This window comes from Heloderma suspectum, chromosome 2, assembly GCF_057233095.1.
Source record: "Heloderma suspectum isolate Gila_16-S chromosome 2, 16-S_ref, whole genome shotgun sequence".
Classification (NCBI taxonomy): Eukaryota; Metazoa; Chordata; class Lepidosauria; order Squamata; family Helodermatidae; genus Heloderma; species Heloderma suspectum.
The window spans coordinates 295761513-295902466 of NC_139459.1; the positions used below are offsets into that span (position 1 = coordinate 295761513).

A 140954-nucleotide genomic window follows, 5' to 3' on the forward strand; every position below is an offset into this window, starting at 1 on the left:
TATAACGCATTACAGTAATCCAGATGAGAAGTTATCAGAGCATGGATAACTGTAGCTAGGCTATCTCTGTCCAGATAAGGGCGTAGTTGGTATACCAGCCTAAGCTGATAAAAAGTGCTCCGTGCCACTGAGTTCACCTGTGCCTCAAGTGACAGTTCTGGATCCAAGAGCACCCCCAAACTACGAACCTGATCCTTTAGGGGGAGTGCAACCCCCTCCAGAACAGGTTGAATATCACCTAGCCGGGCAGACGAACCACCCACTAACAGTACCTCCGTCTTGTCTGGATTGAGTTTCAGTTTATTAGCCCTCGTCCAGTCCATTACCGTGCCCAGGCACTGGTTCAGAACAGCCACTGCCTCACCTGGTTTTGATGAGAAAGACAGGTAGAGCTGGGTGTCATCCGCATATTGATGGCACCTCAGCCCACACCTCTGGATAACCTCCCCCAGCGGTTTCATGTAGATGTTAAACAGCATGGGAGATAAAATAGAGCCCTGTGGAACCCCAAGGCACAATTGCCATGGCACAGAGCAATAATCCCCCAGCACCACCTTCTGGAATCGGCCATCCAAGTAGGAGCGGAACCACTGTAGTGCAGTGCCTCCAACTCCCAACCCAGACAACCTATCCAGAAGGATACCATGGTCGATGGTATCGAAAGCCGCTGAGAGGTCCAGGAGAATCAACAGGGTCGCACTCCCCCTGTCCCTCTCCCGGCAGAGGTCATCCCACAGGGCGACCAAGGCAGTTTCCGTTCCAAAACCAGGCCTGAAGCCCGACTGAAATGGATCTAGATAATCCGTTTCATTCAAGAGTGCCTGGAGCTGTCCTACAACCACCCGCTCAAGCACCTTGCCCAGGAAGGGGATGTTGGCCACTGGCCTATAATTGTTAACATCCCCTGGGTCCAGGCTAGGCTTTTTCAGGAGTGGTCTAATTACTGCCTCTTTTAAAGCAGCAGGCACCACTCCCTCTCTCAAGGAGGAATTTACAACCTCCTGGACCCAGCCTAACACCCCCTCCTTGTTTGATTTAATAAGCCATGAAGGGCAAGGGTCAAGCACACAAGTGGTCGATCGGACTTGGCCAAGCACCTTGTCCACATCCTTAGGCCTCAGTAACTGAAACTCATCCAATAAAACTGGACCAGACGGTGCTCTGAACGCCTCTACCAATGGAACTGCATTAATGGTGGTGTCCAATTCATGACCAATCTGAGCGACTTTATCCTCAAAGTGCCACGCAAACTTGTCATAGCGTGCTACCGAGGGTTCCACCGTCTCTCTCCCTGGCCCAGAATGTAACAGGCCACGAACCACTCGGAAAAGCTCCGCTGGACGACACTGAGAAGATGCAATGCTGGTGGAAAAGAACTGCCTCTTTGCCACCCTCACCGCCACAGAGTAGGCTCGATAGTGGGCTCTTACCTGTGTTCGGTCAGACTCAGCACAAGTTTTCCTCCACCTGCGTTCTAGCCGTCTCCCCTCTTGCTTCATTGCCCTCAGCTCAGGTGTATACCAAGGAGCTGGCCGGGCTCTGCTCAGAGGGAGAGGGCGCTTGGGCGCGATCGTGTCAACCGCCCGAGTCATCTCTGCATTCCACAGAGCGACCTGGGCTTCGACAGGAGCACCAGCCATACCAGCAGGAAAATCCCCCAGAGCCCTCTGGAATCCATCGGAATCCATTAATCTCCGGGGGCAGACCATTTTAATAGGTCCCCCTCCCTTGCAGAGGGGAAAGGCCGCCAGAAGTCTAAACCTCAGCAGGAAGTGATCTGACCATGACAAAGGGACAGATGTTAATTCCTCCACTTTCAGATCACCATCCACCTGCCCAGTCGAGAAAACCAGATCAAGCGTGTGTCCTTTTATATGCGTTGGGCGGATGACATGTTGGGACAGGCCCATGGTTGTCATGGCGGCCATGAAGTCCTGAGTCACCCCGGATACAGCGGCCTCGGCATGGAAGTTGAGATCCCCCAGGACCATCATCCTGGGGGTCCTCAACACCAAGTCCGAGACCACCTCCGTCAGCTCAGGCAGGGAGTCTGATGGGCAGCGGGGTGGGCGGTACACCAACAGAATCCCTAATCTGTCCCAGGTACCCAACACAAGGTACAAACACTCAAGATCTGCACTCGAATGAGCAGGAAGCCTGGAGAGGGAGATTGAATTCCTATAGACCACGGCAACCCCCCCTCCCCAACCCTCAAGTCGGTGTTGGTGCTGCACCGAGTACCCAGGAGAGCACAGCTGGGAGAGAGTGACCCCTCCCAGTCCTTATTCCCACAACTGAATAAGATCTTCATTGTTGCTCAACCGAAGAATACTTTTGGCATTCCAACTCTAAAGGAGAATCTCATTCCAAATTGGCCTGACCTGAAAAGATTACCTCTTCAGTTGACCAAGCTAAAAGGAATTGTGGACATTTCTATAACCAGCACTATTCAGTGCAAGAGCTACCATATTTAAATCCCTGAGAGAGACTTCGTATAAAACTTGATTAAGGAAAGACATAGCAGACTACAACTACTATATTGCCGGGGGGAGGGGGAGGGGAATGATTTTGTTGAGACTGAATGTGGAATACTTAACCAAAACTGACATCATATTCCTATTCCTGAGAAGGTACAATGCACAAGTAGAACTCAGCTACATCTACTGAGGCTCTGATGGAGTCATTTTGTAAGATTATATGGGGGATTTTCTCTCTCCAGCATGACCGCCACCTATGGGGAAACTGCACATTCACTGGGCAGTCCTATCTGTGGAGTTTCTTATTTATAGCAAATGTTTATTTTTCAGGGACTAAGGAACTCTCTGCCACTATAACTCAGGGTTCCACAAGCTACCCCTTTTATTTTGTACATAGGGAATTACTAATATTTACTTCAGGCTTTTCAAAACACTTGTTGTTGTTGTTCAGTCGTTCAGTCGTGTCCAACTCTTCGTGACCCCATGGACCATAGCACGCCAGGCCTTCCTGTCCTGCGCTCTCTCCCAGAGCGTGCTCAAGTCCATATTCATTGCAACGGTGATGCTATCTAGCCATCTCATCCTCTGCCGTTCCCTTCTCCTTTTGCCTTCAGTCTTTCCCAGCATCAGGGTCTTTTCCAGTGAGTCTTCTCTTCGCATTAGGTGGCCAAAATATTTGAGCTTCAGCTTCAGTAGCTGTCCTTCCAATGAGCACTCAGGGTTGATTTCCTTTAGGATGGACTGATTTGACCTCCTTGCAGTCCAGGGGACTCATAAGAGTCTTCTCCAGCACCACAGTTTGAAAGCATCAATTCTTCAACGCTCAGCCTTCCTTATAGTCCAGCTCTCACAGCCATACATTACTACTGGGAAAACCATAGCTTTGATTAGACGGACCTTTGTCGGCAAGGTGATGTCTCTGCTTCTTACTCTGCTGTCTAGGTTTGCCATAGCTTTCCTCCCAAGGAGCAAGCGTCTTTTAATTTCATGGCTACAGTCACCGTCTGCAGTGATCTTGGAGCCGAAGAAAGTAAAATCTGTCACTGGTTCCATTTCTTCCCCTTCTATATGCCAGGAAGTGATGGGGACAGAGGCCATGATCTTCGTTTTTTTAATGTTGAGTTTCAAACCAGCTTTTGCACACTCCTCCTTCACCCTCAACAAGAGGCTCTTTAGATCCTCTTCGCTTTTTGCCATTAGGGTGGTATCATCTGCGTATCTGAGGTTGTTGATAATTCTCCCAGCAACCTTAATTCCGACCTCTGATTCATCCAACCCGGCGTTTCTCATGATGTACTCTGCATATAAGTTAAATAAGCAGGGTGACAACATGCATCCTTGTCATACTCCTTTCCCAATTTTGAACCAATCGGTTGTTCCATTTTCTTGAAGAGATCTCTAGTCTTCCCCATTCTGTTGTTTTCCTCGATTTCTTTGCATTGTTCATTTAAGAAGGCCTTCTTGTCTCTCCTTGCTATTCTCTGGAACTCTGCATTCAGTTGGATATATCTTCCCCTTTCTCCCTTGCTTTTCGCTTCCCTTCTTTCGTCAGCTACTTATAAAGCCTCATCAGACAGCCACTTGGCTTTCTTGCATTTCTTTTTCTTTGGGATGGATTGAGTTGCTGCCTCGTGAACAATGTTACGGACCTCCGTCCATAGTTCCTCAGGCACTCTGTCTATCAGGTCTAATCCCTGAAATCTATTCCTCACCTCCACTGTATATTCATCAGGGATATGATTGAGGTCATACCTGAACGGTTTAGTGGTTTTCCCTATGTTCTTCAATTTCAGCCAAAATTTTGCAACAAGAAGCTCATGATCTGAGCCACAGTCAGCTCCAGGTCTTGTTTTTACTGACTGTATGGAGCTTCTCCATCTTTGGCTGCAAAGGACATAATCAATCTGATTTCGATATTGACCATCTGGTGATGTCCATGTGTAGAGTCGCCTCTTGTGCTGTTGGAAAAGAGTGTTTGCTATGATCAGCGTGTTCTCTTGGCAAAACTCTATTAGCCTTTGTCCTGCTTCATTTTGTACACCAAGGCCATGCCTGCCTGTTATCCAGGTGATTTCTTGACTTCCTACTTTAGCATTCCAATCCCCTATGATGAAGAGGACATCCTGGGTTCTATCATTCATGTTTTAGTGTTCTGATTCTTGAACTGTAGAATAGGCATAATAATGAAGTGTAACAACTTCTGTAAGTCACTGAACATGATAACATGATGAATGGCTCTGTAAGATATTTCTATGAAACTCGTCATTGATCTTTTTTTTTTGTTCTTACTCATACTTTAAACTTCCTCAGCCCATTCCAGCAAGAACCAGTTCATTCATTGTCTGGATACCCTCACCAAATCACCAACTACCTGCTTGTTTGTATTTGAAGTTGAACCCCCATAGATGAGATGGGAGGCAATCACACACATGGGTGATTGACAAAGCCAAAGACCAGTTCATTATAGGAAGGTTAACAGCGCAATCCAAAACAATTAACTGCTAACAGTGTTATTAAAGTGGGCGGAGCAGCTGAAACAGTTAAGTAGATTCCAGATCATTTAAGGACCCCTGCAGGTTAACTGCTGTCTGTTAAGAGCATTATTCTTCTCTCCTGTATAGCAATTCCAAGAACAACATTTAGGCAAGAACACCCAGCCTTAGTGAATGTTCTCTGTGACTCTTCCTCCAAACACCTTCTAGAAGCATCTACATCAAGACAGATGTAGATTGAATTACACAGGGGCCTTAGTTTGAAGTGTACACAGAGCACACACATTCTGGAATAGTTTAATCTGTTAGCTTCAGTTCAGGATTAAAGATCTGTAACAGCACACTGTTCAACTATGGAATTCACTACCATTAGATGTAGCAATGGCCACCAATTTGGATGGTTTTAACAGGGGATTAGACAAATTCATAGAGGATAAGGCTATCAATGGTTACTAGTAAAGATGGCTATATGCTACCTCCAATTTCAGAGACGGTATGTCTCTGAACACCAGTTGCTGAGGAACATGAGTCGGAGGGTGCTACTGCATTCATGTCTTACTTCCTGGTTTTCCAAAAGGAGCTGGTTGGCCATGTGCAAACAGAATGCTGGATTAGATGGACCCTTGGTCTGATCCAGCACAGCTCTTCTTCTGTTCAAGGATTACTATGTAGTAGGATTTATTTATTTTAAATCCAGACTAATGATGTTGTAATATCTATTGCAAACAATTGTGGGTTAAATCTAACATAATGCAAGCAGACTTACACTAGCGCAAAGAGATTCCCTTTGCTGTCCTTCTCCCTGCAGCCCCCCCTCCATCTTCCCTCAAATCTGCTCTGGAGAAGTAGGGTGGGGGTAGAACTGCAGGGGGCTGGGAAACGTGGATGTCCAGCATTGGATCCAACCCAATATATCAAGCTTGCTTTTCCATATTTTAGTACTACTTCTCAAGATCTTGGCAAGAAAAGGTAGGACTTTTTAATGTTTAAAAGAAAAAGGACTCTTTACCATTCAATCCCTTCTTTCTTTTCCTTTTCTCTTTTTTATTGTTATGATTATTTTTTACACCACCCATGTATATGACACTTTTACAAAACTAAGACAGGTCTCTATCAGAATGAATGCGCAATCTAAAAACAGACACAAGGCAGACAGAAGTGGGGTAGGAGTAAACTGGGGAAGAAAAACTGGATTTAAGGTACTTCCATTCTCGTTCAATCAATCAGGATATATTAGTCAACTGATTATAGTATTTCCATTCTAGTTGTTGGCAGGAGAACCGCTGTCCTAGACAGATGGTCCTTCGCTCACATAGCACCCAGAACTGGGACAATAAAAGAACAGAGGAGACATGTCTACCACCCCCAGAATTGATGGTGGCAAAAATAAAGGCTTCTGCTGGTCTTTCATGTAACTGCTGGGGCCCCAGAGTAAGCATCCCAATCAGACTGGTTGCCTTTCCTCTCACCTGATCATCTCAGGGGGATGAGCAGAGAGAGAACAATCAATAATCCATCAGTGTCTCCCTTGCAGCAGAAGGAACCTTGCACTTGGTACAGCCCACCTGCAAGGAATATTGGACTGATACCTGTGATTCATGTAGCCTCAGCTCATTCCCGTTCTTCAGTCTCTGCCTTTTTCCCTGGTTTCAAGGAGATGGTGGTAGACTTTGCCTTAAAGGCAGCTGCGCCTACCTTTGCTTCTCATAACACTGTCAGGAAGAAAGATCACCCCCTCCCCGCCGCCTCTTGAGTCATACTCAGAAGAATGTTTTTATCCTGTGCAGCATCCTTGTGTTGATTTTCTGCCTTCACACCATGGCCTGATCCTGAGAAGAATCAAGCAAAATACTTTTCAGAGTCACTCCTGTAGCCCTTTATAAAACAGCTCCTGTGAAGGACTGCTCCACTCCATTCCACGTTCGTGCCTCCCACTCAACCGGTCAGCATACTCTGGTAATATCCTGCCATGCCAGGGATACTGCTTTGCTTAACTACCGTAAAGTCAATACGAGCTGGGCAGGGCAGGTGGGGAAGTCCGAAAGCCAGGCTCCAATGCTTTTACATAAGTTAAGGAATATGCAGGACAGTAATGTCCCCTGCCATCACCATCTCAGTTTTCTGTGGTTTGGCCAGGTATTGTCTACCCATTTCCAAACCTACACCCTTTAAGGGCTAGAAACTTACTTAGTATTAAGTGAGATTTCAGGAGGCTGAATTCCACACCCAATGCAAAATGTGTGATATTGTTGCACACTCAGAACCCTGTCTATCACAACTTATGTGTAACTGGAACGGAATTTGTAAAACCAATCTTACAAATGGAACACAAATCAATCTTACAAAAGGGGTCTCCTCTGACCTTTCTAGTAACATTTCATCTATTGGTTTTATAGCACCATCTGTGTATATGGCACGTTGCAAAGACCCCTGCAAGAATCTCAGGGGTCAGCAATAGCAAAGCCTATTTTCCGTTTCTTTCTTTTTCTTTTTTTAATACTTTTTATTCTATTTTTTTTATCTTTATAAATGAAATAAACAATACCAACAACCTAATCAATAATTACAATTTCCCCACAATACAGTATTCTTAGGAGGACACAGCAATCACAAAGGAGGAAAAGAAAAAAAAAGAGAAAGAAGAAAAGGATTAAATTTAAACTCCATTACACAGAAACTTCAAATCCCATTCCACTTAAAAATTATACCTATAACATTGGCAATATTACAATTCAATACAGTCTAAATAATCAGCCTTACATTTCAATATCATCAGTCTTATAGCAAGGAAGCAGGCCTACAATTCATTTCCAGTAACCATATATTGCCCTTCAGCTAATATATAATATTAAAGCTTAACAATTTAACCAGCCAAAAATCTTAGTAACCAATAATGATAGTAATAATAATAAAAAGGAGATTTAAAAGGATTAATAATAATACTAACAAATCACTAATAAAATTTATAATATTATATGATAATAAATCTTAAAATCAACCTTACAACAATCACTAATATATTTTGTACTAGATATATGAGTGTGCACATTTCTATACACCCTCAGAGAGTAAATTTAAGTACAGTATATCATATCCATTTTAAAAAGAAAGGATTTAAAGAAAAAAGAGAAAGAGAAAGGAAAAGGAAAAGGAAAAAAAATGAGATGATAAACAAAAAGAACGTGTGTGTGTGTGTGTGTGTGTGTGTGTGTATATATATATATATATATATATATATATATATATATGTGCAATTATCTCTGGCCTAGGCTGAATCTTCCAGACTAAACAAAGCCAGTTAGCAAAACATGTTTGTAGATTCCAGTTCATGATGGCAGAGCAGAACCCTCACATGATTTTCCATTTAGCCACGCCACCACCATTTCATGATTTAGAAACTTCTTCATCTGGCCTTCAGAAAAAATGCAAAATGTAGCAAGATACTTTAAGTGATATTGTAAGTTCATTTGTTTTGCCAGATTTTTCACCTTGGTAAATTGCCTTCTTTTATCAGCAACCTCTTTGATGTAATCCGGAAATAGCATAACTTTATCTTGTTTCCAAAAAAAGTTTCCACCCTCTCTTGCCAAATGCAGGATATAATTTTTTGTGGAGATTCTTGCAAATTGGACTATAACTGTATAACCAGTCCCTTTGGCATTTGACACACGGAATGCCTGCTCAATATCAAATGACTAATCCGATGGCACAGAGAGTATCTCATGCAGGAACTTATCTACAAAAGTAGACAAATTTATATCAGTAGATAAATTTTTAATACCAATGATACATACATTTGCCCTGTGTACAGAAGCCTCCAATTGAGAAATTCTGACAGAGAAAATGTTGAAAAAAAGCTTGTGATGTTGTTTCATTCCCTGCCACCTGATCTTGCAGCTCGTTAATCTTCGCCTCCATTTTTTGCCAAGAAGTGTTGACTAAATCCATAGCCCCTTGCAGGGCAGTGATGGAATTTTGAATAGTATCCAGTCTCTTAGCCTGTTCTGCAAATTGCAAAGACAAAGTTTTTATCAAAGCAAGTAACTCCTCTGTATTTTCACTTCTCGAAACCTTTGCCGAGGAAGGTGTTGTGTGTGAGGGGGTAGGCGGACAACCTTTTTTCGCCTTAAGGTAGTCATCCTTCTCTTCAAACAAATCTTGCAGGTCCTCGAATATTGCTGATATATCTTAATCCATTCCTCAAATGTTGTTGGCGTTTCTTAATCCATAAACTACAATGGAGCACATCAGCCCTATTTTCTCCTATTTAGATAGGAGGTTCAAAACAGCTTTGAGCAATTATTAAGCTCTGGCCGTCTAGCTCCGGAGTCCAGCCCCCCTGCTAATATGCAGAGATAGCTAATCTTTCAAAACTTGATCCAAAGCTGCTCCTGCCCCCCCTTTTCATTCCAGGGGGGAGATTAAAAGGTTTTTCAACCTTTAAAAAGCTGTTTGAGATAGCGTCCCGCGGAAGCTCCTCAGCATGCTGCAAGGGTGACATTGGCTCCGACCGGAAGTCAGCCTATTTTCAATTTCAATGTGGTAGCTTAACGTGACCTTCCAGTATGTCCCTTTTCTTTAAAAAGAAAAGAAAAGGTCACCACGCTCACCATTAGGAAAAATTCTAAAATTGTTATTAGTGTAATACCTTTATTAGGCCAACCAAAGATCACCCAAGAGAGGACCATTTCTTGAAGCGGCCTCTACTAGTGCAAAGGATGGCTAAATTATGTACCATCTGACATACAGATCAGTTGTGATGAACTTCCTGGGAACTTTATTTCCCTGATCTCTTTGTAGGCTGAGCAGGCTGTTTGATAAATGCCGGGCCTAGACTTGACGAGCAGCGCCAGTTCAGTGGAGCTGGTACCATTTTAGTCTCCCCACTCCCAGCCACGAGTGCTCTTAAAACACACCCAGCACTGAAATCTTCTTCCTGAAATCCACTCTTGAATCAATTTCACCCATGTTCCAAAGGGGGCAGGCAGTGCAAGGAGAAAAGGGAGCCTGCTTGTAAACAAGCAGCAGCCACGTCTGAGCACTGCAAGGGCACAGTGGGGGGAGACTCTGTGTCTGGAAGAACCGTTCAACTCACCCGACCCACACAGAATGGCATGGGGTAAGCAACCCATGACTGGCGATCCATCAGGGATAAGCTGTCACAGGCCCTGTGGAATTGTGAGCCCACATTTTGTAGAACACTCCAAATTACTACCATCTTCCCAGTTGGAACAAAGCATCACATTTTCGTCAGTGATACTGTGGCAAAAGTGCTTTGAATAACAAAGTGCATTGTTTTGTTTTCCAACAACTATGTTTATGCTAATGCAAATCAAAATTAGCGTTCAAATTGTATGGGAGGATTTTAATTCATCTACCCACCCAATTTGGAAGCGATACCTTTTTAGCTATTAATACTCCAGTAGAGTCTCCTGGGACTCCTGGGAGTCTCCAGTAATTTGTCCCTGCCAACTCTAGGAGATCTGAGAACCATGGACAGCGAGGCCAGTGAAGGGCAATTAAAATGACTGTTGCTCTTGTGCATTCGATTTTCTTGAGCACCTGCAGAAGGATTAGCGGAAGGGGAGAAGGTGTAGAGTAGACCCTCCAGCCACTGAGAAGTGAGGGCATCCATCCTCTTGGCACCTGGGTCAAGAAGCCTTGTCATGTACTTGGATACTTGGGCATTCTGTCTGATAGCAAACAGATCCATGATCGGCACCCCGAACTGGAATGTGATTGACCTGAAAATATGTGGATTAAGTGTCCATTCAGATTCCCTGATGGATGTCATGCTGAGCTAATCTGCCACCTTTTTGGAACTCCCTGCTAAATGCTCTGCTTTGATGGACTGAAGATGTTTGTCTGCCCATATCAGTAGCTTGTGGGCCTCTTTGATGAGAAATTTTGAATGAGCTCCGCCTTGCTTGTTCACATAGGCTTTGGCCGACACATTGTCTGTTCTGATGAGAACATGCGCCCCTCCTAACTCCTTACTGGAGTTCTTTAGGGCTAGCCAGATGGCTCTTAGTTTAAGCCAGTTTATGCTGCACTCTTGTACCTTTTGGCTCCAGACACCCTGAGCCACTCAGTGTTCAAAATGCCCTGCCCCAACCCACGAGGCTGGCATCCATTGTTATGGTGACTCTCTCTGGATCTTCTAGGCTCATTCCTTCTTGGAACATCATCTGGTCCAGCCACCATTCCAGTTCCTGATGTAGTTGCTTCCAAATGTCGATTTGTCTGTGCATGTGGGAGGCAATATAGTTCTGGAACAGAAGCAGCAAGCTCTGAAGTTGGCATGAGTGAAATCTTGACCAAAGCATCAAGCCCTGACGTGACACCGTCACCCCTAATAGTTGAGCCAGGGCCATCAGGTCTGTTTTCTGAGAGCGAATGGACACTACCAGTTCAGATAGTTCCCCAATTTGTTCTTGTGTGAGAAACATCTTGAACTGAGTGGTGTCCAGTATCACCCCGAGGTGTTCTGGCTGCTGGGTGGGGCATAAGGCACTGTTTTTCATATTTACCAGAAATCCGTGGTCCTTGAAGCATTTCAGTGTGAGCTGGGTGCTGTCTCTACACTGCTGCTCCAATCACTCTTTGATTCAAATGTCATCTAAGGAAGGGTAGAGGTACACCTTCCTCATCTTCAGATGTGCTACAACAGCTACCAGGAGCGTTGTAAACATGCAAGGAGCTGAGGTGAGTCCAAACAGCAGAGCCCTGTATTGAAAATGTTGTGTGTTGTAGCAAAACCACAGATACTTCAGGTGCTTTCTCTTGATCTGAACATGCAGGCATGCCTTGGACAGGTCTGTGGATGCTAGGAAATCCTGCTTGTTCAGAGTTGCTGCAATCAGTTTCAGAATCTCCATTTTGAAATGTCTTTTGATGATGTGTTTGTTTAACCATCTGAGGTCCAAAATGGCTCTGATATCCCCATTCCTTTGGGGAATTAGGAAAAGATGGAGTAAATACCAGTCTGCCTGGGACTGGTTCTATAGCTTTTATCTCCAATAGGTGATTGTTAGCCTTTAGAAAGTTCTGATGCTTGGAATGCTGGTATGAACGTGGGGAAGCTATACACTTCTCACTGGGAAAACGGGCAAATTCCAGTGTGTAACCCTTGGTTACCGTGTCTCTCACGCACTTGTCCGAAGTAGTCTGGAGCCATGTGGAAGCAAAGCTTGGCAGGCGCCCACTCAAGAAACCCATAGTTGGACTGGCGTCAGATGGATGAGGTCTTCTTTTGCCCTTTGCTGTACTTTGAGGCATAGTTTGAGGATGCTGACTGCATCTTAGGCTTCTCAGAAGATCTGTAGGTTCTTTGCCATTTGAGCTTGTAATTACCCTGTTGGTTTGTTCTGGGCATGTGTCTGTTAGGATGAAAGAACTGCTGTGGCTTGGGTTTCTGTTGTTTCTTTGAAGGAAGCACATTTTCTTTTTCCTTATTTTCGACCAAAACCTTGTTGAGAGGTTTCTCAAAAGGCAGGCACCTGTGAAGGGTGAAGTGGCCAGCTTAATCTGGGAGCCTGGGTCCACATCCCAGTTCCTAAGCCATATGTTACGTCTCATGACTGTGTTAGCTGCCATGGCTTTGGCTCCAAATTAGAGCGCGTCCAAGGAAGAGTCAGCAAGCAGGGCTGCTGACAGAGATTTTCTTCAACCCATCTTTAATCGGTTTGGGAATCAAATCCGAGCCTGCCAATTCCTCTCCCCACAAGTAAGTTGCCCAAGAGAAAAAAGGATTTCGTTGATGATGCCCTGAAAGCAGCAGCGGTTGCCTGAAACCCTCTGCATAGAGCTGCTTCTACTTGCTTAGCGCAAAGATCTTTAGGCCCACTTTCCCTACCAGTGGGCAGGGCTGCTGAGGTCAGTGCAGCAATAGGGCCATCGACCACTGGCACTTTTAGCTGATCCATAATCTTAGCTGGCACAGAGTGGGGTTTATCAGCCAATTTGTGTGGTTGCTAGATTTTCCCCAGTGAGGCCCACTCTGCCTTCCAGACTTCTGAGAAGGCATCAGGGAAGGGGACCGTCAAAGGTTTGGGTGGTCCAGATGGAAAGACTGTCTTAGGAAAGGTAAAGGAGGATGTAGAATCCTCTGGTTGAGGTATATCCTCCTCAATTTGAAGAATTCTACTTGCTTTAGCTAACAGGGCTGGAAAAAATTCTACTGAAAATAAGTGTCTCTGAGCAGCAGGGGAATCCAGTTCTTCCCAACAATTCTCCTTCCTCCTCATTATTTGAACCAGAGTCCTCTTTGGGTGGTTTACATGCCTTGGAACCCTTCCTTTTGCCCCATCTGAGGCTTCAGGGGCTTTGGTGCGGGTGGGAGGGGGGGCTACCCTTATGGCATCTGCAGGAAGAAGGTGGGCAGAAGGTGGAGGGTGATGAAGATGGGCTGGAAGATCGGAATCTAAGAAAGACTCCCTAACCCTCTTCCCCCTTTTTCCTTGTGTTTAGTGGAGCTTCTAGACTCATGTCTGTTCCTTTCTTTTCCCTTTGTGCTTCTTACGGGGGGGGGGGATTTATTCCTGGTGGGCCCCTTCCCTTGACCCAGTAATTCTTGGGATATGTCTCCCCCACTGGCGAAATTCCACCGCCTTTTGGGGCACCTCCATGGTGGGGGCTTGCAATGTTGGAGTACTCACCCCCACCTCACTCTGGCGCTCCATGTTGCTTGGTGCCAAGAAGCTCTCCCCCCCTTTTGTGGCTGGTCCATGGCCCTCTCCGTGTTCTTTTGAAGAGGTCAGGCTAGGACTGCAGTTTCTTCCCCTTTTGTTCCCTCCCAACCCCTATTTGTAAGGGAAGGAAGCTGGAACTGGGTGCGGTGGTGCAGGCAGTGGTGGCCTGGGCCTTCTATGGCCCTGTAACACAGGAAGAAACACCCTCGTGTCTTCAGAGTCTTCCAGCCGAGCCATGCCTAAAGCTGAATCCAGGCTGCGCCCAGCCCTGGAGCCTTGCAAATGCATCTGTTGCTTGCTCTTTTTTCCTGCCGACAAAGTGCCCTTCCCTTAGTGGAACGTCAGTTGCAGGCCGTCTCTCAGCCTCAGCAGAAAGGCTGAGGAAGACCCTTCCCCCCGCTGCCAACTTATTTCCCCCAGCTCTAGCTACTGCTGCAGGCGAGAAGGGGTGGGAAGGGAGAAAGCAAAGAAGGAGAGGAAGGGAAAAATGAGAACAGAGAATTAAAGGGAGAGAAAGGAATTTTCCTATGTAGGAAACAAAAGTGAAACAAAGATGTAGGCTGAAGGTCTGTATTGCTCCAGCAAGACGCAATATGTTTTATATCGTTTTGTGTGCTGTTTGGTTTAAATTTTTGTGAACCGCCCAGAGAGCTTCGGCTGTTGGGCAGTATAGAAATGAAATAAATAAACCAACAAACCACTTTGCTCGCTAGGCAGGGCCAGTCTGGGAGACAGGACGGCTCCTCTCCCTGGAGAGATAAAATGGACCCTGCCTAAAAGCTCCTGGAGGAGGCACCTTCCTGAGGCGCAGAATGCCCTCCGTGTGACTCAGGAAAACTAATAGGTTTCTTTTACAATTTGAGGTATGGCTATTTTTAGGGATGGTGGTGGTGGATGGCAGAAGTTGCAAAGCAAACACAGGACAGGGAAGAAAATATAATGGGCAACTAGAACTACCAAGCAGTAAGTGGGAAATCATGGGTACAGGTCACTTCACTGTCTTCAGTAACGGTCCCCCCTCCCACACCAATCTATAAACACTTGCTCCCAGTCACAAGGACTAGTAACCTGCTCTTAATGCCCAGAGAAGATAAATGCACTGTGCAGTTTACAACCTACTGTTTTGTCCTTCTACATTTTTCTTCAATAGCGTAGACTAGAGAAATCGCAAAGGCAACCTAACACTTATTATTTATCCAGATAAAGAAACAGCCTCCCCCCACTGACAGTGAAGATGAGACTCCATCACCGGCAAATACTTGATTAGTTAACATGCAACTGTTAGCATCCCCAAGGCTAACACCTCACTTTGGAAGTAGCATCTGTTTATGAATAATTTGATGTATGTTCTTGTCCCAACGATGTCTGAGCACATTTGAGATGTTTCCCAAAAAAGCCAAGACCTTCGACAATCAGATGTGAAGCAAGCAAATCATCTAGTAATCTCACCAGTAGAATAAATATTTGCAAATTATTCCATGCTTTCTTGAAGCCAAGTTAGGAAAGCTGTAGCAATGATGGTTATCAGATATGAGTGACAAATTGCTGTTCTATGTTTTTTGCAGCCCCCACAAATACGCCCTGAATGTGTCTTAGCTGTCCCACTGCATTATTAAACATGGGAACACCACATTTCATAGAAGAGGGCTGCAGCCAAAACCAGGACCCTATATTAAATTCCTCACCTTTGACTCCATAACTAGTAAAACTTAACTGTGTCCTGATGTGATGTCATCATGGTGTGCATTTACTGTTGTATGTCACTGGCTGCTGCTGGCAAGGGCTCATCACGGACCACCACAAAGTTGTTTATGCTTATGGCTTTCACATTCTTGAGACAAACAGAACTTCATAGCGCCTTATGATTATGAAAGGAACTAATAAAGGTTATAAAATAAGACACCACACAGCAATTTTATACTAAAAGAATAAAGATTTTTATTAAGCATTGTAAGTTGCATTCAATAGCCTTCAAATACACCACACCACAATCCATCTACAACCAATCAAACCCAACAGTAGTTCATTCTTGCACAATCCATGAGTTGGGGCAGAACTCCCTTCAACTTACATTAAGATACCTACTTAGCTCTTGCGGGCAGGGAATGGGGAATTACACCTCATTTCTGATCACTAATGTGTGATGAAGAGCATCAGGAGAATTATATGAAAACGAATATAAAGAAATGATTCTGATTTTGAAGTACATTAAGTTTGGAAACACTAACAAAAACATCAAAATGATACAGGTATATTTGCTTATACTAAATCCTTGATGGGAAAGTTCTCAAGAACAAGCCATTTGTTTCCTGCTACAGAAGGGGGGTATTTCTTGAAGATCAAAGCTTTTTTTTTGTTTTTCCACAGAATTTCATATTTGTTAATATGAAGGCATAAAACAGCAACAGAGAACAATAATGCATACAGCAATGAGTACACCAGGGTAACGTTGATATTCAAAACGGCTAGATAATTTTTTTTTTGTTTTAGAATAAATGCAACAGAGGTCAATAATCACAAAATTTTAAGGTTAGAGCAAGATCAGTCAATGACTAAACATAGTTAACATCTTTTATAGGACTATTACTGATTATTAGCTTTTTTTGTTTTGCAAATGGGCACAGTACTTTTAAGAATGGAAGGAAGAGGACAAGAACATGCATAATATTAACTACACACTTTAAAAATTATGAACCATGCAGAAGTTTAGCTCAAATAGTAGTACTAATGGTCTACGTCTGATTCAAAACCACATAGTTCATTGATCACGGATGCATGGTATTAGTCACAAAAAGTATCAGAACACATTGTGTTTGTTTTGAAAAGGTCATTTGCATCTTCTATGATTTTCAAGTTAAATCCATGTTAACTTGCTTGTAAAGTATGTATGATGAATATTTAAAATCAGCAGAACTCCAATATTACTCTATAATTTTTTTATTTTGATAGTTTGCACATTTTAAACATAAAAAGAACCACAACAGTGATGAATTTTAAGAAAAGAACTGTGGTTGTGCCTTCCCCCCCCATAATCATGAAATCAAAGCCTTAAAGAAAGCTTTGTGACACAGTAATGCAAAATCAAATATAATGGCATACATATGGTGCCAAGTACTAAAAATTATATTTTAAGCTATATATACTGAAAGACTGCCAAAATTTGTTTTTTTTTTTAATATATTTCAAGAAACAAAAACTACAAGCTTTTGTCATAACCAGTTTAAACTTTCTGTATACTTCATTTTAAGTGCGGGAGTCAAATGCTCTTCATTCTCTTTCATTTTGTTGTATTGTAGCATTTTGACTACAACTGGTTAAAACTAAAAATGTGTTCTTTAAATCTCTGACATCCAAGAGGGATCCGAATTTCCAAAGTCCTCATTTTTCTCTTACGGAAAGGAAAAAATGTACGTAACTGTAGGCTCTCTTTCTTTCCAGATATTCCTAATCCTGACCCTTCCAACATCCTTCACCCTCTATAAAAAATAAGTTTACTCTTCTTTTTTTAAGACAGTGGCCTCAAGAGCATCATCTTTATGGCAAACACTGTCTGCATTTAGTGCATTTAAGTGAGGATTTGTATTGCACGTTTTAGAGTCATTACTCAAGGCACTTTCAGACTGGTTGGAAGCCCTGACGTCTGCTGTATTCCCATTCATCTGGGAAGCTGGTTTCTCCTCGTTCACTACTCCGTTTTCAGCCAGGGATCCTTCTGAAGACACAATAGAGGACTTAGATTCCTCTGATTTTGACTTAAGTTCTTTGGCCACTTCTTCTGCTGAAGCAGCATAAGGAGGTTTGCCCTATTTAAAAAAAAAACAATAGAAAGGAGATTATGAGCATAACTGAACAAGTTACTAATTAGGGAAAGAAATACTAAACTTCAATGTTTCTTGGACTTTTTTCTAAACATATGCCAAGATTTTTTTCTCTTTTATGAGAGGGACGTAGCAATTTAAACCTATGACCTGGATGTAAAACCTCAACATTTAACCTAACTGGCACTTGATGACCTATCCTGAAAAGTCTGAAGGATCAAATGGGGCTGGGGGCACTGACCAGCCACTTGTAAATTGCTGTTGAGCATGTCAGAATAACCTAAGAAACAAGGTCATACAACCAGGCTAGGTATAGATGTAAAGTCAAGAAATATACACATAAAATTAATTTATGTTGTTCTTTCCATTACTCGCCCCCTTGAGTTGTTTAACTTACATGACACTTTTTTGTACTGATACATATGTGAAAAAATTGTTTTATCATGCACTTCTGAAAATCTCATCTGCTTAATGCTAGTAAATTATATTACAGACTTAATTTAACATCCAAAACTGCTGAGCAAGTACAACAAAAGCAGTGGAGAAATGATGAAGTAAGCGAACCATATTTGGCAGTAAACAGTGTTATTCTTTGAAGCTAAAAACAAAAGGTACAAGAACCAAATTATGTTCTGAACTGTTTCTAGGAACTTCTCAAAGATATGGGTGCAATTCACAAATTATTCAAAAGCTGTCAGAAACGGAGGAGAATGAAAGGCCAATATAGTTTAGTGCCATAGTCATCCTGATTTCATTCAATCTGTCCTCCCTCTCCCACATCTACAGCTAAATAGGTATATACATAAATCATCTGCCAAATTATCAAGCACACAGTCTTGCTGAAGAAAAGATGGCTTCTGCTAAGTGTATCACTAACCTTTCAGAATATTTTTCAGTGTGACAACAAGCATACAGATTGCAGGTTTGCATGACGTGACACTGACCTGGTTCGCATGACGTGACAGCCCATGGGTTAAACAACCCATGGTTAATCCATGGCTTGTGGCTGGATTAACCGCTAGGTTCTTTAGCCCCTAAAACAACTCAACAGTCCAGGTTTGGACAACACACTCAGCAACCTATGACGGAGCTGCTTGTGGGTTGCTGATTCAAAGTGGAAGTGGCAGGCACACAGAAGGCAGCACACCCAGTCTCTCCCGCTTGGGCATGACAGGTCATGGACTGTTTAGGCCATGGGCTGTCATGTTTGCAAACTGGCCCAATGTGTACTTGGACAAAGTTCCTCACCAAAGGCTCCTGAGCAAACTGATCATCTTATGGATCAGTACCTGATTAAAGAAGAGGAAACCAAGGGTAGGAATAAATGAACATTTCTTACAATGGCAGGATGTAAGAAATGGGATCCTCCAAGGATCTATACTGGGACTTGTATTTTTCCACTTATTCATACATTATCTGGAGTGAGCCGTAAATTGGCCAGATTTGCAGATAACACTAGATTATTCAGGGTGGTAAAAACAAAAAGGGATTGTGAAGAAGTCTAAAAGGATCTCTCCAAACCAAGTGAATGGGCATTATTATAATGGCAAACGTGTAAAGCGATGCAGATTGGGGCAAAAACCCCTCACTTCACATATACACTGATGAGGTCTAAGCTGGCAGGGACTGACCAAGATATCTGGGGTAATGGTGGGTAGATTAATGCAAATGTCATGCCAGTGTGTGGCAGCAGTGAAAAAGGCAAATCCCATGTTAGAGATCATAAGGAAAGGGATGCAAAATAAAACTGCCAATATCATAATGCCTTAATACAAATCTATGCTGCAAACACACTGGCGATGCTGTGTACAGTTCTGGTTGCTGCAACTCAGAAAGGATATTATGGAGCTGGAGAAGATTTTTAGAAAGCGAGAATGACCAAAGTACCAGAGCAGCCTGACTTGGCCAAGGCTTGCAGGAGGCAGCTCCTACAAGTGCTGACTTGAGCCCATTCCTGCAGCACTTGCATCCCAACTGGGGCGCAAGCAGTGCGGAAGGAGCAGCCTGACTCATCCAAGCCCCAGGCAAGCCTCTTGCGAGCTCCAGTCAAGTCCCTTTCTCCGGGCAGAGAGAGGCACACAGCTCCATGCCCCTCTCTGCACAAAGAATTTGTTTAAAAGTGGCTGGGTGGGGTGGATGATGCCATGGGCAGGGCTTCAGGTGTGAGGCCACGCCCTCTGACATAATCCGGCCCGCTAGCTTGGTCCGGGGGGGGGGGGAATCTGCCCCCAGACCAAAAGTGGTTGCCTTCCCCTGACCTAAACTCATGTTACCAATCTTTGTTGACCCACGTTTTTGTAAACTACACTTTCCCAGTACCTGAATTGCTCCCTGGTTCTTATAAGCTCTCCCGTAGTATCTTCCACCTCTTCCAAATGTTCTTATCACTGGGGTGGAAATAACTCCTCTAGGGCGCCTACACAGAATGAGAAACAAGTTATAGATACATTTAAACTTTAGAAATACATTTCTATCTACAGATTTTCAACAAAACTGAGTAGTGAGAGTTCCTCCCCCACGCCCCCGAATACGATCTTGTGTCCCTGACAATAAGATGGTTGCTTCTCTATATCTTCAGAAGCTTGTTAAAATTGTTGTTGTTTATTCGGTCAGTCGCTTCCGACTCTTCGTGACTTCATGGACCAGCCCACGCCAGAGCTTCCTGTTGGCTGTCGCCACCCCCAGCTCCCCCAAGGTCGAGTCCGTCACCTCCAGAATATCATCCATCCACCTTGCCCTTGGTCGGCCCCTCTTCCTTTTGCCTTCCACTTTCCCTAGCATCAGCATCTTCTCCAGGGTGTCCTGTCTTCTCATGATGTGGCCAAAGTACTTCAGTTTTGCCTTTAAGATCCTTCCCTAAAGTGAGCAGTCTGGCTTTCTTTCCTGGAGTATGGACTGGTTTGATCTTCTTGCAGTCCAAGGCACTCTCAGAATTTTCCTCCAGCACCACAGTTCAAAAGCATCTATCTTCCTTTTGGTCCAGCTCTCGCAGCCATAGGTTACTACAGGGAATACCATTGCTTGAACTATGCGGACCTTTGTTGTCAGTGTGATGTCTCTGCTCTTCACTATTTTATCAAGATTTGTCATTGCTCTCCTCCCAAGAAGTAAACGTCTTCTGATTTCCTGGCTGCAGTCAGCGTCTGAAGTAATCTTTGCGCCTAGAAAGACAAAGTCTGTCACTGCCTCCATGTTTTCTCCCTCTATCTGCCAGTTATCAATCAAGCTGGTTGCCATAATCTTGGTTTTTCTGAGGTTTAACTGCAACCCAGCTTTTGCACTTTCTTTCACCTTCGTCATGAGGTTCCTCAGCTCCTCCTCGCTTTCAGCCATCAAAGTGGTATCATCTGCATATCGGAGATTGTTAATGTTTCTTCCAGCAATTTTAACTCCAGCTTTGGCTTCATCAAGCCCAGCACGTTGCATGACGTGTTCTGCATACAGTTTGAATAGGTAGGGTGAGAGTATACAACCCTGCTGTCCTCCTTTCCCAATCTTAAACCAGTCCGTTGTTCCATGGTCTGTTCTTACCGTTGCTACTTGGTCGTTATACAGATTCCTCAAGAGGCAGACAAGATGACTTGGCATCCCCATCCCACCAAGAACTTGCCACAATTTGTTATGGTCCACACAGTCAAAGGCTTTAGAATAGTCAATAAAACAGAAATAGATGTTTTTCTGAAACTCCCTGGCTTTCTCCATTATCCAGCAGATATTGGCAAGTGGTCTCTAGTTCCTCTGCCTTTTCTAAACCCAGCTTGTACATCTGGCAATTCTCGTTCCATGAATTGCTGGAGTCTACCTTGCAAGATCTTGAGCATTACCTTACTGGCATGTGAAATAAGTGCCACTGTTCGACAGTTTGAACATCCTTTGGTGCTTCCCTTTTTTGGTATGGGGATATAGACTGATCTTTTCCAATCTGTTGGCCATTCTTGTGTTTTCCAAATTTGCTGGCATATGGCATGCATCACCGTGACAGCATCATCTTGCAAGATTTTAAACAGTTCAGCTGGGATACCGTCATCTCCTGCTGCCTTGTTATTAACAATGCTTCTTAAGGCCCATTCAACCTCACTCTTCAGGATGTCTGGCTCTAGCTCACAGACCACACCGTCAAATCTATCCCCGATATTATTATCCTTCCTATACAGTTCTTCTGTATATTCTTGCCACCTTTTCTTGCTCTCTTCTGCTTCTGTTAGGTCCTTGCCATCTTTGTTTTTGATCATACCCATTTTTGCCTGGAATTTACCTCCGATGTTTCTAATTTCTGGAAGAGGTCTCTTGTCCTTCCTATTCTATTATCTTCTTCCGCTTCCGTGCATTGCTTGTTTAAAAATCATTCCTTATCTCTTCTGGCTAACCTCCAGAATTTTGCATTGAATTGGGCATATCTCCCCCTATCACTGTTGCCTTTTGCTTTCCTTCTTTCTTGGGCTGCTTCCAGTGTCTCAGCAGACAGCCATCTTGCCTTCTTGTTTTCTTTTTCTTTGAGACTTTTTTGTTGCTGCCTCATGAACAATGTTGCGAACTTCTGTCCATAGTTCTTCCGGAACCCTATCTACTAAATCTAGTCCCTTAAATCTATTCTTCACCTTCACTGCATATTCATTAGGAATATTAGTGAGCTCATATCTGACTGATCTGTGGGTCTTCCCTATTCTCTTTAGTCTGATTCTACATTGTGCAATAAGAAGTTCGTGATCTGAACTACAATCAGCTCCAGGTCTTGTTTTTACCGACTGCATAGATGTCCGCCACCTTTGGCTACAAAGGATGTAGTCAATCTGATTTCGGTGTCAACCGTCTGGTGAAGTCCATGTATAAAGTCATCTCTTAGGTTGTTGGAAGAGAGTGTTTGTTATGCACAGTGAGTTGTCTTGGCAAAATTCTATCAGCCTATGTCCTGCTTCATTTTGTTCTCCCAGACCATGCTTGCCTGTAATTCCAGGTGTCGTTTGCCTAACCACCTTAGCATTCCAGTCTCCTGTAATGAACATAACATCTTTGTTTGGCGTACTATCCAGTAGGTGCTGCAGATTCTCATAGAACTGATCTACTTCTGCTTCTTCAGCATCTGTGGTTGGGGCGTATATTTGGATCACTGTGATGTTAAATGGCTTACCCTGAATTCGAATTGAGATAATTCTGTCATTTTTTGGATTGTATCCAAGCAGTGCTTTAGCCACTTTATTATTAATTATGAAGGCTACTCCATTTCTTCTGCGGTCCTCTTGTCCACAGTAGTAGATCTGGTGGTCATTTGATGTGAAGTGGCCCATTCCAGTCAATTTCAGTTAAAATATCTTATTTTTATAGTGTGAATTCTGTTTATACAAGAACATTTCTTCCACTTATATTTTGCACTTCCTACTCACAAACTAACTTAGCTATACAAAGGTTGTAAACTTGCTGAATAGTAGTTGGCAACTATTTTCATACTGGAATCAAAATAATTTTACTACCAGAACACATTTCCAAACACTACGAATTCTCAGATATTAGATTAGAAGGAGCTTGTTTCTTTTTTTCTGAACTGGATTTGCGTGCATACTGTTATTAACCCTTAAGTTACTACGTAGCAGTCAACATTTTCTAATACTAGTATTGCTTATTATTTTATCTGAACACTTATGACTAATTTTTACTAGTTACAATGTATCAATTTGTATTTGTACTTCGTTGCTGTTTCGTAATAAACCTAAAGCAAAAAACAAACCTTCCCTTCAATGCGTAAATTTCAACTGGGTAGAGAGAGTCCTTTTTTCATACACAGAATGACAACTCTGGGAAAAGTACAGATAAATGAATTCTGTTTCTTCTGTAAGTAGCTACATCCAGACTAATGGATGAATATGCAAAATAAGGAAGGATTTTTTTTTCCCAGAGCAACCCTTTGGAGTGTTCCTTAGTAAATGAACTGGTTGCAGCTCATGGGGGCAAGCATGGGCTGAAGAAGACTGCCAATCCTGCACGTGAAAAAGTGGAGTCTCGTGCTCTTCAGCTCTCACTGGGGGAGGTTCATAAGAATGTAAGAATGCTGCCCACAGGAAACCTACAAGCATGACATGAGTGCAACAGCACCCTCCCACCCATGTTCTCCAGCAACTGGTGCAAACAGGCATACTGCCTCTGATACTGGAGGAAGCATATAGCCATCAGGACTAGTAGCCATTACAGAAGGCAAGTAAGGGTAGGGAGATTCAAGAGGGGGAAAGGGCATTCCCCCACAAGACCTTCTCCTGCTGTGCTATATAGCAATCGAAAGCTCCATTTTGAGATGTGCCGGTTCTGAACCTGAGCCTTTCACTGTTATACAGCAGGTACGGGAGCTCTGGAGAGTGGGAAATGTACACGGTGTTGCTATATTGGACTAGACTGCCTGTTCTGTCCTTTACTACAGATACACAAAAAATAATATTTCTAAAAAACTAGAAACTTGTCAGTAAATTTATAAACATCAAATATAGTCACATGAGAAAAAGATCACAGACCTGTGTCCCATTTCCCTGTTCCCACTGAGATGGTTCACTACTATGTAAAGCCACCGGCTGCTGTATGTTAATTAACAGGAGCATGGAATCTGTTCTTCCCTTTACGGCAAGTCCACCGCAAACACATGGCCGCTGACTGGATGTAGTCACCATTGCTGCAGGCTACTGTGCAGTCAGCAACTCAAGCCTCCTTGAGTGCCATTTTTGTTAAAAAGACAGGGTACAAATCAAACCAATACATAAACTATAGACTTCGAAACTGAGTTGCAACCTCTTTTCCCTTCACTGGATTCCAAGATTAATTCCAACATTAAAAAATGCAGGGGGGGGGGATTTCTGCTTACCCTCTTGTTGGTCCTCCAACAGAAACCACCTGCAAAGGAAACGGCCCTCTCCCGCCTCGACCACGTCTGCTTCCTGCCCAGTGGCCTACCACAGTGCCAGCTATTTCGAGTTTCCCTCCCTGAGAAGGAATAGGTTGGACACCTGAATAAAGATCAGAAAAATAAAGATGGTTCCTTGCAACGGAAATTTAAAGAATGGATAAAGAATGGATAAGATATCAGTATTCCCAGTGAAATAGCTCTCCTCCTGAAAACTGGGTGTTCATGATGTGTACAGATATGAAAAATTCTATGTAGGCTTTGTGTCACGGTTCCTTTAATTGGAATTCAATGATCCTGTGGTAATTTTATCAGCATCACAATTTAAGATAATCTGGTCCATACTAGGATTCCAACCCACACATCTGTTCAGGACTAAGACCCATTGAGATCACTAGGACAGGAAGTATAACTGCAGGCTTAATCCACAGTTAAGTCTGATTACCTCAGTGGGACCGAGCTCATGACTGGGTACTGGACTGCAATCCAGGATATGGGAATATTTATGTAACTTCAGTTCTCGAACAGAGCTAGAACAAGCTATTTAAAATGTATGGCTTGGATCCAAAGGTGTCATAAGGTGGAGGAAAGGCACGTAACGCAAATTCTGGCAATTACCCCATCCTGCCAAAGCGTCCTGTGCTCAGGAGCAGCCTGGGGTGCATGCATGCAGGGTAGCCAGGAAACCTGCCGTTGTATTTTATTTATTTATTTATTACATTTATATCCCGCCTTTTTTTCCTCCAAGGAACTCAAGGCGGCATACATAATTCTCCTCCTCCTCCATTTTATCCTCACAACAACAACCCTGTGAGGTGGGTTGGGCTGAGAGTCTGTGACTGGCCCAAAGTCACCCAGTGAGCTTCCAGGGCCAAGTGGGGACTAGAACCTGGATCTCCCAACTCCCAGTCCAGCACTAAAGCCACTACACCACACTGGCTCTCTGTATGGAGGGAGCGCCACTCATGCTTCTCTGGAACCAACCCAATTACTTCAAGCTTTGCTATTGCCATTCGAGGTAGGCGATATTCTTAAAAAAAAAAATTCTAACTATTACACCAACCTGCTCTCAACTAGGCTGCTAGAAGACCACATATCCCGAGTAACAAAATGGTGGGTTGGTTAACATTTAAACACCATAAAAATGATAGTCTTCATTATTTCAGAATGCATCTTAACTCAAGTGTGAATGTTCATGTGTGACTATATTTTTATAAATTAATGCTACCTCAGATTGTGACAGTTATTCCAGTAAACTAACTAAGGAGCATTAGCGAGACTTAACTCCATTCGTCAATAGCAATGAAAGGGTTAAAGATGGCTAGAAACAATATGGTTGCAAATCAGCCTGCACTGTTACCACTCTAATTTCTACAGCACTAGTGAACTCAAGGAAGTTCATTCTTCTCAGTGCTTTACCCATCAGCTCTAATGGCGCACCAGCTGCTTCATTAGGCTACTGAGAGCCAGAAGTGTTTGCTATTAGCTAAAGCTTTGATGTTAGAGAGCACATCGGTACTTGTTAGAAGTAATTAAAATGCAGGAATTTCCTGTCCCACTTTTTTTTGTTAATAAAGAGAGGAAATTAGGAACCCCATTTTACAGTAGTACCTGTTCCATTTTTGAAATATGAACTCATACAGCACACATAAGAATGAAACAGCAGCAACATTAAATAATTTCGGCTGTCACTGTATTAATCTAGGGCGCAATCCTATGGCCGCTAGACAGCAGCTAGACGGCCACTGGATTGGTCGGTTTCCGGAGAACTGCCTCCCCAACCCTACCCCCACAGCCTTGTAGGCGGCACGGATTGTCCCCGCACTCCACGCTCATAACAGCAGTGCAGAGCGGGGCAAAAGGGGGCGTTCCCGGGGCGGGGAGGGCAGAAGTGCTGGTACGACACCTCCTATGTGTCGCCCCGCCTCCCCACCCTGTGCTCTGATGTCCTGCAGCCAGACAGCTGAGATCGGCTATCCAGCCGCGAATGCAGAACAGCTGCAGCGTGGAGGAGACAATCCCCCCCATGCGCCTCCCGTCGTGCATGGGATAGGAGGTTGCCTCCCGAGTTCGGAGGGGGCTGCCTATCCCCATAGGATTGCTCCCTTAGTTTCAAAACAAGCAAAGGTTTAAGCACATACACTGTCTTTGAGAAATTGCTAAGACAGATATTTAAAATGAACCTTTGAAGTTATATAGGTATTTCAGCAAATGCATCCTTCTTATTTTAGAGACAGACACAGGGCAAGTGTAGTTTGTCACAAAGATCTGAGAGATGTTCAGCAGAGTAATAGCAGTTAGTGAATAATGGAGACAGCCATCTAAGGAGGAAGTTGTAGAGGAATTGACAATTGCAGACAGTTAAGGGTAGGAAAGAAAGGAAATTGGGCATTGGTGAGAAGCCTCAGACCCGAGGGGAGATGAAGGAGGATGTTGCTGTAAGCAATAAGAAAAGGGGTTTGGTATAATTACCGCCCTGAAACTTGCTAGTCCTGTTGCTGTCATTGCCAGAGAAGGCTCCGGAGTGTCCTCCCGCAGCAGCCACCCGGAAGGCCCGATAGGCGCCTGTTGCTACTGTTTCCCCATAAGGGCCTCCAAAGCCATAGACTCCTGTGAGACCCGGGATAAAAGAGACAGGGGAGAACTGTGAGGGGTGGGGGGGGCATATAGGAATTCCCCCGAAAAATAAGCAGTTGATCTCTGCAAGTGTGAGCACAATTTCTCTCTAAAACACAAGGCTGACTATCTGAGAACATGCTGATTTCACAGCCAAAAGGAACCAACATGGAAGCCCCACTGCCCCGCCAGAGACGGACCAAGGTACAGGTTTCGTGAACAGTTTATGAATTTACAGTTGTACAGGAACCTTTCCCAAGTCAGACGCTACAACTTGACCTTCAGGTACCCTTACCTATAGGTAACCTTAATCTTAAAATCACGGCAGCCACACATGCGATCACGTTTCACAAGCATTGAACGGCACCTGATTTTACTGACTTATATGGCCTTCAAATTATGTCATGAATGCAAATACTAGACCAGTCTTCTCCAACCTGGCACACTCCAGATGTTTTGGACTACAGCTCCCATCATCCATGCTGAGTGAGGATAATGGGAGCTGTAGTCTAATCCATCTGGAGAGCACCAGGTTGGAGAAGACTGCACTAGACTTTCACACAGATGCAGGCACACATTACATCAGCGATGACTATAGTTTGAAGAAACCTGATAAAAATAACGCCTGCAAGACAGGCATGCCCTTTTCCCTTCTAAAATGGAGAGGGGCAATCCAAATTATTAAAATCTGAGCAGTTTAATTCAGCTAAATATTTAATATGGTCTTCTCTAAACTTCAGTACCAATTTATTTTGGTCTCCTTCTACAAACAGATTTCAAGATATTTTTGTATCAGCTGAGCCTGATAAAGATGAAATGTCTTCTGGTTTGATGAAGCGTTTCCCATCAATGACAGTATTTTTTGGTCACATTTATGATTACTTTTAGGGTTTAGTGTTATTCAAATTTGGACACACACCCTATGCAAATAACACCACCAACAGTCATACAATCTATACTGTGTGAAATGCTACACACTGTAACAGTGAAGCACACTCACCAGCAAAGCCTCTGCCCCTGCCCTGAGGTGGTGGAATTGGCCCAAAGTGCCGAGGGTATACAGAAGCTGGATAGAAAGGCATGGCAGGTGGCGGAGGGAAAGAGAGCGGATGATTCTGCCTGGAAAAATTTAAGCCTTCAAGGATGCTCTGACGCATCTTCTCAACCTTGGCAGCTTGTTCAGCCTGCAATAAAGAACATGACACCAATGTATTTACATCAATGTGAAAGCAAACTGCAAGTATATGGATACAGCAGTTGTTTCTTTTGCACTAACTTTTAAATGATGCAGCACTGGTCACAGCAGCTAGCTGACCACAAATACAAGTGTGACTGACTGGAAAGCAATCACAGAGTCTGTCTCTGTAAAACAAGAGCCTACTCTCCTTAACTCATTCCCTTAAAAAAAAAAACGTTTAAAGTAGATATCATAAATGTTACATGTTCAATTGACTGATGGTATTGGACAATGCAGACACATTCATTTTTCCCAAGTCGGATCCACCTACTCCTTAAATCTATCAGAACAGTAGGAACAGAATTTCTTTGATAAAGGCTAACTTTGATTCTGTGGGACACCAGAGGAAGACAGGAGAACAACAGGCCCTACTGGAAGGTACCACCTCCAATCCCTGGCCAAGTCTTTCTTTGGACGCCCCTGTCTTCTAGTTGAAAGAGAGGGAGAACACCCTACTGTCTGGACCATGGGGAGGCAACAATTAGGGAGGAGTATTGATAAACTGTCAGATCATACATATATCTACAGGTATATAAAGGTTCCGTAAAACAAGATGCAGTGACCCCTTCCTAATCCATCAAATATACTACTCTACAAAATTATTTATTGATCAAAAATAAGCATTAACCCCTCAAATTGAATGAACACACACGCACAGAGAACTCAGCATTCAGTTGGACTCTGGATGTTTCTCAGAATACAGTCAATATGATTTGTCAGACGCTTAGTCACACACAAACATATTACTTACTGAAGTTTTGGATAAAAAGCCCTCTAAATAAAGTCAAGTTCATGCCCAAAGGCAATTTTAATTATAGTAGTCATTATATTTATTCATTTGTTTTTATCACAGGGATTTGTGACTAACAGATCTCATTCAAAACTGGAGAAGTTCCAAGGAGCATCTGAGAAACAACATACCTGACCATCACAGAGGTCAATGAGGGGGACTTTCTCCCGGCTTGCTTTGATGAGCTTGGTCTGGAACAGCTTCCCATCAAAGTACATCCACGGACAGCAATGCTCCCATGGAATGGGCTGCCCGCAAGCATCGTTTGTAAACAGTGCCATATCAACACCACTCATAAACAATGCTGACAGCTGAATTCCTCGAGGATCTAGATTTTCAATCTTGTAAGACAGAAATGAAACTTCAGTTGACTAAATACCATACAAAGGTCCAAACTTCCAAGCTTATTTTAAAACTAAACACACAATATTAAGCACCTGTTATTTTAAGAACTGAATGGCTCTATCAGCTTTTTATGGATAAAGCCATGTGACCTTGCAAGCCACTTAAAAGCTTACTGAAATAAGAGTCTGTGGAGTTAAAGTTTACATCTCTCTATACTAGACCCCCAATGGGCATATACGTCAATTCTGTACAAATGCAACTAAATTTGAGGAATGTTTTTCAGAACTAAACCACTGCTGAAAAGCCACGGCAAGGGAGTGGGCTATTTGGATGTCTCCCTTCCCTCTCCTTGGGAAGACGTAAGGCTTGCATGCTTCCTCCTTCACCAGAGGAGAAGTGAATGGTTGAACCTATAGATCTCATTCTTATTTGACACAGGATCTCTCCTGACTCTCTTTAAAAGAGAGTTTTCCATGGACACTCAAGATTCTGCACAGAAGTCACAGGCTCTATGTGGTTATTTTCTCCCTTTGATGATGGAAGCTGGAGAGGAAGAACTCCCCATGAGAGGACAAAGAATTAGGTTCCGATTAGGTTCCAAGTAAGAAAATATTTAAAATAAACCAATCCCATGTGGAGAAGAAAAAGCTTGATTAGTAATATGTACTATGGAAATTAGAGATGTAGATTCCCCCAACTAACAGAGAGGCAAACATCGGACATAGAATTTAATAGAACTTTCTAGTATATTTAGAATATTAATATTCAGAAACATTAATAAACTTAATGCATGTCTTAAGGATTATTTCAGGACTGATATTAAAGAAGAAAACTGGGCTGGCTTTGTGGCATTTGAATGCCCAGGAAGAGGCATCTCACTTCCTCATGCAGGGGTGGGCAAACTACTTTATTAGAACTCTGGAGAACCACTAAACAGAGCCTGGTGCAAAAACTGTACACTTCGCATTAAAGAATTCTGAGCCCAGACATTTTTTTTTGAGTACCAGAACTGAATAGAGCTCACAGTCCTTCCACACAAGAATGTATTCTCGATTACACCAAGCTTTGTTGGTAGTATAATTTAGAGCAGCCAGGGTCATTTTGTTGCTATTATTAAACAATTCGGGATCAGAAATCCCTGCCAGTCTATTGCAAATCATCCAGAGATCTACCTTCTGCCCACTGTCCTAATGAATTTATAGGTCTCTAAGTTACATCCTCACCATGTCCAATTAAAGGCATCAAGATTGGAATCTTTAGCTAAGAAACTGAGGAGCTGCTAACAGTTAGAACTGATGGTAATAGAGGGATGAGCCATTGATCTGACTCAATATGAAGCAGGGGCCTAGATCCTAATATTCTGTGTTCAGGGAAAACAGCTTGCTCAAGATAGTGTTGTGATATCTGAAAGAACTCTAATCATCCAAAAATACAGAGTTGGATGGATCCAAATATCCCATGAGCAGAGTTCTACTCCTAGAAAGGATGCTCCTGGTGTCCACTAACATGGGGGGGGGGGTAGATTCCCATTTATGTTGTGCCTCCCAAAAATCCATTCTGAAGGGTCTGGGGACCTTCTGGTACAGCATAAAAGGTGGCAAGGGGGGAGCTACAGGGAGGAGGAGGATTAGGCAAATATTTACTCTCTCCACATTTAATTAATGGACACCTCTGCTGGACTGAAGGCCCTTCCATGAACAGACCTCGCACACAAGTATAATATCAGCATATGTCTTCAAGCTGGACACTGGCTAGGTCATAAATACTGGGCAGCTCAAATTTCTCAGGTAAACTGGGTGGGTGGATTATGGGGCAGCAACCATTAGCTCAAATCTCAGCATGAATCTGATTTGTCTACCTAATAATCAGAAAATATTGCCATAAGGCAAACTCATGTTGAAAATGTCAGAACTGCAATAGATACTGCAGCATTATAGCAATCAAGTGTTATACATTGTGAACAACATGCCTAAAGTATTATGAAGTATGCACTACTATTGACTTAAAAGCATATTGTAGTTCCTAGACTGTTAAACCTAGGCTGCTTTTCAGACAGAGAGGTCTAAGGAACACAGAAATGGTCTACATGCTTGCATTTTGGAAGATAAAATAACTTTTATCCAGGTATGGTTCTTTTCCAAGTCATTCACCTGTAATTCTAAGCTCATACTGATAACTGGTGTAATGTACATTCAGAATACAAATACTGCCTTACTGGGTCTGGCCAATGAGCAGTTTAGCCCAGCATGCTGTCTTCAACCCTATACCAGTTGATAGAGCCATGGTGTGAGGTAGGGTGTTAGCAGGGAAGCAGCGAGCAGCAGGAAAGAAAAGACAGAAAAGTGGAGCAAGGGAAGAAAGGAAAGATCCACAGAAAGGGGAAAGACAAGCAAAAAATGAAAATGACCCTATCAGAATTCTCATTAAAAAGCTCCAATTACTAAAAACAGAACAAAAACCCAAACACTTCCTGTTGAATGTTTTACATATATTATGCATGAAATTATTTTTAACTTTTATCAGAATTTCTGTTTCTCCCTGCATCTTTTATTATAATGTATTAATTATATATTATTATGATCGTATCTGGAACCTTTTTGGGGTACAGAAAGCCATGTCAATGGTTTTCAAGGTGTGAACGCAGGAGTACTCCTCAGAAGGTTTTCAGGGTTCCTTGGCAGGATGAACCAATTTAAGGCATCATTAAAAAAAGATCATAATTTTAATCAAGTTTTCAATTTATATTTCACATATTTCCTGAACAAAAGGCAAAGAACCAGTTCCTATAATAATTAAAACATGCTGGTTTGCAATTAAACAGATCCTTTGTACCACCTAGGATCTATTTCAAAAACTTGGATCATGGGGCCCAAATGTCATTTGCACTACAGCATTATATCTGGTTAGAGTCAAAGAGAGAGGGGCAACTTGTGACATCAATGTATTTAACTTTCTCTATAAAACATGCAGGGACTTTAAAGCAAGACCACTTACAAGTGCACAGAACCTTCCTGAAGCAAAAAGCTATTGGGCAGAATATTATTTCTTTATGAGATGGGAAACAAAGGTCCATTTCATTCGGTTAGTACGGTCACAGGGCAGTATCCTATTCGGCACCAGTGTTACATAAATTATGTTTCGCTAACAAACACTATTGATGCTATTGGCAGAAGGAAACCCATTGCACAAGCAAACGCTACTGCCGTTGTGCTAGAGGTAGCTTACACTTGTTGTTCAGTCGTTAAGTCGTGTCCGACTCTTCGTGACCCCATGGACCATAGCACGCCAGGCCTTCCTGTCCTCCACTCTCTCCCAGAGTGTGCTCAAGTTCATGTTCACTGCACCGGTGATGCTATCTAGCCATCTCAACCTCTGCCATCCCCTTCTCCTTTTGCCTTCAATCTTTCCCAGCATCAGGGTCTTTTCCAGGGAGTTTTCTCTTCGCATTAGGTGGCCAAAATATTTCAGCTTCAGCTTCAGTAGCTGTCCTTCGAATGAACAGTTAGGGTTGATTTCCTTTAGGATTGACTGATTTGACCTCCTTGCAGTCCAGGGGACTCGTAAGAGTCTTCTTCAGCACCACAGTACGAAAGCATCAATTCTTCGGCGCTCAGCCTTCCTTATAGTCCAGCTCTCACAGCCATACGTTACTACTGGGAAAACCATAGCTTTGATTAGACGGACCTTTGTTGGCAAGGTGATGTCTCTGTTTCTTAATATGCTGTCTAGGTGTGCCATAGCTTTCCTCCCAAGGAGCAAGCGTCTTTTAATTTCATGGCTACAGTCACCGCCTGAGGTGATCTTGGAGCCCAAGAAAATAAAATCTGTCACTGCTTCCATTTCTTCCCCTTCTATATGCCAGGAAGTGATGGGGCCAGATGCCATGATCTTAGTTTTTTTAATGTTGCATTTCAAACCAGTTTGTGCACTCTCCACTTTCACCCTCCACAAGAGGCTCTTTAGATCCTCTTCGCTTTCTGCCATTAGGGTAGTATCGTCTATGTATCTAAGGTTGTTGATATTTCTCCCAGCAATCTTAATTCCGACCTGTGATTCATCCAGCCTGGCGTTTCTCATGATGTACTCTGCATGTAAGTTAAATAAGCAGGGTGACAATATACAGCCTTGTTGTACTCCTTTCCCAATTTTGAACCAATCGGTTGTTCCATGTCCAGTTCTTACTGTTGCTTCTTGACCCTCGTACAGGTTTCTCAGGAGACAGGTAAGGTGGTCTGGTACTCCCATCTCTTTCAGAATTTGCCACAGTTTGTTGTGATCCACACAATCAAAGGCTTTAGCGTAGTCAATGAAGCAGAAGTAGATGTTTTTCTAGAATTCTCTTGCTTTCTCCATGATCCAGCGGATGTTGGTGATTTGATCTCTAGTTCCTCTGCCTCTTTGTAACCCAGCTTTTACTTCCGGTAGTTCTCGGTTCACATACTGCTGAAACCTAGCTTGTAGGATTTTGAGCATAACCTTGCTAGCACATGAAATGAGCGCAATTGCCCTTCTTTGGGATTGGAATGTAAACTGACCTTTTCCAGTCTTGTGGCCACTGTTGAGTGTTCCAAATTTGTTGGCATATTGAATGCAGCACTTTAACAGCATCATCTTTTAGGATTTTAAATAGCTCAGCTGGAAGACTGTCATCTCCGCTAGCTTTTTTGTTACTAATGCTTCCTAAGGCCCACTTGACTTCACTCTCGAGGATGTCTGGCTCAAGTTCAGTGACTGCACCATCGCGGCTATCAGGGACATTAAGATCTTTCTTGTATAGTTCTTCTGTGTATTCTTTCCACCTCTTCTTAATCTCTTCTGCTTCTGTTAGGTCCCTGCCTTCTTTGTCCTTTATCATGCCCGTCTTTGCACAAAACGTTCCCTTGAGATCTCCAATTTTCTTGAAGAGAACTCTAGTCTTTCCCATTCTATTGTTTTCCTCGATTTCTTTGCACTGTTCACTTAAGAAGGCCTTCTTATCTCTCCTTGCTATTCTCTGGAAGTCTGCATTCAGTTGGATATATCTTCCCCTTTCTCCCTTGCTTTTCGCTTCCCTTCTTTCCTCAGCTACTTGTAAAGTCTCATCAGACAGCCACTTGGCTTTCTTGCACTTCTTTTTCTTTGGGATGGTTTTAGTCGCTGCCTCCTGTACAATGTTACGAACCTCTGACCATAATTCCTCAGGCACTCTAACAGGTCTAATCCCTTAAATCTATTCCTCACCTCCACTGTATATTCATCAGGGATATGATTGAGGTCATACCTGAGTGGTTTAGTGGTTTTCCCTACATTCTTCAATTTCAGCCGAAATTTTGCAACAAGAAGCTCATGATCTGAGCCACAGTCAGCTCCAGGTCTTGTTTTTACTGACTGTGTAGAGCTTCTCCATCTTTGGCTGCAAAGTACATAATCAATCTGGTTTCGATATTGACCATCTGGTGATGTCCATGTGTAGAGTCGTCTCTTGTGCTGTTGGAAAAGAGTGTTTGCTATGATCAGCGTGTTCTCTTGGCAACACTCTATTAGCCTTTGTCCTGCTTCATTTTGTACACCAATGTCATGCTTGCCTGTTATCCTGGTTATTTCTTGACTTCCAACTTTAGCATTCCAATCCCCTATGATGAAGAGGACATCTTGTTTTGGTGTTAGTTCTAGAAGGTGTTGTAGGTCTTCATAGAACCGATCAACCTCAGCTTCTTCGGCCTCACTGGTTGGGGCATAGACTTGAATTACTGTGATGTTGAATGGTTTGCCTTGGATTCGTACTGAGATCATTCTGTCGTTTTTGAGATTGTACCCCAGGACTGCTTTTCCCACCCTTTTGTTGACTATGAGTGCTACTCCATTTCTTCTAAGGGATTCTTGCCCACAGTAGTAGATATGATGGTCACCTGAATTAAATTTGCCCATGCCTGTCCATTTTAGTTCGCTGATTCCCAAGATGTCGATGTTCAATCTTGCCATCTCATGTTTGACCACCTCCAGCTTACCTTGATTCATTGATCTGACATTCCAGGTTCCTAAGCAATATTGTTCTTTACAACATCGGACTTCCTTTTCACCACCAGACACATCCACAGCTGAGTGTCCTTTCGGCTTTGGCCCAGCCGCTTCGCTCTTTCTGGAGCTACTTGGAAATTCCCTCCGCTCTTCCCCAGTAGTATATTGGACACCTTCCGACCTGAGTGGCTCATCTTCCAGCGTCATCTCTTTTAGCCTTGTGATACGTTCCATGGGATTTTCTTGGCAAGAATACTGGAGTGGGTTTCCATTTCCTTCTCCAGTGGATCACATTTTGTCAGAACTCTCCACCATGACCTGTCCATCTTGGGTGGCCCTGCACGGCATAGGTCATGGCTTTACTGAGTTACACAAGCCCCTTCGCCACGACAAGGCAGTGATCCATGAAGTAGCTTATACTACTGCAACGTAATTTACATTACCACTAGTATTAAATAAGATATTGCTCACAGATATTACTAATTTGAAACTGAATGCATTGCAGATCTCAGGTTTTAAGGAAGTATAAAAAAGGAGTATAAGGTCACCTAGGTTGTATCTCACTTGAGATGCAAGACAGCACCTCCAGCACTTGTGGTAATGGCCAGTGCTCTGGTCCAGCAGGGAGCCCTTAATAACATAATACATAACCTTGACCTCAAATATTTCCCCCACAGTTCTCTCTCTTACCTAAAAAGCAATCCTAACTCAATGGGTTTGATACAGGGCCAAAATTCAGTTTAAGAGGTATGTGTAAGCTTTGACATGTTTGCATTAAATATTCATTTTAACTTAGTTTATTCCTTTAAAGGACACTTTCTATACTATAGTTGGAATGCAAACACAATGAATAAAATAAATCCAATTTAAATAGTAATCCATTAAAAAGATATTTTATTCATTCTGTTCCTCGATGACTATGGGCAGGTTCGCACATAACACTAAGCCAGCCCTGTGAATAAGCTACATTGTGTGGGTTGCTCACTGAAAAACTCACGGTACGCCTGGCAGATGATTGGGCTTGCCGTGGGTTGTTCTCTCCCTCCTTCAGCCTCTGTCTTCCAGCTGGCTCTGGCACGTATCCCAGAGGACTTTGTGGCAAAACCCATCTTGTCTACATCGCTACCCCTTTTCATTCTCTGGTTTTGGAAAAAACATCGATGCCTCAAAAATGCAGAATTGGGAGGGGTTGCGATTTTTAAAAATTATCATTGTTTTTGTCCATCTTTTGCAGGTGTGCAAATGTGCACTGATGGCTGTCTGATATGTAGCATCTTGCCTGATCAATTTCCTTGTCTGTTTCAGCTGTCAAAGGCAGCAATGAAGGAGAAGAGGTAACATACAAGGAAATTGACAAGACAAGGTTACCTATCTGCCAAGGTAGTTTACAAAAACGGGGGGGGGGGGATCATATATAAGAAAGACAAAGTAAAATATTAAATTTTAAGTTTGTTAAGTGTACTATATAAGGGTAACACATGTTAAGGGTAACACATAAGCCTCCAGAATGCTCTGCTACATAGACCCTGTGTCTGAAATGCAGGGGTTCCTAAGCAAAAAGAAGAAATGAAACAGAAAAATGACAGTGAAAGATTCGCCAAGGATGGAGGTTTGAAAGCCATTAATGTAAAACATAAAACAAATGCAATACCAAACAAAGAACAGTCAGGAACCAGCAGATTTCTTTTTAAACTCGAACTGATATCATGATCAACAAGTCAGAATTGACCTGAAGTTGAATCAAACTCTTCATGCCCATGTATTATTTTATTGGACAACACACATACCTGGATGAGGTTAAGAGTACCAACAAAGAAAAGCATGATTCTCTACCAACTGCTTGAATTAGTATGGATTAAAGGTCCCAGAGAACCCCTGTTTAAAAGTCACCTTTAGTTCCTGTAGTTGGTCAGGTTCATAGAGTTTTGGAGATAAAGCTTGAGCCAGGAAGGCATCAAGTTCCTGGCGACGAAGTATCCGAACCCCAGGCCATTGCACCATATACCTACGAAGGCAGGGGATCTTAGATTCAATATTGTTTGAAAAGCTTAAGAACTATTACTTATGATTTCTCTGTACAGCCAATTCAAGCAGGCTAAATTTGGAATGAAATCCATAGCCCCCCTCGTGTCTCCCAAACATACTCCAGAGTGTCCCCCAACCCTCTGGAGCAGATTTGGGGTGTGTGTGTATGTGGGGCTGCAGGGGGAAGAGGAAGACCATGTGGGGTCCATTCCACTGCCAAATGGTCAGGCTTGAATGTAACCATTACTTTCATGTGAGATTAAACTGATATACAGCACATGGACTGCATTGGTTTGACTAAAGTCATGGTTTGGACACCGTGGCTTGGATCCTAAGGTTCGATTTCACTCATGTGGGTGGGGGGTGGGGGATTTCCACTGACACCCTGTCCACACACCCCTCCGATATATCCCAGACTCCATAACCACCCTGAGAACTTAATGATATAAGGTGGGATATAAATGTTTTAAATAAATAAATAAGAGTCTCCCAACCTTCAGGAGCAAATTTTCAGGAGGCTGTAGAGGGAAAGGCGAGACAACAAAAGCCTGGTTCTGTGAACAGAACTCTGTTACATTCAGGGAAGGAAATTCAGGATTTAAACAACTGCCTTTAATGGATTAGACCTATAGTATCATTCCCTTTTATCCCCTTGCCTCTTCTACGGCATCACTAAAAGCACCCAGAAGTTGTCCCGGTGCTGGGTTTTTTTGGCATATTCCCACATAATTATTTATCTATAGGTCTTTTTAGAGAGAGCCTAACAAAATTCAGTTATGCTATGATTAGTTGAGAAACATAAGGCAATTTTTAAGGATGCTATCAGTACAAAGAAAGTAATGCTAAAACAATACAATTACATTATTTCTAGTCATCTGAACATTTATTCAATATCAACATGTTAATAATCATCACCCTCAAGAAAATATAATGGTACTGAAAAAGAAGGTCCTTAGCTGGCAGCTGATAGATAGATACCACACACTTTTATACCTTTCTTCATGGGTAAGTTTAATAACCCTTGCCTCTTATGAAAAACGTGAAAAAGCGAAGGTTTATCCTTAACTACTAGAGTGTGGATATATTTAAGAATTGTCTTGCAAAGAGCAGGGCTGTTAAAGAAGTGGCCATCAATCAAAATATCAAGACACCAAAAAACAAGAAGTCATTACTTGCCCACATATCAGAGGAAATTGTTGTGAGAAACAACAATGTAGGCAACGTACAGCTGGAAGCCATGACTTCACATTATACAAATTACTGTCAAAATCATGAACTCTACTAGGGCTAAAAAGGCAGACACATGTTACCAAGCTGAAGTTTTATCCTACACTAAAGCCAGTCAAGATCCTTACCTTAATACACAACAGAGCACCATAAGGTGAGTGGGCACATTTGTAGGGTTCAGCATTGCTGGTGTGTCTGACCTCATACAGGCCAAGAACGCCCTCATTCGTCGATTCTTGTCCTCTACTGCTTTCCCCAGCCACAGTTTCTTCAAATTGGGACAGGTCCATTCCCTAAATGCAAGAGCTTCTACCAACTCAGGAGTCTGGGGAGACTTCCCTTTGTAAGCAGCCCATTCCTTAATTATCACTGGTGAGACTGCAGAATAAAAAAGGAAACCAAACACTTTCAGCTTTATGTACAAGTACTGTAATAGCCAAGCAATTTCCCAAGACTGAATTCTAGCCAGTATATGCAATTTGCACTTACACAATTTATATTTAAAGCATCCACACTTTACAGATCAACGTCATAAGAATGAATATGGACTTGCAACATGCCATATCATTAACTAATTGTTAATCAATGTTGCCCAGACTATACCCCAAATAGACTTATATTCCACTGATTCAGTGAAATGCAAAACTTTTAAGACAGGGATTTTGATTTTTTTTTTTTAAACTTAGGACTATTTCTGTTGACTATGTGTTATTTTGTGATTTTATTAAAATGTTTATTTGTTTGTAGGTGAGCTGTGCAGGGAAGCTACATTTAAAGAACCAGTGAAAGGAGACACAGCAAAAAGAAGATCTGGGGTTTTATCTAGGTTGCTCATCCGAACATGAGGCTTGCTATAGGGGCATGCTATAGAGAAACCCTGGTCACATTCACATTATCGTATCTCATCTTAATAAACAGCGATATAAACTAGCCTTGTGCTTCTTTCTTTCCTGCCTTTGCAGCGTACCTGAATGCAATATGGAAGATTCCAATTCATCCAGTTTCCTGTTCTGTCAGACCAGGAAGCTATGATTTACAAGTTTTGAAACAAGCTAGGATCTTAACCACGAGTTGAAGTTGGTTGTTCCAAAGCTGGTAGCCATAATTACCCAGTTCCGGTCTTAACTGAGATTTGTGAAGACCGGAAACAAAGATTCTGAAATAAACTGGGTTAAGGCAATAATGGTGAATAATAATTTCTGCACTTCACAAGGTTCTGTTATTCCCTTCAGGTCTGAAGTTTTTATAGCAACTGTCTGGCACCACTGCCAACCTAAATTCAGCTGTGTTTAAACTGCAAGTGATATCCAGAATGCAATGCAGAAAACAGAAATATTATGTCTGCTTACTGAAAAATAACCAACAAGTGTTTTTCTGAAAGCTGAAATAAGGCCAGAACTACACATTCTGTAGCAAACTCATATCTGGAAACCCAGGCAACTGTTTATTCTCTGCAAAGCAGCATCAAAGAGACAATCTGCAGGCAAGAACTGGTAGAGAGGAGAAGAGGCACATAACCCTTTTGCATGCTTTTCCTCTGTCAGGTTTCCAGAACAGTGTTGAAAGACCTCAGGGAAGAGGAGGAGCCATAGCTCAGTGGTAGAGCACATGCCTTGCGGGCAAAGGGTCCCAGGTTCAAACCCCAGCACCTCCAGGTAGGGATGTATGGACTGTGCAAAATCCGTTCCATCTGTGTTTTGCGGATTGTCAGGTGCCTTTTGTTCTGTCGTCCACACATTGACAGAATCGGGGGCTCTGTTTCTGAATTTGGGCAAGTGAGCATTTGCACAAATTTGCACGTACAAAAATGCGCAAATCCCCCCAAAATGTGCATTTTCGTGCTTTAGCCTATTGGGGGAAATGCACATTTTTTGCCCGTTCTTTAATTTTGCACATGTTTCTACAATGATATTTTATTTTTATTTATTTCATTTCTTATTTTATTTATTTCATTTCTATACCGCCCAATAGCTGATGCTCTCTTTTCACAAAATTTTCACAAAATTCGGGAAAGTTAGAAAAATGGCCCACAAGTCTGTGGAATCCGTCTTGACAGGGGAAAAGCCAGTCCTCTGCAGAAGCCGCAGGTCAGATTCATGAAAATCCAAACTCATTTCATTCCATTGCGGATTTCTCCGACATCCCTACCTCCAGGTAGGGCTGGCATGGATATCTGGCTGAAACTCTAGAGAGCTGCTGTCAGAGTAGACAATACTGAGCTAGACGGACCACTGGTTTGACTTGGTATAGGGCAGCTTCCCAAAGGCACTGGAAATGCAGCTCCCATGCCCCCCTTCCTTATGAATTTGATCTAATTATATTATATCAGAAGGCTACATTGATTTCAGCAGGCCTTGTGCAGGGCAAGTTTCCGGTGAATTGAGTCCAATTGTATATGCTTGGTGTTTGCTGAATTCCTTCATGTCCAGCTACAATGAATATGATCCCAGAAGTAGTATCAGGTGTGGAATAAGTTTCACTTTACAATTTGGATTGCTCTGTAATTCCTGTCATTGAGCTGTAACTTAGATTTATTGCTTAAAGTTTCTAGCAGTTACAGAAAAATCAAGTTATATATTTGCAAGGGAACACCCCCGCTCCCTCAAGTTTAGTGCCATTCATTCTGTGTTATTGCCGATTTATTTGTGTGTACATTCAGGATAGAAACCTATTTACCACGGAATACAAGATAGCAGAGTACTTAGTTCAGTCCTCCAACGTGGTGCTTTTAAGAGTTACTCTAAAATAAACAGAAAGTTGGTTTCATGGTGTGCTGCGATTATACTTTTAATAACTACCTCCAGGAAAGTAAAGTTGGAGAACAAGACTGTAATGAGATGTCTTTCAGCTACAATAAATGTAGGTGCATGGGAAAAAGAATATATCCAGTGACTAGAGGCATCTACTGAAAAAGTGATGAAGTATGAGTAATTAATATCAGAAGCACACAACGTACTTTAATACATGAAAGTATATCTGTTGAGAAGGCAGGAGGGTGAAGTATGGGTTTGAGGGGAGGCAGTTACGGAAGGTAAGTATTTTAAAAGTTTAAAATTCCATGAAACAGTCTAACACAATTACCATTTATTAAAGTCAGTGGGTGAGAGATTAAAATTGGACCTATTAGGGCACAAATGGTATACATGTTTAGACAGAAAAAAAAAGACCTACAACTTCCATCATGCCCCAGCCAGCCACAGCTGGCTGGGGCATGCTGGGAGTTGTAGAACTTTTTTCTCTCTAAACATGGCATTGTGCCCTTAGTGATCCTTTTGTAGCTACAGCTTGAACTAACTTCAGTCTATAGAATGACGTCTTTTATAAATCTTGCTGTAATAGAAGCCTGTTGATCAAACAAAAGTCGTTGATCTTTTTACAGATGCAAGATGAATAACTTGTTCAAGATTAGAAATATGATACGATATGCTTCAGATAAGAAGCACAGGTAAATATAATCTACATAAATTTGCCTAATATTTTTATGACACTAGATAGAAAATTATGGAAAAGACTTGATTTTTAAAAAGAAGCTACAGCCAAGAGTTTCAGGATTTTACAAGAACTTGCAGACTGCAAAGACACCAGCTGCTTGTTACTTCTGAAATATATCTTATGTTAACCATCCACATATTAGTTCTCTCATTTTAACAAATGTCTAACTATTTGGATTAAAAAATTCAGGAGAATGTTAATAATTCTAACTGACTGGCTCTCCTGGAGAGAGACTGGCCCAGTTCGATTTTAGTAAGTCACGGTTCCAGGAGAGCCCTGGCTTTTGTGCTTATGCAGTGTGCACACTGCCCAATCACTCCTGCTTTGCTCCTCCTGCAGGGAGGAGCGGCTAAACAAGCCACAGACCGTCCATGATGTATCATCATATGCAGAACAGGAACTCTCACTTATTTCTCTCCAGACAAGCCAGAGTCATACGCCAACAGCAAATCATGGCTTACACTTCTGGCTTAACTGGAAAGAGAACAGGCCCATGGCTTATCTTTACATCCAAACAAGCCTAGTATGGAACTATCAATGCTCTGGATGACTGGGTGAAACTTCAACCCATTCAGAATATAGTAGCCGGGCTATTGGTAGAGGCTTATTATATCTTGCCAGTTTTCAAAGATCTGTACCGGCTTGCAGTTTGGTTCTGGGCATAATTCAAAGTGCTGGTTTTTAAATCCCTAAAATAGCTTAGGACCTGGGTATGTGAAAGACTGCCTTCTCTCATAATAACCTGCTCAATCCCCAAGACCTGTTGTGACTGCAAATTTTTACCTAAAGTTGGTTGCTTCTTTTTGTTGTATTGCTGATGTCTTAGCAAGCTTAATTACAGTTTGATATGATATCTGAAGCAAACAAACCATGCTTTGTGATCACCAAGCAAAGCATACTCAGAAACTGTGTTTGAAATGAGTTGGCAAACCATGGTTTGTGTTACGTATGGTAGGGTGTGATGTGTGAACTGATTAAGCAGTTATTGCTTCACCTCCAGAAATGCCCACACTATAGCAACAAAAAATGGAAGCAATCAAGTATCCATAAACCACAGTTTGCCTGTACATTTGGGAGTCAACCCTTAGTTTGTTCTAAACCATGGTTGGTGCAAATTATATTTTGGTGTGATGTCTGAGCAGTAAATAAAAGACAAATACATACATTCTGGAGGAAGTCTGTTCTTTCTAAAAGCAAGCCTCTCTGTTTTTTTCCTGCTTTCTGCCAAACTGAACAGGACTCCGTAAACATACTGACGAACTGGCCTATAAAGAAGAGCAGCAGGAGGCAGGTCTTTGTTTGCTTCATCTTCAATAGAAACTGCAATTTTAATTTCACCCTGTACATGAACAAAATTATTAGTAGCATACGGACTCCTGCAAATTCAAGCATTACATTACTAGTGTAGTCTCTACTGGACTTAGGGACAACTTTCATAAAATACTCACAGCATATAAGGGACTATGCATTTAAAACCTTAACACATTTGGTATTAAAAATAATTGAAAATCCAATCAAAAATCTGTTTTACTAATTCCATTTTTATCCTTCAAGGTGCTCAGGACAACATTCCCCTTTTATCTCAACAACCACCCTGTGAGGTAAGCTAAGCTGAGTGACTGGCCGAAGGCCACCCAATGAATGGCTGAACAGGGATCTGAACCAGGACCCCTGTTCTCCCAGGTCCTAGTCCAGCAGTCTAACCACTACCCCACACGGGTTCTTAATGACTAGGGCCACAATCTTCATGGATTAAGCAACATCCCTCCTTTAATGTAGCATTGCTCTGTTAACCTCCAATTAAATTTACTGGACTTCACCTATTTTAACATTTATTTTTGCAAATAAGCCAGAAATTAAGAATTAGAAAGTTGCCCTCAAATGAAATAACTGAAGAAATTCCAAGTCTTAGCTAGTGGAATGATTAGGGATATGATAGCACAGTGCTGCTGAACGCAGCGATGGCAGGCTTGGGAAATGATACAGAGCAAAACAGAAGAGGATAAAGAGACTGAAATAGCTGATTAGGAAAGCTGAACCAGGATGGTCTGGGAGAGAATTTTCCTGGCTGAGAAACAAGAACGTGTGTGTGTGGGGGGGGAATCCCACCCCAAATTTAAAAATTGCCTTGTACAAAGCAGCCCTTTTTATGTATTTTTCAAAGCAGCATAAGTGATGGCAGAAATGGGGAAAGAACAGGTTACTGGAGAATAAATGTAAAGAGTAAACATTCATAGCCATTTAGCGAGTTTGTTGACTCCGCTACACCATGTAGTAAACATTTGGTCAGCAATTAGGACCAATTCATGCATTTTGTCTATGTGAAGCCCTGCCTTTGAATTTTTTCCATGCAAATGTCATCTAGTTCACAGTTGCCCATGTTTATTTTATTTATTTGTTACATTTCTATACCACCCAGTAGATGAAGGTCTCTGAGTGTTTCAACAATCAAAGCCATAAAATACATCATAAGATACAATATAAAAGTTTAACAGTTTAAAACTACAATATAAGATAAAACTAGAAATCAAAAATAAAACCGAGCAGCAATGCAAAGATTTAAAATACCGTAACATATTTAAAACATAAACTGCAAGACTAAAATGCCTGGGAAAATAAAAAGGTCTTCACCCGGCACCGGAAACAGTACAATTTAGGTGCTAGGTCAGCCTCTCTGGGAAGCTCATTCTACAACTGGGGTGCCACAGCAGAAAAGGCCCTCTTTTTAGTAGCCACCCACCTCATTTCCTTTGGTGGGGGTTCCTGAGAAGGACCGCTGAGGAGTGTATGAACTGGAAATACATATGCACCCAGCTACACATGATTACAGAAGTTTCTACATCTCTGGATAAGATTGCTGGGATGAGGGGAGAAATCACTTCAGCCACATCTACCCTCGTATGTATGTATTACAGGTTCACATACTACTTCCTCCAGACAAGTGTGGGCTAATCTGAGACCAAAAACATCTTGATATTTGCCATTAAGAGAAACACACTTGAGATCTTGGTCCTCAAATTGTGGAGGCCAGGACCCACTGGGTAATTTGAGAATGCTGAGACTCTGGAATAGTCCACTGTTTCTCAATAGCATCAGTGGATAGACATCTCCCTCCACTGTCCCTGACTTTGAGTGGAATTCCGCAAGCAGCAGACGGTGGAAGGAGCTGTTCATTCCTTTGGGTCAAGCCCAAAGAAGGGCAGCAGAGGTGAGAAATGAGTAACACTACTAAATGGTTTTAACTTCCATTAAGCCTACAGAATCTTGGATGTAGCAGCAGGAGGCATGCCACTGCACAGAAGAAACTTCATGTATTTATCCAGCAAAATAGATGGTTGGCAGTGAGATTGTTCTTGGAAAAACAGAATTTCAAAGGGGGCCAAAGTTCTAAACTGTGACCCGGTTCACACATGATTAACAAGCCATGATGGCTTTCCTCTGTCGTGTCTGCTGGTTGGATTTCCCTCATTTATCTCGCTGGCGCAGCTTGCTGTGTTGTCCAAACCCAGGCGCCATGGCTTGTTTGAGGGGGCAGTAACCCTCACATAACTCTTGGGCTGTTGTTTAGGGTTTGCTGCCCCTCCCCACCCCCCAACAAGCCATGCTGCCGGGTATGGATGACAGAGTAAGCCGCACCAGCAAGGGTAATTAGGGAAATATGGCCAGCATGTGACCAGTATGCGTAGCGGGGGGGGGGGGGGGAGTCGCCATAGCTTATTTCCCTCGCTGCAATTGTGTGACCTGGCCCATTGTTAAAAACACTGCATTAAAACCAACCCTTGCGAACCAAAGACTACCAGGCTGATCATTCCTCACTTTACACACACCATGGCTCCAGCTACATACTCACTAATTCATTACAACCTGAGATGACAGCAAGCATTATCTGATGTTTTTAGAATCCTTGTCTTACCAATACCCAGATCTGAACACCTTACCTTGGTTAGAACATGAAAGATGTAGGGGTACATTAACCCCTTTTTGTGTCTGTGTTCTGCCACTCTTAATACTTCAGGTGCTACTGGAGGTAACGGAGGAGTGGTAATATCCATATGGTTCCTAGTGGGCATTGACAACAGACACGGGATTTGTGGACTACTGGGTTGGTTCACTTTAACTTCAGCTGCCTGGTTTCCTGAAGAAACCGTAGAGGAACCTTCTGCCTGTAATATATAAGAAAGTCATCTCTGAAAGGGAGACTCTCTCTCTCTCTTTAAAAGTTATAATTATACAAGTATTATGCACCTACAAGTTTTGGAGAGCACGTTTTTCTGTATTTTCAACTAAAATAAACACCACACTACACCCACACACTTGCCATTTGCTTCAGCGCTCAAAGGTTATTCACAATTTACTTTACAACAGTGAAGGGGAATTTGGAGCCTCCTTGGAGAAGGCTGGGAAAAATGTAGTTTCCCAGCAGGGAATTGGGTGGGGGGAGATGCTTGTTTTAGTTTTTTGGCACTGGCCTCACTTTCTGGGAACCTTTCAGTTCTGGTACATCCCAGCCTGTGTTATGTGATGCTTTAATGTTTTATTGTACATCACGTCAGGTGCCTAATAAGCAGAAGGCACGATGTATAAATCTAGGATTGGATCCAGAACCGTTGTTCCTCCAGAAGGATACCAGATGCAGAAAAGGACTTTCCCGTCGTCTCCTCCACAAAACCTGAGTAGATTTGGATGGCATGCGCAGGGAGGGTGCAGGGAGGAGGAGAGAATGAGGATGTCCCATTTCACAAGTGCTATCTTTCCACTGGCAGAACAACAGTTCTGGATACAATCCACAATCAATCAATAAATGAGGGTGTTCAAGACTGCCACCTTAGTGTAACTGAACTACTGGCAATTCTGTGTACAACAGTTTATCATCATTGTCTCATAAAGCACCTAAAACTTTCTACGCATTGTGCACATATTAAAAGGTAAGACAGTCACCGCCTGCAGGATCATAATCAAACAGACATCAAATCAAATACCTACAAAAGGAAGAATGAATGGGGCAGTGAAGGAGATCTTTCACTGGGTGATGGATGAAGTAGCCTGTCTCCCCTTTGCCATGATGTTCTTGCTGGGAAACAGGAGTGCAGCCTCCCTCTGGCCTGTGGTCTCCTACCCAGCAGCACAGGCCAGAGTATATCTCTTTTCAGCTCTGCAGTCCCGGGGCAACTGTCAGTTGGAGTCAAATATGCTTTCTGTTGGGGAGGGCAAGGAAGTTCCCTGCAGCTGCTCCTTCTCTAGCCAACAGACAGGGCCAGGCTGGTCCCCTGCTTGCCATTATATTTTTCTTGGGAAGCAGGGAATACAGTCTCCCAGTGGCCCTTGGTCTCCTCGCCAGTGACCAAGCAGTGATTTTTTTTAAAGTCACAGATGCCATGATGCATTCGAAGCCGCATTCACACAGACCAGAGTGCTACGGACAACACTACCTTTGTTTGGTCTCCTGGATCCCCACGTGCTTGATTTTCTGACTGGGTTCCTGTTTTTTCCCAGCTCAATTTGTTCCCACCAACGTGACTGAGGAAAGAATACCACACAATTTTTATTGTCGGGGTTATAACTCAAAGGGGCTATAAAGTCGTATCAAGATAAAACACAACTCCCTTTTTCTATTGCGCTAGCTCCCAGTCCATTTTCAGGCTCAATTTGACTTTTTGGTTTCGACTGTTATGGCTGGGGTCCATGACACTCGAAGGACCCTCTGCCTGCACACGTGCGTGCTGTTGAACTGGTATGTTCAGCAGAGGCCCTTTTCTGCGCTCCTGTGCCACTTGAGTTTCAGCCTTTAGCCAAAAGACAGCGCTTTCAGTGATGGCACCCGACCTCTTGAATGCAGGCCCCCCAAAGGCTTGCCTGACACCTACGCTGATGTCATCTCAGTACCAGGCAGAGTTTTTAACTTGATTTTAATTCAGTTGTTTCTTTTAAAACTGCTGCCTTTAGTACATTTTGTGGTATGTTTTAATTATAGCATATTGTATTATGTAATTTTATCTTGGATTTTGTAAGCTGCCTGAGGAACATGTACATGGATAGGTTAAAATGTTTATGAATAAATGAGTTGTCTTTGTGATGTCCTAAACACCCACAAGTCAGGTGACAAGAGCCACTTGCCTGATGCCCCAAGGAAAGCAACTAGGTAGAGAAACTTTCCAAAAGGTAGCTTTTTCACCCCTTTAGACTACAAAGAGCTAAGATATTCAAATGTGGAAGATTAGTTGTTTTTTTTTAAAAGCTATTATTGTTGTGAACCACCCAGAGAGCTTCAGCTACCGGGCAGTATAGAATGGAAATAAATAAATAATGCTACTAAACTTTATGGACTTAGTTGCAAAGCTGATGTAAACTGATTTCCTAAATAAGACCTGCAACTAAGTGCCTATGGGGTGGGATATGGTGTGAGGGACTGAAAGGGGAAGGATTGCTGAAGCCAGGCAGAGGAACTTCTGATGAGTGGAAACTCTGTTCACAGAAGGTGCCTCCACCTACATGATCAAAGATCCCTTCCTTCCCCTTCAGCCCCTCACACTACAGCACACCCCATTTCTGACTTTGGAAGAGGTTTTTCAGGGGGCTGCGATAGTCCCCTTCCATTCACCCCATCTGCAGGCTTTTATGTGGATCAACAAATACAAAACTTGCTTTTTCCAAATCCTGCTAAACTCCTCTTACTTACTTCACAGCACCCCCATTGCCTTCATCATTGTCAGAGGAAGATGATGTAGAAGAGGCAGGAAAATAGGTTGCATCCACATGATTGGGGCTCCCACTCTGAGCTGGGTTTATTGGAGAGGATCGCTCATATAATGGTGTATGTTTTCCTTCATGAGGAATGTTGCTGTAGTTGTTCTGCTCAGAAAGACTTTTTCCACCCGTGTCCAAGGTGATGGCTGGTTCTGAGAGGCTATAGGGGTATGGACCTTGACCTTGGGCATTACCTTGACTAGACATATGCTGGGCCTAAAGAAACAGTATATTACAAATTAGACTGTGTTTTCCTACATCTGTGCAAGCTGCTCATACCCACATACATGCCACATGCTTCTAACAAGCAGCAGAAACACTGGAAGTGGGGGGAAGGGAGGAAGAGAGACAGAAAAGGGCAGAGTATACTTGCCACATGTTTTGCTTGCAGAGGGGACTGTGGAATGTTAAGCATCTGAGGAGAGACATACGGTGGCACCATACCCGGCATTCCAAATTGATTTGGTCTGGCTGTGATTAGAAAATATACGTGACTATTTAAAAAATTATACTAGTTGTAACCTTGTCTTGGACATAATCTGGCCAAACATGAATTTTAGGTGACTCCACAATATGAAAAAGCGAATCATATGTTAGGCTTTGTTGTTTTAAAAGCTTTGACCTCATTTCCTATAGTACGGTTTATTTGTTCTTGTTCCATTTCATCTTCCAGTGCCTGCGTCAGTTTTGTTTCATTTCTACCTCTCAGGAGACACATTCTTCACTTCCTTCTTGTCTGCCCATTTATTTTTTCTTTCCAGTATCTGCCTGCTCTGTTTGTATTAGTCACTCCCACCATTTTAGCCTCCATTGTTTACTTTCTCTTTCTCAGTAGAACAGGAAGTGTAGTAATCAGGTTCTAATTAATGATTCTAAAACTGAAGCTAAGTTTGCTTTTAGCATCCCCAGTTTCATAAGAAGCACATAAGAGCAGAAATGGGAACATGAAATGTTGCAAGTCTATGCTCACTTTAACCAGGACACGCTCTTAGCAATAAACAATTCAGAACTCCTCTTTGTGATTGGTACCACATTTTCCTTTGCTGGTCAGATAGGAAGACTTAAAAGTGAAAAGAACGAGTCAAGCACATGAAGATCGTCTCTTTTTATATAACGCAGCCAAGATCAAACAATACTTTACAGCCACTGATAGCTCTGCTTTCAATTAGCCCAATGAAGACTGGCTAATTAGGATTTATTCAGGAAAGAGAGAACAGATTGCTCTCTTACCCTTCAACTTGACAAACAGAGAAGTCAAACCCATGCTACAAATCAAATCTGCGGCTTCTGACAAGGTAGTTTATCTCAGAATAAGCAGACTATTGTGGAGTAAGAAGACAGGCATACTGAAATGAAAGGAAGTTAAGTTAGTCATGGCTGCCTTAACTCCCACTGCAAACTGAATTCACATCACTTCAAAAGTCAAAAGCCACAAATGGGGATCTGAAATTGAATGGTGTTTTGCCCTAGTTTTAAGCATTTTTTTAAACTCTTTTGCAAATGCAACTAACGTTACCTTTAATAAAAATTCTAGTGTAAGATTTCCATACAGTTATACGTGTAGATTAGAACAGTTCTTTTGTCATAGCTATCACAGCAGTCTTCTATCTGTATGTATACAAACAGAAGGATTTGTTGGGGATAATTTAAGGTTGTGTAGAGTTAATCCAAGGCAAACCATTCAACATCACAGTAATTCAAGTCTATGCCCCAACCACTGAGGCTGAAGAAGCTGAGGTTGATCGGTTCTATGAAGACCTACAACACCTTCTAGAACTAACACCAAAAAAAGATGTCCTCTTCATCATAGGGGATTGGAATGCTAAAGTAGGAAGTCAAGAAATCACTGGGATAACAGGCAAGCATGGCCTTGGTGTACAAAATGAAGCAGGACAAAGGCTAACAGAGTTTTGCCAAGAGAACACACTGATCATAGCAAACACTCTTTTCCAACAGCACAAGGGGCGACTCTACACATGGACATCACCAGATGGTCAATATCGAAACCAGACTGATTATGTCCTTTGCAGCCAAAGATGGAGAAGCTCTATAAAGTCAGTAAAAACAAGACCTGGAGCTGACTGTGGCTCAGATCATGAGCTTCTTGTTGCAAAATTTCGGCTGAAATTGAAGAAAGTAGGGAAAATCACTAAACCATTCAGGTATGACCTAAATCATATCCCTTATGAATATACAGTGGAGGTGAGGAATAGATTTCAGGGATTAGACCTGATAGACAGAGTGCCTGAGGAACTATGGACGGAGGTCCGTAACACTGTTCAGGAGGCAGCAACTCAATCCATCCCAAAGAAAAAGAAATGCAAGAAAGCAAAGTGGCTGTCTGAGGAGGCTTTACAAGTAGCTGAGGAAAGAAGGGAAGCGAAAAGCAAGGGAGAAAGGGGAAGATATACCCAACTGAATGCAGATTTCCAGGGAATAGCAAGGAGAGACAAGAAGGGCTTCTTAAATGAACAATGCAAAGAAATTGAAGAAAACAATAGAATGGGAAAGACTAGAGATCTCTTCAAGAAAATCGGAGATCTCAAGGGAACGTCTGTGCAAAGACGGGCATGATCAAGGACCAAGAAGGCAGGGACCTAAGAGAAGCAGATGAGATTAAGAAGAGGTGGCAAGAATACACAGAAGAACGATACAGGAAAGATCTGAATGTCCCTGAAAGCCATGATAGTGCGCTCACTGAACTTGAGCCGGACATCCTAGAGAGTGAAGTCAAGTGGGCCTTAGGAAGCATTACTAACAACAAAGTTAGCAGAGATGACAGCATTCCAGCTGAGCTATTTAAGATCCTAAAAGATGATGCTGTTAAAGTGCTGCACTCAATATGCCAACAAATTTGGAACACTCAACAGTGGCCACAAGACTGGAAAAGGTCAGTTTACATTCCAATCCCAAAGAAGGGCAATGCCAAAGAGTGTTCAAACTACCGTACAATTGTGCTCATTTCACATGCCAGCAAGGTGATGCTCAAAATCCTACAAGCTAGGTTTCAGCAGCATGTGAACCGAGAACTAACGGAAGTACAAGCTGAGTTTTGAAGAAGCAGAGGAACTAGAGATCAAATCGCCAACATTCGCTGCATCATGGAGAAAGCAAGAGAATTCTAGAAAAACGTCTATTTCTGCTTCACTGACTACGCTAAAGCCTTTGATTGTGTGGATCACAACAAACTGTGGCAAATTCTTAAAGAGATGGGAGTACCAGACCACCTTACCTGTCTCCTGAGAAACCAGTACGAGGGTCAAGAAGCAACAGTAAGAACTGGACATGGAACAACCGATTGGTTCAAAATTGGGAAAGGAGTACAACAAGGCTGTATATTGTCACCCTGCTTATTTAATTTATATGCGGAGTACATCATGAGAAATGGCGGGCTGGATGAATCACAGGTCGGAATTAAGATTGCCGGGAGAATTATCAACAACCTCAGATACGCAGACGATACCACCCTAATGGCAGAAAGCGAAGAGGATCTAAAGAGCTTCTTGTGGAGGGTGAAAATGAAGAGTGCAAAAGCTGGTTTGAAACGCAACATTAAAAAAACTAAAATCATGGCATCTGGCCCCATCACTTCCTGGCATATAGAAGGGGAAGAAATGGAAGCAGTGACAGATTTTATTTTCTTGGGCTCCAAGATTACCGCAGATGGTGACTGTAGCCATGAAATTAAAAAACGCTTGCTCCTTGGGAGGAAAGCTATGACAAACCTAGACAGCATAGGAAGAAGCAGAGACATCACCTTGCCAACAAAGGTTCGTATAATCAAAGCTATGGTTTTCCCAGTAGCAACGTATGGCTGTGAGAGCTGGACTATAAGGAAGACTGAGCATCGAAGAATTGATGCTTTCGAACTGTGGTGCTGGAGAAGACTCTTACGAGTCCCCTGGACTGCAAGGAGGTCAAATCAGTCCATCCTAAAGGAAATCAACCCTGAGTGCTCATTGGAAGGACAGATACTGAAGCTGAAGCTCAAATATTTTGGCCACCTAATGCGAAGATAAAACTCCCTGGAAAAGACCCTGATGCTGGGAAAGATTGAAGGCAAAAGGAGAAGGGGATGGCAGAGGATGAGATGACTAGATAGCATCACCGATGCAATGAATATGGACTTGAGCACACTCCAGGAGAGAGCACAGGACAGGAAGGCCTGGAATGCTATGGTCCACGGGGTCAAGAAGAGTTGGACACAACTGAATGACTGAACAACAACAAGAATTAACTGGATGCTCTTTGGCATCTTAGTTTGGAAGCAAAGTTCACCACATCACTTTGCTACAGGAAACCTTGTTATGTCCTCGGGCCAATATACCCACTTTCTCACACATGCAGTCCCCAAACAGGAATCCCTTTTTCAACCGGGTGCATTCTCTCATGTTTAGGCCCTACATATCTGGCTGCAAACATGTCATTACAAATCTGTATCAGGCATCCTCATATACATAATGAACAGGAGAAAAGATCGGACCCCATGAGACCATGTAGGAAAGGTCCAAAGGAGGCAATGAGTAAACATCCATTGCAACTGTCTAGAATATCACTGCTAGGAATATGTGGAACACTCTAGAATAGTCTCTCAAATATTTATTGTTTTATTTATTACTCAAATGTATATACCACTTTCGGCACAGTTATCAACGCCGTGAACATATGATGTCATTATGCCCGATTGGTGCCACAGTTGGGCCATACGATCCAGGTGGTATGAGTCATATCAAAATTGGTATGAAGTAATAGGATCAAAGTGATACCATTTCCCTATCATCTCCTACTTCCTCCTATAGTTTAGGTCATCAACCATCTTTAACCAAAGCCTCAATACCACACTCAAGTCAAAGTAAGCTACAGCACTTACCTAGGTAGTGTGGTGGATGAAATGGCATAGGTTTATTAGTTGCTGAATAATATGCAACGGCTCTCTTAAATCGTTTAACCTTGTCATCCGTTCTAGACTGAAGGAAATTTTAAAATTCTTATTAAAAATTACATAAACAAATGAACAACTATAGGCAGTCCTAACATTATTACAGTACAGCTGCATCCAACATTACGTAAATTTGTAAAACAATAAAACAGGGGATTCTATCACAAAGGGGTACTAGTAAACACATCCTGAAACATGTAGAATATTCTTATACGTTATCTAGGAACTGATCACCTGGGCAAATTGTTTTTTAGATATAATGGTGATAGAAACACACGTGCATACATGTGCACACACTCACACAATATCCATATATTTACTATTTATTAGTACCACAACATACTTTCAACAACAAGCACACATCTTCAAAGTTTTGTTCTTTTACCTGTGAATGTTGAAAAACATCTTTAGCTATGGCATCCAAATCAGAGGTGTCCTGAATATTGCGAACATAGTCAGCTACAGCTTTGATCACTACATCACAGGGTGGTAAAACTAACTGGTGTGCTCGTACCTAGAAACACAAACACATGTTAAAATCCCCCAGGCCACAGCAGCTCCCCAAGGTAGCTCAATTTTGTAGCAAGTAACTGGCTTGAATTAAATTCCCCTGTAAAATATGCTAACAAGCAATTCTATTAAACACAAGCAGAATTTAACAACTTGTGTATTTGAGATATTCGCCAATTTCTGGAGACACTTTTCTAAAAGTTAAGTATCTCAATAATAATACAAAAAATCTCTGAATATGAATAGGTACTGTTTTTCTGATTCAGCAGATGAGAAGCCTACCCTCTATGCATGCAGCAGTTACTTTAGTAATTAAGTGGCAGCCACTGAAGCATTTTCCATTAGGGATATGTGAGCATAATCAAGTGGAAGCCAGGCTTTTAAACTTGATGGCAACAAGTAGGAAGAAGAAACAGCTAAACGTATCATGAAAGAGAAACATGGGAGCACTAATTTGGAAGTTTGCGATGAGGATAAAAATCAGTGATTTTTTAAAAATGATTTTAACGTTTCAATTCTACAGTGCCTTTAAAAATCATTTAAAATGAAATCTGGATACAAAGCAGTATGTTAAAGTCTACTTATTGCTTAAAAGTGGATTAACATATACATTTTAAAAGCTATTTTTAAAATAAAAGCTGGAATCATAGGGGGAAATGTCTAACTTCTGAGGTTAAGAAAACAACACAGTAAGTCATATAATATATGTGTTATTGCGGCCTGCCTAGTAGGCCCAGGGTTTAACTAGTCACCTCAGGTGCTAGGATTCAGGACATGCCACCCAGAATTTTATCAAGCATTCCCTGAGCCTATATATGTAGTCTTATGCTGTCTTATACCCCCTACTACCTGAACTCTGCAATATATTAATTTTCAATTATGAATATTAATGACTCTCCTAATAAAGCAGAATGAATATTTTCTTTTCATCTCATGCAAATGCTGTTTTGCCTACTACCTACTAGCCCTGCTTCTGGAAAGTTCTGAACCTATGATCCATGAACCTTGATCCTATGCTTGTATATTAGGAAGTAAGTCTCACTTGTTGAATAAGACTGCTTGTAAGTAACTGTGTATAGGATTTCAGCTACAGACAACTGATCTTGCTTTGTATCCTTGAGTGCATACAAAGCAAATCTAATTTTGCAGTTTATGTGTGCTGCATGATCCCAGAATTTGGATTATATTCCTACATTGTACAAAGACTATTTAGTTTCAGATTAATGTTTTAACCGTTATAGATAGTATGCATGCTTGTCCAAGAAATAATTTCACAAAGAAAATTTTGATTTAAATCAATCAAGCCTGGGCCTGTATGTGTTAAGGTAAATTTAGTACTCTGAATATTGACACTTTTAGGGAGCCACTGGAATATTTCAGGCAATTCTGACATTTAACCAGTATGTTTTAAAGCCAAACAAATGCCATGACGAATTACCAAATTTCATTCTTTAAAAAAAATAATTTACTGATAAATGTCCAGAGCTAGCCTTATGGCAAATTATAATAATGGATGGAAATGAAAATGGCATTTGGTCAAAGGCAAAAAAAGTATTCAGATGGCCTTAAGATCTCCTAGTAAAGTTCATGTTTTCCCCCCCTTTCTCCTGGCCTCCAAGACATTAAGGATTACCAGAAAATATTGACGTTCACTACATTTCTGTAACATACATTAGCTTAATGTGGATAAAGTCCATGGATTTTATTTGCACAACTTCCACTTAAACTTATAAATACTTAAATGACTATGCAATTTGAGCACATTCATTAAAACGGCATCTTCTATTTTCCATATAATCTTAATCCTATGCGTGCTTACTATCAAGCAAACCCCAGAGGTCAGTTGAGCTTTTCTTCTTAAGTGTGCACAGGACTGCAGCCTAAAACACACTGCCATATTCAGAGAAGAATAGTGAGTTGAATTTTCCCAACCCAACTATACTGCTTTTCTTAAAAAATATGAACCTACACTTTTGTAACAGCAGGAAGATCTTAAGGCAGAGTAGACAACCTGGCGACCTTCAGATGTTTTGGACAATAACTCCCACAATCCCTGACCATTGTTAATGCTGGGTGGGGCTTATGGGAGCTGTAATCTAAAACGTATGGAGGGTATCAGGTTGCCTACCCCTGTCATAATATATATTCCATGCAGCATATTTTACAAAACAAGTTTCTCTGAACTATGCAACACTCATACTTTGAACTGTAATTATTCAAGAAGGGGAGACATCTAGAATCTTAAAGCTACAATCCTATACACACTTACCTGGGAGCAAGTCTCACTTAACTGGACTTGCTTTTGAGTAGCTGTGCATAGGATTGTGCTGTAAATCTTTTTTTTTAACCAAATAAAAAGACATAAACATACTTATGCCGCCTATACAAAACCAAGCTTGAAGTTATTACAATTCTCTAGAAGTAGGGTGTTTATCCTAGCAAAATAAGAATAATCTCATCTATAAACTAAGAAGGAGTGCTTAGGAGCACCTAACCATCTATGCTGCAACTATGGGGTGGGTGGGAGGGAGATAATTGTGATTCAGGATTTTAACCTAGCAACTCCCAGGGTTACTTGAAAACGTCATTAAACAATTGTCAATTCATCAGAAAAAGCAAACCCCATGACAATGAGATTCTGCAAGTTGTTACAGTACATTCACACAAATGTAACTGGAATTCTCTATCAAGTTTGTCTGAGTTTTCCAAGTCCTTCCCTTCAGCCATCACCTCTCAGAACATGAGAGGGGCCTAAAGGTTTATAAAGAGACCTAAACATGTTCAAACTGCAGTATTGTGCAGACATACAAATCTCCACCAAGATCATCATTGGAGGCTCCTTTCCAGGTGCCCCCACCAAATGAGGTGTGGTGGATGGTGATCAGGGAGATAGCCTTCTTGGTCATGGTGCCCCCCTATGGAGGCTTGCCAGATGCCCCAGGGAGGCTCACCCAGAACCTATATGGTCATTTTTTCAGGCAAGACCATCTGATTTCCCCAGGCTTTTAAAAACGTTTAACCCTGAATGTCCATTGGTTTTGTGCTACACTAGTCTGGTTTGCACGCCACAGCTATTCCTGATTTGTTTAACCTGGAATTGTTGGGGCTGAGCAGCAGCGAGCAAGCGGGCTGCCTCCTGTTTCAGTAACAACCCAACGTGATTGTTGGGTTAACTCTGGGTTGATTAACCCCTCATCAACCCAGAGTTTCGGGTTTGGGTGTCACAATAACAAAGGGCACTCCTGGGTTGTTTTTGAAAGCGGAAGTGGTGAGCAGGTGAGAGGCAGCATGCTCGCTTGCTCCTACCCGCATGGGCACACCATGGCTACATTGGGCATTACATGTGAACCAGGTCACTGTCGGTTGTTGTATTTTTTATTCCAGTGTTTTGTATTCTTATGATGGTATTTTAATGAAATATTGTATAAGCAGCCCTGAAAAATATTATTTGAAGGACAGGATCTACATTTAATAATACAAGCAAAATGAGCAAGGCTACAAGTTTTCCCAGTTATAAGTTTGGTCCCTGACTATTTACACCATCCAATACCATCAACTCCATATACATTTTCTTGGAAATGTTCTACTGATTTCAATGAACTCATTCTAAGGAAACATGATAAAGTCCAGGTTGTAACCTAAGCCTCTCTCTCTCGATTTATCAAGTATTATATGGTTACATTTTAGTCCTGACAACGTTTACATTTTAGTCCTGACCTTAGATAATAAGCTACTACTAGTAGGCCTGACAACTATATAAGCCTTGGTTGCCTGAAGTGTGTCCCAGAGGTTATATTCCAAGGCACAGGAGACTGGAAAAGCCACAATTTTTGCCAGCATAATCTTCAAAAGAATATTAGTTTGTCATTTAAACTTTAGGTCATCTTATATCTCAAGGTCACAGATAGACAATAATAATTCTACACTACAATTATGTTTTTAAAATCCCGCTAAAGGCTTGGCCCCAGCCACTACAAGTCAGACCAAATGAAAACATCTTACAATGCTTTCGAAAGGTCCATGAGCTTTAGCATGTCTCCAAGGGAAGGAAGTTCCATAACTGTGTGAGCAGCCAATAAGAATGCTTCTCTTTGCATCATATGGATTCTGTGTAGATTTGGTATAGTGAGGCGAGAGCTAAAGGTTAATCGTACAAATTATAACATGAAACGGGAAATGAGGTAGTCTTCATTACGGACCCAAGACATAAGAAATCTTTCTGCATCAGGCTTGCACTCTGACTTGGGGTTGGATACAAAGTGCTAGTGCAAAGCAGAGCACTAGAATAATATGTTTCAGGTGATTACAGCCATTAGAATACAGGCAGTTGCCTTCTGCACCAGATGTGGCAATTCAAAGAGCAGCCCTATGTTGTCGAAGGGAAGGGCCATCGCTTAGTAGTAGAACACAGGTTCCGTCTCTAGCATTTCTAGCTAATAGGTTTTAGGCAGCACTGCTGAGAAGGTCCCTCCCCAAGACCTTGGAAAGCTACTGCCAGTGTAGACAATACTGGGCTATATAGATAAATGGTTCAGGATTCAGCCATGGACAGATTATTATAGATGCAATCTCATGGCTAGAGTCACCCAAGAGTGATGATATTATGACTTGACTGGACTAGGCTCCTAAAATAATAATTCTCCAATAGTGGACTAGCAAGAGTAGGCTTTGAGAAACAAAGCAGCACAAGAGGCAACACCTTTGAATGGCCAAGCTAAAGTGAGTCTGAAATCAGACAAAACAATCCATTAGTGGGACTGCTTACAAGAAAAGTTTTAGATATGCTGTTCCAATTGCCTTCCTGCTTTTTTGATAAATGGAGCCAGATATCAGCGGTAACAATCATCTCGTTCGACACCTCTTGGGCCTGGTGTAGATGTAATATTAGTTGGATTAAGGGATAAATCGCTAATGGGATTATATGCTCCCTCCCTCTAACACAAGTTCCACGTGTTCCAGAGGGTTTACCATGACACGTGAAGAAAGTTAACCCTGGCTAAAATTAACCTGGGACACTCCTAAACTGCCTTTCAGAACCCTGATTAAGCCCAAGTTCATACAATTTCTTCTTCACTACAGCATCTATGACTGTTTCTCTCAAACGTTAGCATGATCTGTAATATATTTAGATGCATCCACTGTAGCAATAATTGTCCAGGCATGGCACCAATGTGGTCTGTATGAAATAAAATTCTCAGAAAGCCTGTAACGGAAAATTCCACATGATAGGTTTACTTTGGTGCCAGGATTACATGCAAACTCTCAAGATCCTGTTGCATGACTTTTTCACTTTGATGTTGTCAAATGTACCTCAGAGCCATTATCTGTGCCCTAACATCAAAGCAGCAACAGCAGTGTAGACTGATGACTCCTTCTAGGAGTACATAAAACTACAAGGGAAGTTATTGTTGCATTGAACATCACAGCCAAGACAAAGTGAACAGGGGTGGCTTTCTAGCAAAATAGGAAGAGGGAGGGTAGCTGGGCAAATTGTGGGTGCCACAGACCACCTGGGTTCCAGTTGAAGTAGTAAGCTGTTAGTGTGACAGTGATGCCCACACACTTTGCAACCTAATTAGCATGCCTACTCTCACATGCTGGGTAGGATAACGGTTAGACTTTTATCAGGGAATGCTATGTCTTTAGCAGATCTATAATGGATTATAGAAAAAGTCATTATGCAAGAAAGACAACGGAAATCCAACATGCAAACACTGGACACTATTGTCCCTTCTGGGCTTATCTTTATGTAACACAAGACTTCATCTCTTATGTTAATATTTAATGCCATCCACATTAAGGCACTTAGGTCATGTTTGTCAAGGCAAATACAGGAATCCAATTTTTTTATTTAAAATGATTTTTAGGCCATAAAACTCTCTCAGTATGGCATATAGAATTAAAAATCATACAGAACTATACAAATAGAGAAATATACAATAAAATATTATAGAACACCATAAAAACAGGTTATACCAATAAAACCTGTAGTCCACAGATTATGGAAAGGCTAGTGAAAACATCTAGGTCTTCAGAGCCTTCATGAAGAACTGCAAAGAAGGGGAGTGAGGAACCCCTGATGGAAATTTATTCCAGAGGTACAGAGTCACCACTGAAAAGGCCCTCTCCATTATATTCACTAGCCTAACTGCCTGCGGCAGCGGGCAAGTGAGAAGGGCCTCTGTTGATTACTTCAAAGTGCACGCAGGCTGGTATAGGAGAAGGCCTTAAAGTAACTTGGGCCCAAATAATTTAAGGCTTTAAAAGTGAAAACCAGCACTTTAAATTGGGCTGGGAAACACCCTGACAACCAATGCAGCTGGTGCCATATCAGTGTCATATGATTAGTATGTGCATTCTGCACCAACTTTGAAGGCAGCCCCACACAGAGTGCATTACAGTAGTCAAGCCTGGATGTCACCAGAGCATCAATGACTGAGGCAAATTGCTCTCTCTCCAGATAGGGCTGCAGTTGGCATATACGCCTAAGCCGCTAAAATGTACTCCTGTCCACTGCCGCCACCTGAGATTCCTATTATCACTGAGTCCAGGAGCACACCCAAACTGTACACTTGGTCCTTCAGAGGGAGTGCAACCCCAACTAAGACCAGATGTATTCTTCTGTCCAGATTGGTCGTTTCCCTACCAACAGTAGCTCCATCTTGTCTGGATTAAGCCTCAGCTTGTTTCCCATCATCCATCCCAAAACTGCCTCCATACACTGATTCAGGCATTCAACAGCCTCCGTAGGATCATTAGATGGAAACGAGCGGTAGAGCCGAGTGTAATCTGCATACGGATGGCACTTCAGCCCAAACCTCCAAACGACTTACCCCAGTCATTTCATGTAGATGCTGAAAAGCACAGGGGACAGGATGGAACCTTGCGACACCCTATAGGCTGATGGCCATAGGGTAGAGCAAAAGTTCCCCAGCATCACCTTCTGAGACCATTCATCCAGGAAGGACCGGAACCACCATAGCACTGCTCCTCCTATGTCCTACCCAGACAACCAATCCAGATGTATACCATGGTTGATGGTACTGAAAGCTGCTGAGAGATCCAGGAGAACCAACAGAGTCTCACTCTCCACATCCATTCCTCAGAGAAAGTCATCTGCTAGGGTGACCAAAGCTGTTTCTGTCCCAAAGCCAGGCCTCAGCCTGGACTGGAATGGATCCAAATAATCAGCATTATCCAACACTACCTTAAGTTGAGAAGCCATCTAATCAGAATCTACTAACTTACTCATACGTAACCAAAGCTTTTTCACAAAGATACTGCAAATATCCAACAAAACTTGTATGTTCTTGGCTCTGCAAATATCCACACTCAGGGCAAGGAACGTGCTTTCAAGATGAGAAAGCTATCAAGCTTATTTCTCAATAGTCACCCAACCCCCTCTTCTTGGGATTTTAAATCATGTGTGCAAACATACCCAAATGCGTGCCCCAAGCCTACCGTAGCCACCACAATACTTATTTGAATCCTAAACATTTCCTCTTCCATTTACAGAAATAGTTTCTAACAACTATTTTCTAAATAGGTGTTAGAAAGTACCTCAAATGAAAGCTACTACAGTTATTTAAAACCACCAGAGGGCACTCATGGAGCCAAAGAAAAAAAAATTCAGTACCAATTTCAACCCAGAGTTTCTGTATGTCTAAAGGTGCCTTAGAGAAGTGACTATCAAGCGTATTGGCAGAAACAAGTCCAAGAGAAAATAACATGAAAGTCTGTGTTTGTAAATGCAAGGGCCTCTCAAATAAATCAAAGTGATGTGCCTGTAATTTATGCTCCCTCACTACCCATTCACCACAACTTCTCTGCAAACCACATACCTCATTGGGAGCACCTTGGATTCAAATAGGGTTATGAAGGAATAATTCTTCACTTCTAAAGGGCACCACTGGTGATGTGGGTAGGTTCTATAACAAAGACACTTCCCAGAGTATCTGTTGTTCTGACAGTACATAATTTCATGTATGAATAGACAGTAATCACAAGAAGGGGATATAACGTGATGACCAGTGCTACGCTGCTGACCCTGCCCCCAGCATGGGCATCTGCACTGAAGAAAGACTGGAAAACATGAACAGCTTTGGATGATGACATTTTCTTTTAGAATTTAAGGCAAGGTGTTTATATATTGTTACCCAGGCATCCACCCAAATGAAAACTGTGGATTAAAAAGAGTTTTATAGAAGGACTACAGATGAAAAACATCTGGAAATAAAGAAGCCATGGGGGAAAATGTTTTTTAATCTTCTCTGTAAAATTCCCAGCATAGTTATTTCTTCCATTCCTTATTAAAATTATTGATCTAATGTATCTTTTACTGAGAGACATTTAGGGATGCTCCAAGTCATGCTCAGTTTCCCAACATGCTGAATAGAGTCATCGTATCAAAATATGGAAGAAAATGTGCATTTCTGACAGTTTGGGTTTGTTTCTTGTCTTGTTCTGGTTAGATGCTGTAGCAGTAATTTAATGTTCTAATCTAAAATCCACATGTGAAAAAATCCCACTGTAGGTTATCCCGCCACTGTCACCAGATGCAATGGAACAGCATAAGTTTTCCCACCTATGTTTCTTTTTTTAAAAATTAACTTTGACACTTGGGTCTATAAACTGCCACAGTTTTCAATAAAGTTCTCAATTAGACTTCATCACTAGGGATGCTGCCTCAGCTATAATATCTTTTAACTGCTTCCACTAGAATAAACCCTCTCTGAGTTTCTTTTAATTAGACTGGTTCCTATTTTTAGACTGGTTTCCTATTATTTTTCAATTTCCCCCCAAATTTCCATGTTTTTTCCAACCCACCCTTCAAAATTTCCAGAAATTTTGCATCTCTAGTAAGTGGGCCATCTCAATAGTAGCACCCGCCCTCTGCAACGTTCTCCCACTTGTGGTCCGGGAGATTGAAACTGTGGCGAGCTTTAGACACCTCTTGAACATGACGTATCTGTTTACTCAGGCTTTCCCTGACTTGTAATTGCATTGTCCTGTTCTTGCTGTAATATTTTAATGTATTTTTTTAAAAAATTATATTGTTTTTATATTGCATTGGGGGGAGGTTATGTAGACCACTTAGAGATCTTAGGATGTCAGGGAGCAAATAAGTAGTCTAAACCTGTCCAATATTATTTGTCAGAATTAGAGTTAGTTTGTACATAACCACAATACCAATTTACAAAAGTGAATTTTACCATGAAAACCAATGGCCCATACTAGTCACTCACATGCCAATTGATGGGAAAAGGCTTGTGGACCCGAAGATGTGAAGGTCTGGGGAAAACCCAGAAAATTAGGGGGGAAATCGTTTGTTTGTTTTTCCAAAAATTTGGAAAAATTGAACAGCTTTGGATTATGAAATATTGTCTTTTAGAATTTAAGACAAAGTCTTTATATATTGTTACTCAGCCTTACTCCCTCAAAACGATTTCTGAAAACTATGTCATAAGAACACTTTTATAGAAAGACTAGAGATGTAAAATGTCTGGAAATAATGAAGCCATGGGGAAAAATATGTATTTTTAATCCTCTCTGTAAGATTCCCAGCATAGTTCATTCTTTCATTTCTTATTATAATTATTGATCTAAAGTATATTTTACCTGTATACATTTATGCTCAGTTTCCTAACATGTGAATAGTCAGCATTGTGCATTCTTGACAGTTTGGACTTTATTCTAGAGTCCTGTAATTCTGATGCTGTAGTAGTCATATAATGTAGTTCTAATCTATTCAGACAATAATTACAAATTTACTGAGTTTACTTCTAAGGGTTTTAAAATATAACAATTTTATAAGCACACTAAGTCATAAATAAAATAACTTTAGGAACAAAAAGGCTGCTTTATGTTCCTAAAACAGACCTCCCTAACTTGGTGCCCTCCGGATGCTTTGGATGACAGTACCCAGCATTCCTGACCACTGGCCATGCTGCCTGAGGCTGAGGGGAGCTGAAGTCCAAAATATCTGGAGGGTATCAGGTTGGAGAAGCCTGTCTCAAAGCAACAAAATCACTTCAGATCTGTAAAGAGCGCTACAAAAATAAGTATTGCTTATTTTTCCATTTCCCCCCAAATTTCCATTTTTTTCTGGAAAACCTCCCCTTTTCCCCATGGCCTCAAAATTTATGGAAATTTTACATCTCTATGTGGATCTAAGGCAGATTTACCCAACCTGGCTCCCTCCAGATGTTTTGGACTATGACTCCATCATCCCTGACCACTGGCCATGATGGCAGGGCATGACAGAAGTTGTAGTCCAAAACATCAGGAGGGGCCCAGGTTGGGGAAGGCTGATTTGAAGGCATCACAGATATCATGAGTTCAAGAGTTTCCACCTTCAAATCCCAGTTAAGTGCATACAACTGAGGAATGTTGACAACACATTTCGCATGCAGAAGGTTCTAGGGTCAATCACAGGCATTTCCATTTTTTAAAAAATGAGGGAGAAGGTGAGATCTTGAGCACTATTGCCAGCGGGAGTGGACAATATTTCACTAAATGGACCAACGGTCAATTCTGCATAAGGCAGTTGCATATATGTTCATTTCTTGTCAAAATATAAAGGCAGCTTTGTGCTTTTCACTTGACACCCAAAAAGAAATACGAGTATCACAAAAACAAACATATTTTGTATTACCTCCTGATATGATTTGAGGGAGGGGGGAAAGAACGAGCAGCAAATCAGTACAACTTCTGAACAACACATACTTCAGAAGTCCTGAAACCTCACACAAACAGCAGCAGACATATTTTATATGAAAAGTCTCCAAACATAGAAGAAAACAGCTTGGGAACACTGAACTCAACACAAAATGTTTGTGTAGGAAATCAGAAGATAAGATCAACTAAACAAAAATGGTTTTAAAACATCTATAATTCTAGTGGCTCCAGCATGTAATTTGGGGGAGGAGAGAAATACTTGTGAAACCTGAGAACAAAATATTACCTGAAAAGCAAAGGCAACAGTAGAAGCCATTCAGAAAACTGGATGGCAAGGCAACCGCTATTCACCCTCAAGAAAGGAGTTCTCTGTAGAAAATGGCCTACTGTAAGGTTGCATTTTAAACAGCTTAGTGTAGCTGTAAAACTGCTCAGCTGCTACAACATGAAACCAATGCTCTAAAGAAAAGGCTATTTGCTGTTAATAATTTTAGTTACCAACATCTTTACCTTCTATGATTATCAGAAATTTGCTTCATATGAGAGACAGAGACTAAAAACCACCTTCAAGTGATTCTGTTCAGAAGCAAAGTTTACTTACTGTGCATCATCCAAACGTAACGCCTGTGTTTTAGGTAGTTGCTTCTGAAGGCTGCCATGTAACATTGCAAAGATTCACATGGCCATTTTTTAAGATATGGCAACGTTTCCTACCAGTATCAGTCTTAGAGAGGTGATGTAGCTTTGTGATCAGGTTTGAGCAGGGAAGTCACCTCAGCCAAGAAAATCAGTGGTTGTCCTTAGCAAGGAACTCTCTCAGTTTAACCTTCCTCCACCCCATCCTGCATATCTTACAGCAGAGGTGGGCAACTTGTGGCCCTCCAGATGTTTTGGCCTACAACTTTCATCATCTCTCACCACTGAATATGGTGGCTAAGCCTAATGGGGAGTTGTAAGCCAAAACATCTGGAAGGCTACAAGTTGCCCACCCCTGCCTTATAAGGTTACTGCTAGGATTTTTTTTAACTTACCCTACGTGAAGCACTCTGATTACTTAGTGCTTACAGCATTCACCTAGCTATTATTTTGCTACATCAACCCCTTGTAGCAACAAGTGACTTGGTCCTGAAAAGCACTGCAAATTAGCTTTTTCATGATGTGGCTATTTGTGACCCTGTGGAAGTACATCAGCACTGTCACCATAGCAACCATGAATTTAATTCTGGTCATCAGACTTCTGGTGCAGTACCTAGCAAGGAGTTCACCATATTTCTCCGAAGAAGCTAAGCTACACTGTCAGTCCATATCTATTTTTTTATCTGTTCTGCCATACTTCTGTAATCCTGACCGACTGACTGGAGGCGTGGTACCAGAAGCAATTAACAAAGGCCGCAAGAACACATGGTGGACTTTGAATGTCTCCCAGTAGCGCCCAAAGCCGCCACCATCTTTCAGGGAAGCAGAATAAAGAGCCAGAACAGTCATAGATCAGCCTGGGTAAGGAAGCCGACCCACAAAGATTAAACACTGCTAAGCATAAGCCTGTCAGCCTATATTGGGGGTGGGGTGGGGATGAGGCCTACATAGCCTATAGGTGGGATGGGGCAATGAGCCTATGCAGCCTATGGGGGGGGAGGGGGAAATGAGGCCTATGCAGCCTACTGCGGCAGGGGGGATGAGGCCTATACAGCCAGGGGAGGGGGGAGAATAAGGTCTATGCAATCTTTGGGGAAAATTACACCACTGCTGCAGACCTAATGTAGCAACAATGCCAGCAGGAGTACTGGGAACACTCTACCCAATGCACCTCCAAACAGCCATTGAGGTTGTGTTGTGTAAACCACGAACAACCCAGAGTTCACAACTGAAAACAAACCATGGGTTCTCTTTGTGGCTTGTTCGTAATTAACAAACCATGGTTTGTTAGCATGAGTGGGTTCATACAACACAACAACTCACAATTCAACAACAAGCCATGACTGAACGACAACTTATACTCAACCCATTTTCTGGGGTTGTCATGTTGTGTGAACACTGCCTCAGAGTTCTAAAGGCTGGAAGACATTGATACCATCTGCTCAGAGGACTGGGGACACCAGAAACACCTGGTGGACTGGTGAAAAGACAGAGGACTGTGCTCCCCCCCACCCCAGCACTCTTCCATTCCTGCCACCTGTCTTCAGGAAGAGCAGAACCAGGAGCCAAATGACACTATTATGTTTTGATACCAACAACTGCCTCAAGTGTGCCAGAGCTCTTATTGTGAGGACAAAAGCAGTACACAAAAATACTTTTGCCCAAGGTCTCACTCTCATTCTCTTGCTGCTCTATCTCTCTATTCCTGGCCTTCCCATCTCAAGAGGCTCCTCTCTTCCCTAGCTCTTGCTCATCTGAGGGCATACCCCCCCTTGCAACTGCAGATAAAGAGCTGCCTCCCCTGCTAGCCTTCCCCTACCCAGACCAGGAAGCCATTTCAACCTTGTTAACCAAGGGTGCATCCAGATGTTCTGTACTTTCAGAGGTCTGCCCTCTGAGGAAGCTCATCCACCATATTTCAGACATGCATGCCCATCTTCTCCCCCAGATCAAGCCTAGGAAAAACCTGGTTCTCCAGTCTGTATCAAAAACTGGATTGGCACTAATTTGCCAGCCCTTGTGTCAATCACAAAGCCAGTTCCACCTCCACTCCTCTGAGCAAATTCTAAAGTGAAAAAAACAATGAAGGCCCAAAAGATCATAGCGGATAACTATGCAGGCACTTGAAAAAACAAAAACAAAGGAGACAGTGTACCTAAAGCACGGTTGTACAAGAGAGAAATCACTTTAAATTCAGAACAAGGTACATGCATGTCCTTGAGAAGCAGCGCTTGCCCCATATCTGCACCCAATGTCATGTATATGGCTGTATGCACCCCAAATCAGCTCCTGCAGCTTACTACCCTCATTGTCAATTTTAATAGGGAAAAAAAGGTTCTACTGAGCTGCTACAAGGAAGGTGGAAAAAGCTGGAGTGAACTTCATGTGTGGCATGAAGGATTATGCTCACTGGACCTTAGCTCAAGTATTGAAAACTGCTTCCATTCAGCAGGAATCTAAACACAAATAACACCCTGAAAAGGAGTAGAGGCACAAAAAGGAGAACCCAGGCAGTGGTTGGAGGCAGGGGAGTTGTGGACACATAGCATTGTCATAAAGAGCTGCTTGGAAGGAGTGAGAAAACATAGTACTGGATTATTTCTTTGAGATGGGGGATTGTGTTCTATAATACAGTACACTGGCAAGTGAGAGGGAACAGTGTTTAATTTCTAAGAGAGATGCTGGGATTCAGGCTTGTGTGGGAACCATGCCACCTGTCCTGAAAATCCTATTCCTTATTTCTGTATGGGAAGGATCCAGGGTGTAGTAAGTCAGTAATAAAAGAACACCATTCTGCACATGCTCAGAGGCACTTTTAACATGTTCTTGCTGGCTACTAGAAATAGTAGCTGGCTACGAAGCCCAACTACAATCTATGAATTCCTGGATCTCACCATACAGAGGCTGATTCACAAAAAATATTTTATCACACTCACACTGAAAAAGGATTCGCCTGATTGAGACTCTTGTGTGAATTAACTCTAGAAATCAGGTATCAAAACTAAGTCTTCTGTTTGTTAAAGAATCCATAAAGTCTAAGTTCACTATAGAATGAAATCCTTAAGGAATCACAAGTATTTTAAAGTATAGATATAAGTAATGAAGTAGGATAAAGAAATGGAAATCCAAACAAATGAAACCAGAGTGATACCCAACATTGCAAAAGTAGACTTCCACTCTTGCGTCTAAACTTTCCCTTCCTCTCTTCCTCCCTGCAGCCCCGCAAAATCTGCTCCAGATGGTCCCCTGGAGTAGCGGGGAGGGTGAATCCATTCCGCTGATGGATGCCATTCCATCAGGGGAAGACGCTAGTTGGATTAACATGTAACACAAATCCTATTTGTTTTTAGGACAACATTTTAAAGCAGTAATTGTACTTTGAACAAGTTTTAAATCATGTTTTATCAATTTTTGAAATTTTAACTATCAAGTCACTTCCTCTTCTCCTCTTACTTTCAAAAGAAGGTGCTCATGAGGGGAATCAACTTTTAAAAAGTGAAGCTACGCCTAATCTCAGGTTGGGAAGACTAGAACCTGAGCTTTAGTTTTGTTTTATATTGGAAAAGAAATTAAATTTAATGAATGCCACTTAAAAATGCTCACTGCCCCCTTCTGATTTTAGTTTTAAAGAGATGGCTATAATTTGTCCCAATAATTACAGTTATCCAAAATAAAATGTCATAGCTAACATCAGATGTAGTGTATGGTAAAGATGCTGGATTTATCTCATATTAATGAAATATCAAAGGCTGTATAATCAATTCTGAACACACATTTCTGATGGAAATGAAAGGCAGAATTCATTATTATAGTTCCTACAGCCACAACATACAGATGCTTTAACAAAAGCAGTTAACAGCATGGCAGTCAGTTACAAGACACACTGAAATGGGTACTGAAGTTTTTTCAAAAAAATCTAACTGGGTAGTACTATAATTATGGAGGAGGAAGTGACATCACACCTGGAAAATGGAAGTTTGAAAGGAGAACTCTGCAATCCTGGAGAAGATTTTTTTTTTTTTACCCAGTAACTGGAACCGAGAAGTCCACAAAAGAAAGTAGCAGCAGCGGCAGATTAAGTGGCTGAAAAAGACAGGCAGTGAATAGAATTTTATTCTATAACTACTAGAAGAAAAACCTCAAACACTTCTGCTAGCACAATGAGGATGCTATGCAGTACATAAAAGACATACAGCCAAAGAGAAGATCATGTTATGTGGAAGTATCCAAAAAAGTTAATCAAGGGTGTTTGTAAAGAAAAATGGTTACGAATTCCTTCAAAGAAAAAATGAACTTGCATTAATGGATAAGCTCAAGTAGATGGCTGTAGAATGAAGGTTAAGTTTTAATTAGGTTACTGAGAACACAGACAAAATGGGTAATTATGAGATGTAAATGAAGGGGAGAAATAAATTGCAATATATGAGATTCTGGAACATGACAGCATGACAAGCAAAGCTCATTGCAAACCCTTTTGCAGATGAAAAGCTGAGAGTGACTGATTTTAGTAAAGTCCCAAAGATTGAATGCACTTTTTATAAATAAGACTTGAGGATATTTAATCCCAGTGTCAATGCCAAAAATTCACACTGCGTCTATTTCAAAAACCCTTTATATCATTTCCTCTAGACATGCCTTCTTTGTTAACAATTTCCTAAATCAATACTTCATGTATATTGGTAGTACTGAACATTCTGTTTCATCTTGTGGAAATGCAGAAAGTATCTCCTTATATTTACAACTGAAAAAGCCCTGGCACCAAAAATATTAATGAACATAATGAACTTCAAAGATGCTATTGTGTTAGGCCTCTTCACTTCTATAGTGATGAGTGAGCAAGTGTGCTTTAACTACAAACAGGAAGAGATGGTTACATTCACTGTACAATCCCTACCGGGGGGGGGGGGGGGGACGACACACAGAGACTTTCACCACTAACCCTGGACTCAGTTATTCTTCATTGCCTACCAGTTAATTCTCCCCTATTACTTTTCATCTCCTTTATCCAACATTTTTCCTGTGCTGCTTACAGCAAAAAGATACTATCAGAGCACTCACCTGGTTGCCCCCTTTCTTGGGCTGCACTATTTCAGACCGCAGGACCACATTTCTTATACGCACCTTCATATCAAGAACTCCTGGTACATACAAAGCTAGTATGTCAGGGGAAAGGGTTCTAGGCTAGCTTTCCCTGTCATTCTAGTTTGGTATGTACAAGCAAGGTTTTTCAATATGGGGAAGGATGCAAAACATGCAACCCACACCTGCTGTCTGAAATGGTATAGTCCAGTAGCAGATACTTCCTGTTAACACTCTAATTGTTCCCAAATTGCAAATCCACTGGACAGGAACTTCAACATTTCAGAGATCTGCACTATACTCTCCCAACAGCCATTTCTGGCAATGATCGTTATGAAAGCAAAAACACTGCTGGGACTATTTGCACACATGTGTATTTCACTGCACTGCATGCAAAGCAAAAAAAGAGAGGTTTTTCTAGAGCACCTAAATAAACAAGGCACTGCACATATATTAATAAATCCAGAATCATGGGCTCAAATTGAATTTTAAGCTTGAGAGTAAAGACTAGACACATAGATGAAAGGCAGTGGCAAGAAATGGTAAAGGGGAGAGATTAGATAAAGAATGATACCATGAAGTGATTTTTAATCAGGCATTTGAAAAATAATGGAAGGAGCTAGACATATGCCATGATAGTAAAGGTTCTAATGGGGCAACAAGGGGGAAAAGAGAACATTGTGGGAATGGATAATGGAACTTTGGGCTTACACAGGACAAGGAGGAGTGAATCCAGCAAGAAGGGAGCATGGAAAATAGATAAGCGGGAGCAAGATGATTAATACATATATAAGTCATCAGACAATGAATTACAATAAAAGAAAGGGGAGGTAGCCAATGTAGGTAACAGAAAAGTAACATCATAATAGCAAGGCAGCTAGATTAGCTGGGATGAAGAACTGAAGACAGAGGATGCTTGTGCAACCTTCACATGATAAATTATGAACAGGTTGCATGTCTTCCTACAACTGCTCTTGATATAAGAACTGCAACACACTGACAAATTATCAAGCAACAGTAGGAACTATTGGAATCTGTCCGGTAGGAGGCAGCTTATCACCTGTGAATCAGATCCAACAGTAGCCCCCCTCAGGTGTTATGTGAAAGTGCATGAACCTAACTTCCATGTGTTCATATTACAGTCAGAAAAGAGACCCCTCGCATAAATCTGTAAACACATAGGGCTCCATCCTGAAAAGCAAAGGTTACCAATCATGTTGACAGGGTCTTTCATGCATACAATTGGGGAACCTTGCTTTTTCAGGGTTCCCAGTCATGCCCATAGAGCTGTATGCAAGGAGGCTCTTTTCAGATCATATTATCAACACTGGGAGGTCAGGCACATGTAATTTCCACTCCCCCCACCCCCCGCATCTACATTACATCTGAAAAGGGCAAGAGTGGCTTAAGGACAGAGGCTGAATTCAAAGACTCCAATTGATTAGCTGCAAGATACGGCAGATGCCGTATCAGTTCCATCCATGGGTGAATTTGATTTTTAAAATATTTCTAGACTTTATAGCAGGAGTGGGGAGAAGATGTCCATCAGCAGACAAATGGCTAATTTCTGATGGGCTACCAAGCACTGAGATTCTTGAAGAGTAAGCTAATCTAGGTAGACAGTGCTCTGATCCAATAAAGCACTTATTATGTCCCTAAACAATACTGCATATTTAGGAACACTTAACACTGATTAGTTATGCCTAGACTGGTAAGAAGTCCCAAATATGGACTCTTGCTTTGCAAACTTAAACACACACTGGTGGCCTTCGATAAGTAGGGGGCGGGGAGAAGCAGGAAAGAAGGCTAAACAAGTTAGCCTGATCTTGCCTCAGAAAAGTAGAGTACAGAAAGCAATAAAAATGGGAAGGTATCTTAGGAGCCAACACCAAGTTTCTTATGAGTTCAGATTTCAGACAAAACTAAATTCTAAGCAGGTACTTAAAATTATTGATCCTGACTCAAAACTTAGAACTAACCAGAGACAGGTCATAAGAAAGTCACTGGGTATATTTGGCACTTCTCTATTCCCAAATAATAACAATAAACAAGACAAGACAATATAGACAATATATTTAATGTAACCAATGTGGAAAAATGGGTTGGATCTCATCTGTACGTAAGCCTCTCAGATATTTTAACAGATGATAAAACTGTGTCTGATTTGTAGGAAACTTCACAGTCATGGTGTAAGATATACGGATTGTGCTTTCAAGATGGACAAGAATAAGACAACTGCAGCAGTGGGTTTTGTTTTGTTTTGTTTTTTTAAATCACCTTTAATGACAATTATTCAAATAGTTTCTAATGACTTTTTTGAACAAAGCAGAAGAATGGGGAATGAAACTTGCCAATTGCATAAAGCAGGGAAGCAATTTTGTTATGTATATATAGATGAAGACGTTACACAAGGGAAACAATGCCTTCTAGAAGATGAGAAACTGGTATGGTATGGTATGGTATGGTATGGTATGGTATGGTATGGTATGGTATGGTAGAGTACAAAGATAACATGCATTTAAAAACCCAATGTTTTGCTATCAACTGAGATAAATAAATAAAAAACAAATGGAGATCCTTTTTGATACTAAGAAGACTATGGCCTTCCCAGTGTGATGAAGCCACGAGCAAAATTATTTAATAAATTATGAGTGATGTTACCTTACTAGTAGAAATAGGAAAGATTTAGCATTCTGAAAGACTGCAGAAAGGCCTTCTTTTGAATAGCATGTTCTGGTCACCCCTATACAAGAAGAATTAATTCAAACCACTACATGTGAAAAAAGAGTAGCAACTCAAGTTGATGGCGGGAATGAGCAGTTGATCAAAAGACAATGAAGTAGTTAGACCTGTTCATTCTATTGAAAAGGGGGTTAACAGAGCATACATCTCTACTTTTACAAATATCAGAAGGTATTTCTCAGAAGAACTATTTTAGAGGTTAAGGATGACCATGGGTAAGGGAATTAATGGCTGCAAAACTACCTATTAATAAATGTACATTGGAGATCAAGTCAAGATTGAACCAAGCACTTCAAAGGTGATGCTCTTGAAGAAAACTAAGATGGGCCAAGAATATCTAAACAACCATAGGCCGGTCGCTATAGGCCGGTCGTTATCTCCTTCTGGACAAGATGCTGGTTCTTACCTATGAAATCCTAAAAGGCTTGGGGCCAGGGTATCTGAAAGACTGCCTCCTCCTGTATGACCCTACCTGAAACCTGCATTCGTCATCTGAGACCCTGTTAAGGGTGTAATCCTATTGGGATAGGCCGCCTCCTCCAAACTCTGAAGCAACCAACTATCCAATGCAGTGCAGGAGCAGCACGGACGGATTCCTGTATCTAGCCATGGGAAGTCAGAGTGCGGGGGGCGGGGGTAGATGCCGGACAACACATAGGAAGCATCAGAAAGGCATTTTCACCCTCCCCACCCCCAGGAACGCCCCGTTTTCGCTGCTGCACACTGCTCTTACCAACGCAGAGCACGGGGCTGATCTGTGCTGCCTACAAGGCAGCGTGGGGGAGGGTGGAGGTTGGTTCTCAGGAAACAGAACTCGGAGCGCGGTCTCCGAGGTCTGTTCCCGGGAACCGACCTATCCTATGGCCGTCTAGCCGCTGACTAGCGGCCATAGGATTGTGCCCTAAGTGTCCTAGAGAGGTGAGGTGGGTGGATACTCGAAACAGAGCCTCTTCTGTAGCAGCACCCTGACTGTGGAACTTCCTCGCCAGGGAGGCTAGGCTAGCTTCCTTTTTATTATTCTTCAGGTGGCCGATGAAAACAACATTGTGCCACCAAGCTTTTAATAGTTAATGCTGCTCTCTGTTTATTATTATTAATCCCTAATTTTATTGTATAAAAAGTTGTGTATCTTCTTGTAGCTTACATACCTTATTATTTTTATCTGTACATCACCTCGAGCACTCACTAAACTAAACCATCTAAAAATATTCTAAGGAATTATCTAAAAATATTCTAAATAAATAAGTAACATTTATACATATTGCATTTCACATTTTGAAGTGGTAAAGAATGTTTACGCTGAATATCAGGATTGCATTTACTTTTAAGTTTCCATTCCTCCGCTCCTTAAGTATCACCCAAAGAGCACCCCAACCCATGGCTTCTAGTTTCCTGAAAAAAAATATTTTACATCCTGTCACCACTGGTATTCATGGCAAAAGAAGGAATGTTTAATAGAGTGAAACTTGTGCTACAAGTCCCTATAACATTTCCCTGATTTTAGCTTTATAATGGAAAAAAACACAATTCTTGCTTCTGCAAGTGCTGATACACATATATTAGGCCATCTGTGCAGCAGCCCAATATACTTTTATTAGGCCAATCTCACATTACCAAATACATCCATGAATATGGATCTCAATAGTATAAAACTGTAACATGAAAAGCAGCATAACAGCCAAACTAAATAAGACTTGGGCACCCACTTGTGTTTACTCATATGCCCTGTTCACAACTAAAATAAGGAGCGGGGATAAGTCTACACCTAAGATATCAGAGCTGATCTGGGGAGAAAAGTGCTTGCAGCAAAAATAAGTTTGGAGGTAACATGGGGGGCAATACAGCTCCCCTAACACATGCATCCCCTTTGTTGCAAAAATATTACCGCCCACCCTCATTTTATAAACCAATAGGGCAGATATATGAACATACAAATATACCCTATTACATCTACTTCCGCTTCTAAATTACCACCATTCTTAGGGTCAGAAAGGAGCTTCATCAATCAGATATACTAAAAAATCTTGGTGTTCTTTTGCCCATCTTTGTCTGGATGGCTTGGTTAACATACTTGAGCCATCCAGATTATATTCTTCGCATGTCCAAGTAGACAGAAAGAGAATGCCAAGAGGCTAGTGGGGGCTGCAGGAAACCTATTGACCTATTAAGGTATGTAACAGGATAGCTATTTAAGATTTATCCCACCACACCTAAATCCCCTTTTTAAACAGGCCACAATGCATTTCCAATGGACACTTGTGCTGAATTACCCTTGCAAGACTGTCTATGTGAAAGAAAAAGCCATTTAATTTGCATTCACAATCAGAAGGTGAATGAGAACTACTCTACTCACATTATTTAATACAGAGTGAAAGTAAGAGCAGCAACCTGCATGCAGATTAGCAGCCTATCTACATGTGAGGGCTCTAGACGTCATGGCTTGTGATACTGTAAATTGGAGCAGTACAAGGGTGCGTTTGTTCCTTCCAATACTTTTTTTTTTTTAATGGGCATGAAAAGTGGAATATAAATGATCACGCAAAAAAGGAAAAAGAAATTAATTCTTCCAGAATCCAGTGCTGGGTTCTTAGGCTGCACTCTTAGAATCTTAGGCTGCAATCCTAAACACACTTACCTAAAAACAAGTTCCAGCGTCAGTAGAACTTACATCCAAGTAAATAAGGTTAGGATTAGGTTGTCCTGTGTTCAATAGCTTCTTCCACACCCCCTATCTAAAGAGAAGGATTCATCTAGAGCCATTCCCAGAGCACACATTTGCTCAAGCAACCAACATAAAAAGTATTACACAACCGCTATGAAGAATTAGATAGACTTAAGGTATGACCTTAAGTTTTTCTGAAGTTCCTGCCACACTTTTAACCATGATGGTAAGTAATTTCAGCAACAGGACTTTTTAATGCAAGACATTTTATACACGTATCTAGATGATAGTGATGGCATTCAAGAAAGCCAGAAAGTACCTATCTTGTCTAAACCATCATTTGAGTTTGCCATTTCTTGACCGTTGGTTACTAATTCCTGGAAGGGTCTTCTGAACTTTTTCATCTCACAGAACTAATTTTCTTTGGATTACTAGAAATCAGTTTTTCCACTATGTAAATAAAAAGCAATATAGTTCTAAAAGAACCTTTTAAGGTACCAGATGTCAGCAGTAGAACACATGTCCAATTGTGCATGTCCATCCAAGTCTAACAAACCACAGATCTTCCCAGAGAACTAGAACCAAAACCACCACTGTTCTTTAAGATGTCTAAATGACCAACTTATACAGAGCAGGTGGAGACAGTTCTCTGGTTCACCAACACACAAGCTCTGATTAGGTTTTGAAGAGGCTTGGTTTTTCATAAAAGTTGCCAAACTAGCCATTTTACAACTCTTTCAACTTTAAAATTAAGCTTGTAGATATATCTATTATACTTGAAGACACATTCTGTTGTCCCAGAGCTATCAGCCCCCACCCCCAAAAAAGGGTGGGGAAGGAGAAGAGTGAATTTTGTCAGACCTGCAACAAATTGCTGGTGCTAGTATGATAAGGTGAGAACTAGAAAAACAGGGTGTACATTACCCAACTATTAGTATATTTATGAAAAGACTTAAAGGTATCAGTTGCAGTCTAACACATTTTATCCACAGTAGTGCTCTTGAAGTCTTTGGTACTACTTTAAAGTAAGTAGACTGCAGGTCAATCTTTAATTTCTCAGGAAGCATCCAACAATATTAAAAGTTGTCCCATAATAGAACATATTTTATAGGCCAGAAATTATACTGAAGTTGTACCTTAAGAGAAGCTAGTGGGTGTTCTGGACCAAGTAAACTCCAATGAAATGATGCCAAATCTTCATCAGGCAGAATGTGATTACCTGTAATATATAATATGCAGTGCTTTTACAACCCTAAAAATACATACTCTATGTAACTTGCTCTACATAAAAAAGAGTATGATACAAAAGCTAAAATATTTTGGAAACGAATACAGTCTTTAGCTCAAAGAACATTAAAGACTACTATAGAATTAAAGCCAGAAACTTTTTTATTGGGTCTAACAGATAAACACGTAAAAGGGGGGAACCCTCTTTCTCTACATGACAACGGCTGCAAGGTTATTGTATGCACAAAAGTGGAAGAATGAAACAATACCATCTGTGAGCGAGTGGATCATGAAAATGATGGAATTGGCAGAGATGGCAAAACTTAGTATAATTAAAGAAGGATCAACAACTAAATTTATGTTAGATTGGCAACCTTTTATAGAATTTGTACAAGAAATAGAGAAAAATGATATTTATGTATGTGGATTTTGAACTCTTGAGATGGTTAAAAATTAGGAGAAATGAGATGATGTCTGTGAACTCAGTGTATGATATACAACTAAGATAAGAAGTACAGAATAATAATAAGCATTTGTTGTGTAAGGGGAGCCAAAGGTAGATCTCTTACAATCTTAAGAGATATTTTAGTGTATGTGTATTGTGTGTCTATGTTGTTGTTGTTGTTTCTTCTCTTTATAAAAAATAAAATTATTACATTAAAAAAAAGTATATGATACTACTATTTATTTTGAAACTGCACTTGGAATTAGTGAAGCCTGATAGAACTAGAAAAAATAATAATAATCAAATTCAAATTTCACTTCCAGTACTGAAATTACAGTAACTGAATAAGCATTCATAAGGCAATGAATCTACATTTTTCCTAATATTACCTTTAATGCAGGAACATGTTTATCTGAAAGCATATCTCATATCAGTGGCACTTGCTTCCAAGCAAATTATGTTTAGGACTGCAGAATTACTTTAGGTACATAGGTACATCTTTAAACAAATGTACCTATTTCCAAGTAAGAGTGACTGGCATCAGATACCAAGTTTTCATTCATTCCTTTAACTGTGCGTATGCTACAACAAAATCAACAACCTTAAAAAGGATGAACTCATACATAAGTGAATGTAGAAAAACATAGTCCTTCCATTAACGTATTTGCAAGGGGTTTTTTTGGTTTCTTATTATTTTTTTTAATTGTTGGTGGGGGATGGGTTTTGGGGGGATTCTGTTGTGTTTTTAGGGGTGGGTAGCCTGCCTGATAGGCAGGAGCGAGGGGGCATGTGTCCACCTGACAGAGGCAGTGGGGGGAGTGTTGGGGGCCAGAACATACTGAGGCAGGGTGGCAGGCGCTGGTGGAGTGCTAGGGGCAGACCATGCCAGGTAAGGGGAACAAGGGAGAGATGTGTAATATCTGTCCCGTTCCGGGCCTGTCCGGAGCCAAAGGATGGCTGGGGGAGGCGTGACTCCATCTTCGGGCCTTCGTTTGCTGCTCTGCAATGCCAGGTCTGTTATCCAGAAAACATCCCTCATCCATGACATGATCCTGGATGAGGGTGCAGACCTGGCATGTATTACAGAGACCTGGCTGGCTGAGGCCACGGCTCCAACTCTGGCAGCCATGTGTCCACCTGGATTTTCATACACACAGCAGCCAAGGGCTGGGGATCGGGAAGGGGGAATGGCTGTTATCTACCGAGATAGATAGATCTTGTTCTTCACCAGACCCCCTCTCTGGGAGACCGAAGTTGCCAAGTGCATGTACTGGAGGTTGGGCTCGAAGGGCAGTCTGGAGATTCTGCTCGTGTACCGTCCACCCCGCTGCACAACTGACTCCCTGGCTGAGGTGCTTGAGGTGGTCTCTGATGTGCATGTACAGTCCCCTAACTTATTGGTGTTGGGGGACTTCAATGTACATTCAGAGGTCGTCCCCACGGGGGCACCTTGGGACTTCATGGAGACCATGGCCTCCTGGGAGCTGCACCCTATTCCAACTGGGCCCACCCATGTAGCCGGTCATGCGCTAGACCTTGTGTTTGTTTCTGGAGAAGCGGGGAGTGATCTGGAAGTCGGGGGTATATCCACCACACCCTTGTCATGGTCAGATCACTATCTGGTGACGTTGGACTTCTCGGTTCCACAACCCCTCCGCAGGGGTGGAGGACCCATTAAAATGGTCCGCCCCAGGCGTCTTATGAATCCAAATGGATTCCTGACACCGCTTGGGGATTCTCTGGAGCACGCCAATGGCCACTTGGTCGAGACCCTGGTGGGTGGCTGGAATACTGCAATCATTGGGGCATTAGTTCGGGTGGCTCCGAAACGCCCTCTCCCCCTGAACAGGGCTCGGACTGCACCATGGTTCAATCCGCAGTTATGAGCTCTGAAACAGGAGGTGAGTCGGCTAGAGTGCTGGTGGTGGAAGTCTTGCTCCAAAAACGATCAGACACGGGCTAGAGCTGTATCTTCAGCCTATCATGTGGCAGTGAAAGCAGGAAGGAATATTATGCTGCCTCTATTGCGTCTGCAGAGTGCTGTCCCAGGAGGCTGTTCCAAGTGGCCCGGAGCATGGCCAGTCCAGTTGCTCCAGTATTACTGGAGCATTCTAAGGCCTCCTGTGAGGCCTTGGCAAGGCACTTTGCGGATAAAATTGATCGGATTAGGAGTGTTATTCCATGCGCTGTGGATACAGTTAGTGAGCAAGAGGCGGCCTGTGGCAAACCAGTTTTGTGGGATCGGTTCCAGCTTCTTCCTTCTGATGAAGTGGACAAGGTGCTTTCACCTGTAAGGCCGACCACCTGCTTACTTGATCCTTGCCCATCTTGGCTCATTATGAGCTGCAGAGTGAGGCTGGGTGAGGGGATCAGGGTGGTGGTAAACGACTCCCTTGAGGAGGGACTGATGCCATCAGCTCTCAAGGAGGCAGTGATAAGACCGCTCTTAAAAAAGCCCTCCTTGGATCCCCAAGTTCTGAACAACTTTCACCCAGTCTCAACTTTGCTATTTTTGGGCAAGGTGATTGAGCGGGTGGTGGCGATGCAGTTGAAGGCACACTTGGAAGAAGCAGATTATCTAGATCAATTTCAGTCGGGCTTCAGGCCTGGGCATCGGACAGAAATGGCCTTGGTCGCCTTGGTGGATGATATGAGGAGGGCTCTGGATAGGGGTGAATGCTCCTTCCTTGTTCTCCTCGACCTCTCAGCAGCTTTTCATACCGTTGACCACGGTATCCTCCTGGACCGCCTGAAGGGGTTGGGCATTGGAGACACCGTATTACGGTGGTTCCAGTCCTTCCTCTCCGGCAGGTACCAGAGGGTAGCACTGGGAGAGGAGGTTTCGGACCCATGGCCGCTCACTTGTGGGGTGCCACAGGGTTCCATCCTCTCCCCGATGCTATTTAACATCTATGTGAAGCCGCTGGGGGCTATCAATAGGAGGTTTGGGGTGCAGCGTCACCAATATGTGGACGACACGCAGTTCTACCTCTCGTTCAAATCTTCACCAAGGTTGGCCGTAGAATCCCTGTCCAAATGTCTGGAGATGGTGAGTGGCTGGATGGGGAGGAATAAGCTGAAGCTGAACCCTGAGAAGACCGAGGTACTTTTGGTGGGAGACAAGAGGAGGTTGGGGGATGCTGACCTGGTGTTGAATGGGGTACGGCTACCCTTGAAGGACCAGGTCCGCAGCCTGGGAGTCATTTTAGACTCCCAGATGTCCATGGAGGCACAGGTGTCAGCTGTGAGCCGGACAGCGCTGTACCAACTCCATCTGATACGGCGGCTGTGCCCCTACCTTCCTGACCATCTGCTCCCATCAGTAGTACATGCCCTGGTCTCCTCTCGTCTAGACTACTGTAATGCGCTCTACGTGGGGTTACCCTTGAAGACGGTTCGGAAGCTGCAGAACGCAACGGCTTGCCTGATTAAAGGCAGCCACCGACAAGATCACATCACTCCAGTGCTGAAGGAGTTGCACTGGTTACCAGTTGTTTTCCGGGACAAATTCAAGGTGCTGGTTTTGACCTTTAAAACCCTATATAGTTCCGGCCCAGCCTATCTTAAAGAGCACCTCCAGCAACACCAGACAGGCTGCTTAACAAGTTCATCCTTGGACGGCCTTCTCTCTGTCCCATCAGCCAGGACAGCTAGGCTGGTGAGGACATGGGAGAGGGCCTTCTCTGTGGTGGCCCCCACTCTGAGGAACTCCCTCCCTAGGGAACTCCACCATGCCCACTCTTTAATGAGCTTCCGCCACACATTAAAAATGTGGTTGTTCAAGCAGGCATTTGGGGTGGGTTAGGGTATTTTTAGAAATATGTTTTTAATGTAGAATTTTATTGTTTTAAACTGTTTCTATTATTGTACATTGCCCAGAGTGGCTGGGTGACCAGCCAGATGGGCGATCGATCAATCGATCGATCAATAAATAAATATAAGATCAGTTTAAAGGTGGACTTCCATGTGACATTCCACCTACCTAAAAGAGCAGCAAAAATAGGAAACCGATTTGGATTCAGGTCCAGTTGCTTGGCAACTTCATGCATCAGGTATTGGCTTGTCGTGAGGCTTTTTCCATTACGGCTCAGTTTTAGGGCATGGGCACTGAAATAGTAAGGGATGTTGCACAATGCGTAATCTGAATCATATGCAACCAAGCCATGGAAACCTTTTTCTCGGCAAAAAGCAATTACTTCTTGATGGTGATCTTCAATGCTCTGTGCAACCTATGTGAAAGGGGGGGGGGGGAGAGAAGAGAAGGACACATTAAAAGTTAATACCAAACTGTGCAAACATGCTGAAATATAAATTAACAGTTCATGTTAAAAAAAAAAAGAAGTTTTAACACTGAGAACGTGCAGTTCCAGGTTTCTGTACTCCATGCTGTATACAGTGTTGTGTCACAATGTAATGTCCAATACACTCCAACCAAGCTTTGGTGCCGTTCTGAATAATCTTCCCTTCATTTAAACACTATAGCCGGAGCTAATGGAGATTCCACCTTCAAATAAACATTCAATGCCCCAGTTCAAACATTTTGTTCTACAAACAGGATAGTACTTCAGAAGGAGGCACACAACCTTAACAGCCACTCCTGATCTCACCAGATGAAGAGGAGAGAAATATCAGAATAAGCAGTGTTCCCCAATTCCACCTGCCACACGCCTACAAAGAAATCTACATAAAAGACATACAAGACCCCAGCACCTTTCAGAAACATAGTAGTCCCCCTTTGCATAGCAAATATTTACCATACAACACACATATTCATTTTAAGTGGCTTCTAACCCATAACTTATTAGGTTCCATCTTGGCCTTCTGGTGTTGGCAGATCACCAGAAGGGCTTCTCCTTTGGTTTGACATTTTCATCAGCCAGCCTTGAATCCACCTGCAGCTCCTTCTTTGCCCCACCTTCTGCCAGGAATAGCACTGGCTCCCAGTGTTCCTTGCGGCGGCACACACTCAGCCCCTACCACAGGTGGTGGCGGTGTAGCATTTCTGGGGCAAGCCCCCAAATGACCGGAAACATACGTTTCTGGAAGGTGCAAACTGCCCCTTCCAGGAACTTGCATTTCCAGTCATTTGGGGACTTGCCCCTGGAAGTACTACATCGCTGCTGCAAGGGCTGGCCATGTGTGCAGTGGGAAGCACTGGTGCTCACCGCCAGCAGTAGGTCCCCATTGGATCCTACCCATCACACCTCTTTCCCACTCTCCCCTTCCCACTGAGTGCCCCCACAGGCCTCTGTATTCCCTTCCATTGCTTTATGTGGTCTTCCCTATCCCAGCTCCAATTTCCCTGATTCCCCGCCCTCCCCCCCCATGTTCGGTCACCCTCTGGTTTCCCCACTTCCTTCTCCCATCCGATCAGATTACCTGCAGCTCTCCCCCAAGTCATCCCAGCCCTTCCACCACCCCCAGTTTCCTTCCTGCAATCCCCAAGTATCCCCATTCCCTTCATTCCTGGGGCGGGCACTTCAAAGTGAAATCGCAGGTATCAGCAGGGCATTTTGCAAGTGCACAGGGAGAGATGCCCATGAGCACAGCGATTCCCAGGGGCATCATACTGCCAACCCCCAGCTTAGCATGATGTCAGAATGCAGCCAGTGCGTCATTTATCATGCTTAACCTCAGAATCATCTTCCCCCCTTCCCCTGCCTTTTCTCTTTTACATAGCAAAGCAGCTTTTACTAGGGGATGGGCAATTTGTGGCCTTCCAGATGTTCTTGGACTGCAGCTCCCATTGTCCCTTACCATTGGCTGTGCTGGCTAGAGCTGATGGAGTTGCAGTCCAATAACATCCGAAGACCACAAGTTGCCCACCCCTGCTTTCCTCGATAGGTTTAATAGATGGCAATGGTTCAGTTTTAAGTGCATAGTTTAATAAGTGTTTGACAAGAGTACAGATACCTTTTTAAACTAGGTTATTATTTTTAAGAAAGACACTTACTATGGTTGAAATGTTTAATAAAAATTTAATTTTAAAATCCAGTTTAAAAATCCACTGATTTTTATTTACTTTATTAACAGAAGTATTATAGCCTGGCTTTTGACAGGCTCTGCAGAAAGGTCACTTAATCAAAGCAATATATAATCAATAGAACAAAAACACAAACTTAAAAACTAGGAGCCAGATATTACAAAACAAGGGAAAGCTAAACCAAACCAAAGGCATGGCAAAACAAAATGGTTTGGACAACATGCCAAAATAAAGAAGGAGCCAATCAGGCCTCCCAGGACTTTGCGTTCCACATCCTGGGCATCACAAGTGAAACGACCCCATCATACATCCCAGCCAGCCAGACCTCTGACGACAATGGGGTGTAAAACAGGATCTCTGACAACAATCACAGTGTACAACATATGTATGTGGAAGGCCATCCTTCATATATCCTGGTCCAAAAGCATTTTGAACTCTGTGGAATGCATGTACAACATACACACCCACACAGACAGGGGTTATCCTTTCCTGCCACTTATCTGATTTCTCAAGGGAAAGCAGCAATTGACTCACATGGGCACCCTGCCTATGACACAATGGGCCTGTTCAGATGCGCACGGGGCGAGGGTGGTTGCGGTAACTGTGGAGGGTTAGCATAACCACAACACGCACACCCATCACACGACCAGGAACCACACAGCACCACATGGTTCCCATAACCATCACCCTCCATAGTTTTTGTAACCATCCTCCTGCCGCCAGTGATCTCGGGGCCCTCATGCCATGAAAATGCACGTGCCAGCTGCTCCGTCCATTGTGATGCCCAGCAACCATAGAGAAAATCCGCACCAGCTAGAGCATCACTGGAAGCAGCAGACACTCTAGGCAGCCATCTCTATGGTAATGGCCTGTACACCACCTGGAGCCTGTTTTAACCACCGGGGAACACGACAGACATAATAATAAGCTAACTCTGCTGCACGGGCGTGGTTACCCAGGGTGGTTCCAGAACCGCAGTTAGTGGGTTCCCCCCATGACACGCTAAGCCACCGTGGTTTGTGCAAATTTTCTGACCATCACAGCTTAGCGTGACCTCTGAACAGCCCCAATAACTATGCATTCTGTTTAACATCCCACATGCTGCCAATATATGCAGAAATGGCAAGGATTTTGTAAATAGTAACAAAAATGAGAGACCAACCGGTATTACAATGCTTTTTCTTAAACATATGTAAGCACTAGAATCAGACCCCCAAAATGATAGCAAAAATATTACGGTTTGTACTGTCATAAGATCTTGGTTTAGAATGTGGATTATTATATATAGACATGCAGATGTTAAGTGTTGGGTATCAAACTAAATATATTACTATTTCTTTGAAAGTTTTACTTAAAACTCCTAAAGTTTAACTTCTGTTTTATGAACTCATAATCTGAACCTGCAATTATAAATGAATAAAATGCTGTTTTGATAAAATAGCATGTGTTCTGAATAGTGTTTCCTATGTTCTTCTTATACGCTACAGATTTTCCACTGACTATGCAATTTGCTAGCAATAACACACTCGAGATTTCAAAGTATCAGTCTCATGAATTCTTACCTCATTTGACTTAGCAGCACAGGAATGTATTATATATGAATTCTTGCTCCAATTGTCAACACAACAAAATGTATCTTAAATTTCTATAGATTTATATCTATTTATTAAAATATTTCTATCCCACCTTTTATCCACAAGTGACATTCAAGGCAACTCACAATACTAATCACTAAAATACAAATATAAAATGGCATACTGGCCAAAAATCAATGAACATTACCAGTGCAGCATAAAAACATCAGCAGCATTTATGCATTCAAGGTTTGCTATAAAGCTTTATATATGCAAACATAAAACATACTGAAGAATTAAAGGACTATGCCACTGCTTTCTACACAAGAAAGTAAAAGCTAAAATCTGCTGTACAAAAAATGATTTTTTAAAAACTTTAGATGTACTTCCATATTTTTCACTTCTTTGAGCAAAAAAATCTTAAGGAATTAAAATAGAATTTATTAACATATTAGAACTGCATATTGGCTTCAATATGATATATAGGATTACCATCACATCTTTAACAAGTCAAACAGCAAGATATGGGGATACAGTAAATTCAGTCTGGAAAGTAAGGTAAAGTTTGGAATTATAGGTGGCAAAAACTGTGTATTATGCCTTAATCCAGTACATTAGATAAGCCTCTAAAGAAAATTAAAATGTCAACCTAGAATTTCCTACTAGCAAAGTTAGAGTTTTGCACTACAAACTACTTTAACAAGCAGTATCACACTTTTTAATATATAGCAGTGAGGGAGATATGCAGGCACTTGTCATTTATATCCATTTTCACAAGAGACAACATGAATTATGTGATGGACAGGCAGGCCTTTCTTCTAATAAAATTTCTGAACATCAGCACTCCTTGAAATCAGTAAACAAGATTCACTCAAATCCAGGCTTCTCATCCTATGAGGCCTACAACATTTTTCTGCATGAAATTTTTCAGCATGGACTACTGTAGGAACAAGTTTCTAGCCTCAATCGTTTACTCCTTTATTAGAAATGCACGTCACATCTGATTAAGTTACAGAGAGAAGTGTGGTTGCACTTAACAGCTTCCCATTTCCCTTCGGAAGGATTTAACAAGCATATATGAACAGAACAGTCTAACGTGTTCACTGTAGTGCTACACTTCACGTCTGTCACTCCTATAAGCCAATCATTACACTAGATCTGTCAACTTGTAGGCTTATAAAATTTCTCACCAGTTACAACTGAAACAAGGGGTGGGACTTCCACCATCAACTTAGTCTGAAGTATCACTGCCTCTCTAAAATGCAGGATGATTTCTAGGCCTTAAAACATGCGTTCCAAACAGACTATCATTTAACACAAGCCTCCAGAAAACAAGTAGAGGGTTATTTTTTGTTTCGCTCAACTCAGAAAAAGTTAACTCTCAAAATCCTCATTTTTAAATGTTTTCAAGAAAGTTGTCTCTTTTTAGGAAAATTCACCACAACCTGAAAAAAATATCCTTTGTCCTGGTTACAGCTGCAGTTTAATCTTCCAAAAGAACAGTACAAAAGCCTGATAATGTTAAGCTCTGATTACAGATATGCACAAGGCTCTGAAGGTCACATAATATTTACTATACTATGCAACAGGACTGACAAAAGTCTAGTTAAGTAAGTGCTCGACACTATTATTTTTCTCTTTCATAAGAGTTCAGGCAGAATATCCCAAGGATTACACACTTTCACTAACTGATTTTACTTTGATGACAAAGTCTATTGAAAGAATATTAATGTAATCTTTATCATAGAAAAATATTATAGGGATTTTTTTAAGTACATGATTTGGGGAAAATGCACAGTCATCAAAAGGACATTGATATTAATGTAAAAACAATCAAGGCTAAACAGTAATCAAAGTGTAGCTTACAACTTTCAGCACTATTAGGCACTTGTCAATTTACATAATTACACGTAACACCTGCATGGTTTTCATGCCTGTACAGTAGAAGACTTTAAAACTACATGAGAACGTTTTAATAAAGTGAACTTGTTTATAGCAATTATTTTATAAGACTTCCAAACTTCAAGCTTTAATGATAGTTTGAGCCAGAACTTCCCTTTAAATGCAAATTGTCTGTTTAAAAACTTGTTGCTTGCTTTCATTTTCTTGGCAAATTCATGTCTAAAGCCCCTCAGTATTCAGTTGTGATGAGACATGATGCAAAAGTGACTGTACTTTAAGAAAAACAAATAGCTGGTTCCAGTGAAGTCTGCTTCCAGAAGGGTGGCTATTTAGCTTGCAAGGGACATTTTATAAATCTGAGTGATCAGAACAATGGCCCCCGGAACAACATGGAGTCAGAAAACACCTCACTGGAGTTTTCAAGATGCAAACTGCACAAACTTCGAAACATCACTAGGGTGGATCTAGAGCACAAGGACTGCAGATTCATTTTTCTACCTACTCATATTCTAACTCTCAATCGCAGATGAACATGGTGAACAACAACCCGCCCTCCCTTTCCATCTTACACTATTACGAGCGTGGGGAAATCAGTGGAACCTGAGATGCAGAATATGAAAGGCCGCCCAAGGACTGGTGAGGGTGAAAGCTAGAGGCAAAAAATGAAGTGCTTACAACACCAGAAGCAGAAATACAGCCTCAGGAATAGTGTGGAAACAACATGATGGGTGTAGCACCAAATTTAGTAATGGCAACTCATTAGGACTTCTCTGATTGTGGATGGGGACCTTCGGGTGTTCCAGATCACCCTCATCTGGTTTTCAAAGCTGGGCAGGTATGTATAAATAGAAAAATCCCTGTAGAGATTGAGGGCATCAGGGTGCTTACTAAGCCCTCCCCTTTGCCAGCTAAGGGCACCCTGCAGCTCCGGAGCTACTAATGAGGAGGCAAGGAGACTACTTATTTCTGCTCCGTCCCCAGCGGGGGCGAGAGTCCATGGCCAAGGCAGAAGCAACATAAACTTTTTGGCCACGTTTGGGTGACCATTAATGGCCAGTGGTGAGCATACACGTTCCCAGGACACTCACAGCACCTCCTCTCCCCGCCCAAGCTGCCAACACGGCCAGGTTTTGACGACATTTTGCGGATACGGGGAGACAGAAGTTCCCTCCCTCCCTCTGAAATCAGTCGAGCCATAACCAGGAGGGCAAAACCTGCTGCCATCTTAGAGCGCTGCCCCTCCTTCCCTCCACCCCAGCCGGTGGAGCGAAGAGGAACCGCGGCCAAGAGCCCAGGGGCTCCCACGGGCGAGGGAAAGCAGTCCAAGAGTTGGCCGCTCCTTGGCGCCAGGGCAGCTGCGAGAGGGACGCCCAGGAAAGCGGGGAGGGGGGGCGCCTCCCTGGCAGCGTGAAAAGGGGCAAAGGGAGGACTACCACAGCAAGTGTCGACAAGGGACAGCCAAGGGAAAGGGGGGCGCGCTGGTGTCAGGATTGAGAAGGGCTGCAAGGTGGCACGGGAAAGGGGGCGCTGGTGCAATGGGGCAGGGAGGCAGAAGCAAGGGGGCGCTGGTGCAAGGAGTTGGGGGCTCTGGAGAGTGGGGAAGGGGCGACGGAGAGCGGCAGAGCAGGCCGCCCCCGCTGGTTTACCTTGATGTGGAAGCGGATGAGGGCCAGGCGGATGCAGTGCGCCATGCAGACGGGCGGCAGGAACCAGACCTTCGGCGGCGGGGTGCCCTTGTTCTGGACGTGGCTGACGATCTGCTGGGCGGTCTGGCGCTCGTTGCCCTGCCGCTTCACCCACTCGTGCAGCCGGGCCTTCTCCAGGGCGCCGTTGAAGAAGACGAAGAGCTCGATGTTGCCGTTGAAGCAGGCCTTGGCCAGCGCCGCCAAGTAGCCCAGCATGTGGTTCCATTGCCCGCCGCTCACCCAGTCCGTGTAGAAGCCGCCGTAGAGCCGGTGCAGGCAGTTGTCGGCGTCGATGAGGAGACGCAGCGCCGTCTGCGGGGGCCTCTGGCGCCCGCCACCCACCAGGCTGCCCCGGGCCAGCTTCTGCAGCTCCACCGGCACCACGGCGCTGGGGCAGTGTTTCTCGATGTAGTCCTGGAAGCCCTGCACTCCCATGGCGGCAACGGCGGGGGGATCGCGCTGGCTGTTGGAGGGGGACTGGGTGGCGGCGGCGGCGGCAGAGCGGGCTGGCTAGCGGCTGGTGGTGAGTAGTAGTAGCCTTCGGTCCAGGGGAGGCAGCAGGAGGAATGAATACTTGCGAGCGGGCAGTGGTGGCAAGTGATGGAGCCCGGGCTGCTGGAGAGAGGATATTATTCAACTAAGGCGGGTGGGTTGTTGGGTGGGCTGGCGGCGGCTGCAGTTACACGGTGGCTCTTCAGGGGGGAGTTGTATGGATTAGTGGGGGGCTCATGGCTGCTGCGGCCGCCATGTGCTGCTCTCACAGCGCCATGGCTCGGGGGATTCGGGCTGCTGCTGCTGTGGCTGCTGCCGCTGCGGCTCCTACTGCCGGGAGAAGGAAGGAAGGGAGGGAAAAGAGAGAGAGAGCGCGAGAGAAAGAGCGGGAGGGGGGAGGGAGGAGGAAGGGAAGGGAAAGGAGAGGGGGGAGCGCCACAGCGCGCAGGAAACCAACCCACTCGCCGTCGCGGAACAGGCGGGACTTGGCCCGGAGTGGCGATGCCGCTCGCGGCGCCTGCCGGCTCGCTCCGCGCCGCTGGGGAGGCGGCGGGCAGGGGGGCGGGCGCGGCCCGCGCCCCGTCTCCCAGCTAAAAGAGCGCCGGCCGGGCCGGCTCCCCCCGCTACTCCTTCCCCCCTCCGCCCGCCCCCTAAGCGGCCCCGCCGCCGCCCTGCCGCTGGGACACGGGCGCTGCTGGGCCCGTTGCATAACCCAGGCATGCGCAGGGGAGGGCAGGCGGAAAGGAGGCGGCGAGAAGGATTGGACCGGGAAGGGCCTCGCAAGCGGAAATGAGGGGAGGGGGATGGCTCGTGGCGGCGGCGGCTGCGTGAGGGGAGGGGGCCTTCTGGAGAGGCGGAGGGGAGGGGGCCGCGCAGGGCAAGGAGCGGGGGCGGCGGCTTCAAATAGGAAAGACGGGCGGCGAGGAAGCGACGGGGCCTGAAGGATTTCCTGGGGTGGAGGAGAGGCCGGAAGAATCGCGTCGCCGGCGCAGTTCGGAGGAAGCGATCCACGCTAGCAGCGTATGGACGGACGTGGTCCGCGACAGCCGTCACACGCGGCGCTCTTGGGGCACCTCGCAGCGCGACCCTGTGCATGTTTACTCGGAAGTAGGTTCCGCTGAGCCCAGCGAGACTTACCTCCAGGTACGTGCGCGTGGGATTGCCGCCGTAACTGCTAATGTTTTTCTTGCTCAAGCTGATGATGCATCTGATGAAGCGGCTCTCGTCATATGCCACAGTCGGTCTTTAAGGTGCCCAAGAGAATGCTCCGGGGGGGAATATAGCACCAGGATCTGCATACACGGTATTGCCGGAGTGGTACTTGCTACGGTGATTGTGTAGCCCAATTCTGTACAGTTACGGGTGCGTAAGTAACACACTGATTTCGATAAAGTAGGCGCACACAACTGCTATTTATTTGAAGTATTTTTATGCAGCCTTTTGAGAGAGTTTCCTCAAGATAAAACTGTGAAACAATAAAATATAAACTTCAATTAACTAAAATGGCGGCATGAATTTTTTAAAATAGTCAAAACTCCCCAATTTATAAAATAAAGATGGGCAGCCATTCATTTAAAAGCTAACTGCAACATCCAGGTCTTTAAGGCCTGTTGAAAATCAAAGGGAGAGCCACACGCACATCCTGTGGTAGGATAGTCTAGAAGGATGGGGCTGCTGCCAAAAAGGCCCTATTTCTTGCTTGCCATCCTAATAGATCTTACCATCAGGCAAGTGGCTAGTCTTAGAGCCCAGGCAGTTCATATAGGTGCAGGCAGTCCTTCTAATAACCTGGCCCCAAGACGTTTAAGGCTTTAAAGGTGATCAGCAATATTTCAAATTGGGCAGAGTTATGCACAACCTATGCAGCTGTGCAGAACAGTGTTATATGCAACTTGTGCAGAATCAGTATTATATGCTCTGATCACGTAACCCACTGCCAAGCAACTGCGTGCCTGCATTTTGCGCCAGCTGAAGCTTCTATACCATCTTTAAAGGCAGCCCCTTTTAAAGCCCATTACAATAGTAGTCTACATGTAACCAGAGCATGGATTACTGTAGCAAGGTCTGCTTTCACCAGACTGGGAAGCAGCTGGCAAATCAGCTTAGGCTGATAAAAGGCACCCCCGGTGACGGTTGCCGCCTGCACTTCTGTAGATAGTGCAAGTCCAGCAGAACCCTCAAGCTGTGCACATGGTCATTCAGGTGGAGTGCAATCTCATCCAACACAGGCTTCACACCTCCATCCAGATCAGCAAGTTTTCCCACCCACAGTACATGCATCTTATCTGAATTAAGCCTCGGCTTGTTCGTCTTCAGCCATCCAAAAACTGTTTCTAGACACCTGTTCAGGGCTCCCACCGCCTCTGGGACTAGAAAACGAGAGGTGTGTGTCATTTGCATATTGATGGCCCTTTAGCTCAGACCTTCAGATGACGTCTAGTGGGGGACAAGATAGAACCCCAAAGGCCAATGGCTATGAGGTGGAAAAGGAGTCTCCCAGCATACCCTTTCTGGGTACGTCCCTCCAGAAAGGACTAGAGCAATGTAACATGGTGCCCTCCAGTCCTACCTGGGTAGGTGACCCAGAAGGTTACCATGGTTGATGATATCAAAAGCCACTGAGAAATCCAGGAGAACTAACAGGGTTGCACTTCCCCCATGCATTCCCTGGCATAAGTCATCCACCCATTATGACACCCATAAGTCATGCACCCATGTCATTTTTCAGGAACTGACCTCAGAGCCTGCACTCCGAGGTCAGTGTCTCTGGGAACTGACCTCCACGCACTTCCGTGCTGCCTCAGAGGCAGCATGGAACAGCCCCATCCCCCATGCTCGCAAGAGGAGCGTGGAGTGACCGAAAAGGGAGTGGCTGGGAACGTTCTGGAGCGGGGAGGGCGCGACTGCATGTACGACGCATCCTATCTGTCATACAGCAGCCTCCTTCCCCGCTCCATGCTCCCGTGGCTGGACAGCCACCATCGGCTGTCTAGCCAAAAATGCAGGGCAGGAGGAGCGTGGAGGGAACGATCCCGTCCATGCTTCTCCTGCCCTGCTTTGGATAGGTGGTCAGCTCGAGTTCGGAGGTGGACGCCTATCTGTCAGGAGGGAGTGCTCTTGCTGCCTTCTGAAATCCTCAGCCAGAATCAACACACAGACAATTGGCCTGTTTTCCAAGGCTTTATTTCTATTCAACCTAACGAGGCTTACAGATGCTAATTGTCTGAGCCTAAGGGGAAGATTTATGAGAGCTGCCTACCAGGAGGGTTCTAACCTTAGTGAATCAGTTGGTCTCTGTTTGGAGGGAAGAGGCAGGAAACCTCTGAATTTATGGGCTAGGAGGAGAGAGTCCACCCCTTTCCCATGGGGCATCGGGGCGCAGCTGTTGCCGTCGCGCCAAACGGGCTGAGCACCTCTCGGCGCCCACCATCTCCCGCTTGTCCCGGCGCCTAGCGTCCAAAAACTGCTGTTGTCCCTCCCTCTCCCTGCCAGGGTCATTGGCACTCAGGAATGTGAGCAGGGAGGGGCTCTCCCGCCGGCTGCGCCTCTGGACAGCGCATGGGTTCCTCTTCCACAGTTTCTACCTCTTCTTCAGAATCAGAACTGCTTGGGGCCCTCTGGGCTCCGATCCAACCCTGACATCATCTCGATAGGATTGCACTCTTAAGGTATTGTCTAAGTTGGCCCTGAGAACTTCCAGCTAAACAGATTTAGGATTGTGGTTTAGCATGTGTTTGTATCTAAATTTGCCAAGCATGAGTAGTTTACTGCTGAAATTAATATGAAAATAAAGAACTTTACATGTGTCGTGTATTTGCACTGCTAGTATAATTTTATTCATACACGATCTCCAATGCAGTTTACAACATAAACACATACAAAAAGGAAGATCCTTGCCCAGAAGATGTTTGACTTTGGAAAGATTGGAGGGACAGGAATCTGAAGAGCAGCAAGACCTGGATGTGAGCAAGGAAAGTTACAATGTCCGCAACGTCATTGTGGTTGAGGATACAGACTGCAGGAGTTGGGGAATTAAGCAAGGCCTTCATGAGAAAGGTCTGTTTGAGGAAAGGATTTGAAGGAGAGGTAAAAGTGGCATCACAGGTGGCCTGGCTGGGTATTCTAGGCATAAGGGTCAATTGAATTATTTCAGAGCAGCGTTGCAGGGGAAAACCAGTGGGCATGGTGGAGGCTTAAACACGACCTCTGCCCTTTGATTCAACCATGTAAACAGTTCCCTGAACCAGTCATTCGTGTTTTCTTAGCAAACTCCAGTTTGGGAATCTGTGTTTATTGGTGTAACATAGCTTAAAAGATGCTTACCATTGGCTGAATTGTATTCTCATGGTATTCAGAGCTTTTAAAAAGTAATTTGCTTTCTGAAATGCCAGCACTTGTACAAGGCCTACGGAATTCAGTGGGACTCACTTTGGAGTAAACATGCATTGGATGAAGCTGCATGCTAAGTGTTAAACCTGGATTGAATTACGCATTTGAAAATATAGCACATGCAAATAGCCATTATGTTTTTTTCATAATACAAATATTAGTTAAGTACCATCCATAATCAAGCTTTATCTTACTGTATATTTTTCCTTCAGTTATGTGATATCCAACCATTATTTTCTTAGAACTGATATGTGAAAAAATTAACATTTGCTCTCTTCTTTTCCTTTAGATTAAAATAACTACTTAAAGATAAAAACATTGTGTCTACATCTTAGCCTCAGAGACTTTAGAGCAAATTCCCTCCATGCCATTTCTCACTCCGTAATTTTCTAAAATCCACTCTGTCTTTAGCAATTTTGCCATCACAGACCTCTGTAATATAATAATCTTCTCATGTGTTATCTACTTGTACTGCAAAGTTACCCTGACTACCTTTGTCTCACTGAACTTTTAAGTCCTGTTCAAAATGCAGCTGTTAACTTTATTCTCCTTTCCAATTAAGGCAAGTTTATTGAGCCTTCCTGAACTGGCTTTATTAGTTATATATCCTTATTGCTATCCAACACAATTTCATTATTTTCCTCAGAGTTTGCGGTAACAGATTTGTTTCTTTTGTAGACCTCTCTATGGTCTTCACTTTCAAGCTCTTAGAACTTCTAATTGACTCTTATTCCTCCAACTTAGTTGATTCTCCCTTACTGACAACCATATTTAGAACAGAATGCTTATGTTTTGCCACTCTTCATCATTCAAGATTTTCTATTTCCCCATAGCTTTCATCTGTACTCTTTCCTGGCTAAATTCCCCTAAACAACCATAACAGAATCACATTTATTCATTTACAATATTTATATACCGCTCCACATCAGAAGATTTTGGAGCAGTGAACAACAAGGTAAAAGAATAAAACACCAAGTTAAAAGACTGAAAACATTTTTTAAAAAGACAAATCCCAATAAGGTGGAATGTAATAAACTGTAGCTGGTCACGCAAGGAAGGCCTATTGAAATAACATTGACTTCAGAAGGCGCCATAAGGAACACAATGTTGGCGCCTGCCTGACCTCTAAAGGCAGGGAATTCCACAAGGGGGCCACCACACTGAAGGCTGTTTTCCTGGTGGACTCCAACTGGGCCATGGGTCCATGTGAAACCACCAGGAACATGCCCTCTGATGACCTCAGTGACCAGGCAGGTTGGTAGGGAAGGAGGCGCGCTCTCAGGTATCCTGGTCCCAAGTTATTTAGGGCTTTGTACACTAGTACTAATACTTTAAACCTGGCCTGGTAGTGAATAGGCAGCCAGTGCAGTTCCCTCAGCAAAGGTGTCACATGCTGAAAAGGTGCAGCTCCTGACAACAGCCAAGCTGCTGCATCCTGCACTAGCTCCAGCTTCCGGACCAGCCTCAAGGGTAGCCCCACATAGAGTGCATTGCAGTAACCCAGTCTTGAGGTTACTAATGCCTGTACCACTTTGGCCAAGCTATCCCTGTCCAGGAGAGGCCATAGCTGGCGAACCATCCGAAGCTGGTAAAAGGCACTCCAAGCCACCATGGCCACTTGGGCCTCCAGTGGCAATGATGGATCTAGGAGTACCCCCAGACTACGGACCTTTCAGATCTTTCAGAGGGAGTGCAACCCCATCCAGAACAGGCAATGAGCCTATCTCCTGGACCTGGGAACCACTCACCTACAGGGCTTCCATCTTGCCAGGATTCAGCTTCAGTTTATTGGCCCTCATCCAGCCCACTACTGAGTCTAGGCACTGATTCAGGACTTGCACAGCCTCTCCTGATTCAGATGTCACAGGGAGACAGAGCTGCATGTCATCAGCATACTGATGGCATTTAGCTCCAGATCCCCTACTGGCCACTCTCAGTGGCTCCATATAGATGTTAAACAACATTGGGGACAAGATGGTACCCTGTGGCACTCCATAGCTCAATTGTTAAGGGCCCAAGGAATAGTCACCCAATGTTACTCTCTGAAATCAGCCCCGTAGGTAGGATAGCACAGTGCCTCCAATACCCATCCCATGGAGTCGATCCAGGAGGATATCATGATCAATGGTATCAGAAACCAATGAGAGATCGAGCAGAATTAACAGGGTTGCACTCCTCCATCCCTCTCTCAATAAAGGTCATCCATGAGGATGACCAAGGCTGATTCAGTCCCTGATTAACTAGGATGAAACCCAGATTGAAATGGGTCTAGATAATCAGTCTCCTCGAAGAGTGCCCGCAGTTGCTCTGCCAGGACCTTCTCAAGTACCTTCCCTAGAAAAGGGGTATTTGCAACTGGGTGGTAAGTTGTCGAATACTGTTGGGTCTAGAGTGGGCTTCTTCAGGAGTGGCCAAGCTACTGCCTCCTTAAGGACAGCAGGGACCACCCCTTCCCGTAGGGAAGTGTTTATCACTCCCTAGACCCACCCAGTCATACCCCCCTTGGCTAGCTTTTATTAGCCAGGAGGGACAGGGATCAAGAGGGCACGTGGTCGGTCACATTATTGCAAGCATCTTGTCCACATCATCAGGCTGTAACAACTGCAACTGATCCCACAAAATTGGGCAGATAGCGGCATCAGACACCTTGACTTGTACTGCACTAACAACAGCATCAAGTTCACTGCTGTGACAAGCAATTTTGTCTTCAAAGTGCGAAGCAAAGACGTCACAGTGGGTCCTCGATGAGGTCAGGACCCCATTTACTGGGGAAGGTGTTAACAGCCCCTGGGCCCCCCAGAAGAGCTCCACTGGACAGCTACTTGAGGACACAATGGAGGCAGCAAAATAAACCTTCTTTGCTGCCCATACTACCATGCAGTAGGCACAATTATGTGCTCTAGAGCGTGCTTGGTGCCATTTGCACGCTAGCTGATGTCCAGCCTGTTTCATTGACCTCACTCCCCAGTATACCAGGGAGCAGAATGGGCTCCATGGTGCCGGAGAGGGCACTCGGGTGCAATCAAGTCGATGGCCCTCCGCATCTCACTGTTCCACAGTGAGGCTAGGGCCTCGGCTGGATCACCAGCTCTCTCCACTGGAAAATCCCCAAGAGCATTCAGAAATCCATTGGATTCCATCAGTCTCTTGGGGCGGACCATCCAAATGGGTCCCCCACCCCTGCAGGAGGAGAGTAACACCGTAAGTTCAAATCTCACCAAGAAATGATCCAACCATGACAATGGGGTTACTTGGACCTCCCCCCGCCCCATCATCAAACTACCCATCTCACAACTTGGAGCAAAAACCTGATCAAGGGTATGCCCTGCTCCCTGTGCTGAGCCGTTGACATGCTGAGACAACCCCATGATTGTCATGGAGGCCATGAAGTCCTGAGCTGGAACTCTGGAGATGGCATCAGCATGGAAGGTGAAGTCACTCAGAACCACCGTCCTGGGTTCCTCCAACACCAGACTCGAGACTGCCTCCGCCAGCTCAGACAGGGAGGCTGCTGGGCAGCAGGGTGGGCGGTACACCAGCAACATCCCCAATCTGTCTCTATGGCCCAGTACCAGGTGCAGCCCCCCAAGGCCTGCTCCAAGGCGGAGTGGTTTCCTGGTGATAGAAATGCAGGTTCTATGAACCATGGCAACTCTCCCCTCCCCCTGGCCCTCCAACCTATGTTGCTGCTGCACCGAGTACCCAGATGGGCAGAGCTGAGTCAGGTTGACTCCACCCAGATCACCCACCCAATACATGTCCACAGAACCACATTTGCTCACAGCACTTTTTATGTAACTCTTTTGTTTCCATCACACTTCCTTTTTGTTATTTTTCTTCCTTATCTAACTTTATTTTTTTTGGAGCAGGCACCTTTAAAAAAAAACTCATTTCTATCAATGGCACCTTATAAATAATAAAAGTAATGCCTGCCATTTCATGGATAAAACCTGCTTTAGGCCTGAAAAATAGAACAGGCTTGTTCCCTGATGAATAATGGCATTTCAGTGCAGTCAGTGATGGATGCCAAAGCCAGGACTATCATCTTCTTCTGTAACTGCTTCCAATATCATGGTTGATAACTTCCAGCCACATGGCCTAGATTTCGCTTCAGATGCTAGCTGGCATTGCAGTTGCACACAGTTTATCATTGCAATATCAACATAGTCTCTTATTATTCCTGTATGCAGCACATCTGTCTCCAGATGCCCCCAACTAAATATTATATTGCTAAAGAAATATTCACCTCAAGAATATTCATAGAAGAGAATACAAAATGTCTCCCTCCTCTAAATTTAGACGCTTCATAGATTTCAAGAATATATTCAACAGCTTCTATAATGAGTCATTTTGTAACATGTGTCCGCTAACACACACTAGTAAAATAATTCGTAAGGCTTTATATCAAGGTGACATGGGGAAGTCAGTGTAAACACTTTTGAATCAATTATAGACACAAATGTGAAACTGGGATGTGTTGTAAGCAATTTCAAGAACCTCATGTTGAAAACGTACAAAAAACAAGGATTTTGGTGACATGTCAAGAAAGGAACAGGAACATATGTTGTGGCATATAGACCTTAGATCAGCCTTCTCCAATCTGGTGCCCTCCAGATGTGCTGGACATCTCCATGGCCAAGGTCTTTCTATAATATTTCATCACAAGTATGGGCATTCAGCAAAGATCCCCAACTCTTTTAATTAGAAGTTTCCTCTTTGCAAGTTTCTGTCTCTACTTGCATTCTGTTCAATGCACATTGCCCCTTAACCAGTCAATTCCTTTTCCCTGCATGAGGTTCCCTGCAGTTCAAATCTCCAGGGCCAGATGAACTGCATCCTAGAGTAACAAAGGAACTGGCGGAAGAACTCTCAGAACCACTGTCTATTCTCTTTGAGAAATCATGGAGGACGGGAGAAGTGCCAGATGACTGGAGGAGAGCTAATGTGGTCCCTATCTTCAAAAAGGTAAAAAGGAGGAACCTGGGAACTACAGACCAGTCAGTCTGACATCAATCCCTGGGAAAATTCTGGAGCAGATTATAAAGCAATCCATCTGTAAGCACCTTGAAAACAATGCAGTGATTACTTGAAGCCAACATAGATTTGTCAAGAACAAGTCCTGCCAGACTAATCTGATCTCATTTTTTGATCAAGTCACCTCCCTTGTGGACCGTGGGAATGCTGTAGATGTAATATACCTCGACTTCAGCAAAGCTTTCAGCAAAGTGCCCCATGATCTCCTGATGAGCAAACTAGCTCAAAGTGGGCTAGATGAAACAACGATCTGGTGGATCCACTGTTGGCTACAGAATCGGACTCAAAGAGTGCTTATCAATGGGACCTTCTCAAACTGGGGAGAGGTAACGAGCAGGGTACCACAGGGCTCAGTCCTGGCCCAGTGCTCTTCAACATTTTTTTTAATGACTTGGAGGAGGAGGTGCAGGGAATGCTGATCAAATTTGCAGATGACACAAAATTGGGCGGGATAGCTAATACTTTGGAAGACAGAAACAAAATTCAAAGTGATCTTGATAGACTGGAGTGCTGGGCAGAAAACAACAGAATGACATTTAATAGGGATACATGCCCAGTTCTGCACCTAGGAAAAAGAAACCAAATACACACTTATAAGATGGGGGATACATGGCTCAACAACACTACAAGCGAGAAGGATCTTGGAATTGTTGTCGATCACAAGCTGAATCTGAGCCAACAATGTGATGTGGCTGCAAAAAAGGCAAATGCTCTTTTGGGCTGCATTAATAGAAGCATAGCTTCCAAATCCCGGGAAGTACTAGTTCCCCTCTATTCAGCACTGGTTAGGCCTCATCTGGAGTACTGTGTCCAGTTCTGGACATCACACTTTAAGAAAGATGCAGACAAACTGGAGAAGGTTCAGAGGAGGACAACAAAGATGATCAGGGGACTGGAAACAAAGCCCTATGAAGAGAGACTGAAAGAACTGGGCATGTTTAGCTTTGAGAAGGGAAGACTGGGGGGAGATATGATAGCGCTCTTCAAGTACTTGAAAGGTTGTCACAGAGAGGAAGGCCAGGATGTCTTCTCGATCATCCCAGAGTGCAGGACATGGAATCATGGGCTCAAGTTACAGGAAGTCAGATTCTGGCTGAGCATCAGGAAAAACGTCCTAACTGTTAGAGCAAGACGACAATGGAACCAACTACCCAGGGAGGTGGTGGGCTCTCCCACACTGGAGGCATTCAAGACGAGGCTGGACAGCCATCTGTCAGGGATGCTCTGACTTGGATTCCTGCACTGAGCAGGGAGTTGGACTCAGTGGCCTTGTAGGCCCCTTCCAACCCTACTATTCTATGATTCCAGGTCTGTGCTTTAATTATAGGTTTTCCTCTCATTAATATTTTTTTGTTTATTATGAAATAGAGCTATTAAACAGTAAAGTAGGGAAGACAACACAGAACATACTAAAATGCAACAGATTGGCAATGTCATAATCTGAATTCTCCATAAAAATGAGTGAATGAAGAATGGGCACTAGTCATGAAGAATGGCCACTAGTCATGATGGCTTTCTGTTACCTCCAGTATCAGAGGCAGAATGTCTCTGCATACCAGTTGCTGGGGAAAGTGAGTGAGAGGGTGCTATTGTACTCATGTCCTGCTTGTGGGTTTCCCATAGCCATCCGGTGGTTGGCCGCTGTGGGAACAGAGTGCTGCATTAGATAGGCCTTTGGTCTGATCCATCAGGACTCTCTTTATGTTAAACATAAGAGTGTAAGAAGAGCCATGCTGAATTAGACCAAAGACTTATCTAGTCCAGCAGTCTGTTCACACATGTTCTTATGGCAATTACAATTTAAATGGTGGGCAAGGAAGCAGCCTAGATCTGTGGTAAATAAAAGAGTACTCCCCTTAAAGGCAGCCTAAAAAATAATGGTAAATAAATAATACATATTCAAATAAGGTATACTATTATAAATAATTGCACTCTCTAGAGAATGTATTACTTTTCTGCCTTTACTTTGGCTTGTATCTATTCTTTCAAGGTTTCTGATTTCTTCATTGGAGCTCTGTATATAAGAAGACAGCAGATGTATTGCAACAAGTCACCAGAGAGTTCTCTCTTACTGCTGTGTCATCACAGCCTGTTCACATCTTTGATGAGAAAATTTGTTGAATGGTGTTCATCTGCAGCAACAAAGTTGTGCTTTTGCTCTGGCATCAGTCATGAGAGGTGTCAATGCACATCTTTGCACCTGCTGTGTAGTTCAAAAGTGCTGAACTGATCTTCCTGATTGATTCAGTATAGACCAAAAATTTACTCCCTTGGTTTTTTTTGAAGTCTAATCCTCTTTCCCCAGTTGTGCCAAGCTTGGTGCTGACTTATTTGATGCTTATGGAATAACTTCCCCTTTTCTCCAGTACATAAGCTTTATTGTTTGCAATATAATCAATATAAAACCGAACTGAAAGGCTAATAGATGCCAAACATTATTTCTCCCATACCTGTAATCATGCATTTAAAATGCTCTTTAAAAGCTTCCAAGTATCCTTATTTTTTCCAACATAGCATATAGGAGAAGAACAAATGGTGTGAGGGGGACTTTCATTTCATTATAAATATATGTATTAGAATTAACCATGGATGCCAGAATCATCTATGTGAACGGGCTGTTAATTCCCAAACCACCTCGGGATACTGCTCAAAATCTGGAATCTCCTTCTGACATTATTCCATCAGATTTGGTTTTCTGCATATATATTTCTGAGTTAAATAATGAGCAAGATTCTAGCTTCCTGTGGGGTCCTGCTCATATATTTTATTGGGGGGGGGGAATGGCATGGATAGCCAGTTCTGACTGAACATTCCCACCTGTGTGTAATCACAGGCTCCTTTTACAAAAGTGATCCTGTGTGCTGGAATCCTAGAATGACTAGCACTCAACTCTATCCCTCAGAGTAAGAAAGTATTTCTCAAGGAACCAAATTTGCCACCTAATTTGCTTCAGTGCTGAAAAGAATTTGTGCCATTCATTTTTAGAAATGAACCAGCTGTCATTGGAACTGCTTGAATCTTAAATTTAGTCAGGAAGATGTTATTATGATGGACTCACTCAATGTACGTCTTATCAGGGCCAAAGTCCAGGGCCCCACAGCCCAGGGACCTTAAATTACCACTCAGAGAGCAACAGACGATGGGTGTCAAGTAGGTGCGGTGTCCACCTTGGCAAGCACAGGCATGCCAGGGGCACTGCGCTTGGCACTGATCACCACAGCATCCTTTCTTATTTTTAAAAACATATTATAGACTTGGTTTGCACATCACAGTAAGCCACCCTGGATTAATTCATCACATCATGGGTTATTTGAGGGTTGAACATGGGTTATTCTAGGGTTATCTGAGGGTTGTTTATCCCTCAAATAACCAACGATGCACAGCTTTACATAATGTGACATCCCTGCAGCAGCTTGCATATTCATAATGGTGGCCAACATGATCTTGGAGCTCTGCAAGTGAATTAATCCACAGTTGCTTACCTTGACGTGCAAACCAGCCCAGTGTGAGGGGCCTGGCAGCTGGTCAGGTACCTGTTTACAGATTCTCATTTTATTATGTTTACTTTAAAAGTGTGTTATGCATATATGTATGTATATATGACATTTCTGTGGATAGCATTAGCTGAAGCTCTCCGGGCAGTTCACAGAACAAACTTAAAACCATAAAATACAAAAACAGTGAAACACAGTACAAAAAGTATAAGTTTAAAACAGAATAAAAACAAAGCAAGAACTAAGATAAACAGCAGCTGCAGTGCAAAGATCTAAACACACACTAACACAATCTACAAAATTGATATATTCTGCTTTTCTACAACAAAAAGGTGCTTGTTCCCAAGTAAATATGTTTAGCATTAGGGCAGCAGAAGCAAACTCTATTTTATTCCTGCAGTCAGAATGGCACTATGATTTAAGTGAGTTTAAAATACAGACCTGCACATCCTTCGAGTATTTCGATGACGATGATGACGATGATGATGATGGCAGCAAACAATTTTGGTCTGTTTGTTTTGCTCTAACAAATCAGGAATGTGGAAGCAGTTGTAAAGCATGGAATGAGGGGTGGGAGTACTTCACAACTGAATTAATAGACATGGCCATCTAAGTCCAGGTTCTAAAATTACTTAGCTGAATCACTACTTCTTATTTGAAGTATCAATCCATATACAAATTACATTTGATGAATACTTCACTATTTGCTGGTATGACAGGATCTACTTTACGTGAGTGAAAGCCAGAAGCATTCACTACACTTTATTTGTGCAGAATTAAGCTGTCCATTAATGGATACATGTTTATACTTGTATCAACAATCTCAGCGCCAAAATAATTAATTGCCAATAAGATCTTGTAAGTCAGTGATTTTCAGATTGTTCTAGGAAACCCTGTGGTTCTTCAGAAGCTTATCAAGGGCGTGTGTGTGTGTGTGTGTGTGTGTGCGCGCGCACGTGCGTGTGTGAGAGAGAGAATACATGAGCATGTGCATATATATTTGCACAGGAGTATGTATAAGTGTGCACGTGTGTGCTCAAACACTCAGAGGTGTGTCCCTGATCCACCACTCATCCCTGAATGTGGCCCTCAATAGCAAACAAGTTGCCTGCTGTAGGAGATTTGTTTTTAAAACGGGGGGGGGGGGCAGGGTTCCCTTCTAAAATCAAAAGAGGATCAAGGGGATATAGATAATGTAAGATGGGTTTAGGTTTTTTGCCAGGGATGTACAAGTGAAGAAGGGGGTTGCGTGCATATATTGGGTATAGATCTCTAACCTTAATGGATGCTAATGAATGATAATGGGTGACACTAAGTATGTATGGTGTGTTTACCAGTGGGTTTTCCAGTACTTCATGTATGGTATGTTTTCTCTTGGGACTTTAAGGGTGTAATCCTATGCATGTTTAGACAGAGAAAAGGCCTACAACTCCCAGCATTCCCCAGACAACCTGGCTGGGGAATGCTGGGAGTTATAGGCCTTTTCTCTGTCTAAACATGCATAGGATTGCGCCCTAAATAAGCCAATCAGTAGGTTTGCCCAAATGACTTGACTGCATTAGGAATTGTGTATATGTACACATTTGCACATTCCACAGGTTCCAGCCCCAGAAGGTGGGAATCTCAGCCATGTTCTCTGCTAATGGAGGACAGCTGGTATATATTTTGCTGCTTTCTTACCCTGTATGACTAAATCTCTGCTTAGTATACCTTCCTGACCAAAATGGATTTTTTTGGAACAAAAGTGCTCGGCGCCCAAAATGGCAGCAAGGTTGAGCTGCTTAGAAATTTGGTTCCTCCCTTCTTTTGCAAATTGAATTTTTTAAAAATTACATTCAGTGACATCTATATCTTTCCAAAAAACCAAAAAGTACACCACGAGTAACAGAACATATTGAAAAACTGCACATGATAAACAAGGATTCTAAATGCCTAGTAGCTTTTATATACATTGCACACAGGATTCCAGCCTAGAATGGTCTTCCTAACTTTCTAGTTTTCTATGTGCAGGGTAATTAACTAATTAATTAAGTGGAGAAGCAGCCATGCAATTCCCTCTCTGCAGTATGAACTCAAATAGCCAGGAAAAAATGTAGTGCCTGATCTGTGTGAATGAAGGCAATAATAGCTTAATCAACTATTTCTAACTCATGTTATGTCTTCAGATGCACCAGAAAAGAGGTCAGCATCACTGCCCATATAGGTACATGTTGCACAGCATTACATTGACTCTTATTAGGTTATAAAATACTGCTAGATAGTTGTTTGAGGCATGTAGAAACTCTACAGAAGCCACAGTTTAAGTGAAACGTAAGCATCAGCAACTGTTTCTGAAGAAACGTTTAAATAGATGCAAAATTACTGTCACTAAAGCTTTGCTTTGAAAGAATATGGATTTTAATTTCCCTGATGTTTCCTGCACGTAGGTCAAACTTTTGATTCCCTCCCCCTGCAAACATCATAGACTTTTGAGGGTCTCTCCTCAAATTCATTTATAACAAAAGTCAGAACTGTGGGTGTCTTTGATCTGCTCCTCCTTGGTAAAGTACAGAAGAGAAGAACACGTTGCTAAGCAACAGTGTGCAGTAGAATGAAACTTGTGGAAATCAGGAGGGGGGGGCGTGAGCAGGGAATGAATGGTCCAAAATTACAAGAAGAATGAAGCAGCAATATATGCAACACAGGAACGGAAAAACTTTATAAGAAAATAGGAAGATGTGAGGAATGTGCATACAAAATTCTCACATTGGCACAATCTTAACCTATTCTCAAGGAAATGACTTTAGATATAAAGCACGTTAGATTGTCTCTAGCATAGCTTTGTGCTTGAAAGAGAACCAGAATTTAATTTTAGTTGTTTTTACAGTAGGCAAAGTTATTTTTAGCTGAGCGGGCTTAGTGGACTGAACTGACAATAGTTCGGCAGCTTGAGCATCCCGCCCACACACTGCAATACTCCAGCATGTGCATTTAGTGACTGTAGATCAGCAACAACGTTTTTGACCTTTTTATATAACATACTACAACAGTTCTTAAGGCACATGGTGGGCCTCCTAAGGGAGGTGTGCACAGATGCCAAGGGAGGTACAAATGTTGACCTGATCCTGTATCCTTTTATTGTCAGGAGACAGGGGGATAACCTTCTCAGGTCTACCACCTCAGTCCAATAGAATGCACACACCCTATTTATTTTTATTTTGCAAACTTTTAAATTATTCCCTAAGGTCCCAGCTATGACACCATCTGTAAAGTATGTGTGCAGCCACTAGAGGCTTAGGTTGTAATCCTATTCTCACTTCCCTGGGAGTAAGTCCCATTGAACTGAATGGGATTCTGAGGAGACATGTATAGGATTGCACGGTGAGCTTCCCTTTCAGCTACTTTCCCCAAAGTAGCTAATAGCCGTCTTCCAGAACAACTGTTGCTTAGTACCTAAAAGTAAATTTCCGAGGCCCAACCTACATCACTGATTTAGTGTGGAGTGACAGCACATCAGGGTAGTTTGCAACAGATGACGCTGTCACCAATCTGCAGCAACCCTGCAACTTCCCTCTGGAAAAGGCGCATTTTCATAAAGTCCTTTTAGTGCATGATTTGTCCTTAAACTCCAGCTGCAGGGTGCCCCGTCCCTCCGCATTAAATCCTGGCCATGCCTATTTCTGTGACCTGGCAGGGACCTGGTCATGGGGTGCCCCCCCATTCCCTCTCTCCCCCCATTCGCAGTAGGGCTGCTTTCCCATTCACAATATCTAGCCTCTTTTTCCCATTCCCAGTATCGAAGTATTGAAACAGTATTATTTCAAGCGCTCACAATAGCGCAGTACCCACTTTCCCCCTATGTAGCCTGTTTTTCCCATTCTTAAGAGTTCAATAGTGCTATTTCAGGAATTCACAATAGCACAGTATCTTTTATTCTTTCACAATATTCCAATGGTGGATGAAAGGGGCAAGATATGGGCTAAACTACAGGGGCTTAATTCAGCACTTCCAGTAAACTTCTCTGAGCAGGGGAGCGTGGACAGGGAAGGGGAACAAGCCTCTCTCATTTGCTGAGCAGCACCTATGGGGCTGATGATGTTCGGTTCTACTCTGCCCACCCAACCCTGAAGTATGGGGGTTTCAAACACTGTGTGACCCGTGAAAGTGGGTTTTTAGGTACATATACTCTGCTTTTCTTGCTTTTTGTGCCCCTGACGGACCAAAGTGATTTCATGAAAATCTGGATATAACCAGAAAGCGCTTTTCATCCCATTTCCACGTAGATGAAGCCCTAGTTAAAGTCTCACATCAGCTCCAGTTCACAAGGTGGCCATAGGTAAGCCACGCTTACCTGCGATTCAGCTCCCCTTCCCCCCATCCTCCACCAGTCTGCTTGCAATAGGCCCAGTTTTACACATGGAACAGAATGAGGTGGCAAATTGACTTCTTCAGACTGTGGCAGGGAGGGAGTCCCATCTTTGAATGCTCTCCCCATCACCATTATCCTGGGAAACAGAAAACGAGTACAGCTGGCTCTCATTCTATTTGTATGGAGGTTGTTGCTGTGTACTCATAGGAGCACTCAAACCTGGTATTCCTTGCGTGTAGTTCCTTGTACAGCCTCAGCAATCTACCATCTCCTCCCCCTGCAAATGTAGTCAAGACTGAAGAATGTGAAGTGGTTGAAACACTTAGGGAAAGCACTATATAAATCAGGGGTGCAGAACCTCTTTCAGCCTGAGGGCCGAATTCCATTTCAGAGAAGCTCTCGGGGGCTGCATTCCAGTGGTGGGCAAGGCTGAAAGCAAAGGGGGTGGGGCCCAAATACCAAGCATTCCAGCTTCAAGCTCTTATACTGCCAGTCACTCAGCCTTAGGAGAGGCATTTCCGCCTTTTAGAATGAGGGAAAAACTGCACAAAAGCCAGGAAACCACCAATTAATTGGCAGTCAGGAGAAAGGGGTGGGGCCAGGGGAAGGGGGGTAGCCATCTGAGAAAGTGCAGAGGGCTGGATTGGGACCTGAGGCTCTGCACCCTTGATATAAGCGTTAAGTATTGCCATACTAGTCAAGCAATGCTCAGATTCAGATTTGACAAGCAAGTCTCCAGCATTCTGTTGTTTGTAGAGAAGCTATTGAAAATGTTTCTTTGCTTGAAAGGAGTTGCCTTTGTCAGAAAGGCCACTTACCTTCAACATCACCCTAGGACCAAAGGGACTAAGTGGTCTCTGTGTGGGTTGCTTTTTAAAAAAACCCTCACCAGCATTTCAGGTAGTGTTGTCTCTGAGTTGTCGGCTGACCCCGACTCCTTCGGGCTTCAAACAGCTGTTGGTAGTGTAATAGGTTTATGAAACAAAAGTATATGCAGCTCCCTGGAAGGGCTCTAAAACACAGGCCTGCAGCAGGGCTTCTCAGTACAAGAGAAGACAGGGAAAGAGGAGTATGGATGCTGAGCTATACTTAAGGCGACAGTTCACCTTATGCCTGATCAAACTAGGGTGGCCACTTACTCATCACCAAAAATAAGGCATAAGTGGACACAGTTTTGCATAACATTTGCATGTGCTAATGTATATGCATGTATGCAGATTTAGAAATAATGTATCTAATTTAAATAAAAATGCTATACATCTCACCATAGTGAGGAGGACTGTGACTTGTTTGATCTTAGTTGGACCTGGCTGACTGTCCATGAAGAAGGAGCAATTCATGGATGATTCCCTTTCACGCGAGCTCAAGATGTGGATTCAAAGCTGAAGATAGCCTGGAACAATTTTGACATGAAGAAAATTTTGACATGTAAATCATCAAAACCTTTTAGCAGTGAGAGAACAATACAGGACATTGCACCACCAAATAATTGATAACGTATGTGTCTGTGGCCTGTGTGTCTGCTCCATCTTCTGTCCAGGTGCCAACTGTTGATGGGCAACTTCAAGGCCACCACTGCTCTTCTTCCTTTGGCTCTTTCCCTTCAAACTGGACGTGGGTAGGGCAGCCATAGGAACATAGGAAGCTGCCTTGTCATGAGTCAGGCCACCGGTCCATCTAGCCCAGTATTGTTGGCGCTGACTGGCAGCAGCTCTCCAGGGTTTCAGGCAGGAATCTTCCCTCACCTTACCTGGAGAAGCCGGGGATAGAACCTGGGACCTTCTGCATGCCAAGCATGTGCTCTACCACACTGAGCTATGGCCCTTCGAATAGAGGACTATCCTCTGTAAAGGAAGACACATGGCCATCCTATATACAACACATCCCTGCAAATAGAAAAGGGCGTTGTGTGTTCCTGGTGATGTGTCTGCTGACACTGTCATTAAGAAATATTCCTCCAATAGATATATTAAGAAATATAAATGGAAGACATATTCCTTCCGGAGGGAGCGGGGGCTTAAAATGCCTCCCATTTCTGGAGTGTATAGCAGTTCTACTGAGTCAGTGGCTGTGTTGTCCAACAGAGATGCTATTACTACTAGCTGATTATATATTGGCTCTAAATAGGAACTTCGCATGCACCTTTTTCAGCAACGTAGAGGGAAACAGAGTGTGAGAAGTCTTTGACAAAGCAGAAATCCATGGAGCAGTTATGCAATGTCAGACTCTAGCCTTCATGGCTGGCCCAAGGTAGTGGTGGTGGTGGACTCTTTAGATGGTAATGTGTATTAGTTCACTTATTTCAAACTTTTGTAAACCAGCCCTGCTGTATTAGGGGACCTCCTGCTCATTCTCTTGAGTGAAGGCCTAATCTTCTATCCTAAAGTCCTGCGATGATGGCACTACTGGGAAGAGTAGAATGTGCTAGTGTTCCATGGGCACGTTGTTACTGACTGTGGACTACACCACATAATTTCAGCCTTGATTTTCAACTCCATTAACAGTGCAGGAATCAGACATGAGTTGCATGGGTGCGGGTGTGTGCATGTGAATGGACAACTGTTCACTGCCACCACTAAAAGCTAAAATAACCAGAGTATTGAAGATTAGTGTGGGCTGAGCATGGATCCCAAGTTGTTTTAAAGAATCAGATGCTTGACTGAGTGCATTGGATCCCCCAAAATATTCCCTGAAACTCACAGGTCTTAGCTTACTGCATCCAGAAAAACCTATGCAATCTAGGCCACCAAACCAAAAATACATCTTGTGGTAGTTTCACTACAGGAGTGACAACGTCAGATGTCCTGATTTCTAGCAAATGGTTAGTAGGCAGTGATTAACAGGAAATTTTTAAAAAAGAGTTTATGAAGTTAATACTTCCATGGCAAAAGTGAGAAACACAGAAACTTGCAAGACGAAAAACATCCTCAAAAGTAGTTCCAAATAGGAACCAGCTTAGGGGCTAGTCTTGTTTGATCTTAGTGTCGATATCTTTTATTTATGGTCTATCACTGTTGTCCTTTTAAATGAGTTCAGCACAGTATATCCCATTCTTTGCCCTACTGGAGATGAATCAAGAAAAGTAACTTCACTTGTCATGAGCAGACTTGGGTATGTGGTACTGCACAGAATTGTAAGGTCCATTCTGCATGGACTGAAAGCTTAGAACACATCTTGAATGCAGTGGCCCCCAGCAGCACACAGCGGGGGGAGGGGATGTTTATTTACTTTAACTTATACAAGCTCAGTCAGAGTAAACTATGGCTGTGATACCTCTTACCTAGTAAAGAGACATTCAACTTGCATTTTCTGTCCTCCAGCCACAGGGAAACTTGCAAGACCAAAAAGATCCCCAAAAGTAGACCATGGGAACAAGCACAGGGGCTAGTCTTGTTTGATCTTAGTTGGACCTGGCTGACTGTCCCTTTCACATGAGCTCAAGATGTGGATTCAAAGCTGAAGATAGCCTGGAACAATTTTGACATGAAGAAAATTTTGACATGTAAATCATCAAAACCTTTTAGCAGTGAGAGAACAATACAGGACATTGCACCACCAAATAATTGATAATGTAGAGGAGGCAGCTATAGAATTTATATTTTTCTAAGGAAATAAGTTAAGGGGAGACCTATTTAGCTTAGGAGACTGCTTATCGATTCCAAGTTTACATTACTCAGACTTTAGGTGCGCCCACACATCTTTTTTCAGGAATACCTACATTGCTAAATCATGTCAGCAGTTAAGTACTCTACTTCTATCTTCTAGGAGCAGGCGTAGCAATTGCTGGACAGTCTAACATTAGCTAAACTGCATGTGAACTGCACAGCAGAGATCCAAATCATAGACAGTTTTCACATGGGACAGTTAAATTGCCTTTGAGCCTCACTCTGCTCAGTGAATGTTTAGTCATTGCTAATGAGGGAAAGAAAGCAGAAGAGAGGCCAATGGACATTCTGGCCAATGTAGATTTTACATTTTGTATGACAAACCTCCCCTTCATGGATCACTGCCTTGTTGTGGCGAAGGGGCTTGCGTAACTCAGTGAAGCCATAAGCTATGCCGTGCAGGGCCACCCAAGACGGACAGGTCATGGCAGAGAGTTCTGACAAAATGTGGTCCACTGGAGAAGGAAATGGAAACCCACTCCAGTATTCTTGCCAAGAAAACCCCATGGAACGTATCACAAGGCTAAAAGAGATGACGCCGGAAGATGAGCCCCTCAGGTCGGAAGGTGTCCAATATGCTACAGGGGAAGAGCAGAGGGTATTTCCAAGTAGCGCCAGAAAGAGTGAAGCGGCTGGGCCAAACCCGAAAGGACACTCAGCTGTGGATGTGTCTGGTGGTGAAAAGAAAATCCGATGCTGTAAAGAACAATATTGTTTAGGAACCTGGAATGTCAGATCAATGAATCAAGGTAAGCTGGAGGTGGTCAAACATGAGATGGCAAGATTGAACATTGACATATTGGGAATCAGCGAACTAAAATGGACAGGCATGGGCGAATTTAATTCAGGTGACCATCATATCTACTATTGTGGGCAAGAATCCCTGAGAAGAAATGGAGTAGCGCTCATAGTCAACAAAAGGGTGGGAAAAGCAGTACTGGGGTACAATCTTAAAAACGATAGAATGATCTCAGTACGAATCCAAGGCAAACCATTCAACATCACAGTAATTCAAGTCTGTGCCCCAACCACTGAGGCTGAAGAAGCTGAGGTTGATCGGTTCTATGAAGACCTACAACACCTTCTAGAACTAACACCAAAACAAGATGTCCTCTTCATCATAGGGGATTGGAATGCTAAAGTAGGAAGTTAAGAAATCACCGGGATAACAGGCAGGCATGGCCTTGGTGTACAAAATGAAGCAGGACAAAAGCTAATAGAGTTTTGCCAAGAGAACATGCTGATCATAGCAAACACTCTTTTCCAACAGCACAAGAGGTGATTCTACACATGGACGTCACCAGATGGTCAATATCGAAATCAGATTGATTATGTCCTTTGCAGCCAAAGATGGAGAAGCTCCATACAGTCAGTAAAAACAAGACCTGGAGCTGACTGTGGCTCAGATCATGAGCTGCTTCTTGCAAAATTTCGGCTTAAATTGAAGAACGTCGGGAAAACCACTAAACTGTTCAGGTATGACCTAAATCATATCCCTGATGAATATACAGTGGAGGTGAGGAATAGATTTCAGGGATTAGACCTGATAGACAGAGTGCCTGAGGAACTATGGACGGAGGTCCGTCACATTGTTCAGGAGGCAGCAACGAAATCCATCCCAAAGAAAAAGAAATGCAAGAAAGCCAAGTGGCTGTCTGATGAGGCTTTACAAGTAGCTCATGAAAGAAGGGAAGCGAAAAGCAAGGGAGAAAGGGGAAGATATACCCAACTGAATGCAGAGTTCCAGAGAATAGCAAGGAGAGACAAGAAGGCCTTCTTAAATGAACAATGCCAAGAAATCGAGGAAAACAATAGAATGGGAAAGACTAGAGATCTCTTCAAGAAAATTGGAGATCTCAAGGGAACGTTTTGTGCAAAGACGGGCATGATCAAGGACAAAGAAGGCAGGGACCTAACAGAAGCAGATGAGATTAAGAAGAGGTGGCAAGAATACACAGAAGAACTATACAGGAAAGATCTGAATGTCCCTGATAGCCATGAGAGTGCGGTCACTGAACTTGAGCCGGACATCCTAGAGAGTGAAGTCAAGTGGGCCTTAGGAAGCATTAGTAACAACAAAGCTAGCGGAGATGACAGTATTCCAGCCGAGCTATTTAAAATCCTAAAAGATGATGCTGTTAAAGTGCTGCATTCAATATGCCAACAAATCTGGAACACTCAACAGTGGCCACAAGACTGGAAAAGGTCAGTTTACATTCCAATTCCAAAGAAGGGCAACGCCAAAGAGTGTTCAAACTACCGCACAATTGCGCTCATTTCACATGCCAGCAAGGTGATGCTCAAAATCCTACAAGCTAGGCTTCAGCAGTATGCGAACCGAGAACTACCGGAAGTCCAAGCTGGGTTTCGAAGAGGCAGAAGAACTAGAGATCAAATCGCCAACATTCGCTGCATCATGGAGAAAGCAAGAGAATTCCAGAAAAACGTCTATTTCTGCTTCATTGACTACGCTAAAGCCTTTGATTGTGTGGTTCACAACAAACTGTGGCAAATTCTTAAAGTGATGGGAGTACCAGACCACCTCCCCTGTCTCCTGAGAAACCTGTACGAGGGTCAAGAAGCAACAGTAAGAACCAGACATGGAACAACCGATTGGTTCAAAATTGGGAAAGGAGTACGACAAGGCTGCATATTGTCACCCTGCTTATTTAACTTATATGCAGAGTACATCATGAGAAATGCCGGGTTGGATGAATCAGAGGTCGGAATTAAGATTGCTGGGAGAATTATCAACAACCTCCGATATGCAGATGATACCACCCTAATGGCAGAAAGCGAAGAGGATCTCAAGAGCCTCTTGTTGAGGGTGAAAGAGGAGAGTGCAAAAGCTGGTTTGAAACTCAACATTAAAAAAACTAAGATCATGGCATCTGGCCCCATCACTTCCTGGCATATAGAAGGGGAAGAAATGGAAGCAGTGACAGATTTTACTTTCTTGGGCTCCAAGATCACCGCAGACGGTGACTGTAGCCATGAAATTAAAAGACGCTTGCTCCTTGGGAGGAAAGCTATGGCCAACCTAGACAGCATAGTAAGAAGCAGAGACATCACCTTGCCGACAAAGGTCCGTCTAATCAAAGCTATGGTTTTCCCAGTAGTAATGTATGGCTGTGAGAGCTGGACTATAAGGAAGGCTGAGCGCCGAAGAATCGATGCTTTCGAACTGTGGTGCTGGAGAAGACTCTTACGAGTCCCCTGGACTGCAAGGAGGTCAAATCAGTCCATCCTAAAGGAAATCAACCCTGAGTGCTCATTGGAAGGACAGATAATGAAGCTGAAGCTCCAATATTTTGGCCACCTAATGCGAAGAGAAAACTCTCTGGAAAAGACCCTGATGCTGGGAAAGACTGAAGGCAAAAGGAGAAGGGGACGGCAGAGGATGAGATGGCTAGATAGCATCACGGATGCAATGAATATGAACTTGAGGACGCTCCGGGAGAGAGAGCAGGACAGGAAGGCCTGGCGTGCTATGGTCCATGGGGTCACGAAGAGTCGGACACGACTGAACAACTGAACAACAACAACAACAAAATGACAAACCAGCTGCAACATGATTACAAGTGAAAACTGCCGAGGGCTTTGCCTGTCCCTGGACCTGTGTCAGTGCTGTCACTGGATGAATAGTCACCACTTAAAGAGGGATTGTATGGCCCATGACAACCTGGAACCAACTCTTTCCCCAACACAGCGTAGATGGCAACGAAGCAGTGGCACCAGCGGTGATTATGTTTGTCTGCAGAGCCGTTTTTGTGAGGAGCTGTCACATATCCCCTGCCCCATTGGTGACTTGGAGAGAGGGCCCTACAGTGGTAGAGTTCCAGTGGTAATGATATCACTGAAATGGCAGCAAAGGTATGAATGCAACTATGCCAAAGTACGGTGGGAAAGGTATGAATGTATCTACAGGAAGAAGCATACAAAATCAGAAACTGTAGCCACTTCTCTATCCTCTAACATGGTGTAGCCTCATCTCTATCTTCTCTATCCTCCTCTATCCTCTGTCCTCTATGCTGTGAAACATGGCTAAGACAGAGAGAAGCTTTCTGTTCCCTGGGTGAGTTAGAACTAGGAATATGAAGGGATGTACAGATTCTTTGAAGGTGTTAATTTATGCTAGTGTAGGGAGGAAGGGAGGAACTTTTCCAGCCTGAGGGCCATTTTTCTCTTGAAGGAGATGTCATTTTATTCAGGGGATTTGCATGACTGAATCAAAAGAATTGTGAAGAAACACCTGGTTAAAATTTTGACATTCTGTTGTTATTTTATTCCAACCCCAGAAGTTATGCCATCTGCCACTGGAACCTAGATTCCAACATTCTCTGCTCATTCTGGCCTCAGGCATCACCAACGATTATGACTGCTGGTCTTTTAAGCTGAAGAAAATAATGTTAATCACAATTAATAATGATTATATTGGATGAATTATAATAGACTTGACGTGTGTGCTAGAACAATCATCCAAGAAAGCAGTGAAAGTCAATGCCCACCCATTGCCCTATAATGACTGTAGGTTCATGCCATTGACAAGCTACTTTGCAAACCTAATTGCTGGTGAGTTAAACTAGTACCTAAATTCTAAATATATTTTTCTGGAAGTAAAAGACTGCAGTTCTGCACACACGTACCTGGCAAAAAAAACTCATTGGACACAATGGGTATACTTTCTGTTAAACATGCATTGGATGCATAAGATGCATCTCTAAAACAATACTGAAAAGCTGGAAAAGGTGCAGAAAATAGCACTGAATGATCAGGGGTACAGAAGAAAGGTTACGACTTTGGGGGCTTTTTAGTTTAGAAAAAGACAAGTAAAGGGGAACATGACAGAAGTTCATACAGTTATACATGGTGTGAAGAAAGTCGATAGAGAAATGTTATTCTAACTCTCTCATAACTGGGGGTCATCCCATGAAGCTGATTGGTGAGAGATTCAGGACAAATAAAAGAATGCGCTGCTTCACACAGTGACCTGATTCACACAATCAAAACAAGCCACTGTGGTTTATTTAAATTGTGGTGTATGCCAGGTGTGTGCAGGGTATGATTTCTGTAATCACCACCTGGGTGTGGCTTGTCATGTCCTCTGAACCTGGGCAACATGGCTTGTTGGAGGGAAAACAACCCTCCACTAACCCTACAACAGCCCTTGGGTTACTGGAGGGTTGTTTCCCCCTCCAACAAGCCATGTTGCCCAGGTTCAGACGACATGACAAGCCACACCCAGGTGGTGATTACAGAAATCATACCCTGCACACACCTGGCATACACCACAATTTAAATAAACCACAGTGGCTTATTATTCCCTCTCCAACAAGTCATGCCACCCAAGTTCAGATGACATGACAAGCTACACCTGGGTAGTGATTATGGAAATCGTGCTTTGCATGTGTCCGGCATGTGCCATGATTTAAATAAGCCAGGGTGGCTTATTTAAGCCACCCTGGCTTATTTTTATGATGCGAACTGGCCCAATGTATAGTTACATTATGGAATCCACTTCCACAAAATGTGGTGATGGCCACCAACAGTCTGAGCTTGGCTATTTGGTCCCTTGGGCAATTCAACACAAGAGTGCCATTTTCATCCATGTCTTTATTGCCCTAGATCAGATTGTACAGATACGCATTCCAAAGTCTTGTGAAATAGCTTGTAGCACTTAAACTCCCCACATTAAACAATTGGCTTTTTCACAGCTAGAGGCCCCTAACTTGCTTCAGGAAAACCTATCTTAAGCTAGAATCCATTCAGTGTTGTAATTCCCAGCTAGGGATGGTCACACACAAAGCTTTTCTGCATGAGGCTGTTAATCAGCTGTTAATCCACTGTATCTGCTATCGGTTTTGTCACAGAATTGAGCTCCGAGCACTACACAGGAGCATTTCCTTTCCTGCTATTCTGTTAAATAACCTCTAGGTGTCACTGTGATATAGCAGAATAGCACAACTACATAAGAAGAAATTGTGCTTTCTTCCACTTTCACAATTAAATACAGCATTTTCTCTGCTCTAAAAAAAAAAAACCCTCACCGAAAGTGCTGATGAGACACAGAAGAGAAACTGGAGGGTCATGATGTTGTTTGAAGAACCCATAAACAACCATGAGTAAGGAATGATGGGCACACAATAAATGCCTCATGTAGAAAACCCCATAGAATCAGATACAAGATCATCATAAACAAGAGTTCATAGAGTTACCAAGAGGATCCAGACCTGGTAAATATCCGAGCATTAAGGACACCTCAGCGAGGTCTCATCATCTAGGGCCTTACCTTAAATACAAGGCTATGCCGATTAATTTCCCCTTTCTGTCCACCATTCCAGACCTGAACATTTAGACTGTAAATGCAGAGAACAGTGCAGAGGCCATTGCTGCTCCTCCCTCATCCCTGAACCCCTCTCCTCCTCAGATTCCTCCCACTCTCCGGTTCCCACCATTTCAGACAATACATCAGGGCTATGACATGAAGTCTTACGGTGTTGCACTGCAGTTACCCTGCATGTTGGCATGTAATCAGTTGCAGAGTCAGGCTGCACCAAGTTCACAGGCCTTGAGTTTTCCACCACAGTACTGGATTCTAAATCATCCCTGTCTGATTCGGAATCAAGCACCGAATCCCCAGTGCTAAGGTCCATGGTGGTGCTTGGGCCAGTCCTGACACCAACTTGGACTGCTTTAGAGGTGCGTTACAAAAATCCACAGAAGAAAAAGCTAGCAAAGGCTACGAGTCGTGGGTGGCCATATGCTCCCTCCAGAACCGAGGCAGCACACTTCTAACTACCAGTTGCTGGGGAACATGTGCAGGAGGGTAGTGCTTCCCTCATGTCTGCTGGTGGACTTCTCAGGGGCATCTGGTTGGCCACTGTGGAAACAGGATGCTGGACTAGATGGACCTTGGTCTGACCCAGTGCAGCTCTTTTTATATTAAGAAAATAAGAGCATAAGGAGAGCCGTACTGGATTTATGTTTTCACGCATCACCTCTGTTGAAACAATACTAATGTTTCTCAAAGACAATCGTGTTCTCCCTGTGCAGCGGCATACACGTCCCAACTCAAAATGCATTTACTTTGAAATAAGTACTGAAGTTCTCATTAAGATAAAAATTCAGTGGACTGGGACATATTTCCAAGTGAATGGGATTGCAGCCTTAGATGCTAAAAGAGTTTTAAATATTAATATCCATACGCATAAATATATAGTTAGTTTTCTTTGTCAGTAATTCTGTAGCTGACTTTTTTGGCTTCCACTTAAATCATGAAAATACTGGAAGGCTTGATTATATGCACAGTGTCTAAAATCAATAATAATATGTTGGTTGGATAGCATTTTTCTTGAGTATTTATGTACATTTAGGAATAATTTACAGCTGTGCATTTCCTCTTTTTATGCTTTGCTTTTGAGAATTGTTAAAGAGAAACAATATGTGTGTTTTTTAGAAGATGGAGGAGGAGGAGACTCTCAGAGAGATCAGAAAGAAACAAAGGATAGTGGGGCTGCAGAGTTCCATGAGTTCCCTGCCTTTAACAAGGGAAGGTATAAACCAGGTTTTAGGTCATCTCGACTGGGTGTTCATGTGTCCTGCAAAGTACTTGAGTACATTCAGTCCTTGTCTCACCTTCTCATCCTAAATATTGTTTATACGTCTGTTCTATTGTAAAATCTTGTAAAGAAGTGAATGTACACTTGCTCCATTAATGGTCTGATCCTTGCAAACCATGAGGGATGTTCATATGAACCTACTCCCCAGTCAGGGAGTACATGAGTAAGGAGTGGATTCGCATTTGCTAGCCATTCTATCCAATGACAGTGTTTGTGCTGATCACAGCCCTGTTGCCATGCATTTGCCTGCGGCCCCTTCACACAAAAGCTAAAAGCCCAGCCCCTAGGAGTGTGTCTTGCAAGCACAATTCTACCCACACACCCTCACAGGTTCCCTGAACATATGGGGAGTGGGTTGTCTAAATAGTGCATTAGAAGTGGAGAGTTCTGAGTATCCACTGGAAGCTTTGAAGAATGTAATTGTCCTTGATGAAGAGAAGTCTCTCAAAATGTGTTGGGAACACAAATATGTGGGGAATTAAACATTGCAGTGGTCTTTTGTTGTTGTTGTTCAATTGTTTTTTGGTTGTCTGAATAGACCTGCTCTGCTGTGGCAAAGGTCCCTCAAGCTACGTATTTGCCTGTCTTGGTACCAGACTCAAGAGGGCAACCATGAACCACCCTTCCCTGTGTTTCAAAAAAGGGAGGTTAAGATCAATGGATGGGACTAGTTGGATATATTTAGGGAGCTGTATAATATATAGGTGTAGAAATATGGGTTATGATATGATAAATGTTGATTATAGAGTTAAGGGGAGGTCTTATTTAAGAAAAAGAGACACAGCTGGGTAACGTCAAGCTTGTGGGGGGTGGGGTGGGAATAAGGGATTCAAAACAGGCCATTCCCATTGGCTACAGAAAGTTAAACCTTCTGGAGGACTGGTGGCCTCTGGTTTTGTTTGTGGATTGGTTCAATTTGCAAATTAAAAGCTTGATTGGATAGTTAGGTTCTGGCAGTCCTGGGGTCCCAATCCAGCCCTCCAGGGTTCCCAGATGACCATGCTCTCCCCCTCCCCACAATTGTTTGGTGGTTTCCTGTCTTTTTGTGAAGTTTCTTTCCCCATTCTAAAAGGCTGCAATGCCTCTCCAAAGGGGCTCAGCTACAGTTACCACCTCTGTGGTGAGGGAATGAAAGACCAGCTAAATCAACATATTTTATTTTTCTTACAGCACAATCCTATACATGTTTATTCAGCAGTAAGTTCCATGGTGTGCAGAGCACTGCAGCCTGCATCACTGATCCGTCATCACTGAATTTATATTTGCTGGCACGGCCATTCATTGTAGCCCTGATCCAGCAGCCAATGCCCCATAGGGAGTTTTAGGGCAGACACAAATCTGTAATAGATGACTCCCCGTCACCAACCCCAGCCTGGTCCTGAAAATCTAATGTAGGACTCCTTGTGATAGAAAATCTGGAGGGCTGGACAGCACAACAGGCATCTTGTGCAAACATGACATTTCAAGATGTATTTCAATCTCTCTATCCGCTCTATCTTTTGGGCTGTTTTTCAGAGCAGAAGAAAGCAACAATTTAGCTGTTACTGAAGTTTGGAGTCTTAAAAGCTATTGGAAATGAAAACGTTCTAGGTAATTTACCTTTGAACTACTTGGTAACAGTGCTTAATTATCAGGAAAGCTGCAGGAAGATGCAGTTACTATATATTTACACAGGATTGAACCATGTTGTTAGAGCATAATTACAGGGATTAAATCTGTGCAGGAAAATAAGGGTCCAGGGCACACAGAGCACTTTATTTTGCAGTAGATCGCTAGATCCACCAATGTTCCTTAGTAAAGCACTGCCTTCTGCTGTAGGTAGACATTTGCTACAGTGTGTGTGTGCTTTAAAGCTTGGGGAGATGAAGACAATGAAGTGCTTTAATAAGCTCCTCAGACTGTGGGCTAATCAAGCTGGAAACAGTTTTCTATTAGACAAGGCTGTTTTTATTTGGATAGGAATCCAAAAGTGATATAAATAGCAATGAATAAATGTTCCCGCGCCACACACTTCCTTAAATAAAAGGCTTTCCCTAGTTAATCCGTGTATGGTGCAATAGTGCTTCAACCTCTAAGCCACAATCTAACATAAACTTAAACTCAGTTAACAAATTTGGAACACTCAACAGTGGCCACAAGACTGGAAAAGGTCAGTTTACATTCCAATTCCAAAGAAGGGCAACGCCAAAGAGTGTTCAGACTATCGCACAATTGCGCTCATTCCACATGCCAGCAAGGTGATGCTCAAAATCCTACAAGCTAGGCTTCAGCAGCATGTGAACCGAGAACTACCGGAAGTACAAGCGGGGTTTCGAAGAGGCAGAGGAACTAGAGATCAAATCGCCAACATTCGCTGAATCATGGAGAAAGCAAGAGAATTCCAGAAAAACGTCTATTTCTGCTTCATTGACTACGCTAAAGCCTTTGATTGTGTGGATCACAACAAACTCTGGCAAATTCTTAAAGAAATGGGAGTACCAGACCACCTTACCTGTCTCCTGAGAAACCAGTACGAGGGTCAAGAAGCAACAGTAAGAACCAGACATGGAACAACCGATTGGTTCAAAATTGGGAAAGGAGTACGACAAGGCTGTATATTGTCGCCCTGCTTATTTAACTTATATGCAGAGTACATCATGAGAAACGCTGGATTGGATGAATCACAGGTCAGAATTAAGATTGCCGGGAGAATAATCAACAACCTCAGATATGCAGATGATACCACCCTAATGGCAGAAAGCGAAGAGAACCTAAAGAGCCTCTTGTTGAGGGTGAAAGTGGAGAGTGCAAAAGCTGGTTTGAAACTCAACATTAAAAAAACTAAGATCATGGCATCTGGCTCCATCACTACCTGGCATATAGAAGGGGAAGAAATGGAAGCAGTGACATCACATGTTATGATTTTACTTCCTTGGGCTCCAAGATTACCGCAGACGGTGACTGTAGCCATGAAATTAAAAGACGCTTGCTCCTTGGGAGGAAAGCTATAGCACACCTAGACAGCATAGTAAGAAGCAGAGACATCACCTTGCCAACAAAGGTCTGTATAATCAAAGCTATGGTTTTCCCAGTAGTAATATATAGCTGTGAGAGCTGGACTATAAGGAAGGCTGAGCACCGAATAATTGATGCTTTCTAACTGTGGTGCTGGAGAAGACTCTTACGAGTCCCTTGGACTGCAAGGAGGTCATATCAGTCAATCCTAAAGGAAATCAACCCTGACTTCTCATTGGAAGGACAGCTACTGAAGCTGAAGCTCAAATATTTTGGCCACCTAATGCGAAGAGAAGACTCACTGGAAAAGACCCTGATGCTGGGAAAGATTGAAGGCAAAAAGAGAAGGGGGCGGCAGAGGATGAGATGGCTAGATAGCATCACCGATGTAATGAATATGAACTTGAGCACACTCCGGGAGAGAGTGGAGGACAGGAAGGCCTGGCGTGCTATGGTCCATGGGGTCACAAAGAGTCGGACACGACTTAACGACTTAACGACTTAACGACTGAACAACAACAACAACAATGCTGCATTGAATCGGCCCTACTGTTTTGGACTTAAAGCTGCAGCTTTGTGGAATAACCTATGCCATGACAACATGTACTTAGGCCAACTACAACATACTTTTTTTTTTCTCCATGGAATAACATTTTTTAGAGATATCCACATTAGAATGTAGGGATGTACGAAAGATACTTACCTTTCGCTGATTATGCTGATGGTGGGGGGGGGGGAGGCGTTCCATCCCTCCCCCCCGGAATCCTGGCCGGCCGGCTCTGCTCCGCAGCGATTCTGCGGAGCTGCCAGCCAGCTCCGCCAGCAGCCGGACATCCGGCCGCTGGCTAGCAGGGGCGCAAATGGCAGCGGCCGTAGCTGCCGCCATTTGCGTCCCTGCAGTCAGCCGTGATAGGCTACGTAAATGTTTACATAGCCTATCACGGCTGATAAAAAAAAAACACGCGCGTACGCAAATGGCGGCTCCCATGGGCGCCGCCATTTGCATTCTTTATTTTGGCACGTCTTAGTCTACGTAGACATTTACATAGACTAAGTCGGCGAAAATAAGGGGAACGCAAATAGCGTAGCATCTACGCTATTTGCGTTCCCCTTATTTTCGCCGTCTTAGTCTATGTAAACATTTTGGTAGACTAAGACATGCCAAAATAAGGAACGCAAATGGCGGCGCCCATGGGCGCCGCCATTTGCATACGCGCGGGTTTTTTTGTTTTTTGTTTTAGTCAGCCGTGATAGGCTACGTAAAGATTTACGTAGCCTATCATGGTGTTTTTTTAAAATCTAGCCATGAAAGGCTACATAAATCTTTACGTAGCCTATCACTTTTTTTTTTTAAACTGGGAAATGGCGGCGGTGGCGGCCGGTCAGAAGACCGGCCACTACCGCCGCTGCCGCTGCCGCCGCCGCCGCCGCCGCCGCCGCCAGGAAGATCCGCCCCAGGTAAGTCTTGTCCTGGGGGGGGCGGGGGGCAGACCGTTCCGCCACCAATTTCGGGGGGTCGAATGCACTGGCATTCGGCCTCCCCGAGATCCGTGGCAGAATTCTCTGACATCCCTATTAGAATCTAGAACAAAATGGCAGAAAAAGCTCAGAACTACAAGGCTGGTCCAACACATTTTGCTGCCTGAGGCAGAATAGCAAATAGTCCCGTCTTCCCCAAGTCATTGAATACCTAGATTTGGCCAAGTGATTTTGGCACCTGAGGCAGAAAACCTCCCTGGGATTAAACATGCAACTCTGATACATTTAATAACTAACACTTTGATGCTTTTCCATGCTTCCCAAATTCAGCTGCCTGAGGCAGCTGCCACACTGTGTATAATGCAGGGCTGGCCCCGCACACCCAACACTGGTCCTGACACACTGCAGACATTGGCCCAGTTCAGATATAACATTGCCAGCTTGCTAAACCATAGTCCAAAAGGCACAATGAACACTCTTTAACGTGAACTGCACTTGCAGCGCAGCTTATAGACACCCACCATAAAGTATATAACGTTTTAAAAAAAATTTAAAAAAATTCCTTCTGCCTCTTTGTCACACTTTACTCTATTTTAACCTAAATCTCATCCTTCCTTTGTCACAGATTTGACACCCCCTTTCCCAACACACACCTTGTTGCATGAAATATTTTCTTGATAGTCCCCTGGAGTGTGATCATACATGATGCGTTATAAATTGTGATAGTCAACTGCATATTCAGTGTGCAATCACTCCCCTTCCCTGACCCCTGGATTAGTCTATGATAATACTGATTATGCATACTTTTTCTCAAGACAATACTTAAATACTTAAAACAGATGCAAAAGCACAGTCCATGTTTTGACAGTGCTTGGATTCTGCAAGGGAAAAATGAAAGTAAAGCAATGCCCACTTCACCTTCTCATCTCACATATATTTGTGAAAAGAAGACATTGAATGTAGGAGTTCACAACTGTTCATCCTGTGAATCTTGAAATATGGGTCTTCTTGAGACAGAATCTACTAGGTCTTGCAGGACTGAGATCCAGTAAAGTTGAACTGGAATTGTGCAGGTACCTTTTCCGTATTTCTTTTCAGACTGAATTTTCAGTTCCATGGCTGAGACCTGGAAGATTTGAAGTAATAAATATATAAATAATGTGGAGAGCCCTCAGTCCCCACACAATTAGTTTAAGGGGACACGTTTCCAGGTCAGAGAACAACATGACCAGGCAAGTTTGAGATTTTCTCCTTTTACAAATGAAGCACTGCTTCCAGCACTCTATAAACTGGATACCTTGAATTAATATAAAATGTAATAATAAAACATTAATACCATTTTAAAATTAATTTAAAATTAATGAATGGTGTAAATATGGAAGATTTTGCCTTGCAGCAGAGAGCTGTATTAGTTGATCTTTGGAATATACCTTTTTAAAAAGAGAGGCAAATCTTACTAAGGGCCAAAGAAGCCATTATGTGGGAGATCCTATGTGCAATGTTTAGGTACAGAGGATCACCTAGTCATTTCAGTCTCCATCCATATGAACTGGTACACTCCAGACAGAGGAAGCTGCCTCATACCAAGTAAGACCCTTGATCCATAAGCTCAGTACTATCTACAGCTGGAGTCCCCAACATGGCACTCGCAGGTGCCATCACACCCACCTCTGTTGGGGCCCACACAGCTTTTCACTCCCTGCTCCCTTCAAAACATCAGCGCACCAGCATCTCCTTCCTCTTCCTGAACCTGCCAGTGATCAGCTGTTCAGCGGGTATGAAGAGAAAGCAAGGCAAAAGGTGTAGGGAGGAGGGAAAGAGCAAGGCTAGAGGCTAGGAGGGGGGAGAAATAGTGAGGTAAAGAGGTAGGGGGAGAGAAATACTGAGGTTACAGGCTGAAAGTAGAGTGAGCGAGCAAAGGGGAAAGGTCTGTGTGGACAGAAGAAGATTCAGCAGGCCAGGAAGCAACTGTTTCCATTTCCCACTCCCTCCCAGCCTCTACCCTTGCTGTTTCTCTCCCCCCAGCCCCACGTCTTGACTAGCCAGGCCCTAACAGCAGCCATTATGTGACTAGCCTCATCCTCCATGGGTGCCATTTTGTGGTGATGCCCACAGAAATTTGTCAAATTCCCAAATGTGCCCACAAGTCCAAAAAGTTTGGGGACCCCTGATCTACACTGACTGACGACAGTTCTCCAGGGTTTCAGGCAGGGGCCTTTCCTGGCCCTGCCTTGCGATGTGGGGATTGAACCTGGTCCTTCCCTCACTTTCTGTTTTAAAGAAGTAGACTTTGATAGTGAATAATTCCTTAGACTGGGCCTGACCTACTTTCCCAGTGAAATAAATAGGGTGGCCACTTATGAATCACCCCCAAAGAGAATAAAACAGGGTAGTGATTTGCATAAAATCTGCATATGCTAATTCATATGTATAGGTGCAGAATTAGAAATTATTTAAATAGAAATACAGTGCATTTCACCATCGTTTGGAAGACTGTGACCTGGGTACCTGTCTGTTAAGTCTGCTGTTTAGGTGCTAACTGTTGATAGGTTGCAGTTCTTATGGTTCTTTACCTTTAAACCGGAATTGAGCGGGACAGCCTTTCAAATAGAAGACAGTCCTTTGTAAAAGAGGACACATGGCCACCCTATCTCAGTCCACTTATTTGCTGCAAAGGATGAGGTTCCAGCTGCACATTTGGAGGCCCCACTCACATGAATTTCCTTCTGCTTTCCTTGGTGTGTACAGGTCTTCTTTTCAGTCCAAGTGAATGGGTAGCCCACATGTCCAAGAGCTCTATGCATGAATTAGAGCACATTCTGGACCCAGGATTAGAACAAATTACTTTTGCCAGTATATAAATGACTGCACCTGATGTTTAAGCATCCAATAAAATAAGACTTTATCCAAGTAGACATTATTTCTCCTTACTCTTAAAATTCAGTTCTTGATACTAATGGTTCTCAGAGTATGGATGCTAAGCTACACTGGGAAAGGAAATAATTGAACTGATGCATTTGTCATCACCAAATATAAAATTTTAATACTAGGAGAGATTAGAATAGGCAGAGGGTAGATGGGTTCATCTAACAGGGACGGAAAGGTGGCTAGCCTTCTTAGGTACAAGCTATTACGGAAGCTATTACCGTTCAGTGTCTTAATAATTCCCTTGTCTAGAGGGACCTGATTTATGAAAAAAGGGAGGAGGAAGGCTTTATGGGAAAGACTTGAAATAGGACATGATAAGACATGACATTTATTGCATTAATTCACACTTTACATTTTGGCTGAGTGCTACCACACTGACATAGTTAGATGTAAATTAGTACAAATCTCTAAGACTTAAAAAATTACATAAATTGTTCAGAATAGATCCAATCCTAACTGTATTTTGTTGTCCAGCCACTACAATCACAATTATTGGGAGCCAATCAGAGCAAGCTCTTGATTCACTTCTAATCCAAGTTTGCATTTCTAGCCTAGAGTGTCGTTTGCAAAGAGGGAAAGCTACAGGACTGAAATGCAGGGCAAGTTAAATACATGTGAATTCTTTCATAGCACTGCATGTCTGCATTTTTCTTTGGATAGGGATCAAGGGCTTTGCACCTCTGCACTAACAGTTTGCTCCAAACACCATTTTTTCAGATGAAGTTGGGCGAAGCCATCACTTCCAAGGGAATGCATGTCTACTTATTATGGACATAGGAAAGAGAAGCAGGAAACATTGCTTCTGTGCTTTTTCCTACATGAACAAATTAAGTCAATACACCCCAAGGAGAAAGGCCCATCAGGCCTGGGGTCTGCATCTTGGGCAGAGCCTTCCTACCTAGAGCACAAACACTGATAAGGTACCAATGGCTCAGTGGCCTCCTGATCCCACTCCTCCTGCTGTTTACTGTATGATAATACACCAAGGGGTAATGCTGCTATGATGTGGGCAAGCAGGGGTGGATGGGTGGAGAGACTGATAAAGTCTGGTGGTGGGCAAAGCTGGCAAAGCAAAGCTGGCAATCAACCAAAAATGTAATGGTGGAGGTGTGGTGGGATGGGATGATGAAGGGAGGAGCTTGGTGCGACACTGGGTTATGTTATATACTTACCCAATGAAATTAGTGGATCTTGTACCATCCCCTCTATCACAGCATTGGCTCAGGTGTCTTCCCACCTCTTTCCCCTGTGGGGCCATGATCAGGGATTGAACATGGGACCTTTTTTTTCCTTAGCCCATAGGAGCGTGGTTCTCACAGCCTTGGAAATTATAGTTAATGAGGAGTGCGAGAGACAGAAGTTCTAACTGCTAATAGATTCAAGATGTGAACTGCTAGGATAATAGCCCCTTTATACTTGGGGAAAACAATATTTTGGTTGGCCTGAGTGATTTTCGCTGAGTGAGGGAGCCTTGCAACAGGTATTGTAAAGTATTGATCAGTTAAGATGGTATCCTTTTGCTCTTCCTCTATTACTAATGGAGAGCAAAATGCAAATACATGAAGGATTGCAAGAGAAATCAAAGCAGTCTCTACAAAGTCTTGTGAATACAGGTCTGAAACAATTATGTATAATATACAGCAGTAATGTGAACCCCTTTAGACTTGTACAGAATGCTCACAAATAATCTGAGAGATACTTGCTGAAAACTGACAAATATTTCCAAACAAATCTGTTCAAGGAAACCAGTCTATTTGGTGACATATACTGGATGGAGAAAAATCACATCATGAAATTCAATATTAAGCAGTGACATATTTAGATACTCTGTTTTAAAACCCAGGTCTTGTGGTGGTGAGAAACAACTAATTTAATAAGTTTAATACCAACATTTTAAGAGCTTAGCATTTGCTAATTTCCAAAACAACAACAAACAAAACTAATGAAGGTCAAGTGACTAGTATGACCTCCTTCTTTTTCTGTAGTAGATTTATCTCAGGATTACATTCCGTCCAACCACTAGGTAATATTACACAATTTGGATTCAACTGACTTTTTATACTGGTCTCCAACTTAACATTAATCTACAGATTTGCCAATATAAAGACTGTCATGTTTCTCTTCCGCTCTCTGCCTAACCAGGAACCTGTGTGTTTTGCTTAATTATGTTTTCAAAAATGAGTGGTCACCCGTTGCTTCTTTGCCCCAGAATCCTCGGTGTAACCTGATTCAATCAGCCTGCAGTATCCATCTGGAGAGTCCCTACATGCAGACTGTATGGCTACAGCAGCCAGACTATTTTTGTGCGTGTGCGTGTGTGTTTGCCTTGTCTCCTCTCACCTCCCGCTTTTGTAACATCAAGCCTGAACAGCTGCAGCTAGTGGGATTCCGCCTTTTGTGCATTTCTCGAAGGCACAAAAGCACCCACAGAGTTGGAGGCTGTGTTAGGGCCAGAAAAAAGACAGCAACCCGTTCCTAAGGCCCATCCATGTTGGGTTGCCTGTAGCAGACTTCTATGCCTTTAAAGCAGAGGCAAGCAACACTGGCCCGCGCACCACGTGCTTCCCCTATCAGCCGGGTTGTCATACAAAACTGGGAGTCTGGCAACAGACTGGAGACACCAAGTCCACAGTCACCTTTAATTTGCTCACACAGCCCCTCCTACCCCTAAGCTTTGGTGGAAGGCCTCTGAGCTTTCACTTCTTCTAAAAAAAACTTGAGTGTCATAAACACTGTAAGACTGACAACTTTACTCAGGCATTAAGGAATGTTCCATGACATCACAAAGTGGCTTTATCACGATTGCCAGCAAAAAAGCCCCCTTTATTTATTATGTTTATATCCCGCCTTTTTTCCTCCATGGAACCCAAGGCAGCTTACATGGTCTTCCTCCTCTCCATTTTATCCTCACAACAACCCTGAGAAGCAGCGACTGGCCCAAAGTCAGTGAGCTTTATGGCCAAGTGGGGACTAGAACTCAGATCTCCCAAGTCTCAGTCCAACACACTGCACCACGCTGGCACCAGCCTTGGCCCAGTATAGTATACATTTTTTAAAAAAATAAATGTAATAAATTATCCTGGAACCTTTAAAGAGAGAGCGCGCCTTCTCCTTTACCAACCTGCCCAGTCACTGAGGTCATCAGAGGGCATGCCCCTGCTGGTTCCACATGGACCTAGGGCCCAACTGGAGTCCCAGAGAAGAACCTTCAGTGTGGTGGCTCCTTTCCTATGGAACATCCAGCCTCTGGAACCCAGAAGATACTGTGTTGTTTTTGGCGCCTTCTGAAAACAGCTCTTGTCCAGGAAGCCTTCCTTGTTTTACCAGCCAGTTTTAAAAATAATTTTAATATCGTGTTTCGTTCTTTTTATCTTTTTATCATTTCATCTCTTGTTGTTCACTGCTCTGGAATCTGTTTAGATGTGGAGCGGTAGTCAAATGTTGTGAATAACTAAAGGCTTCCACCTTGCCCACATAGACTTCTTTTCTGCAACTACCTCTGTAAGCGACACACATATGGGCATGCGTGCACACACGCACGCACGCACACGCGTGTGTGTGTGTATTCAGTTACTTTTAAACAGAGTTACAGGGATAGTTTGGTGCTATTGCCTTTATATGTTGCTTGCATTTGGGGGAGGGGGGACGAGGAGGGCTCCTCCTGCCTCCAGGGATACCAGAGCTACAGTAATAACTAACAACGGATACACAGTTATGGAATCTTAGAATAATGGTTGCCTTATTCCGCAGGCCTGTGACGCCATTTCTGATTTCTTCATATATCTTGTTCATTTTTTCTTGGGTAAGATATCAGCCAAATATATGTCAGGTGATATCTTGGTAGAGGGTTACATATGCGTGTTTTTTGCAACGTTTGGCTCCAGCTGACAGTTGCCCTGGGAATGTGGAGCAGAAGGGGCATGCGCTCTGGCTTCTGCCATTGGCCAGGGGACCCAGGGCCACTGGGGGGCTGCCCCCCTGCTTCCTGGGAATGACATCAAGCCAAGGGGGAGACCAATCTGGCCCATCCATCAGCCAAAGAAGGAGCAGTTGCCCTGAGACTGTAGAAGTTGGGGAAAGCACCCTCTGGCCCCATCCATTGACCTCATTCAAGCAAGAACACCAGCAAGGGCAGATAGCCTGGCCTAAAGTGCATTTAAATGCCCACTTATAGCTCAAGGCCTCATTCTGGCTTTGGAGAACTGGTCTCCTTCCCCTTCCTTTTCCCTCTACTCCCCTTTCCTTCTATGTCTTGACATTTTAGCTGGCAAGCCTGATGGCACTCCCCATCTTTCTTTTTTTCATTGATGTGAGCTGCTTTGGGAGACAACAATTGTCTGAAAAGCAGGATAACAATGCTGCAAATGAATAAATAAACAAGCATGGGCATGCTAGTACTACTGTGCTGGTCACCATGCTCCTTTCTGTTTATGGCAGCCTACACTCTGGGCGTAATTTGTGCCTGGGCTCAACCCTGGAATGTGTGGAATAAGAGTAGATTAGGTGTGAGACTGCCTTTCCCTCACAAATGAGGAATTATGGAAATTCCCCACACATCAGGGATTTGGGGGCAGGGAAGGCTTTCAGGCAGAACTGAGAGAGCACCCCACCTTTCTTTATCTATAAATTAACTACTGCCTGTACACCACAGTTGGAACAGTCAGGAAGAATTCCAGCACTGTGGTCTGCGTGACCAGATTTTCAAATGAGATGAAAGGGGTATGGTAACAGAAGAATGAGTGGAGGACTGATTGACAGTAGGGGCCAGAGCAGAATGATGGGCGGAGCTGGTCTCAGTTGGGAAAGTCAATTAGTGAGTAGGCTCAAAGACGAAGATAGGACTTCGTGAGATCATCGGAGATGTTAGGTTAGCTTATTAGAACATTACTTATTATTCCTCATCACTTTACTTCTTCTGGATGTTATGTTCCATGATTAAATATGGATTGGATCCAGATTTAGTAATACTTAGAGTAGACTTATTTAAATCAACAGGACTTAAGTTATGTCTCATTGATTTCAACAGGTCTATTCTGGATCGAATGTTATATGTTTACTGTTTTAACCACTTACTGTGTTCTGGATTAGGAGGATTCTAAGGTTAATATATCTCACCCCCACATGCTGGCTTTGTATTACATAGCCAGGTATGTAGAGTCCTACTGCTGTCTGCAAATTAATCCATAGCTGCAGTAGGTTACTTTAGGAAGTATTAGTGAAAGCCTGGACTCAGTGGATCAGCTGAGTGACTCTGGGTGCAATCCTGTGCATGTTTAGACAGAAAAAAATCTCACAAGCCTCAGCATTACCCAGTTAGCCATGCTGGCTGGGGAATTCTGGGAGCTGTAGGACTTTTTCTGTCTACACATGCATAGGATTGTACCCTTAACCAATGATCTCTAGAGCCAGGACCTTGTAAACCCGTATATAAGTCATAGGTATAAGTCCACTCCAGCCTTCCCCAACCTGGTGCTTTGGACTATAACTTCCAGAATTCCTGAACATTGGCCATGTTGGCTGGGGCTGATGGGAGTTGAAGCCCAAGAATCTGGACGGCGCCAGGTTGGAAAAGGCTCCATGCTTTCTGTCTCATGCTGTAGCACAACACAAAAAGCATCAGGAGTGGCTGGATAAGTGTGCTCTTCGGTATTTCTGTTAGAGTGGCAGCAAAAGCAGAAGTTGAAATGCCTTGTTTCCAAGCAGCTCCTCCAGCCCACCTACACCTGATGATATACTTACTAAAGAGACAAATCGCATTCACTTTCAGCCTCATATGTGTGTGCATGTGTATGTGTGTATGTGTGTGTATACACACACACACACACACACACACACGTATGGAACATTCTCAGGGGAGATCAGCCAACAAGCTGAGAGATTCTTCATTCATTGGAAGAGCACTGAAGTTCACAGAAGGGTGGTGAACGAATTTAGGAGTTGAACTCTCTCTCACCTTGAGCTTTCCTATTGTCAAAGCCACCAGAAGTAACTGAATGAACTGAGTGTTTAGCCGTGGGGCAGCACTTTACATTCAGTTTGACATACATACAACCCCAACCCCTCAAAACACTAAAACCCACAATAGATCAGAATTGTAGATCTGATCTATAACTGGAAGTGGATTCCATTGTACAGAGGACATCCTGAGGGATATATTTAAACACTCCAGCACTGTGGAGAGGTAGCTTTAAAAAAAGAGAGAGAGAGAGAGAAAGTTGCAATCTGTTTAAGGAGATAATCCCCTTGATTGTAGGAAGGAACACTCAAGTAGTGTTAAAATACCACATTTAACGGGGGTGTGGGGGTGTGAGGGGATATCCCAAGGCTAGAGATCGGCTTTGTTTATACTTCTGAGAGGCAAAGTGGGAAAGCCCAATGTACAATGACAAGGCAACGGAGAAACACATTCTCAAATGTGCCTGCGTTTATTAAAGGCCAAAGTGTTTTGGAAATGTAAAATGTCCTTCTTCAGGGGCAATCTCAAACTAATGATAAAAATACTGATTAACAAAATTCTAAATACCTCCTGTTAAAGGTTTATATTGCCCACATTGAGATTGAACGTTACAAGTGGTTGTTTATTATATTAGATCAGCCAAATTTTGTTGTGGAATTATTGTTGGAAGATCTTTCAGTTGTCTACTGCTGGTGCTCTGGGGAAACTCAAAAGAAACAGTGCAGATAGCTTTGGCGTACAGTGTAACTAGCTATCAGTGGAGGCTGGTGGCTCTGATTTTGGTGGGGCTGTAAATCCATTCTGCATTTTAGTCAGAACCACCCAGCTCTCTAAAGGAGATATCCAAGCTTCTGAACCCTATCCCCCAAATGGGGATAGCTCCTTGGATAGCATCCTCAGAGTTCTGGGTGGTTCTGACTAAAACCCAGAATGGTGCATAGCCTCACCAAAATCAGAGCCACCAGCCTCCGCTGCTAGCTATGCTCCTGGACAAAAAGGTTGGACAGCATCCCTTTTCAAAGGTAGCATATTGCCGTGGATCAAAGTGATATAGGACAGCCACTGTTTTACTTCTCCATATTGTTCCCCAGGGTTCAGACAGAAACCACTGCATGCTTCTCTTCCTTTTCTTCCTCTGTCAAACCTTTAAGCACATTGGCATGAAAAAGACAGAACCTTTTCTTCAGGCACATGGCACTTCCTCCAACTGTACCAGAAAATCAGTAAGCAATATAAGGCATCTAAAGGTCAACCTTCTCCCGTTCATACCTGCCTGTCTACTGAGAACAGCATCTGAGGCCCTGTGTTAGATGCTCCCATTTTCATAAGTTAGCTGATCGGCCAGCAGAGACAGGACTTCTTCTGTGGTGGCACCCTGATGGTGGAACTCCCTCCCCAGGACTATTTGCTTGGTTGGCAGCAACAGTAGTATCTTTTCAGCACCAGATCCCAAACAGTCCTGTTCTCCTAAGCCTTTAATGGGAAATTATATGGACCTGCTCATTATTTTAACTGCTATTCACTACTACTGCTCTGCCACCTTGAACACCTTTTGGTGGAAAGGCGGGTATATACATTCCACAAATAATTTTTTGAATTTTAGGTTGTACTGTTTTTCCCACCAATTTTGATTGTATTTTTTCACCTCAAAAGTCCATTGTGAGGGAAATAAAGTTATGTTCAACTAAATATTGTCAGTGCTCTATAGTTACAAAAATATGCTATATTGGAATATGATGGTTTATTCTATTACACAAGTGGGACCTGCAACAAAACAGTTGCAGTGTGGAGTGCTTCTGTTCAGGTTTCCTTCAAGTTTCTCCATTCCGTTCCATCTCCCACCCAGTTCTCCATTCCCACCCCCCAACCTCCAATGGGGGAAAGCTCAGCCAGCATTCCTATACTGAGCATGCTCCTCCTCCTCCTCCTCCTCCTCCTCCTCCTCTTGGTACTTTTACAACCCTCGGGGTTCCCCCAGGTCTATTGATACATAAGAACAGCCCTGCTGAATCAGACCAAAGGCCTATCTAGCCCAGCATTCTGTGCACATAGTAGCCAAGGAGATGACCGTAGGAAGCCCGCAAGCAGGACAGGAGTGCCACAGTACCCTCCCACCCATGTTCCCCAGCAACTGGTGTACATAGGCATACTGCCTCTGATACTGGATTACTTCATTTGTTAACATAAGCTCCTATAAGCAACCATCAGTCTCATAATGCTGCAGTTATGTAAACCCATATATTTCTGCATGTTGAATGATGGGAGATTAGTGGACTATAAAAGTGATAAATCACTATAGCGGTTTTATTTTACAGGTATATTCTGTACCTCAAATCCCCACTAAAGGTAATGGGAACTCCATGTAGCTGACCCATTAAATATCAGGCCACCTTTTGTCTCATTTGTAATTCGGCTGCCTAACTGTTGTCACGCAACTCATTTACACAGCTGCCTTGGAGAGAACAAGGCCTAGCAAGGCTGCCACAAAAATGGGCTGGAGAATTGATTTGTGGTCAGGTTTAAATAATGGGAGCGACTTCCAATGGAAATAAAATGTGGCTTCTCTGTCTCATTAGGCTGCCAATAGTAGGATATTAAACTGCATCGCCAGTTTTCATAAACCCCCCAAGGAAGGTAACTGTTTTCTTATGTACTTGCTTTTTAATTATCACTTTGTATTCCCAGACATTTCATGAGGACAAATGAGTTGTGTTAGTAGGAGACAGCCTCTTGTTGTCATTATTGCTGTGTATGGGCTTTCACTGTGGTGTATGTGAGGGGCATTGACAGACATACCCAGTGTATGTAGGAGCATAAAAACAACAATACCGCTACTATCCGTGCCACTCATGAGAGCGGCTGGGATTTTTAGTATGCACAATCCTGCTCATGCACACTTTCAGCTCTATTGGCATGTTTGCATTGTACAAAGCACACATTTATGCAGAAATAGGGAGACATTTCTTAGTAGTGAAGATGGTAGAAGCAGTGGCTAGAGTTCGTTTGCTTGGTACATACGAAATCGTAGGCCCGAGACGCACAGTCACTGTTCCCCCTACCATTCTGAGTGTTCTTTTAACTGCAGCTTGTGTGGGGAAATATTTGGTTACAAGGAGATGGCTGTAGCAATGTTTGTGAGTGCAGCTGCTCAGAATAGGGCTGCCCCATCCCTGCTGACTATATCTGGGCACAATTCAGATCACAGTAACATGTCTCCACCCACTTTCAAGCATGGAGCATAGCCAAAGATGGGCTGTGGGGAGTCAGGAATTGGGAAAATCAATTACAATCCCACGCTCGCTTCTTCCTCAGGGTCCTCCTTTGTAAGTCAGTAAGTCCCGTGTGCTGCTTTCATGAAGCCCTGATTATTTATACAGCACCATCAATGTACATAGTGCTTTGCAGCAGCCGTCTCCAACCCGGCACCTTCCAGATGGATCAGACCACAATTCCCATCCAGTGCAACCATGAGTTGTGCTGGCTGGAGAAGGTGGGAGTTGTCGTCTGCCACATTTGGAAGGCGCCAGACTGCTTTACATAGTAATGTAAGCAAAAAAGTGAGATCCCTGCCCCAAGGAGATTACAGCCTACAATTTATCTGGGGGGAAACAGAGGGAAGAGAGGGAGAGGACATGTCTGGGGTAATGCAGCATCAGGAAGAGGGAAGGAAAGGTGGGGGAGGAAGAAAAACAGGTGACGCCATTTAGGTATTTGAGGGCAGCTTTTCAGAGATGCAATGGAGATGTGCACATGGGATGAATGAATGGAGAAGCCATTGTGTCAGACTTCTCCTTGGGGACAAGCTGACTGTGAGGCATCTGGGTATGAACTATGTGTATCCTAGATTCTGTACACTGCCAAGACCGTTATTTAGCATGAATAGCCAACAGTGTAGTGGTAGCTGAGTGATGCTATTCAGCATTCTAAATGCTGTGGGGATGGGCTTGGATAATTAAGGATATTTCTTCCAAACAAAATAGTGTTGGGATTGTATGCAGTGACTGCTGGAAGACAAAGTCGTTGGCAAGCTACAGGTAATGCAACGTGCAGATATTAGGTATGGGTATAATGAGTGACTTTCAAAGACCATGGCACTAATGATTAATTATAATTACTGATCATAAATAGATGAAGTTGGAGTAAACCAGCATGAAACATGGCCGATGTCTATAATATTTGGCATTTCATTGTCAGCTACACTAATCAGGACTCAGTTGGTTGCAGCAGGTTATAAAATGCCTCCTCCTTACAGCCCTCTGCAGTAAATATGGAATGACATCCACAAATAAGTGTTCACCCACGATCAGCTGCAGAATCTTGCTGATGTGTAGGCTGCTGATGGGCTGACTATAGAGATGAGACTGATCAGTGTTCCTAACAGTAAAAACAAAGCCATTCAGAGGAAAAGCTTTGCAACAGGCATGGTGAGGGGAGCTCTCTCATGCTGCTTCACTCATTAAAAAAAGTGACATTTTCTTATGCTTATACTTAGCAAAGGCAATATTAAGATGGAACAAACTGCCTTTTGAAAAAATAACTAAGCCAAGACTGGGCCTATGGGGTTGCCTTCAGTTTAACAATGCTGTTCTTCAAATTGCATCATTTTAGAGGCAGCCTAGATATTGGTGGATGAAGAACTAAGGCTGGAATCCTATACACACTAATCTGGGAGTAAGTCCCATTGAACTCAATGGGTCTTACTTCTGACTAGACATGTACTGGATGGTGCTGTGCTGAATATTTCAATACCTTTGTCTGCATTTTGGTGATCTGTGTGTAAAACGAAAAGTACTGCAAAAATGTCTGGGGAGGGAGGGGAGAATTTCAAATAAATTTATCATGGTTTGTTGTGGGGGCAGGGCTTCTGTTTACCTGATGAAGAATACAAGGTGGGCGAGGGGACTTTGACCTATTTTTTACTTTGAAAACTCCGGGCGCATGCTCTGTGGGACTTTTCACTGACTGGGTTCTAATCCAGCAGCCATTCCTGGGAAGCCCATGTAGCCATATGATGCCAGGAACTGCTGCAGGACTGAAAGGCTATCTACAAAAAGACTTATGCTGCTGTGAGTGAACATGCATGTGGTGGTCTCAAAGTAAAAAAATAGGCCAAAGACCTCTCAGCCGCCTCATACACTTAATAAGGTAAATGGAATCCCTGTTCACTTGAGAAATGTCTTTGAAATTCTCCCTCTCCCTAAAACAGAGGCAGAAAAAACTATGCCTTTTTCTCAGAGAGGGTAGAATTTAATAAAATTGGGGACAGGGTTTGACCCAGCACTAGTGTAGAATTGCACCATTTGGGTGAAGCTATTTATTATTTTATTTCATTTGACAGGTACCCTGCCTTTCTACCAAAAATGGCACTCTAGGTGGCTTACAATCACTAATTAAATTTGATAAAAGCAATAATAAAACAAATGCATTAAACACAATTAAAAACAAGGAAAACACAACAGTAACAGAATAAAAACAGCCTATAGCCCAGATATGGTTGAAGAAATACAGGGCTTCCACTTCCATAGCCTGTCATATCCAACATGGCCCACATCCTGATGTCATTACACAATGTGATTCTCCACCCTGGCTCGTGCATTAAAAGAAAAAACAGTAATGCGGCATAATGACATCAGAACATGGGAGCAAGTTGTGCTATATGCTACAGAGCTCGACATGGGGCTGATAGTTTTGGCTGGTTGTAACATGCTGTTCCACATTTGTTGAAAAATAATGCTTTTTTCTGTTAAGGAGGAAGCTCATTATGGCAGGAGCCATCAAAACGAATAGATTGCGGTGATCTTTGAGTCATTCCAGAGAAGCATAGGAAACGCTACTCATAAATTGGCAAGAAGCAATTCCGTGTACATACCTGAAAACACACACACGAGGTATTGCCAAATCCCTTTATTTTGGGGCCTCAAGGAGTAATCTAGAAAAGCTTTTCATTTGCTGAAAAATCTCTGGTGTTCTGAGTTGGTCCCAGGCCACCTACACAGCATTATTGACTAGGAATTTCTAAATGGGATAGAATTTTAAAAAGGAGGCCATTGCATCATTACTGGGCATCCTGTTGCTGAGGCATGTGATGTCAGCATCGATTAGTGCTCAGCAGCACCCAGGCATTCATGCACAGCCACATCGCGCATTCAGATCACCACCCTCAGAACAACAAAAGCCTTTCATGTCTGATTCCCAATGTGGCAGCTCCCAATATCCCATTCTCATCTGGGATCCTGCAGTAACCAGGTGCAGGAGAGAAAGAATGTATCATATTTATATTGCTAGTTCTAGTAAGTTGCATCGAAGTTTTGGCAGTGGAACTAACAACCCCATTTCCCTTCTCCAGCTGCAGAGGAATCTTCCAAACACACTCACCTTAGCATATTAGTGAGAAAATAAAGAGACAGGAAGTGGTTTCCTTTTTTTTTTTTAATTCACAGACTGCAAGCGGTAGGGATCATTAGGGAGACACAGTAGGCATTCAGCATTGCCTCAAGGGGTCGCTCATCTGATTCAAATGCAGTCAGAAAGATCTAGACAGTGTCAGTCCCTTCCTTCTCAAAAAATGCTAGGCTGTTGCCAATTCACTGAGTTGCCCATCAACATCATAACTTACAGCTGGCTCATGGTCCCAGGGCAAGGACTTCTAAAGAACGCTGTTCCCATTTAAGCATTAAAGCAAAGGAATGGTGTTCAGAGACACCAAGTTGGAAAACCAACATGATGCACCTTCTTAATTTCATAAGGCCCTCCATGGCTTCGTTCCTGCAGATGATTTTGCATCCCTGGGATGGCTTCTGGAGTGATTCTCATTGCACACGTGGACGTTGTGTCTAAATGGGTCATATATACAACTTGTTCACAGCTAATACGAAGATAGATGGACATCCACAGGATTCAGAGATGGATGGATGGATGTTCAGAACAAGTTCCATGGACCATCTAATTAGGCAAATGGTTCTCACGGTATAATAACTGTTAGTCCTTGATGCCACAAGGCTCTTTGTTGCTTTTGTTATAGCAGAATAACATGGATCTCTTCTGAATAAGACTGATGACCTTTTGAAGTTAATGACAATGTAGAAGAGAAGGGAAAGCCAACACAGGTTTTGGCAGCAGCTCATTGTTGAGTGTCACATCTAGTTATGTCCTAGGATTGTTTATTTTGGTAAGAATGAATTGGATTAGCTTGTTTGTGGTCAAAAGAGTGAGAGGCTAAAGATCAAATGACTGCATCTTTGAACAGAAATCTTAGATCAAGATATTGCTGAGCTCCTTTTTAAAGAAATCTCTTCATTATATTTCATAGCAAAAGGACAAGTGTTATGACACATCAGTCTAAGTGAAGAGCTCTTAATCATGCTACTCTTCCCTGATCCCTTTGACAGTGTCTTGACTATTAATGCCTATAGGCATTAATGAAATAAAACTATAATTATTTTATTATAAAATTAATGCATTAATAAAATAAAACCCTAATCCTATAGGCATGAATAGTCAGGAGCAGACGTCCACTTGCGCTACAGAACTTTCCCATACTCTCCCCCCCTAACCCACACATGCTTCCCCAAATCTTCTCTAGAGGGTCCCCCGGCCCTTCAGAGTAGATTTAGGGGAATATAGGGGGCTTCAGGGGAAGGTGGCAGATGCAGTTCTGCTAGTGGATGGACATAGTTGGATGTTGTCCTATGTATTTTGTTTTGAAATAACAATTGCTGCAGAAACTGTATAATTATGGATATTTCTTCCATAAAAGACCATATTTGGGGCTTTCTTGCTGTTTTTATCTCTCCATCTACTTGCTTAGATATGAAAGGTCACAAAATGCGCTCTTTGCTATGGAATATATTCATGAAGAAATTTCTTTAAGGTGAAGTCCAGTGTTGTCCTGATGTGGATTCTTACTTTGCCCATTCGGTTTCACATTTGTTATTTGGGATGGGAGTTGGGGGAGGCTGTTGCTTTCTCTCCCAGCTTATCAGGCTAACAAAATGGCATGTTTGTAATTGTTCTCTCTGCATATCATGTGGGCACTAGGTTTTCCAAAGCAAAGCATGAACTCAGAAACCAAATGTTTTGATTGGGTGCCTGCCATCAGGGGAACAGTGATAAGGAATGCAACTTGTTTGAAAAGCATCGCCTCTCTTTCAGCTCTTCAAAAGAAAGTTTTTTTAAAGACAGTCTTTGCAATCCCAGGAGTATATTTTGGAAGGCAATTAAATGCTTGGTGAACTTTGGCCACAGTTACTACCAGCTAGGATTATCAAGAAGAAAACACTTGCAGAGTTTTGATTTGTTTCTTCTTCTTGAATGCTCATAAAAATCTACATCTTGGACTAACAAGGGCCTGAAAATAGACCGCTGCTGCTTTTAGTCTTAGTTTATACCCTCAAACTATGAATAAGAAAGCTTAGCAAACTTGCTGGCTCCAGATAGAACTCTGCAGCCATGACAACAGGAAAGCATTACTGAATCACCATGACAAAGAGGTTCAGACAACTGGTGGTGTTATGGAAAAGCCAGATTTAATAAATCGAAGTTTGGCACAAGTGGAAAAACAGAGCCAGCAAAAATAATTTTGCTTAATTTAGTACACTATTGACTTGTTTGTATGTTGATCATGACTGACTGCAATTGTATGAAAATAATGGGATGTTCTCATGATGATTATTTCTCTTTAGAGTAGAAGCTTCCTATATCTGTACTTGGCTAGCTTCCTCTAAACACAACCATATTTTCCAGTCCTATTGGGATGAAAACCTCAGTGCAAAACCAGTGGTGCAGCTAGGCAATTTTAGACCCTGGATGTAATTATCATATTGGGGGGATGACCAGAGTGAGTGGGTGGGTGGGTAGATGGCCTTGTGTATTACTTCAGTTGTAAAGCACACAATCAATGTTTCTGTTCTCTCCCATCCCTCAGCTGCTCTTCCATGCTCTGCAACTGCTTCTACATTACTGATATGTTGGAACAACGACAACAACACTGTTTGCCAACCCTGACTGAAAATAATACCCTGAAGGTGTGCTGTTTTGCATTTTAAACTCACTTAAATAATAGCATCATAATGATGACAGGAATAAAATGCAGTTTGCTTCTGTCGCCCTGCTGCCCTCCTCACCTGCTGCTTTGGTCATGGGGGCGGGGGCAGTGCGGCTGAGATATGTGGCCCTGGTCTTTGGCCCCAGTTGAACCACTGTGCAAAACCATTGCAGTTTTATTCTATGGGCATCTCCCACTTTACATCTGTGTATAACTGCATCTCTGGGCTTCTTCACATGGAGCTTTTTTTCTGCTATTGAGATTTTTCACTCACACGTTTGTGGGCCCTTTAGATGATGTCGTGAACCTCCAGGGCATCTCCCGCACTAAATGACCTTTATTCTGTTTTTAAATAGATTGGAGATAATGAGCTATCAAGTTACCCTGCTCTGCTTGACATCCCTCTGTGAAACAGAAAAAGCCGCAAGAAGAGGAGCTACACCAATGAAATGTATGGAAGACTCAGATAAGAGGGGGAAGGAGAGGGAGGGGGAGGGGGGAAAGGAAGCACGTGTAAAGCATGTTGTGAGCCTGCAGAAAGCCCCATTTTAAATGCAGGATTTTAGGCTGGTGTAGAGATGCTCTCTGTCAAATCCCCGGCTAATTCAAACACACACAGTAC

At 43.1% G+C, this 140954-nt stretch overlaps 1 protein-coding gene across 3 annotated transcripts; it reads right to left on the reverse strand.

Moving 5' to 3' along the window:
* Positions 1-13741: 13741 nt before the first annotated feature.
* FAM120A (family with sequence similarity 120 member A) lies at positions 13742-90010 on the reverse strand. Of its 3 annotated transcripts, none has more exons than XM_084839974.1 (19): positions 89845-90010; positions 88853-89506; positions 81730-81976; positions 77212-77294; positions 54155-54283; positions 53701-53797; positions 49204-49301; positions 48763-49046; positions 47516-47603; positions 46025-46249; positions 43251-43425; positions 38723-38972; positions 37233-37347; positions 29132-29341; positions 27974-28157; positions 26830-26967; positions 24319-24460; positions 19797-19893; positions 13742-17462 (listed from the first exon to the last, which is right to left on the reverse strand). In XM_084839974.1, the coding sequence occupies exons 2-19, from the start codon at positions 89324-89326 to the stop codon at positions 17151-17153; spliced, it is 3348 nt and encodes a 1115-aa protein (XP_084696100.1). In that variant the 5' UTR covers positions 89327-89506; positions 89845-90010; the 3' UTR covers positions 13742-17150. The 3 variants fall into 3 exon arrangements, with proteins under 3 accessions (XP_084696100.1, XP_084696101.1, XP_084696099.1); XM_084839975.1 differs by having other exon boundaries at positions 89841-89879; XM_084839973.1 differs by having other exon boundaries at positions 88853-89922.
* Between the last annotated feature and the right edge of the window lie 50944 nt (positions 90011-140954).

Coding starts and splice junctions, on each gene's coding strand:
- FAM120A (XM_084839974.1), bottom strand. CDS start 89,326: ATGGGAGTGCAGGGCTTCCAGGACTACATCGAGAAACACTGCCCCAGC. Junction 54,284..77,211: donor ACCCACTAGCTTCTCTTAAG/GTACAACTTCAG, acceptor TTGTGTTTCTAG/GTACGAGCACACCAGTTAGT. Junction 49,302..53,700: donor TCATCCACCACACTACCTAG/GTAAGTGCTGTA, acceptor TTCTAATCACAG/CCAGACCAAATCAATTTGGA.